Here is a 133,330-nt window from a genome sequence, read left to right on the forward strand (position 1 = left end):
CTCCGGTGAGCAGTGGGGTCGTGGTCGGCTCCTCAGTGATTGTGGGTGTGTTGGGTGGAGGGTGGAGGGTGGAGGCAGGGCGGTGAGGGGAACCCAGCGTGCGCCTGTTACGCGCTTGTGTCCCGGCGACGGAAGGTCCCGGCGTGAGCGAGAGACAACCGGAGCGAGAAGGAGGTTGGGGAAAGGAGACAGCTGGGACGAGTTCGGTGTGCGGTTTCATGCCTGCGAGCCCACTTCGGGGGATTCACTGAGACGTGTGGCTGCAAATCCGACGGAGCCGCCAAGGTGAAACATCTCCATCGCCTCGCTGTAGATGTTGACGTCTGTCCACATGCGTGCAGGCCTTCAGGCTGCCATGTGCATGCTTCGATGCGCCTGTGGGGGCCCATTGTTCCAGTCTGCTCGCACATGTTCCACTCGTTGCACCCAGTCCCCAGACTGTTACTTACTGAAATGCTTGTGGGCCGCTCCATGTGGCTCTCCTTCGTCCTCCACGTTGATTGCCACGACGTCAGCTCCACACTACAGCGCTGCCTTTTATGTGTCGCTGTCACCATCTATCTGGGTCGGACGCCGTGCTGCTGTTGCCTCTTATACGAGCTGCAGATAGGTGCGAACCAGCACCTGGGTGAATGTCTCATTAGTGAGCTGGGAGCTCATGTGTTCATATATGTAAACGAGGCGAACCAGGAGAATCTGTGTCAATAAAAACTCACTGTAATTACTGGTGTAAAACCACGGCAGGTTGTCTCTCCACTCTCTGGAGTTTCCCATGTTTTTTTTCTTCGAATTCCAACTTGTCACATTGACTGTGAGAGAGGAGAGCTGTCATCCTAGAATAATTTGGAGAAGAAAAAAAAAAAACGGGTCTGTCCTTGCCTTACTTTTGATGACTCAAAAGTCTGCTGGAAGAGTATCACCTGTCCTATGAGATCCTGCAGGCCAGTGTGTGTGTCAGACTGATTCGTGGTGCAGAAACCGGAGATGGGCCTCTACCCCGTGGGGCCGGTCTGTATTTCACAGGAATGCAAAATCAAGTGTGACTCAAACCATCAGTGAAGGTGCTGAAGGTTGTTTTGGCCAAAGGGGACGGGGGCGTAGCAAATATGTGACCCACCAGGAAGAAAACGTCCCTGGTGAGAGATAAATTAACTTTAGGATTGGATATTTCACTTTAGAGATTGATGTTTATCAGTTTCATTAATTTATGTATAAAAAATGTTGTCCTGTGTACAATAATCACGTTGATTGCATTGATATTGTGTTATATTTATTATTTATTGTGATCCAAAGATCTGTTAAAACCAAATAACAGGCATGATCCGAAACAATTGTAAGACATTGGGTAAATTAATGTTCTAGGTTGTTTTCCTGCAGAGAGGGAAATAAGAAAATCTCACATCTGTATGCTTAATATGTAGCCCAGGCTCCTTAGGCAAAGCAGGTGGTGCAGCTAGCCCAGCTGTATAGGTAAACATTCATCTAACAACACTAAATAACACATGATATGACAATTGTACATATAAGAAGGTGTTAAGATGATTTATTGCATTTCTGCAGAGGATTATGTGCCAGCCTTTTTTTTCTCTGTGGTGTTGGTGCGCTTTTAAAACACCACCACCACCACACCCTCACTGCCGTACAGCTAATAATCACATTGGCTGGTGTGGGAGCGTCATTCCTGTGGGAATGTATTCAGAGTCTATGACCTCTTCTGTTGTCACCCCTCAACCAACACACACACACACACACACACACACACACTCCAACACAAATCGTCCTCTCTTTCCTGTAGCTCTCATCTGGTCTCACTTTGGGATTGGAGGTGTTTTTAAAGGACACAACAGAGCCGCAGGTCCAAATGATAGCAGTAAGGCTTTGGATTCGGTCTTGTCCAAGCGATCACTCATGTGGAGGAAATTACAGGAGGTGTGATCCGTCTCTTCACTGTTTGCAGTTAATGCGGTTTTCTCTGCACAAATCTTGGACACTGGGCAGAAGCTGAGGGGTCGAGAAAAACGATTACTGCAGAGTGAAATCTTCTTCTCTAGCACAAAATAAAATAATCAGAGATTTGTCTCTGCCAAACGTTGATTTTGAAGGCATATTAATCATGCATATATTTGATGTATAAAAGCGGTTGATAAATGCTAACTTAAGCAGGATGTTGACTTCTTTAAGGAGCAAAGAAAAAAGTCAAATCAGTGTTTGTCTATGTGTTGCACAATGAGTGCTGAGGGGTATTAAGCTTGATCATACAACGAGGGGGATCCAGATGTGAGCATACAAACAAACACACACACTTTATTTGAATCCCGTAATTATTGCTTTTTGGTAAAGCTTTAAGGTTGGATGTGTTTTAAAGGCATAGATAGAGATTTAGGTTCAAACCTTTTGCATGGGCAGAGCCCTGCTGCCCGCCCCCCCCGATTTCAGTCTTTATGCGCAGCTAAACTGACCAGTGTGGCTTTGTATTCATGGTGCATATGTAACAGAATCAGTCCTCTGGTCCAACTCTCCAACAGACAGTCAACATGTTTGTCCCCCATAATGTATAAAGCATTGCTTCAAAGGCATGTTGGGATACAGCGCATGCGTACAAACACACCCACATGACTCACAAAAGCACTAATAGAGGCCAGCTCGGGCAGATTATCTTCCCCCATAGCTGCTTCTCCTTTCCCCACCGCGTGACGGGGTTTGGTAAAAGATGCAAATTTCACGTTCTGTCGATCTTTCGCAACATCTGCAGAGGAAAAACTTGAGTCAAGACACCTCCGACACTGTCTTATTATGGCGGCTAAGATTACAGGTTCCCGATTGGGTTATAATCACTGAGGAGAATAAAGAGCTCAGGCACCTCTGAACATTTTCTGCACAGAAGTTAACAATCAGCACGGCTAAAGCAGCAATTTTGACTACCAAGACCACCCATCTGGGGCCTCTGGGGAGTTCACAACATTTCACCAGGACACATATACGGTACTGTATATACGTTATAGTTGTCTCCTATGGGACACATTGGATTAACTAACCAAGATGAGAAGAGGATGAGCAGCCGTAAATAGCGGGGGGGAGGGGGAGGGGGGGGCAGAGGAAAGATGTTCTGCGGCATCGTACCCAGGGAAAGACTGAGGTAATTGCTTTATTTTCTCCTCAGAAGTGTTCTGTCTCTGTCGTCTGTCAGCGTGCAAAAAACTTCTTCAGAACTAGGAGGCCATTTTGGAGCCTGTCTCCTCCTTTTTAAATCATTTAGCCAAAATGAAGAAAAAAAACCGTTGTGATGTTTCCGTACTGCGAAGCTGTAGAAGAAGATGAAGAAGAAGGAGAAACGTCTCCTTGCTTCTGGCACACTTCATCCTGAGGCTCTATGGGATCCCTGTGAGACGTACAAGGTAAACACAGAGCAGAACAGAACCCCGGTTTGACATGGCCTGTGATCCAGGTGGGATCCATGTTGACATGTGGGCACACATTCAGTGAGACCCCCCCTCCCCCTCCCTCTCCCTGATCTGATTGGACAACACCAGTGCCACACACCTCAGGTGCTCCTTTGAAGCTGTCAGACCGACCCTGAGCTGCTGGTCCTGGGTCTTCCTCTCGGGGAGATCACGGTGCAGATAAGGAGGGATGTTTGCCAGCGCACATGTTCAAAATCCCCTCGGCGTTATTGAAGCTGGTGGCGTTCAGAAACAGGAATGCGATCGTGTGATAAAGGGGACAATGAGCGGCAGAAGCCATTGAAAATGTTCTTTGAAATTTCCCATTGTTTATTTCTTTACTTCGCGCCCTCATACTTTGGATATCACGGGCAGCTTCTGGGTTTTTTTGGAGTGCAGTTCCTCGACAGATTATAATTGTTGACATTTAGTTGGACCGAACAGAAAAAAAGTGGTTTTTCATTGTTGCTTCTTCAGTGTAATTGCATTTTTATTACACCTCATTCCAGATTTACAGAGTTTATAACAAAAACAGGCTGTCAAGATATGCATTTCATATACCCACATGGCATAAAATCTGTTTATATGCCCAGTAAACTACACAAATTTACATTGCGGTCACTGCTGGGCCTTTCAGAGAGGACGAGCAAATGTATTATATTACCGTTTGGTCTTCGTGAGCTCCATCTCTTTCAAGCACATGTCGGCCTGACGGAATTACAACAATGCCCAACGGGAGTTCCTTGAGTTTCCATAACTTTCTTTGTTTATCCTTTTAATAATAAGAGGGGGAAGCAGTTTTTTGGCCAACATATGTGGTCTTTTAACATGTGGAGGGCAGTCCCACCATGTATGGATGGAGACGTTACATTATAGCAGGATGTATAACTCACATCGCTCACTGATGAAAGGCGCTTTTCTTTATTTTTGTTACAGTGCCGCATTCAAGAGCTTAATTTCTTCCACAGTGGGATCACAGCTTCTGTAGCGAGGGACTCGGAGCAACTGGAGGACAGATGTTGTTAGGCCGCACCACCTTGATGAAAGTGGATATAAATGTCATGGCGTGTGGACGCAGAATGAGACACTTTTCTGTTGGGGCTGAGAACAGAAGCAGGTGCAGTGCCCGTAAACATCCACATCCAAGCGCCCTTATAGGCGACGTAATTAAAACAAGATGCCCCCGCGAATGAGTCACATACGGACACATGTTGAAGCTGTGCCCTCAGGCTTCTCCCCCCGAGGGACTGGGGGAGGCTTTGTAGTAGCAGCGGTTTAATGTAATTAAGGATTAGCTCTCGAGCAGGATGAGTCCTAGAGGTCAGAGGAAGGAAGCAAAGCGTGTGGTTGCCATTCGAGTCCGGCTCGCGATTCTACTGGAGGATTACCACTTCCTCCTTCCTGTTTGCTTCCCTCCCGGCTATACAGCTGTGCTCAGATTCCGGGCCAGAATAGGGTGTTATCGCATATAGACAATTACTAATTACAGTTCTGTGTCTTTGGCAATTTCCTTTTCCTCTTCATCTATCATCTGCTTTATCTTTGTGTGGGGATCTCTGTATGTTGTCTCTCTTTTTAAAGACACCACCCCCCCCCCGAGGGCGGGTCAGTCTGTGAGCCAGCTGTGTGTGGCGTTACAACTGAAAATTCCACGACAAGGACGTCTAGTCACTCATACCCTCCTTGAGCAGGTCTTACATCATCATCACTTTAGGCTTTAATCAAATTTGAAACAATACTTGGTTTCACTCTGAAGAGAATTCCGCCGTTTTGATCTTAAAGCCAACAGCACCACATCAAATGCACAAAGCAGTCTCTGCTGTACTACCACACAGCATTAGAATCTACACATTTCTGCACTTCCTTTCTTAATCCTCGAGCCTGACACTGCGGCTTTCATCTGCCCGTCTGATCTTCCGGGCCTTTGAAACAGGCAGATCCACACCTGCTCCGAACCAGACATTTAAACAGCACAAGGGCTGCTCAACGCAGTCCCACATCCTCGCTTTGTTTATAATTCTACCGCTCCACGAGCCAAGAAGTTTCTGATAATAAACTCTGTATTCGTGCAATAAAGTATAAGAATTGCAATATTTTTCTTTTTTTGCAGGCAGAATTTAGGAATGCTCTCCGCTTACATGAGTACTTTTAATTCAAAATATGAACATTTTAACATCATTACAAAGGCATCGTGGGTGTAATGTCATATTGTGCTCTATTGTCATACGGAACAGGCCTTTTTCTGCTTTGAATACATAGAGCTCCCACAGTGGGAAATACTTTCCTATGTCAACATAGTAATACTTAAGCAGAGTTGCGGGTTCCTTGAAGATGGGTTTTTTGGGCACGCAGCACCATCAGCTGATGGAAGCATGCAATTACAGTTTTAAAGAGGCCTATCAAGTACAGTGTGTGGTCAACCAATACACACACAGGTCCAAGGTGTTGCAGCAAACAATGGGACTTACCCAGTGAGACTTTTCTCTAAAACTCTAGTTCCTGTTAAACAGAGGTAGAACAAAGATACATTTTTCTGTGCAGCAACTTAACGTCGTACACTGAGGATCCCAGTTGCGTTTTCTGTTTTGCATGAAGTGGTCTGCTCTCGCCACCCAGTGAGGTCACAGTCCATCGGGGCCACGGAGCTCCGGAAGGCTTCGTCCCGCGGCTCTTCATCCACTGTCCTCATCCCCCGAGCAGCAGAAAACATCCACCTTCGTCACAGCTCACCTTTACGTGCATCGACCTTTTCTGCGGGAGAAAGGCCGTTAAACAGAAAGGGGGGTCAAAGGTGCACGAGCCCGCGGCATGTGCGAAACACGGACTCACTGTCGGGGACGAACGCGAGTGAGCAGCTGAATATTCAGAAGCGCGACCTCCCTTCTCGCGGCCCGTCGTACAAGAACTCGTGGCTTAATCCATTGCCACACTTCCCACAACAGACCTGGGATATATAAAGCACAGGAAGTTGGAATCAGTGATCAACACCAAAATCGATGAGATGTTTACCAGCAGTTGTTGAAGTAAATCCTGCTCGATGTGACAGAGGGAGTGTACCTTCAGCGGCCCCCAAGCTTCAGGCTGCTTGGAGACACTGTCCTTGTGGATCGTCTCAGAGAAAGCCGGCCAGGGGGAAGTGCTCAAACTTTGACGTGCTGGAGAAAAGCTCGTGCCCACATTCTGAGCACACATATATACCTGAGAGAGGAGCAGAGGGTATCAGGCAAATTGACTCTCATTACCACTGCAGTGGGACTTCATGCTTCTTTACTCACCAGGTTGGAAGTGATTTTTAAATTCTTCTCCACCAGAGAAAGAGCAAAATGACAATTCATCCATTTGTTTTTCTACCTTCAAAACAGACGTGACTTCTCTGCGGTTGGACGTGCGTGTTTACGAAGAGTCCCGCGGCTCTATCTGGAACAAACTACCAGGCCCAGATATCAAATGTCAGCGGAGATCGTTTCCTTGTGTAACGTCTCGACCTGTTCCCATTGCTTCCCCTTGATGGCAGCATTTAAGAGTGTCAGCATTCATGTAACGCTTAGTCAGCCCAACGTGCTTTGAAAATGATATACTGTAGATTAAAAAAATAACATATTGACACGAGTAAGAAGAACAGGTGAAAAGAACACACCAGCACTCGTTTTGGAGGCACATGGATAAACCTGAGATATGGTTCAGTCCAAAAAAAGTGTTTCCATCTGTCCTACTGGTCTCATTATTGACACACATTTCTGACTATAACCATGCAGAGAGAAAAAAATGAGAGCATTGTATGTTATTCATTTAAAATAATTTATTTTAGTTTGCATAGAGGCCTTTGAAGGTAAATAAACAGGCGGGTTCCATTTCTTATAGTAATAATATTATAATTTCTTCAGTAATAATATCTTATAAAATCAAAGTAACGCTATTCTCCCCATGAGATAATCTCAATCATTCACAATACATCGAAAACTGGTGATCAGAGAGGCTTTCCTGAGATGGTGATTATTGCTCAGTAATCCAGTGTGGCCATCATGCATCAGAGCCCTGAGCTCCCAGATGGGCTTTTTCCCAGAACACTTCATCCGCTGTCCACACCTTCAGCAGCACAGAGAAAGTCCAGCAGCACGTCCCTATAACAGCTCACCTTACTGTTCATCCACCTTATCTACGGAGAGACGAGAGAACGGGCCCGATTAGCTTGGTCGTACTTCGCAGGCGGAGCATCGGAGCCCAAATTGGTCTTGAATAGGCAGGCACTAAACAACTGCTAAACAACGGTTACAATAAAATAGTTATTTATTGTTCAGACCAGAGCGATGGACGTTGGTCAACCTGTGGAAGCTACGCTGCTGCAAAGACATTTCAGACTAAACTTGATCTGTTACGCGTCAGATGACAAATATGCCAAAAAGATATTACATTACATTACTCCAGAATTTCAGGCTTGAAAATAGTCACAGCAGTAAAATACAAAACAGATACAGGTACTGTGGTACCTTTAGGGATGAACTTCAGGGAGCTGCTGAATATTCAGAAGCGAGACACGCCTCTGGCTGGCCCATCATTCACAAACTCGTGGCCTAGTCCATTTCCACACTTCCCACATCGCACCTGGAACAACAGATCGGAGCATTTCAGTACGGTCAGCAGTCCGGAGTCACAACAATGACATGTCTCTCAGGTGTTTGCATGCATCTGGTCACTGTGAAAGGCCCGGGTTCGGGTCCTGTGGGTCGTTAAATCAATCAAAGAGATCTATTTACTTCCGATTGTACCTTATATGCCCCCGGTCTCTCCTCGTGCTTGGACACGCTGTCCTCACGGACGGTCTCTGTGAAGGCAGGCCAGGGGGACGAGTGCTCGTACTTGGAGCGGCTGGTGAACAGCTGGTGATCACACTTGGAGCAGACATAAACTCCTGGAGGTGTGGAGGATGAGAGGTAAGGATTCGAGTACAATGTGAGGAGAGAACTATTTAAAAGGTAATTCCGGAAATCCAGTTAGTAGAAAACAGGGATAATTTGTTGGTATCCCTTTAACTTTGATAGTTTTGTATCCTTTTGAATTTTAAAGGATATGTTATATTCATATTTAAGATTTAAATGTTTTAGTGGTATAGAATATGTATGGATCGTGTTCCATTGACGTTTCCATAGAGTGTGTTTTTAAGACGAAGGCAACTTTTCATTTGATCTGTTGGAAACAAAAACCGGTTTTGTAAGACAGCCAGCTGATTGTTGTGTAACCTGCGCGTGGGATACATAACTCGCTTTTTAAATTTCATTTTCGTTATTTACATGCCAACCAATGTATCTGGTATTATGTGACCACGGTAGCTCTGCCTACTCCTTCTGAGGCGTCCTACTCGTGGCTACAGTCAACACGGATAAAAGTCGACACTTAAGTGCGACCCAAAGTGATCTATCATTATAGTGAGTAGTTAGCTTACGGAGGCTAGCTATGCTAACTGCTCGTTGACAGCCTGAGTTAAGCATAATGTTTCATGACGAACAAGAAGTTAAAGTAGTAAAGGTACCTGGTTTAAAGTGGTCTTTATAGACCTCTCCGCCGAAAAAACTACAAAACGACATCCCTGTGCACGTTGGGACAGTGTTGGTTCCTCTTTGGCGCAGTGAGAAGTCGTCTGTACCCGCAGCAACAACGCGGCTGGCGACTACAAGACATCCGGTTTAAGAGTGCAGCCTTCAAAATAAAACCAGAGAGGCGCCGTGTGTCCCATGACCATGGCTGTGTAACTCACCCGTCATAATCCATTCCACAGATCATGTTAGAAACGGTTAACGATCGATTCATAATCCTTTTGAAGTAGTAATTTAAGTTGAAGATCCTCATCATTGAGTTTTGTTTTGGCTACATTGTTTCTCATATAATCTACAGTATAATCTAATAATTTTATGTTGTTGTGATAACTGTGATAACTTCAAGTTGGTTTGACTAGATAAAGTACGTCACATATTCACGCATGCACAACCATCTATTTAAGGTTTTGTTAGGATTTTACAGAAGAAAGAAACATACAAGAATGTCTTACATATATTCCGTTTTAGTTAAGTTTACACAAGACATTTAGTTCATGTTTTGTGATATCCATCTTTCAAAGTTTCAGTTTGTGTTTTTCCGATTGATGTGGGGTTGGTTGCTGTGACGTCCCCTTCATCTCTATTTAGAAAAGACGCTTTTGTTCTGAACGATTGTAGACCGGAAGTCCTATGTCGTGGGCTAGCGGTTCCTTGCGAGCTAGCACTAAGCTATGTTAGCCGAGTTTATCTCCTCGCCATCCAGCTACTGCCGTTATTAGTTTTCTGCTCTAGTTCTCACCGGGTTTATGGACACCACAATGTTCCAGTTGAGGTCGTTTGTTCACCAGCGGCTGTACGCCGCGACGGAGGAGATCCTCGGCGAGGTGGAGCTACGTACGAAGCAGAAGTTAGTCGGTCTAAAGAGGAGGTTGAAAGTCTGCGACACCAGCTGGACTTCCTCCGAAAGAAGCCAGGTGTGAGACTTCGGTTCAATGTAATGTTTAGCAGCGCAGACTGTACAAACTCTGCTGCAGTACTCGAAATAGTTCACAGCTATGTAGCGTGTATTGTAACTCTAAATTCGAGTTGTTGTTGTTGTTTATTTTTTTTAAATATGTTTGCAGAGGCTTCATTGACCTGCAGCAGAGTGAAACATGGAGCCGGATGCGATGTGCCACTGCTGCAGGAGAACCCGGGACCCTCAAACCCAGAAGAGTCCCGCTCCAGTCTGTGTGCTGCGGCACCGGGGGCCTCTGAAACCAGTGCAGATCCGGACCATGAGAGCTGGAACCACTGCTTGGTTCTGACAGACTTCTCGATGTCGGAAGTGAAAGAAGAGCAGGAGGAACTTTGGGATGAAAGCGGAACACAGGAAAGAGCTTTTCCCCCTCCCGAACTTGGGAAGGTTGAGCAAGATTACCCGGAGACACAAGTATCGTTTGTAATGCAGCCGGTTCCCTTGGATGGGTCTGCAGCTCAGATAGAGAACATTGACAGTGATGAGGATTCTGTGAATAGCAAAGAGGAACGTACCAACACAACGAAAAGGAAAGAAAGTAGCTTGCAAGGGCAAAGCCTCAGCGTTAATGAGATGGACCAAGAGGCATTATCCAGCGACCAAGGTTCTGCTAATGGTGAAAAGGGTCGCAGTTTTTGCCATTTTTGTGGCAAGGGATTCCAATACATCGGCTCGTTGATGAAGCACATAAAAACGCATAAAAACATTGGGTTGGATTGCACTGTCTGTGGGGTGACATGTTTGTCTTCAAATGAGCTGTTGACTCACGTCAAAGATTGTCACACCAAAACCTATTTCTGTGACCTTTGTGCCAAGACTTTCTCCAACGTCCGTTGCCTCCGACTCCATGAAAGAATCCACACGGGCAAAAAAGAGTTTGTTTGCCAGGAATGTGACAAGACGTTTTACCGACGAGAGCACCTCATCGTGCACGTGCGGACCCATTCCGGGGAGAGACCGTATCACTGTGATATTTGTGGGAAAGCGTTCAGTCAGAGCCAGAACCTGACTATCCATAAAAGAAGCCATTCGGGGGAGAAACCATATCAATGTGGCCTCTGTGGTAAACTTTTTAACACAAGCAGTCATCTCAAAACACACATGAGGTACCATTCAGGAGAAAAACCGTACCCGTGTGATATTTGTGGTAAACGTTTTAGCCAGAGCGGACAGATGACTAGACATCGGACCACTCATACGGGAGAGAGGCCGTATGGCTGCCGTGTTTGTGGCATGAGGTACAGGTTTGCACCTAATCTAAAGGTGCACCTGCAAACTCATGAAACGGCAGCACCAGAGTGAAACAGGCACACGGTCTCAGAGCTCAGTTACAAGTCGATACTCCCGGGTCAGTTCAAGTCATTGTTGGGATTTCCGACTCCTCCCAGTTGGTTGATGAGAAGAATCCGACACGAATCCAACACGAATTGTGACATATATTTCACATCATTCAATCATTTGTTGTCCAAAAAATGTATTCATCCTGTTAGTGAGCCGACTTCTGGCTTGATGGGGAACTCCACTGAAGTTCGTAGAGTCCACCAAATGTTTGAGATCAGGTTTTTCACACTATTACATCCAAACAGATGCACTGATCACATGACACAAATTTACGGGGAAATCAATTATACATTTCAAAAGCAGGTACACCAAAGTACATGCCAATTGTTTACGTTCGAAATATGATAAATGTGAGCAGCAAGTGTACAGTTTTTGACTTTTACTATGATTAATTTAACATTGACTGAAAAAAGTGTTAATATGACTTATTAGTATAAATATGTGGCTGCTTATTCCTCCAATAAAGGACTAGTGGCCACGTCACCCTGCTGCTCTAAAAGGTTTGTTCAAATCAGTTTCTCCAGCAGGTAGCAGGAGACAGTAGTATTTTGGTTTATTATAACACTACACTTCCCATTGTTGGTTTCTAAAGAACCTGTAGTACAAATATAACTGCACTCAACCTCTGTGTTTAGCATACCCTGTGGCTTGAAGAATACTACAATAACCTTTTTAAAAGTATCTGTAGTCCAAGTGTTATAACCTGCCCATCAAATTGTGTGTGTCTGGCAGTTAAATGTCAGGTCGCACGAGGTTGGTAAGCTCCTCTGCAGCTCTGCAACAAGAATCCATACAAATCCTCAATGTCAGGAGCCAGCTGTTGTCCTCTTTTACCTCTTCTATTACTCACTCTTTTTTTTAAAATCCCACATACAAAGGAAACGAAGAGCAGAGATAAATGCCCAAATCAAAAAACACCGATAAACCAAAGACATGTGAGATGCAAAAAAGATTCATCCAAGGAAAAAGGGATGGGATGGGGGGGGGGGGATCTCCCATACAGATCTGTGTATCCCTTATAAACCAATAATAAGCATCCTGCATTTAAAATAAATCGCTGAAGCAACAACTTTGAGCATGCATGGGCTTTTCCAGGACATTACATAAGTCTGCAGCGATCCGGACTGCGCCGTCAGGGGGGGGGGGGGGGGGGGGGCGGGGGACGAGTCTCCTGTCTCGTGTTTTGACGCTGAGCGCCCAAGCAGTGCAGAGTCGCCTCTCCGGTCTAATCTGGATTACGGGTCCGTGGGACTTCCAATAATCACATTATTCCTGCGTTGACTCCTCCTGAAGGGGAAGGGAAGAGGCGACGTGAACCGACGCGTTTATTCTACAAACTGAACCGTGAATTTAGATGCAACCTACTGCGGAGTCGGGACGATTTTTTTTTTTTTTTTTTTGCATAGAAGCTTAGATACAATCCAAGTAAAGTTAAGTGAGCATGTTAGTTGCCCGAGGCTCGTTGGTCTGTGCGCGTCCCCGCGCTCTGCAGCGTGTGCACTGAGCACTGCAGCCCGAAGCACTTGAAGCGCATTTCTGCACAGACCTCACAGGTAAGAGCTCTGGTTTTACTGCTTGCAGCACACGTCATTTTAATCAGTGCTGCTTTTAATTTTAAAGTATATGACCAAAAAATTGGCTGATATATCTCCATTAGCTGGGGAGCTTTTCTTTCTTTATTGTTTTAATGATTAGTTAGAGTACAGCTGTACTAACTCGTACTATGTATTATCTAGACAAATGGGCCAAATGTGTCAGTCATCAGGGTCATCCTGAGGAAAAAGCTTTAAGCCGTTGGCAAAGTGGTGGCAGGGACCATTCACTCCCAACATAAAGACAACACTAGGTTTTAATTGGATTCTATTGTCCTACTTAGACCAACACAGGAAAGTCAAGAAGAGGAATGACCCCATGCAGAAATCGGGGATCAGAGTTGGTTTTTCTGATGTTCATGTCATTTCTTCCTCTCCCTTTTTAACTCTAGTGTACCGTAGTTTCTTCTCATTGACAAACAATTGAACAAACTGATATCACTTCACCATTTGAGTATCACATCTGTGTGTCTTAAAACTCACAAACCTTTATTGAATTAGGCCTCTAATACCTGCATTTAATTAAAACAAATACTAAGAAGAAATGTCATACTTCATTGAATATTTATCAGTATTTCGTCCACACCGAGAGGCCTTCAATCCCTTGGAGAAATTTGGTTGATTGATAGTTTTTTACGAAAAATGGAAAAATTCTTTGATCTTGCTTTGAAGAGATTTTGCAGCTTGCATCCTGTTTTATGTTTTATCCAAAGTGAATTTTTTTTAGTTTGTATTCTTGGGTTGAACAAATATATACATTTATAGATGTCTCCTTTGGCCACATCTAACACATTTTTGAAATTCCATCAATGATTAATACATATTAAATGGCAAAATAAAATACAGTATTCAAATATAAATAGTGACCTTTCTTTTAGAAATTTATATTTCAGTGCATTTGAATTTAGATCAGATTAAGATGGTGCATTTAACTCTATTTACCTTTCAGTCATTAACATTAAACTACAGTTAAGAGATGTACCTTCACCATATGAAAAAAACACCGGCTCCACTTTCTTCACTTTATGGACAAATCCAAAATCGGAGTTACAGGCTTTGCTCGTCTGCTGTTTTTTTTTCTCTTCCAGACTAGAAAGCTGACAAATCCCTGCTGACTCCGTACTGCACAGAGCAGCAGAGGTTTTCCTCTCCCTGTCAGCTAAAAGCGATCCAAATTGACTCCGAAGGAGGAATGGATTGAGGTAATGCAGGGCTCTCTGGAGCATGTTAAGCGCTGGCAGAGCACCACTTTTGGTCAATTCACTTTCACAAAGAGCGCCTCGGGTTGCCGGTGAAAACGTAATATTGCTCCTTATAAACAGTGACCAACAGAATTAAATAAGCCCCACTCCCGTGTTATATTGACTTGTGTCCATATAGCAAATTAAATAAATTTAGTTCACTTCTTGCTGCTGTTAACTGTGGGTTAGGGTTGTACAGCCTTCCTGCCATCAGGTATGCTATTTGTTGTTTCATGCTGGGAAGGGCTTGTTATAGATCCATAAACCCCCATTTCCCAGAGGGAGCGTCTAATTGTTATCCATTCAAAGGCCTAACGGGCAGCAGTTAGGGTTTGGTTAAAACATCCCAGTTATGGTCATGACATGCTGGAGCTCAAACCTTACCAATAATAGCTGCACCTGAGCTCTTGCTCATTTGGTAGTGACAACGTCTGAACTCTGTGGGAGAGTCCGGTGTGCGAACAAAAGTATTTATCCATCTTGACTTGTGTTTTGTTTGTTGGCATCTGCTTCGGATGTGTTCAATTTTATCGAGCAGATGCTGTCGCAGATTAAGCTGTTTCTGCTCCTCAGAGAGGACAATTGTCTCAATTTGACGTAAAAAAGGATGAGGGATAGGGTATCTGCATCTAATTTGGGATTAGGTAAGACTGTGCTCTTTGAGTTAATGAATAAACAAAGTGATTTTCTTTCCTTACACACATACAGACACACACATAAATCCCTACAGAGAAGCAGTAAATAGGACAAAGCAGAAAGATTAGAGTGAAAGGTCGAGAGAACATTACAACAGGAGAAGTAGTGGATGCAAATGTTGTGCTGTCCTATGAAAAGTAATTTAGTTGCTCAAATAACCCAAATGTTTCCTTCTTTCTCACCACATATCCAGCATTCGATATGACGAAGTATAAGCTACCAGAGGAGCCTGTTACAAGTTTACATGCACTTACAGACTCCCAGCGCTAGCGTCACGGGCCATGTTTCCAGGGACTCTGTTTGGTGCACCACATCCTCCCGATAGCTCCTGATCCAGGGCCAGCATCTTCAGCCTGGGTGGTAACGATGAAGGTCCCACCGTGATATTCTGCAAAGACAAACAGAGGAGCCAGCCGGACTTCAGCCTGGGGATGGAATTGGACCTGAGCCTAAGTCACCACTCCCAGCCTTCCTTTCTGCATCAGTCCCCCTCGTCCCCGGGCTCGTTAGCGGCTCTGTCAGCATCATCGGCAGACCCGCTTGTCGGCACCAACCTCGTCAAATCTTCCTCCACGGACCTGAAGCCCCGGGAGGGCGGCTCCCTGCGGGGCAAACCTCTCCTCAGCCTGGTCAAGTCTCTGAGCACCGAGATTTCCCGCCGCGTCGAGCCGGAGGTCAACCTCTCCAAGTCCGACTCCAAGCTGCATCTGCATCCCTGGAAGCAGCTCAGCCACCCAAAAACCCCAGATGTCAGACCTGCGGCAGATGGGCTGAACGAGGGGGACGACCGGGCGTCGCCTCCCGCTGAGCCTTGCGGCAGCTCGCTGATCGCTGAGCTGGAGGACACGCGGAGAAAGTTCTCCGAGGCCATGCAGGATCCACTGAGCATGCTGAGTAAGATCATGGGGGACGAAAGCTCCGGCAGGACTTCTGCTGCCACAGACTCGCCGTCCTCCCAGGGTAGCTGTGGAAGAGACAGCCCCAGCGAGGATGCGGACCTCAGGTGCCGAAGAAGGGCTGAAGGTGAGCTCAGAGGTGCGTTTGACACACCGCCGAGGGGACTCCCTGGGGGCTCCTTGACAGGATCTCCCGTCTCGCTGGAACGCCATTTAGAAATCTGCACTAACGGAGATGCGAAACAGGCGCCGGAGGTCCAGAGTGCGACACACCCTAGAACCAACACCCAGCCTCGGGTCCTCGTGGCGGGTTCGTCGCTGCCTCTGCACTGGCTCGTCCCCGTGGGCCTCCTGGCGTATGGCTTCTTTGTGTTGCCCCTGCCCTCCTATGTGACGGGCCTGTCCGCGGGGGTCGCATGTGGATTCTTTTTGGGCCTGGTGGTGGTGTTCGCCTTTGCTCCGCGGCGCCCGTCGGCCAGAACCAACAACAGTTTGGGCAAAACCAGGCACCCCAACGTGGAGCCACCAGACGGAGAGCCCACAGACCCGGAAATCCTGGAGGTAACGAATGAGTTCAACACAAGCAAGCGAAAGCGGCATAGTGACATTTTATCTCTATCTATTTTTACACTATCATCCCCATTCTTTTAAGGTAGCTACATGTGTGAGTGTCGCACAGAGCGAGAAGCCTCTTTCTGTTTTCCTTTGCCGAATTTGGCTACATGGAAATGAGCTTTAACCTCTCATAGTGGAGAGATAAAAACACAGAGCGGTAGCAGCCATGTGCGCTTTGGCGATAGTGCTGTCAGTGGTGCTTAAAAAACTACTTTTAGGTGATTGTTTAATAAAAAAAAAAACTGTCCTCAGGCACCACAGACTCCTAACTCCAAGGAGCACACTAATTTGGAAAATAATTTTCTCAGGTCTTGACAGCTCCGCTGGGAGAGTAAGGCTGGCTGTCTGTATGAGTGCAGAGTCAGCAGGTTTCATATCAGGTAAATATTACCAGGACGGAGGAGTTTCTTGCAGCAGGCTCACTCGTCCATGGTGTTAAATGAGACAGATGTCTCATGTTTCCCCCCCTGCTGAGCCCCTATATTGTTGCCGATTACCCCACTCTGTATGAATTTATTACACCTAGGAAGAGCTTTTGATAGTCTTTTATATTGATTCTGACAGTAAAAGATGATTTGTGATATCATTCTCTTCCAGGGATGGATGAATGAGACACATGGCTACGACCCTGAGACCTTCCACCCCTCCGTCACACACTCGGTCTACGTCACCCTGGAGGGCGGCCAGCTGCGCCTGGCGTACCCGCGCGCCAACGTGCCCCGCTGGGCGGCGTTCGGCGACACGCCCCACGAGGCCGTGTTTTTGCGTTATCGCACTTACTCGCTGGCTAACTGTAAGGTCAGTACGTCCCTGTGTTCCTCGGAGAGGAGCCAAAGAGAAGCTGACCTCTCGCCTGAACTCTCATCTCTCTGCACCCACGTTGTCATCCAACACGGAGGTGAAAGACCAGACGGATTTCGACCCAAGTGATGATGCTCTGCATGAACCTGACCCGGCTGCTGTTCCAATAGAATATTGAGGCAGGGCCACTGTAGCTTCCAATGAGTTGATAGAATGAAGCTAACACACAATCCGATCAATGTGGGGAGCTCTTTGGCGATGACAAACTGTCCACACAATTCCTGTCTGCCAGCATTTATCGTAGAAAGAAACCGTTCATGTGAAGAAAAATTCGAACTTTTCTTTGATTATTTATTATTTATTTATTCATCTTTCCTCCCAGGTGTCTCTGTTGCCGCCCGGTTTGGCTCGCAAGAGGATCTGGAACAAGAAGTACCCCGTCTGCGTCACTCTGGCCGAGGGGGAGGTCGGGAAGGAGAGTTCGGTCGAAGGGAAGGAGGAGGAGGAGGAGGAGGAGGAGGAGGAGGAGGTAAGAGCAGAGAGACACGTGGTCCCGGACCACCATCTTCCTGTCACCTTGTACCTGTTTGGCCGCACGGGAAGAGAGAAGGAGGAGTGGTTCCAGCACTTCCTGTCTGCCTCCCGGGCTGAAGCCCGGAGCAGTGTGAGCGGGGAGGAGAACGTAGGTAAGACGGTACTTGAACTCATGGAGGTTGCACAGGCCCCGTGTTATATTTACCAGCTCCTTCCGCCTCCTCATCATTCGCCTGCGTTTTCTCCGTCACGCAGAAACACAGTGCGCTGACGACGCTACGAGAGAAGGCCCAGAGGAGCTGCTCGATTTCCCCGGGGGGCTAAAAACAAGGACGCTGTTGGAGTATGGCACCTACATGGCTCAAGTGATTGGCCCGCAGAGCTGCAGTCCCACCCTCAGCCCCTGCCACAGTGACAAAGGAAGCCCCACAGCCCGCACAAAGGTCAAATGACCAACACTTTTGGGTATTTTCAAGGTGTAATGTCAGGTATAGCAGGGTTCACAGGGTAGTTGTGAGGAGATGTGAACTCTCGGTGGGTTTCATTTACGGCCAGAGCTCTACTGACCCGTTGCTTTTCATTGTAATACTCTACATTGCTACCTATGATCAGTGCTGGCTCAGCCAAACTCATTCATGCTGACTAAACCACCTGTCAGTGTGCAGAAATATCAGGTCTCACCTGGCTAGAGGGATATTAATAGAAACTGAATACACAGCTGCTAATCCTGGTTTGCGTTGGTCGGGATTGGCCACACACACACACACACACACACACACACAGAGACAGTCTGTCAATCAGTCACTCTGGTTTCATACCCTTTACAAAAGATTGCACGTGAAAACATGAATGCTTTCCACTGCAGACTCGTGATGAAGAGCATGGATCTGGAGGTGAAGCGGGAGAGGAGCTCTGTGCGGGTTCAGTGCCAGAGGAACGTCCGGCGGGGGGGCAGCCCACCTGGGTGAACTCCATGGTGGGACGGATCTTCTGGGACTTTCTGCGGGAAAAGTACTGGACCAATCTGGTGGCACAAAAGATCCAGAAGAAACTCAGCAAGATCAAGGTGAGAGCGGATCAGCAATGGCAGCCTGGAACACACCAAGCCGACGCCGACGAACTAGTGGCGACGTGAGCAGACTGCAGAATCGGCTCACGTCGGCAGCGTCTGGGTCCAAAGTTGCCCCGTCACACCAAGCCGATTCTCAACACCCGACGGCCAAGTAGCACGTCCGTTCTGCGCTTGTCGGTTTTTCTCTTCCAGTGCACTGGTTCGCTGGCTGAGCAGCCAATCAGAATGATCAGAAGGCCCGACTGACCGACAAGCCCCGACGCCGATTCAACATGTCGAATCGGCCGTTACAAAGCCGACGAGGACCGACTTCGGACAGTGCGGGACACACTGAGGAGATTTAGTCTGCCGACGCACGAAAACTGCCTGACGGGCCAACCGTCGGCTTAGTGTGTTCCAGGCTTTAGTTGTCAGGCCTTGGTTGACAAATTGATTGGTTTAACTGTGCACATTCATCTTCATATTCACACCATCGTCAGCAGAATCATCAGTGTCATGAAGACTAATGACTGGGCAGAATAGGTCAGAGCTCTAAGAAGTGGGTCCCTGGATTATACAGCATCAACAGTAACGCTGGTTGGAGCACACGGTCGAAAAAGATAAACTGCGACAATATTCACATTGACGCTGCAGCTTTCTTTCCCCTTTGTGCGCGTGTGTGTGTTTTGACTGCTGTCTGCTGATAATGCACTCCCTCTGGTTGCAAAGGCGGGAGGTGGGGATGAGTAGTTGAGCAGTGATTGCACTGCAGCATCTCATTTCTCATTCCCTGCTCTCTCTCTCACACACACACACACACACACACACATACTGCAGGTTCCCCACTGCTCGCTTATTAGTTTGAAGTAATTAGCTTCCACTGTGGAGCCTCTCTACTTGTTCACATCAGGTTTGTCTGAGATGAGCACGTCGCGTTTATTAACTAAAGCTGTTTTTTGTCTCGTTGCAAGTTGCCGTACTTCATGAACGAGCTGACGCTGGCAGATCTGGACATGGGCACATGTCTACCTCAAGTCCTCAGCACCTCCACACCGAAACTCGACCGCAGAGGTGCAGTTGTGTGCACTCACACCCATACACAAATTTGCATAAGAGCTCATACATACACGCTCTTGTGATTGGTAGCCAGGTTGGAGGTGTGGCCTGACGAAAACCCCACAAACCTTTGCTGGAATCTCTTTAGCCTTGCCTTTCTCTTTTCTGTACCACTTTGTATGCAGAGGAGACGACTAATAAAGTTAAGCAAGTCTCTCCATGGATTTCTCCTCTGCAGTGAGTTCAGGCCATGATCACATTTGTAGAGGATATCAACAACCCTAATTTTCTTCCTTTGTAGATTAGTAATCCTGTTGGCCTCGTCCAATCGTAAGCAACAAACACGCTCGAGTAATCATCGACTTGTTCTCATGCCCTTCTGCAACAACCCTGTACCAGGCAGGATCCAGTCATGAGGCTTTTAAAGAGATCTGATCTTCCCTGCTACCTTTATCTCCAAGGCCTGTGGCTGGAGCTGGAGGTGGTGTACACAGGCTGCCTTCAGATGACCCTGCAGACTAACATGAACCTGTGTAAACTGGGTAAAGATGGAGAAGACGAGTCTCCCAGCGTCCTAGAGACGCAGCAAATGGGGTGAGGCCCGTCCGTTTCATGTTCCTCGATAGATGAAGCTCAAGGAGGAATCGGTCTCCTTAGTTTGGTTGTCTGCACTAAGAGGTCAATCTGCTTTTTTTTTTAGCTTTAAGCCCAGGCTGTATGCTCTGGCTGACAGTGATGAAGAATCATCCAGCCCAGGCTCGTCCGATGAAGAGGAAGCCCCCCCATTTGAGCACCATGTGTTTCTAGGGGAGAAGAGCACAGTAGTAGCAGCTGACGGGTAAATTATAACACATATCAAATATATCGTGGACTATATCAGACACCGGTGTAACCAATAATGTTATTATTTCCTATTTGATTGGTGATCCAACTAAAAGAGTGACATATGCACATAGAAGACGGACATGTGTGTGAAAAATGATTCTGATTGCTTTGACCTGGGAAAACATGTTGATGAATTGTAGGTTTCAGAAAAACTTTGTGTGACAACCACTTGCATGTGGAAAGGAATAGTCATTTACAAACCAAAAATGGTTGTAACTAAAGGGGATTTCCATTGTTACCTTATGTGGCTCCAATTTCAATGTCTCAATCCGAGTAATGTTTGAATTCACTGGCCTACACTGCATTTGTGCTCTTATCCAAATCCATCTAGGCACTCTGGTAGCAGCACAAGTAGGAAGATCTTGAGATTTGTGGACAAGATAGCAAAGTCCAAGTACTTCCAGAAAGCTACCGAAAACGAGTTCATCAGGAAGAAGATAGCTGAGGTGTCTAATGTGCCTCTGATACTCAGCGTCGAGGTCCTGGAGCTCTCTGGCACTCTGGCCGTCAACGTACCGCCTCCACCTACTGACAGGATATGGTTGAGTTTAAAAAGTAATTTCATGCCATGAGCTTAATGGTTTCTTCTTCTCACACAGTATTTTTCTCTCGCCCTATCCGCTCAGGTACAGTTTCCGGGAGCCTCCCAGGTTAGAGCTTCATGTGCGACCCGCGCTCGGGGAGAGGGAGGTCACCTTCACTCACGTCACTGAGTGGATCGAGAGAAAACTGCAGTGTGAGTTCCAGGTCAGTCCATCAGGGAATCTGTCGGAACATTTTTTTTAAAGGTGCTCCAACATGATTAAATACACATTTTTCATATGGAACTTATTATTAAATACGGCCTGGTTGTCCTTTGCCACCCGAACAGAAAGTGCTTGTGATGCCCAATATGGATGACCTGTATCTACCTCTGATGACATCCGGCCTGGAAAACCCACCCGTTTCCCATCAATCCTCTGTCCATTCCTCATCCCACCAGTCCTCCACCGAGTCCCAGGAGTACCTGTCAGAGTAGCGCCCCTTTGAGGCCACAGATGAGACTATGTCGATGTAAAATGAAAACCACTGTGCCGCTATTGTTGCATCTGGGTACATCTGGGTACCGGCTCTGTGTTTATCCTGAGCGTGTTGGTTGTAACCCGTGCAGGAGAAATGCATCTGAGCAGGGAAGCAACCTCGAAACTGTGAGACTTGTGCCCCTTACTGTAAAATGATTGAACTGGAAACCAATTAGAACCCTTTTTTTATTCAATGCCAACGCTGATGACAGATGTAAATACTGGATGCGCGTCGAAAACAAGGTGCATTTGATGACTACTGTTAAAGAACGGCTAACAAACTGTCAATCTCCAATCAACTGATCTTGTTGGATTGTGAGGAACATGGAGATGATACTGATGGTCGAACTTCTATGGTGCATGTTGTTTCTGAACAATGTAAATATATCATCAACGAATAAAAAAAATGTTGAATCTGTGGTAGTTGTTGAACTCATATACTCACTCCAGTCAAAGAAAAGACACATCAATTCGGTAACAACAATTTTAATTTACATGACACAATCACACACAGTGTACTGGTTGTGTACTGTGTACAAACTGTTTTTGTTTCTGGGTTTTATTGCTGTGTCAGAATTGAGAATTTCTTTCAGGCCTCCTCTGCCAGAGGCTCTGTCACTTTCTTAATGCCATCCTTCTTCAGCGGCCCCTGCAGGTGGACCAGATATCAGTTTAGAAGTGATAGAGAAGGAGTCAGCTGTGATAGTGTTACTCTGCAAAATGTCCTGTTCATCAGACTTCCATGTGCATCAAACGTTTCTCAAGCTCACCATGAATGCCCTCTTCTCCTGGGCAGTCTGGAAGCGGCCATGGCCAAACTTGGATGTGGTGTCGATGAATTTCAGCTCGATGGTCTCCTTGGACTTGCGAGACGTGTGCACGAGCATAGACTGTGGGGCGGGGTACTGGCTTTGTCCCATGTCTTTTGTGAGTCGATATCTCAACATTTTACGTTCCAGACATTCTCTGGTACAGTGCAATACTTGATAGTATTGACTGTATTTTACAGGTTGAACAGTCACCCGCACACCACCATCTGCTGATATTCCAGGGTACAACCACTCCACCTGTGTGACCTTTACCCTATGAACTAAATGTCTTAAAAAAAACATTAACCACATTTGTGATCGTTTCCTTGTTTGTTATATTTATTAAAAATAACATTTGATTTTAATAATCTGAACGAAGCGTATCTAGATAACATTCCGTTTTTACATTTGATGACCTCTGTTTCGCCATTATGTTTGTGTCCTCTGCGCATGCGCCACCTGGGAAGGAGAGCTGCCGAGGTCGAATTGTAGGGTTTCTTTCGTCCTGTTCGTAATACACAGCGAAATGCCGTCAGACCACGAGAAAGACGCATATCCGCAGCCTCCACGGCAGACTCCGGTTGTGGACAAACAGACTGCATTGCCAAACCCGGCCGTGATTCTGTCTAAACTCTTCTATTACTCCGTGGACGTGCCTGTCACTACATTTAGAGGTAACCGAAGCTAAGAGAGCTAACTGGGCTAAGAGGTTAACACAGATTTGGGGAAAGACATTGTCGTTATATCTGAATTCCCATTGCTGTTATCCTTGTTGTGTAAAAAAGAATATATCCCACCAAGTAAGCCAGATATAAGGCTGTGATCTGCGGCAGTATAATTGACAGCGTTAGCTAGCTATGTATTCATGCTAACCTGGATGTTATGCTAGCTAGCTAGCTTCCTTCAACTCCGAGGTAAAAACCACATGGCCTCGTCTGCCGTTAACGTTAGATTTAACTATGAATGTTTGTACAATTTTCATATACCATTTTGCGTCTTTATTTTTCTCATCCAGATGCTGTTGACAGTATCCGGTCTAAAAACAGGCCGGTCTTCTACCACCAGAAGTTCCGCCGTGTTCCTGACCTGACGGAGTGCGAGCACGGAGATTACCTCTGCTACTACGAGGCTGAGATGCAGTGGAGGAGAGACTAGTGAGTACGCTTCGAAATCGGATCGATTCATCCAGATGGACACCTACGTACACGAAATCCGACTCCACAAAAATGTTTTTCAATGCCTATAGTTAGCTAAAAATGATATAAGAACAAGATTCACGGATATATCCACACACAAGCAGTTTGTAAAATGCAAGTACAACGGGTTAAATATAAATGTAACGTCTAAATAGGTATTGAAATACCTATTATATTACTATTGTATCAATAAATATTTGTGCCTTTTGCGTGCATCAGATAGATTTGTGAATGGCATGTTTTGGTTTATTTACATTGAGTGTATTGAAGGAAACTAATCTGGAAAAGTTACTTCCATATTATTAGCAAAAGCTGTCCTGAATCATTGTGTGTGCACTCAACATTGAGGCTGATCTGACTCCAGGTGAGCTCTTGCCACACAACAGGAGGGAGGAAATGGATGCAGCATCTTGTGGGCACCTGTAATGTTAGGAATGCTGTTGCTCTTTTTTAAACTTTCCGTAGGAGACATCTTTGAGCTTACAACGTAGTGTCTTTATTACATGGACGCAATAAGGGAAATCATGCAGATGTAAGGTTGCTGTAGTGGTCAGTGGGCAATTATCAAAGTGTAAACAATGTCACCATGTGGTGTTTTCACCCCACAGCAAAGTGGACCAGGAGATTTTGAAGGTGGTCCAGGAGCGTATGAGGGCCTGCCAGCAGAGGGAAGGGCCGAGCTACCAGCAGAACTGTGCCCCTGAAATAAAGCAGTTCAACGAGGTGACCCACAGCTACGGGTCAAGATGTAAGTGTGCCATTTCAACCTTAATGTGCAATACTTCATACAATCCCACAAACCGGCAGCTATTTTAATTTGACAAATCAATCTTGAGATTGGCATTTGCACCACATTTTGAATTCCTAATGTCTTTACAGATGGAGACCTGGGAGCTTACGCCAGTGGGAGAAAATGTCTAATGAAGCAAAAAGAACGGATGATGGCTGCGCAGGCCCAGAGTGTTTAACAGTCCCCTACCATCTGTCCTGTGTAATAATTGTAAAATAAACTGATAATTAAATGTCTTCTAATCATTCACATTTGTACCTTTTATTAACTGGAGGTTGGTGCAGGACCTTTATTTTCAAGTGATGTTTTAGCCTCCTCCAGATACTGTTCATGAGTATCTTAGTCATTTGCCCTACAGATTAGAGCTACACACTGAAATGTTCTGAGTCTCTCGGATGAATGCACTTATTGTAATTAAATGGTGAGCTTAATTCAATGCACATGGTAAAGAGCACTTCTCGCCACTGTTCCATCACTAGTAAATCACAAACAAAACATGTTGCATTTTGTTTCAGAATGTTTATTCAACAATTCTCTGTACAAAAAGTTTAGGCGGTAGGGGTGCTGACAGACTGTCCCCTCTGCAATGGCAACCTGGCGTGGGTCTTTGCCAGATGGTCAGTGAACTCCTGGTATGGAGACTTTGTAAAGACAGTCTCCTTCCACAGGTCAGGGGTCAGATAGCTGTAAGTCTTGCAGATTGCATCGAAGGTGGCCTTAGCTGGTGAGAAAAAAAAAAAAGTAGTGAGGAGATGCTTCATGCGCTAAAGAGCTGCAGTATTTCTGGAGTGGGCAAGTTGGACAAACCAAGCAGAAACCCCACGACACTTACCAAAGTTGCCGAGGGTGGCAGTGCAGCCCCTGGCAGAGGTGTAGCAATCATCAATACCAGCCATGGTGAGCAGCTTCTTGGGCACAGGGGCGGACACAATACCAGTACCACGGGGGGCTGGGATGAGACGCACCAGGACAGAGCCACAGCGGCCAGTCACCTTGCAGGGCACGGTGTGGGGCTTGCCGATCTTGTTACCCCAATAACCTCTCCTGACGGGAACGATTGACAGCTTGGCCAGGATGATAGCGCCACGGATGGCTGTAGCCACCTCTTTGGAGCACTTCACCCCAAGCCCCACATGACCATTGTAGTCACCGATGGCAACAAAGGCCTGTAAACAAATGCCAACACAGTCACGCTTTGATCAGCAGCTGTAACAATAAAAAAGGATATTTAACACAGAATGAATGACACCCACCTTGAACCTGGTGCGCTGACCAGCCCTGGTCTGCTTCTGGACGGGCATGATCTTGAGCACCTCGTCCTTCAGACCAGAACCCAGGAAGAAATCGATGATCTCTGACTCCTGCAGAAAAAAAAAAAGTTTAAAATTGATTTTGGATCATGCCACTTCCAACATTTGGTGTAGAATCCACATCAAAGTGCCTCACTAGACAACTACATAATATGCACAACATTGAAAATTAAAAATGCATTAACTCAAATCATTTCTAAAAGGAATCCTGACGTTTCAGGTCGATTTTTTAACTAATCTTATTTAAGACAATTCATTTGAAATAGGTAATTCATACATGTAGTACAGCATGAACAAAGGCATTGCCTGACAAAGCAGGAGGGACACTAAAGATAGATGAAATTGATGACATTTGAGCAAAGTGCATACACAATGGCATTAGGCTTAAAATCAACGTGCACATCCTACTACTCTGAATGCATTGGGCATAGCGTTACCTCAGCTACCCTTTAGCGTCAACAACACATGTGTCGCCCATGATAATCCTCCCCATACACCATTTACCTTGATGGGCAGTGAGTACAGGTAGATCTCCTCCAGGGATTTGATCTTCAGGTCCTTCACCAGGCGGCCGAGCTTGGTGACTGGCACCCACTGGTAGAAGAGAGGAGAATCTCAGCAAACAGTTTGTGGTATTCCCAATCAGGTCGGATATTGTTTCACATTGCAGGTTGTTTAAAACACGAATGGGCGTTTCATCTTACTTCCTTGTCCTCGGACTTGCCGCCGCGGGCCCCACGACCCCTGCCGCGGCCTCTCCCGCGTCCACGGCCCCGGCCGCGACCACGATCCCCGAACCCTCCGCGAAAACCTCCTCTACCACCGGCGTCGTCCGCCATTTGCTACAGGACAAAAATAAAGCACAGGTCATAATGTTTCCTATAACGGCTGCAGTGAGTAGGCATCTGGCGTCGGTATCGCCGCCATGTTCGACGATGGCATCGTCCGTTTAATATTTAAGAATAGCTCAAACTCCGTCAAATTGTCCTCGTAAATACGAGCGGTGTATCAAAGCACCATATTCAAATGTTATTTGGTATATTTTTAGACTGCGTTTAGAAGAAGGATGTACGAGATACAGCACGATTTCGATGGGGACGGATTCATCTGGTTTCTACTTACGTGATCAATACAACAGGAAGAAGACCGTCTCAAAGTCCCGTCAGCTTTTATGTTAGATGTGATATCGCGATATTACCTCGTTAACAAAACACGTTCTCTGCTGCCCCCAGCGGCATCGTCTTTTATGGCGGACCCAGGTTATAATGATCTCAGTCGTATCTTGCTCCAGTTATTTCTTTCGTTAAAGTTACGGCACAGAATAGAAAAGACAATCTAACGAAATAAAATTGTTTTAAAATAAAAGCTGAACTTATCTCAAGAACTTTTTTTTGTTGGACAGATACATCACATGTCAACCAAGACAGGACGACGGTGTAAGAGTCAAATAGTTTATTTACAAAAAGATAAAACCACAGCACACAATAGTTAATTCACCCTTTGTTCATGCATTTACATATTCTAAAAACACACAACTTGTCCTGTGTAAACATTTGTAAAAGTCACACAGCAGCAGCCATTTAGCAGCAGTATGTGTCCCTCAGCCGTTACTGTTGTTGCTACCTGGAGTCCCACTGGAGCTGCCACTGCTCTCTCCAAGGTCCTCCTCTTCCACTTCATGCAGATCGTCCATCACTTCCAGGCTTTCACAGATGAGCCCTATCTGCCTCTTCATGTGCGCCATGGTGCTCTGCATCCTCCTCATCTTCCTCTGCAGGGCAGTAGCGATGGCCCTGTGGTTCCTCTGTCTGACCTCATACTCCTGCCTCAGTTGCTTGTAGCAGTTGTGTTGGGCCTGGGTGCTGTGGGAGAGAATCGTCCCGCAGCCCATGTGGCAGGGCTGACGCCAGTGCTCACAATGGCGTGCATGGGTGTCCAGGTCTCTGCGGAGGAGCTGCGCTCGGCAGCCCTGGTACGGGCATGGAATCAGCTCGTACAGACAGCTCATGCTGTGGCGGTACTGCTCAGAGAGAGAGAAGGTCTCTGCACAGCCACGGATCTCATTCTTACACTGTAAGAGACAAACTCATTGTGTACAAAAAATTGCTGCTAGTGACTTAGAGTATATTAATTGCCTATAATTGAGATCGTATTAGTGATGGAAGCATATTGCACTTCACTTCAGCTGGCGTAAATTGTTTTATTTTTGAAAAATCTTTCAAAGTCAAACAAACTCATTATTTATTTTGTGTGTTAGAAAGTAACTCTAGCTTTACAAAAATTGAGTAATGTAAAAAGGACTTAATTTCTGTGAACCACATCGAAGTAATTTTATAGACATTTTATATACTACTTGACTAAGTGAAAAAATAATGGATTAATTGGATGAAATGATGATAGTACCATCATTATAATAATTCAAAAGGCAAGAAAAACAATGGAATCTACACTACATCTCTTTACGTATCACCCTCCCCACAGCGTAATGTATAGGACCATGTTAAGAGTTTGGTGTTCCGTTTTCTCCAACTATAAAAAATTCATGTAAATTTACACTTTTTTCCCCCATTTTCTACCTTGATCTTCATGCGTCCAATAGATTTGCTCAGCTTGAACATGACAAAGATCAAGCTTGGGTTTATAGTTTTCCTGCAGCAGGGGCAGGTCTCCTGCCTACAGAGGAAAAACCATAGTTAGTCCTAATACTTTGCATAGATGGCAATATTATACAAAACACATTTACAGTGTTCTTATTTGGTGGTATTGATGGATATTATGTTTAGTACCTCTTTAGCCACTGTAAGATGCATTTCTTGCAGAATATGTGGTGGCAGGCAGCTCTTACTGGACACCTGAGGACCCCCTGGCATATGGTACAGACCAGATCGTAGTCTGGAGTGTCCACAAACAGCTCCACATCATAGCCCCCACTCTGTGTTGACACTTCTGGGTCTGCCTGGATGTGGTCAAAATAAATAATACTTCATTATGAGTTCATCATCATGTTTTGGTAAATTTCTTAGGGAGACATTGAAGCAAAGAGTTCTGAGACACAAAAAAATTGTGACCCCTGATGTACCAACCCGAGTATTTTTCCTACAGTCGTAAAACATGGCTTCACAACTACCTACAACCAATTCACAGTGTTTTCATGCCACATAAAGGCAAGTGAACACAATACAGAATGGTTCTGGAAAGTCATATGATAACAAACAGCAAGTGTATTCCCTCAACATGATAACTTTAATTATAAAATACTAAGAACACATGATGTTTGGCATCATATAATTAATTGTATTTTTCATTAAATATAATATCTAATAATCGAAAGTAACATGACACTTAAACAATACTATTCAAAAGGAAAGCCCTTGAGGACATATGGATATAAGTAAAGTATAGCGTTTAAAACCGACAAATTCATAAATGAACAAAAGCAGTGGTATTCTCACCATGACACTCTTTTCTCTTTACCGTGTTTCCATTCCCGGAGCTGGTTTACTCCATATCGGTCCTCTCACATGTCACAAGCGAAACACACACCCGCGTTATCAATACAACACATGCATGAACATTCCTGACAAAACGTGAAGGAGGGACTCTCTGCGTGTGAGTTTGTGGGGGACAAATGAAAACAGAAAAATTACGAAAACGAAGGGAGATAATGGCGCTTATTTGGAGCGCGTCCTTTCCCTGTTGTTCTAGCAGCGAAGCGCCACACGTCAAACAGCAACATGTGGACGTGAACAAACCCAGGTTGTTCTATTGTTGAGCGCTCTGGGACCAAACATAAAACTCAATCTTTATTTCAATGCTCTGATGGTCACATACCATTGACCCGTGTTAGTTATAAAGCCTTTTAGTCATTAAAAACATTCTATGCGTTTAGATGCTTTTATAAGTATAATTCATATTTGTTTACATATTGTCAATAGATGCTGTTGTGTGAAAACTGACTGGCCAATCACAGCTCAGTGCGCTGAGATGACGTCCATTGTGTGCGCCCCGGGTACCGACCACCAACATGCGGAATGTGTTGACTTCAGCCAACGTGTGAAGTGCGAAATTAGTATTTAACTTCACTGCAGTTGACACAAATATTTAAGTCTGGGCTTTCAACGTGAGCAAAATGGCTAACACCAACCTTCAATTCAAAACAAAGTAAGTTTTTAAATGTATGGCACGTGCATGCTACAGACCTTGCTAGCTGGCTAACACAAGCTAGGCTATGGTGTAATTTGAAGTTGAATTTACAGTTACCGTTAACAGTTTTATTTATATCCCCCCCCCCCTCCCCCCTTCACAGTTATGTCGTTGAAAGCAAGATTGAGCCGTTTTACAAAGGAGGAAAAGTGAAGGTGTGTTTCTGACATGTGTCCAGTGTTAAGTGTCTTGTGTTTCTAAAGTCAGTGTGTATTACATGTTGTACCAACCTACCGGCCTGAAACGATATCATAGGACTTCACAGATTTACTACAGCTCCGTCTGTTTTTTTTCCCCCCCAGATCAGCAAAGATGAAAAGTATATCTTTTGCACTTGTGAATCTCGTGTCAACGTTTTGGAAATCAGCACAGGGAAAATTGTCCACAGTGTTCAGCATGTGAGTACTGAGTGGGTTGTTACCTTTTAAAGGACCGAGAAATCTATTTTTTAATATTTACAACTACAGAAGCCCCAATCTCAAAGACTTCTGTCATAGAATAATAGCCTCGGAATGCAGCTTGTGTTGTAAAAATAAGTACATGTTCCTTTATTTTCTGTGGAGCCCAAAATTGTGAAAGGAAAGTATGTGTGTGGGCTGTACGTATGCAAATCAAATGAGTGCATTTTGATTTATTTATGATTAATTTTATATAGATAGCATGAAATAGTTCTTGTACCCGCATCTCAAATGTAAAGACGTGCTTTTTTTTGTATCAAATAGTTAATCGAATAACACTGACAATCTGTCTTGTCTTTCAATATTGTAATTGCAGGATGATCAAGAGGACATTACATCATTCGCACTCAGCTGTGATGATGAGGTAAAGAAAATCCTTCAAGGGCCTGGCATTACTTCAAACAACCTTTATTGTGTCTATTGATGTTTTTCACTGGCCGTTCTTCTCTCAGTCTGTAAGAAAGTAAACATGTATGTCTTTGTTCTGCGTCTGACCACAGATGCTGGTAACAGCTAGCAGAGCTCTGTTGCTGAAGCAATGGGATTGGAGGGAAGCTCAGTGTACTCGCTCTTGGAGGGCCATTCACACTGTTCCTGTGGCCAGCATGACCTTTGACTCCACCTCTACCCTCCTGGCCACAGGTCAGCAATTGTCATTTATTGTCATTAGTTGTCTCTTGTGTACTGTGTTTTTGCCTGATCTCTGCTATATAGATATTGGATAGTTTGCCATGTATTTCTTGTTGTTCTCTTGCAGGTGGCTGTGATGGTACTATAAAGCTTTGGGATGTGCTGAAGCAGTACTGCACCCACAACCTCAAAGGCTCATCTGGCGTTGTTCAGTAAGTTTACATTTCTTTGAAAAATGTGTATTAACAGAATTTGTTTAATGTTCAAAAACTTGTATACTTTGATACTTTTTTATTACTTTACAATATATTTTCTCATAAATGTCAGTATCAGTAACTAAATTATCAAATAGTCAGATTTTTAAAAATGTTTCTGTAGTAATGTATAGCAAACATACATATTTTAGATGGAGTACCATAACAAGTTTGAAGGTTTATTTACATGGATTCTGACTCAAATAACTCGATTCAGTAACATACCTCTGTACTTTTTAATGTATAATTTCTCGTCCCTTCTCCCTTGCTCACCCGTAGGTCAGTAACATACCTCTGTACTTTTGCAGCTTGGTCCAGTTCCATCCGGACATCAGCAAGCTGCAGCTCTTCTCCTCCTCTCTGGACTGCGGCATTCGGGTGTGGGACCTGCGCTCCAGTCAGTGTGTGTGTGTGCTGCAGAGCCACTACAGCGCCGTCACCTCCCTCAGTTTCAGTCCTGATGGTGGCACCATGGTCAGGTAGGGTACATTGATCCATCCATTCGGCTGACATTTACACTTTTGGGGATTCGATTTGGGAGTGTTTGCTTTCTTCTTCTTCATGTGATTGTGTGCCGATTTGTATTTGTAGTTCTGGCAGAGATAAGATCTGTACAGTGTGGGACCTGAAGACTCAAAAAGCCACGAGAACTGTTCCGGTCTACGAGGTAAGGCATAGATGCAAAAAGAAGAAAAATTTCATGTTGTAAAGACTCTGCAGCTTCGTTATGTGTGTTGTCTCGGTCTGCAGGCCGTGGAGGGTGTTGTGCTGCTGCCTGATGATGAGGACTTGTCTGAGATTGGAGTGAAGAGCAAAGACTTGCATTTCATTACAGCAGGCAGCAAAGGTTTACTTCTTGAGTTGTCCTGAACATAAAATCTGTGATGCCGTGCTGTCCATATTTTGTGTGACCTTACTACAACCAGGCCCTTTCATTTAATGTATCATTTCTCGTCCCTTCTCCCTTGCTCACCCGTAGGTGTGTTGCGAGTGTGGGAAGCCAGCACGGCGCGGTGTGTCTACGCCCAAACCCTCCACTCGACCCTCACCGAGGAAGAGGAAGAAAAAGACGATGACAACGACCCCCGCAGTCTGACGTACCTCCTTCTCCTGCCAGCCTCTTCCAGACTGGCCACAGTCACTGCAGAGCATAACATTGTGCTCTACCAGCTGCCTGGTCTCACCACACAGCAGCAGGTGTGTACTGAGAAGGAAGTTGATATAGTTATACCCTGTATTTATTTTCTGGACAACCTTGATCATTTTTATTTTTTATAATTCTAATTTTGACCTTATTAATGAAAAACCTCTCCCTCTACTGTTCATTCCACTCTTTTACAGTTTGTGGGATACAATGACGAAGTGCTGGACGTGAAGTTTTTGGGTAAAGGGGACAGCCACATCGTGGTGGCAACCAACAGCTGCCAGCTGAAGGTGTTTGAGCTGCTCACCAACAGCTGCCAGATCCTCTACGGACACACAGGTCAGTAACCAGGAGAGGGCAGCACGTGTCCACAAGTGCCAACAATGAACTGCAAAGCAGTATGTGTAGTCAATCAGGGCACAAGGATAAAAAAAATAATATTAAATGATTTGAAAATGATTCATCTGTTGTGATAATATTTACACACACCTTTTTGTGTTGGACACTTTAAGAATAATTAGTGGAGGTAAGCCATTCTTCAGTCTATTCTTTCAAGCTGTTTTATAGTTTCTAAAAAATCTGCAATAGCTGCTTGACATGGAGAAATATGGATGTCTGGGAAGGAAAAACCATGCTACTATTGCAGATATTTTTCCACTCTGGTAACCCAGTACAGGTCACAGTTCCAGGGTGTTGTCAAAGTGGCCTGATAAGCAGGTTAAAGCGACAATTATCTACTCTGACATTCACAGCTATTTTTATCTGTTCATTGTCCTCTAGATACTGTCCTCTCACTGGATGTGTTCAAAAAGGGTTTGGTCTTTGCAAGCTGTGCGAAGGTGAGGCCACATTTTAACACCTTCAACCCCTCGTTACTGAGGAAACATTGATTGCTCAAATTAAACTCTTTGTGTAGGATTATGGGAGATTTGTTATCAATTAGTTGTCCACCGAGTTTCGTGAGTAACTCTGCCTCAGTCGTTCAGTTTGTTGTATTATGCAACTTCACCACTAAATGCAGCTACGGTCCACTGAGCCAACACAAACACAAGTTCATTAACGTTTCAGCCTCCGCCTTAATGTTGACAAACTGTAGTTATCTAATTAGTTACCAATACATGTTTATTAAAGTAATGTTTTCAGTTTGTAATAACAGTACCCAAGATGAGGTTACTACAATAACTGATGAGTTTGTTTGAAGTAACGAGTGTCTGTTTTGTCTCTGTCTTTAGGACAGGTCAGTGCGGGTGTGGCAGATGGACAGTGACAGTGGTCAGGTGCACTGTGTGGCGCATGGCTCCAACCACACTAACGCTGTGGGCTCCATCACCTGCTCCAGGTGAGACTCCTAAAAGACACACAGGTTTCTCGTAACATGTAAATAAAAGGAATGAGTGCCTGTGTGAATGATTCTCCGTCTTTGTGTCCAGGATGAAGGCATCTTTCGTGGTGTCTGGCAGTCAGGACTGTACCCTGAAGGTTTGGGATCTACCAGCAGACTTGTCTACTACAAGCGGGGACCTACATCGCCTGACTCCCCGAGCCACGGAGAAGGCGCATGACAAGGTACGAGCACAAAACTCAGGGAGAGGAAAAGAGCAACACCTAAACATCCTGCAAATACTATTTCCAATGCATTGATCCTGCATTGGATACAAATAGAATACGTTACAGATGGAGGCACATCTGCCAACACATTCCCGTGGGATTTGTCAAAGAAACAAGTTGACTTCACTTACTTCGTCTTCTTAGAGGTGGAGGGAATCAATTTCCTTGACTATCCAAAGAAAGTTGATTGCAGCACCTTCCCATCATCTCTGCATTAGAAACCGTCAACAGTAAATTAAAGATTACTTTTTTCTTTGGAGCCATTCTTTCTGTTGCTTGCAGGTAGAATTGTGCACTTAGTTGAGTGCAGGTCTCAGTCAAATGTGTGTGCAATGGCAACTAGCATCGGACGGGTTTATTGGTTGGTTGAGACCTGTAATTGAAATGCACACATGGGCCTCATCCAGTGAGAGCTTTTCCGTGTTACAGTAAACACATAACCATCGTTTTGCTCACACACATTTGCACACACAAATAGAAGTGAGTCAGTCTTTAACTATTTCATTTAATGGTGCATTGCCTGGAACACATAGGGAAGTGCATAAATATAATGAGTGACTAAAGCTGGGAAGTTATTGGAAGGTTATGTTTAACATACCGAAACGCGCTAAGTAAGATACACCATCGGTCCAGCAGCAGCACTTGATGCATAACTTGTCTGTAGTTGTCACGGAAACGATTGAATTGGTGTCGTGGGAGTAATGTTAGGAATGTCATTTTACATCTTTACATGGCTGGAAGGGGGAAAAAACCCTCCTTTGAAAAGAAGAATGTTTTTCCAACACCTACTTTTTTCACCTTGTGCCTCAGTAAGACTCATTTTGGAATCAATTGACTTTAAATAGACCAAGTAGGTATATTGCCCAAACCGAGAAAGCATCACGGTGAAACGTCTTCCATTTCCAATGAAGTTACATCACTCTTGCATTTCCTACAATCTCATTAACTTGAAAGGGTTCATGTTTTGGTGGGTCCTGCAGGACGTAAACAGCGTGGCGGTGTCTCCCAACGACAAGCTGCTGGCATCGGGGTCCCAGGATCGCACGGCCAAGCTGTGGTCGCTGGCGGCCGAGGGGAGCGTGGGCATGCTGGGCGTGTTCAGGGGCCACCGCCGCGGCGTCTGGGCCGTCTGCTTCTCTCCCATCGACCAGGTGCTGGCCACGTCCTCCGCAGACGGCGCCACCAAACTGTGGAGCCTGCAGGACTTCAGCTGCCTCAAGGTGGGCCGAGAGGAGTGTGCACGTGTGACCAACCACCGTTGCTTTTATTTGACCTTTATTTAACCAGGTGAAATCCATTGAGAACCAATTCTCATTTACAAGGATGACCTGTCCAAGAGGCAGGCACAGTCCACACAAGTGACACAATACGGCAAAGACACATTACAGTATGACAAACACATGGCTAAAAACAACACAGTTAAATGTTCATGTGCAATCGTCATAATTCTCACTGGGAATTCAACAGGGGATTATCCTTTTTGTTTGTTGGTTGTGAATTGGTAATTTCCCTTTAGCTGACCATATTTGTGATGATTTTGTGAGTTTAAAGTAAAAATGAAGTGTATATATTTTTTTGTTTTCATTTTCAGACATTTGAGGGTCACGACGCGTCTGTTTTGAAGGTCATCTTTGTGAGCCGAGGCACTCAGCTGCTCACCAGGTAACGCTACGCATGCAGAGCTTTTCTGTATAAATGTTATACTTTTTTTTCTTTTTTGTTGAAAAACTACAGTGTCAATGCTTTGTGTGTCCTCATTTTTTATCGGAATATTGCGATCCATTTCCTGGACTATTTATACTTAATGGAAAAGAAGTGAGAACAGTTTCCTATTGTTCTTGTTTGAATGTGGGTTTTGTATGAAATGGTATCAAATCTCAAGTGTGGTGGTTTGTAAAGACACACTTGACACGTGTTGGGCAGTGGTGTCCCATTCCTACTCTATATTATTAACTTGTTATTAAATACTCTGTATAGTAGACTTTTGTTTAGAAGCAATAAAACAATTTGAAGTTATTGTTTGTTGCTGTAGACGATTCACCAGCATTCAAAACTCGCTCTGTGAGAGAATGGTTCATTCATGCGACACACTAATGATTATTTGGTGTAAACGTCGAAAACGTTCAAATAACCTCTTTGGCATGTAGTAAAGATTTGGGGCACAGCTTGTGTTTTAATCAGCATTATGGCGGATCCTCCTCACACAGTTTTAACTTGACTCCCCCAAACCGATTCTGTCCTCAGCGGCTCGGATGGTTTAGTGAAGCTCTGGACCATAAAGACCAACGAGTGTGTTAAGACGCTGGACGCCCACCAGGACAAAGTGTGGGGTCTCCACGGCAGCCGCAAAGACGACAAGATGGTGACTGGCTCAGCCGACTCCAACATCACTTTGTGGATGGTAAGTGTGATTTTACTGGTTGACACCTGTTGAACAGAAGGCAGAGAAAGAGGGAAGCTGTACAACTTGGGTGTGGCATTACAAAGGAACGAGTTTTGTCCTCCTTTATTACTGTCCTCTGAGTAGTACGTCACCGAAAAATAACCTAGAAAATCATTGCCTTCTGGGTTGTTTTCTCAGTATTTGAACAAAAGTTCACTCTTACTGTGACCTTTTTATCTTTTTCTGGGAGGGAAAGTTTGGAATGTCCCCTGCAGGCATCATTGCATTAGCTCAGAAATGTTGTTTTTTGTTCACTGGCAGGATGTGACTGAGGTGGAGCTGGCGGAGGAGCAGGCCAAGCAGGAGGATCAGATACTTAAGTAAGCCACATACCAACGTTGCATGTAGTGCATGCCAGGTTGATCAGATATGAGAAAACAAGGCTGATGCCCTGAAGGAGCGTTCAAACTGAAGACGTTTATTCAGAAAGTCACTCCACCTTGTTGCACAACCCCCGTTGCCTGTCAATGCCGGCCTTGTGTGTTTACTTACTCACGCATGCAAACAGGCTTTCAGACATTAGTTTTTACTTCAACCGCATCCTGGTTAAAAAACTAATCTGGAATTCTTCCTGGAGTTAAACGTGCTCAAACGCTTTGATTTTGTATTGAAATACATTTTAAATTGGTCAAGACAAGCATATTTTACTCTGTGTTTACTGTGCGGGTGCCTGTTTATGATAATTGTATGTTTTTTTTGTGTCTGAAGGCAGCAGGAGTTGTCCAACCTGCTCCATGAAAAGAAATACCTGAAGGCCCTAGGTCTCGCCATCTCACTGGACCAACCCCGCACTGTGCTCACCGTCATCAAAGGTGCTTTGTGATGCATCTCCTTCAGGGCAGTTAGGGTGACACTTAATAGCCGAAAGATGGAGAGATGCTTTAAACCTTTTAGGCTTCCAGGATGCTTCTATTCAGACATTTACTGGTGCTTTGCATGTGCAAGCTGTACACATAGGTTTACATATATTGTACATAAATGTTTTGTCTTTGTCCAGCGACATGATGCAGATAAATGCTGCAAAACCAGAAATGAGCTGTGTCGTTTTGTTAATCTGAAGCATCACAGTCATCATTTCCCTCTACACGTTGTTAGGTCCTGGACCTATCACCGATAGTATTTAATGTGTATTTGGTAGGTATTAGGACTGTTTTGAAGACTGAACTTTCAAAAGTCTATTTGCAATAAAGCTGACACTTTTAAACACACAATTTTAAACTAAAAAGTAGTCTAGATTATGTTATTGTAGCTAACATTTTTTGTTTAGTCTATTTGTATAGTCGATTTTACCAATAGTCTAGAATCTTCACTTTTAGATGCAAGTAATAACAAGAGATATTTAGCTAGAGGTGTAGGACATCAGTCGTGTTCAGGTAGCGGATCAGTTTACATGCCAGTAGATGGCATGTAGAACTTTGGTTCCTGTTTGTGAAGTGACAACACACCTCGTTATGCAAGAATATGAGTTGAGCCAATGTGGGTTTTCCAAAACTGTATTTATAATTCACCCACCGATGTTTATTTTGTGGTTATATATAATTAAAGTTAGAGATGTGCAGCTTTTAAAAAAAAGACCATGTCACAAGAACAAGATAAGAGGTTACCAAAGCTACTCATGAGGCTCCTAAATGCTTTGTGTTTTCAGTGAAACAACACAGTATGACATCAAACTGAAGAACACAAAATAGCTACACAATTTAATGTTCTTCATGGTCTGGATGTCTGCACTCTCTGACTTCTTCTCTACTGCTTCTAGCGATCCGTCAGGTGGAGGACAGCCACAAGCTGTTGGAGAGGACGGTACTGAAACTACGAGTTGACCAGAAAGGTAACGGCAACGTTTTTTTTTCCCACTGCTTGAATACACGAACAACAAGAAAGGAACGGTTCCTAAAGGGAATTAAAAAGTAAAGCTGGGGGTAAAACTGAAGTCTGTCTTCTTTGTATTTCTTCTGTCCTCAACCCAACTCAGAGTCTCTCCTGCGCTACTGTGCTGTGTGGAACACCAACGCCAGAAACTGTCAGGACGCCCAGGCCGTCCTGCAGGTGCTCCTCACACACCTGCCGCCCGAGGAGCTGCTGCAGTACCAGGGCGCCCGAACCCACCTTGAGGGGCTCATTCCATACACAGGTCAGCGGAGTGGCTGAGAAAAATTGATTGTAAAATACACAGAGCGCGGAAGTGAATATGAACACATTTCCTTTCCCGACTTCCTCAGACAAGAGCAAAATGAGACTAAATAATAGTCCCCGGGAAGAGGGACGCGCACGCAGCTGCTGTCCGATAATATAAATACACTCATGATGAAAAAAGGTTCAGAGTGGCTGCGTAGTGTTAATTTGCCAAAGCAACGAGTTCCAGAGAAACCTCAAACCGGTTTCCATGCTGCGTGTGAAGCAGTTTGTCATCTTTAATTCACATCGCGCAGTCTGCCAAAAGAGCCTGACTACGGTAGAAAAAACACCTGATGCAACGCAGGTTTTTTTTTACCCTTTGTTTTAGATGGGTGACTCCAAGGTGCACATTGACAAACAAGGTATTATTAAGAAATGAAGAATACAGTGGCGCATATCCTTGTAACACAAGTGTGAAATGAATTTAGAGCGCTTGGAATAACCTGGTAGCAATGTTACGTGCAGAGACAGACAGACAGACAGAGGAGGTGTTTGATGAATGTCCAAACCTAACCACAACATGCACTGAGTATAGTGCAGCTTCTACTAACAAAGATGTAAACATGAAAGAATCTCATTGACGCCGTCACGCTGGTTTCCCTAATAGCCGCCTCTCGGGTGCCGTTTCCCTCTAGCTCAGGAATGAAGGACCATTTATGCTTGTCCCTCTCCCACAGAGAGACACATGCAGAGGATCGGCAACCTGCTGCAGGCGTCCATGTTCCTGAACTACATGTGGCAGAAGATGAGAGTGGCCGGAGCACCGTCCAGGTGAGAGGTTGTGTGGCTTATGGTACCAGTGGGACACTAAAATGTGATCCAGGACAGATTAGTTCAGTTAAAGTCCACCTCAGACCCAGTAGACTTCAGCGGAAAGCGCAATCTGTGTTTGGTTCATCTCTAAGTAAGCCCTAGCTCGGAAACAAAATATTGAAACGATGCGGATCAAACGTGCATGTACTATGTATGTGCATGTACTATGTAGCAGCGCCAGTCGAGGAACACGCAAAGTCTGTGTCCTGCCCTGACAGGCGGATACGAAAGGGTAAACCCTGGCCGAGCAGCATTCCCCAGGTTAAACCAAACGTGCAGCTATATTTTTGCTTTTCCAGATTTGAAGGCTCCTTTTCAAAGGAAGTTTGGCCAAAGGTGAAACTGATAGTGAAATACTTCTTGTAAATTATACAAGATAAAGGAGGATTATTTTATTTGCTAATCCCTGTTCATATATCCCTCCCAGCATGAACCAAGATGATGACGACATGGATACCTCTCCGCTGGCACAGCCGTTCTTTTTGATTGACAAGGAGAGAGGAATGGATGGTGGTGATGAGGAGAAACAAGATGGCGATGACAGTGATGAAAATCAAAATGACGCAGTAAAGGAAAAAGAGGAGGAAGAGGACGACGATGAAGTCAGTGCCTCGAATAAAGCCTCCATCCACACCGGGTCGGTCGAAAGCGGAGCGAGCTCCAAAACAAACGGCAACCACCACCATGAAAGCGAGCAGAGCTCAGAAGAGGAGGACCTCGAAGAAGTAAACGTAATGAAATGTCTTCCAGTTCCTTCCGCTCGCCAACGCCAGACTTTCGCCACCTGACGGGGATCTAAGTGCTGTTAATGAATGACTTGCCTCTGAGGGGAGAAACGGTTTAGGGTCAGACAGAGAGGAGGGGGGGGGGTGTAGTAATGATTACCATGGAACAGGTGACAGGTCTCAGCAGTTTAAGGATCATCTTTATTGTGTCTTCAGGGTTTTTTTTCATTCAGAATCTGGGCAGAATTTAAAGAAGGTTACCAGCTGGGTCTGCCTTAAAACAGAGGGGACATTAGGCAAAAAGGACTGAGCTCAATAGATATTTGGCCTGAGATCCTCCACTGCAGATAAGAGCCCATTGTCTTGATCTACTGGTCCCACGCTAATCAGCTTGTTTTTTTATCTTTAAGTAAAACTCTTTTCAAACATATTACATTTGTTCTTTGTGATTTAAGTACATTTTTCCAACGTGTCTTAGTGCCCTGCAACTGAGGTTGACTTCCACACAACATATTTGAAGCTCGTCTGGAGCTCAGCGAATCACAAAACTAAGTTCGGGATGAACAGTTATATAGATAAATCTAATTTAGTTTCACTACAATTTTTCTGTACTAAAGGAATTCTTTTTGAAAGGACATTTTCAAATCCTAGTTTCTTACTAAAGCAATAAGGTACAAGAGGCTGTACTTTATCGTCAAATGTTTGGTAAACCTTCAACATTGAAGATAATTTACAGCCTCAAGTACCTTATTGCTTTCAACACTTATGTCACTGGTAAGTAAATGGCCTTTCAGCACAAGTTATCACTCTTAAACTTCTAACGTGTTACTTTAAGTGTGCAGTAATGCTGAATAATGCGCCCACTGTGATTCAACCAGTGTTATTGAGAAGTTGAAATAAAGTTGCATTTTTTAAAAGCTCAGTAACAAAGTAAAATAGAACTGACTAGTATTTTTAGTTAGCTTTTAATGAGGCGCTCACCAGGAAACCTTGGATCAAGAAAAAACCACCCATCTACTGTGACACCTTTATTTTTCCTGCCTTCAAGAAAACAGTCAACACGGAGTTTCCAGTATGGAAAATACTTTTCAAAAAAGGAATCTCTTGTCTAAAAAAATATCCAAGTTCAAAGGAGTTAGAAACATAGTTTAGAACTTACAGCAAGGTGATTCAAAGTTTCACGTAAAAAGCATCAAAAGATATGGCACAAGGACATTTCAAAATGAATGATCAATGCATAGACAGGGTTTCCCAAATCCTTTGGACATAAGTCTACTAATCCTTCATATTATACAAGAGGCTGAATTGTCTTTATTTGGCTGTTCAGATTATGGTCTGAAGCCGTAACTATGCCCGGATTTCTGGCTTTGTTTTATTTTTTTTGCATCTCATTGAAGCTGATCGCCTTTGGCGGCGTTCTTGATGGTGATGGTGGTGCACCGGGAGAGGATCTCCTTGGCATGCGGTCTTGGCGGCACCTTGGGTGCCGTTGGGCCCTTGTACAGGTTGGGATCGGAAATGCTGGCCATCATTTTACCCTGCGTGATGCTTTGCGGGTCCAGGCGACTACCCGCCACAGGGGTAGGCGTGATGCTCCTACGCAGCTGTTGCTCATTGTAGCTCTGGCTGAGGTTGAAGGACGTGGAGCTCGCCCAGGAAGCATTGAGGTCATCGCTGTAGTCGCTCGAAAAGCTTCCGTCACTATCTGTTCTGGGGCTCATGGTGCGGCGACCGGTCTCCTTTTCCATCTCCACCATGATCGTGGGCGGGGGGTCAACTTTGGCAGCGGCATTGGCAGCAGCGTTGGCAGCGGCAGAGGCAGCAGCAGCGGCGTTGGCGGCGGCAGCTGCAGCAGCATTGGCAGCGGCAGTGGCCGCGGCGGCGGCAGCGATGGCAGCGGCAGCGGGGCAAGCTTCAGTCAGAGGCTCTTCCGACAGCATACCCGGAGAGTCTGATCTCTGTGTGGGCGGTTGGATCGGTTTGGGAGTGGAAGACCTTATCGTTGGAAGTTGCAGCAGGTTTCCTTGCGAGAGGCTGAGCTGGTTGGACTGCAGTTCCAGGCTGGACATTGGCTGCGGGGAGGACGAGCGCCGTGACTGATGGTTGGCTGTCATGCGGATGTGGGGGTACTTGTATGGCTGCAGGTACATGGTGGGGATGTAACCCGCTTTAGTGTTGTACCTGTTAAACAGACGACAATGCGGGTTCAGGCCTGGAGGAGTTTAAAGCATTTGTAAACATCTTTTGTAAATATTAATATTTAATTTCAAAGAATAAATACCTGATGAGCCACCAGCCGTTGTCAGACTTCTGTAGGACCTCCACCACCGAACCAATGGCCACGGTTATCTCGTCGTTTTTGGTGGCCTTGTAGGTCTTTACTGCAGTGTACAGCAGTCCTGAGATGGAAAGTCATCACTTAAGCCAATAATACGCAACATCATAGCAGGTTGACTTCATTTTAAAACAGCACCCACTATGTCAGCTGTTGACGAGTAAAACCTAAAACAAACTACGCACACACCTCTCTCAGGGCCCCCATCTATGTCCTCTTCATCGTCATCATCCTCCTCAAGCTTTTCCAGGTAGGGGGCGGGGAACCAGGCCATACGCTTGTCTTCATTCTCTACAAGCCACCACCCTGAAGAAACATAACCAAGCATTTAACAATCCATCCGTGCAATCGGGTGGATGAAGGTCCAACCACGTACAGGACTCTTGAGCTCACTCACCCGCTTGGTCTTTGATGAGCACGTCCAATTGTTCGTTCAACGCCACTTTGAAAGGTTTGTTCTTGGTGTCTTTGGTCTCGTAGGCCGCCACACATCTGTACGTCTCTGTGACGAAGGGCGTGGACACGTTGCCACCGGGGACCGGTGCTCCATTGGCATGGATCTCGTTGTCCGATGGCAAGACGACAATGCTAATGAGGACAGGACACAGGTTAATTTAGAGGGACACACAGATCTAACAATTCAAGCTACATTTGTTGAGAAGACTTATCTACCATGTTATATTTTAAGGATCCCTGTGGTGATACTGCAGCATTCAACATTATGCTTTGTTCAATAAGGCTTAAGGCATTCCCACAGAAAACACACTTTTCAGCTACCTGTTCTTAACAAAGTCCGGTTGCAGGTCGTCGGCGTTGGGGTGCAAGAACTGGATGAGTTCTTTGCTCTGAGAGACCTGGGGGTCGCTGCTCAGAAGTGCATTGCAATATCTCTGCAGTGACTTGAGGCGCAGGAGTGACTTGGTTGACCCTTTTTTCTGCACGTTGCCGTTCCCCATCTTGTCTACAAGGAAATTGTCTAAAAGCACACGGGAAGCTTGAAGTCAGAATCCAAACCGTGTGTGAATGCACTTTGCAACCCGAATAAACTGCAGCTTTAAATCTCCATGACATACCTTGAAATTTGGGGATGATTCGGTCGGATTTTTTCATTTTGTTTGCTACAGGGAATAGTTTCTTCATTTGTTTCTGTCAGATAGAAATTGGTAACAGAACGGTTATTGACCACCACACGTGCACGGGCTCAACAAACAGGAGACTAACGGGGCACCTTTAACTTACGTGCATTTTTTTGAAGTCCACAAAAGTCCTGTAAACTACAATCTCATTCTCGTCTGACCAAAGCACGGAGGTCATATACATCTGAAAAAGGGAAAATGCAAAAGTGAAACAGACGGAGCAGCGCCGATTATTATTTGTTTTAAAAAAAGAAGACACCTAAACATGTATAAAAAGTGGAAACATCTCCACGTGCACTTACTTTGCACTTCTCCTTGTGCATGACTCCGATTAGACCGATGCTGATGGGATACCGCTGCGCCTCCATGATGAACCGACCGAGTGGATGCACAAGTGTGATCTGCAACAGGAGCCTCTCCGCCTCGCTGTGGTCCGGGCGCCCTGCTGCTGCTTTTTATTAGCGTAGGTGTTACGTCAGGAAGAGGGAGGGGCGGGCAAGGGCGTTAACCATGGTTTAGACCAGTGATTCTCAACTAGTGGGTCGCAACCCACCGCGTAGAATTAAAAAAAAAATCACAAAAAATGTGATTTTATTTTGAAGGGACTTTTTTAATGCAGCGGAGTATCATTATTTTTGCTGGCTCGTCTGTCCATGTTTTCAGCAGCGTGTGCCAGGTTGAGTCAAACCATTCTGATATGGGGGAGACTTTGGGTTTTTAGGATAATTAAACATCCTAAATATAAAATATAAAATTCAGCTTATGAACTTGATTTTGAATAAATTTGAGAAGTTGAGAATGTTCCTCGATTTGGGTCGCGCTTATTATTATTTAACATCTTTGTGTTATTGCATGTATATACGTGAATTTCTCTAAATGTCAGCATTATTAAAGCCAGATGAGGAACTGCGTGCCACTGTCATTGGTGAATGACAGTAGAACCGGTCTCCTCCGCTCTGCGTGACCCGCCGCACGTGCACCAGGAAAATGTCACGCAGCATTATCTTGTTTTTATCGGGATTTTAGTCTTGAAAACTACACAAGTTAAATGTAAATAGGCCAGCTCTTGAGTTCGACTCCACCCAGCGGCCTTTCAGTGTGGAGTCCTCCCGTTCTCACCGTGTCTGCGTGGGTTCTCTGGCCCCAAATGGCCTGATAGATACGTGGATGAGAGTGTGAATGGTTTGTTTGTCTCTTTGTCAGCCCCATGGATACCCGCAGTAAGGAGTATCTGGTATTCATTGCAGACCCCCACAAAAGAAGCTTTGGAGTCAGGAATCAGGAAACGTTTATTGCCATAATATGTCAGACATATGTAACCGGGGCGGCTGTGGGCCTGGTCACAATGAGACAACGCCACAAGGTGACTGTATCAGGGAGGCCTACAGCAGTGGAGGAGTAAAAGGGAAAAGGGCCACCAGAAAAGACACATACTGCAAAAGACACAAATTAGAACACAGCAAATATAAAACATGCCAAATAAACTGATAATGAGGAAGCTCACCACCTAGTGAGCCACCACCTATAAACCTATGACAAGCCCACCTGTACTGGCATTGAGAGGACCCCAGAATACGACTCACTCCAGTTGGTTTACGAAAGAAAAACAAAACAAAGAAACAACTAGACACTAACTTAACTGGAACAAACACAAATTAACTTATAAATCTAAATAAAACAAAAGTAACAATAAGTACATAAAATATATTTGCAAAGAGGCAAAAACATCAGAGGCTAGAGCTCAGCTCTATGGGGCGCCGTTTGTAAAATGTTGCACGTTCTAAAATCCTGCGCAGTTTTCGTACATTTAGCATTATCATATGAATAAATAAAGCAGGACAATATTCACATGTCACTTTTTCAAACATTTAGAGACAAAATCATGCAAATGCATGCAACAACTTTTCCAAGTACAATGTTTGGCAGTAACACAAAGTTGTTAAATAATAACTGTTAAATGTAAATGTTAAATGTTATATATAAATGTTAAATCTAAATGTTAAGTTTAAACATCAGACATGACGACTGACAATTACAATACTTATGGTAATTCATGCAGCAAGCAGAGATGGCAAGTCCGTATGAATTAGCTCTTGTTATAGAGCCGGGGTACCGCGCACCGCATCTGTGACGCGTCACGTTGACTTGCTGTTTTGTCATCAAGTAAGCGGGGGTTTCACTAAGTTTAGCCGCTAGCAAGACAAGATGGTTGCAGCTGGTTATAACGCGCTCGGACATTGGTGCAAGTATTAAGTGCTCTTCTCTTCTCTGAACGCTACGTGAAGCGAATAGCGTCACGGATGCGCCACTTACCGTCGGCGAGGTTGGAGATGAACCAGCGCGGATTGTGTTTTTAGCTTGAGGCATTGGATGTGTGGCGTGAGTCCGTGTGAAAACATGCAAAAGCGTGAGTATCACACGGGGAAACGGTGAGAGATGTCAGCCTGTAGCTGTGTTGGCTCGACAACAACTTTCCGATCAAACATCAAGGAAGTGCAACGCAAGACAAAGCAGACGTCCTCTTTTACCTGGACATTTCCTATTTTTGAGACAAAAAAATGCGTAGAATAATGAATACTTCATACTCGAAGTATTTCCAGATCTCACTTCTGGCATTTTTTCTTTCAACAAGCGGACGGTCTGCAGCAAATATTCAAATCCGTACCGCTTTCAACGTAAGGGTACCGCGGTACCTTTCTAGCACCGGTACACTGTGCAACAATACCTGTTGGCTAGGCGAACTGTAGGGGGTCCAGGGGGTCGGTGAGGGTATTCAGGTGGGACAGGACTAGCCGTTCAAAAGACTTCATGACTACAGAGGTCAGGACAACGGGCCTGTAGTCATTCAGTCCTGTGATCCTTAGGAACAGGGATGGAATTTAAACATCAGCAGGGAGAGGACTCCATGTCAGTGGTCAACTTGGGAGAAAACACCCACACATGAAGGGATTTTGGTCAATAAAATAAATTAGATATAGTTTTAAAAATACATTTGGATCCACAAATTTGCCTGGATGGAACAAAATAATAGTGGCTATTCTAACAGTTTGCTAGATGAATATGCTTAACTCCGATGGCTATATGTAACTACAGAGCCTTAAGGAATGAATGTCAGCAGAGAAAGACCACACAATAAAGATACTGGAATCATAGGGTAGAATTAGTATAAACTTTATTCTACAAATGGATGGCACAGAAGATACCACTGATGTTCTCACACCATTGTATCAAGTGTGATGCATGCTGGGTTGTTTGTGTGTGTGAAGGTGCAACAAAAAAAATAAGTTGTGGTAGTCATTGGTTTCCCAAACAAGTCAGAGTAAACATTTTTAAACACCTGCCTCCAGACATCTCTTCTTTGTCTCTCTGAGGTTCCCAGTTCCACCTTTAAACGATTCACATTTTGATGCTTGAATCTTCTACTCCTTCATATATTCTTCACGGGACAATGGGCTGAATTGTCTTTATTTGGCTGTTCAGATTAGGGTCGGACTCTAACTTCGCCTGGATTTCTGGCTTAGTTTTTTAAAAACATTTTTAGCATTGTGATTAAAGCTGACTATTTGTCCTTGGCCGCCCCAAAATTGACCTGTTTTTATCTTTGTTAAACTGAAGAAAGGTCTGACACATCCAGTTTTTGATTTGTTCAATGCATGTATCGATGGGATCATGTTCCCCTGGGGATTTTGTCAATTTGTGTGTCTTCTGTACAATTGTGGTAGCATTATTTCTTCGCTAGCAGGTTCCTCGCAGACCTACACTCACCGGCCACTTTATTAGGTACACCTGTCCAACTGCTCGTTAACACTTAATTTCTAAGCAGCCAATCACATGGCGGCAACTCAGTGCATTTAGGCATGTAGACATTGTCAAGACAATCTCCTGCAGTTCAAACCGAGCATCAGTATGGGGAAGAAAGGTGATTTGAGTGACTTTGAACGTGGCATGATTGTTGGTGCCAGAAGGGCTGGTCTGAGTATTTCAGAAACTGCTAATCTACTGGGATTTTCACGCACAACCATCTCTAGGGTTTACAGAGAATGGTCCGAAAAAGAAAAAACATCCAGTGAGCGGCAGTTCTGTGGGCGGAAATGCCTTGTTGATGCCAGAGGTCAGAGGAGAATGGCCAGACTGGTTCGAGCTGAAAGAAGGGCAACAGTGACTCAAATAACCACCCGTTACAACCAAGGTGGGCATAAGAGCATCTCTGAACGCACAGTACTTCGAACTTTGAGGCAGATGGGCTACAGCAGCAGAAGACCACACCGGGTGCCACTCCTTTCAGCTAAGAACAGGAAACTGAGGCTACAATTTGCACAAGCTCATCGAAATTGGACAATAGAAGATTGGAAAAACTTTGCCTGGTCTGATGAGTCTCGATTTCTGCTGCGACATTCGGATGGTAGGGTCAGAATTTGGCGTCTACAACATGAAAGCATGGATCCATCCTGCCTTGTATCAACGGTTCAGGCTGGTGGTGGTGGTGTCATGGTGTGGGGAATATTTTCTTGGCACTCTTTGGGCCCCTTGGTACCAATTGAGCATCGTTGCAACGCCACAGCCTACCTGAGTATTGTTGCTGACCATGTCCATCCCTTTATGACCACAATGTACCCAACTTCTGATGGCTACTTTCAGCAGGATAATGCGCCATGTCATAAAGCTGGAATCATCTCAGACTGGTTTCTTGAACATGACAATGAGTTCGCTGTACTCAAATGGCCTCCACAATCACCAGATCTCAATCCAATAGAGCATCTTTGGGATGTGGTGGAACGGGAGATTCGCATCATGGATGTGCAGCCGACAAATCTGCGGCAACTGTGTGATGCCATCATGTCAATATGGACCAAACTCCCTGAGGAATGCTTCCAGCACCTTGTTGAATCTATGCCACGAAGAATTGAGGCAGTTCTGAAGGCAAAAGGGGTACCAACCCGTTACTAGCATGGGGTACCTAATAAAGTGGCCGGTGAGTGTATAGTACCAGTAAAAAGTTTCACAAAGTACACTTTCCATTTAAAGTCATTGGGACACAGCATAGATTTTAGTGCTCGAGCGGCCTAAAGTTCAGCAACCTATTATCTCTGTCTTGGAGGGGGACTGGGGGCCTTAGGCCGCGTTCTTGATGGTGATGGTGGTGCACCGGGAGAGGATCTCCTTGGCATGCGGTCTTGGCGGCACCTTGGGTGTTGCTCATTGTAGCTCTGGCTGAGGTTGAAGGACGTAGAGCTCGCCCAGGAAGCATTGAGGTCATCGCTGTAGTCGCTGTTGCTCGAAAAACTTCCCTCACTGTCTGTTCTCGGGCTCATGGTGCGGCGACCGGTCTCCTTTTCCATCTCGACAATGGCCCTGGGTGGGGTGTCAACTTTGGCAGCGGCATTGGCAGCAGCGTTGGCAGCTCCAGTGGCAGCAGCGGCGGCAGCAGCGGCGGCAGCAGCGGCGGCGGCAGTGGCAGCGACATTGGCGGCGGCCGCGGCAGCGATGGCGGCGGCAGCGGGGCAAGCTTCAGGCAGCGGCTTTTCGGACAGCATATACGCAGAGTTCGATCTCCCCCGTCTGCCCGGTTGGATCGGTTTGGGAGTGGAAGACCTTATCGTTGGAAGTTGCAGCAGGTTTCCTTGCGAGAGGCTGAGCTGGTTGGACTGCAGTTCCAGGCTGGACATTGGCTGTGGGGAGGACGAGCGGCGTGACTGATGGTTGGCTGTCATGCGGATGTGGGGGTACTTGTACGGCTGCAGGTACATGGTGGGGATGTAACCCGCTTTAGTGTGTTACCTGTTAAACAGACGACAATGCGGGTTCAGGCCTGGAGGAGTTTAAAGCGTTTGAAATTAAATATTAATATTTACAAAAGATGTTTACAAAGAATAAATACCTGATGAGCCACCAGCCGTTGTCAGACTTCTGTAGTAACTCCACCACCGAACCAATGGCCACAGTTATCTCGTCGTCTTTGGTGGCCTTGTAGGTCTTTACTGCAGTGTACAGCAGTCCTGAGATAGAAAGTCATCACTTAAGCCACATGTGTCAAACTCATGGCCCGCCGGCCATATCCGGCCCGTGAATGAATTCTCTTTGGCTAGCATGATCAAATCTATTCACTATTAGAGTTGGCCCGGCGGTATATCGCACGCATCACCATAATACTACAAATCCCACAATGCACTCTCCGTGTGTCTTTGCGCATTCGCGGGCCGCGAAAGCGCGCCTCACAGTCTGTATTACATACCGCTTGTGTCAAGTTTCGTTGTGTACCTTATTATCGACCCTTTTACCGTAAAAAACCATACAAACAACTTTTTACTCATAAAATGAAAATACGAAGCGTAGCCGGTAAATCGGAAGTACGTAGATTTTAACAGTAAGAATCGACGCAACCGTCTGTAATGACAGCGGTTACCATGGTAACAAGAGGAGAAAAGTTCATTAAAGGATATAAATAAATAATCCTGGTCTGACGGGATGTGTTAGCAGCAGTAGTTGACTACACTCGCTGCTCTTGGCTCCAATATGTATTGTCCACGTATTGTTTTGCTTCAGGGAGCAGAGCAGAGACAGTTTAAGGAAATCTCAGAGTAAACGGTCCGCCACTGGAGTGCATACGTGCCGATGTTAGCGAACTGTCGGTCGGACCGCCAGCGCCCCCCGTCAGCGACGCCACCCCCCCATCAGCCGTTCGCGCCGATCGTCAGTGGCCCTAAAACCTAAAACAAACTACGCACACACCTCTCAGGGCCCCCATCTATGTCCTCTTCATCGTCATCATCCTCCTCAAGCTTTTCCAGGTAGGGGGCGGGGAACCAGGCCATACGCTTGTCTTCATTCTCTACAAACCACCACTCTGAAGAAACATAACCAAGCATTTAACAATCTATCCGTGCAATCGGGTGGATGAAGGTCCAACCACGTACAGGACTCTTGAGCTCACTCACCCGCTTGGTCTTTGATGAGCACGTCCAATTGTTCGTTCAACGCCACTTTGAAAGGTTTGTTCTTGGTGTCTTTGGTCTCGTAGGCGGCCACACATCTGTACGTCTCTGTGACGAAGGGCGTGGACACGTTGCCACCGGTGACCGGTGCTCCAATGGCAGGGATATCGTTGTCCGATGGCAAGACGACAATGCTAATGAGGACAGGACACAGGTTAATTTAGAGGGACACACAGATCTAACAATTCAAGCTACATTTGTTGAGAAGACTTATCTACCAGGTTATATTTTAAGGATCCCTGTGCTGATACTGCAGCATTCAACATTATCCAGGTCCAAGTGGTTGTAGAGAAACTCCCATTTTCTATCTTTGCAATGCCATTGCATGCATTTTAATGCTAAACAAATAGTACTACAGCGGTTTTTAAACCAGGGAAACTGAACATGGAAAAAAAGTGCATTCAAGTATAATCTTTGTAATTGCATGCATATATTATAAAATCAGCTGTAGTGGATTGTTTGGGTATTTTAAAATGTCACACACGTTTGCTTTGTTCAATAAGGCTTAAGGCATTCTCACAGAAAACACACTTTTCAGCTACCTGTACTTAAAGTGCGGTTGCAGGTCGTCGGCGTTGGGGTGCAAGAACTGGATGAGTTCTTTGCTCTGAGAGACCTGGGGGTCGCTGCTCAGAAGTGCATTGCAATATCTCTGCAGTGACTTGAGGCGCAGGAGTGACTTGGTTGACCCTTTTTTCTGCACGTCGCCGTTCCCCATCTTGTCTACAAGGAAATTGTCTAAAAGCACACGGGAAGCTTGAAGTCAGAATCCAAACCGTGTGTGAATGCACTTTGCAACCCGAATAAACTGCAGCTTTAAATCTCCATGACATACCTCGAAATTTGGGGATGATTCGGTCGGATTTTTTCAATTTGTTTGCTGCAGGGAATAGTTTCTTCATTTGTTTCTGTCAGATAGAAATTGGTAACAGAACGGTTATTGACCACCACACGTGCACAGGCTCAACAAACAGGAGACTAACGGGGCACCTTTTACTTACGTGCATTTTTTTGAAGTCCACAAAACTCCTGTAAACTACAATCTCATTCTCGTCTGACCAAAGCACGGAGGTCATATACATCTGAAAAAGGGAAAATGCAAAAGTGAAACAGACGGAGCAGCGCCGATTATTATTTGTTTAAAAAAAAAAGACACCTAAACATGTATAAAAAGTGGAAACATCTCCACGTGCACTTACTTTGCACTTCTCCTTGTGCATGACTCCGATTAGACCGATGCTGATGGGATACCGCTGCGCCTCCATGATGAACCGACCGAGTGGATGCACAAGTGTGATCTGCAACAGGAGCCTCTCCGCCTCGCTGTGGTCCGGGTGCCCTGCTGCTGCTTTTTATTTGCTGCAGCTGTGAATGTGTTGCGTCAGAGAGGGGTGGCGAGGGTGGCGGTCCAAACAATAGCAACAGCTAAAAAAAAATAAAAAAAACCTAGACGAAAGTCCATGTTATCTTGGTTATTGCAATCCTGATGTGGAGTCCTCCCATGGGGTCCATCCACGAGAACAAGAGATCTTTTTTCGAGGTTCCATCCTTATGTCTTATTTAGGCCGATCAAATCAGAAAATCTCAGGTTTTACTTTGCAGGTGCTTCATTTTTGAATATATCTATAGGCCGACGTTACGTGTGTTCACACTCGTCACACATTTCGTTTTGAGTGCGTCATACTTTAACATATCGAGGCCAAAGCAACAAAGTATGACTCAAATCATCGGGACAAAATAAAGTGTTGAATGAATAAACACACGCACGATAATAACCTCAGTGCTTCCTCCACCTGGCACACGCCTATCTTTCCAGTAACATACGGTAAAAGGATTTGAGAGGTATTTTCTAATACGGGTTCTAATGTTATTCCCACCTGTCTGCGGTGTTAATTGTTGTTTGTACTTAATAATTAATTAATAACGCCAGCATTATTAAAACTAAATGAGGAAGTTGGTGCTCTAATATTTCGCCCTGGTTTCGAATGACAGTAGAACCGGTCTCCTCCGCTGTGCGTGATCCGCCGCACGTGCACCAAGTAAAATGTCACGCAGCATTAACTCGTTTTTATCAGGATTTTAGTCTTGAAAACTACACAAGTTAAACATAAACAGGGCGGCACGGTGATGCGGTGACCAGCTCTTGGGTTCGATTCCACCCAGCGGCCTTTCATTGTGGAGTCCGCATGATCTCCCCGTGTCTGCGTGGGTTCACTGGCCCCAAATGGCCTGATAGATACGTGGATGAGAGTGTGAATGGTTTGTTTGTCTCTTTGTCAGCCCCATGGATACCCGCAGTAAGGAGTATCTGGTATTCATTGCAGCCCCACGCGAAAGCGGCTTTGAAGATGGATGGAATTTAAACATCAGCAGGGAGCGGACTCAGTGGCTTACTTAGGAGGAAATACCCATAGATGAAGTGATTTTGGACGATTACAAAGAAATTATGTTTTTTTAAAATTACATTTGGATCCATCAATTTGCCTGGATGGAAAAAAATGACGGTGGATATTGAGGCAGGTACAGCTTGCTAGATGAATATGCTTAACTAAGATGGTTATCCAAATGGACCGCACAGAGTCAGTGTTCAGGGGTGTGTGAGTGTTTGTGCGTGTGTTGAAAGTGCAACAAAACAATAAGTTGTGTCACCAGTCTGTGCTTTCCCAAATAAGTCAGAGATTTTAAAATATTTAGAAACACCTGTCTCCAGACATCTCTTCTTTTTGTCTCTTTGAGGTTCTCAGTTCCACCTTTAAACGATTCACGTTTTGATGCCGTGTTGCCGGGTCGCGCTCCAAAACAGCTGCACCGCGTGACGCAAGTGTTGAGTATGGAGAAGCTCAAACTCAATCCCAGAGAGGCCAGACATCAAAAATTTCCATAACAAGATGCCCGATACTTACGATACCAGAATTCAACCCAACACCCTCTTCTTCTCTCGGCTGCGACCCCTCGCTATGAGCGCGCGCTGGGCGGCCCCCCCCCCCCCCCCCCCCCCACACACACACACACACACACACACACATACATATATGTATCACACGCGCAGTAGAGTAAATCTGAAAATCAGCCTGATAATAACCATTTAAATAAACTATAAACCAACAAAGACTTCACCTTAAAAACAAAAAACAAATGATGTAATAATACATTTTATATTAGAAGTATTGTGGATGAAAGCTTCCCATTTAGTGATAATTTCCCTTGGTAATAAAAAAGGAGGAGAGCTAATATTTGTGGTAAATATCTTCAGATATTTGGATCACAGCCTCCATTTATTCAGGCAGTGGTTAAGGTCAGGTGGGGCTTTCCCTTTCCACTATCCTTCCTACCACTTGTTGATTTACTTCACTGCAACGTGTCAGAGATACGTGATTTCTCCAAGTGCTGCGGAAGGCCGAGAGGTTTGAATGGTTAGGAGCCTCGAGGGAGAAAAGGGACTTGAACCAGTTAGTTGTCCGCTAGTGACCTCTAGTGCTGGCTGCTATCACCTCTGCAGTCTGATCTCCTGCACATGTTTAACTTATGGCTACAGTGGTCGAATGCGCACACCACCTAACGGCATGGTAACCTTCGCTGCTCTTCACCCCTCTCTCTCCGAAATGCTTGTCAACTCCGTCACATGGAGGCAGTCTCGAGAATCTAATACATATAAACAATAAAACAACATACAAATATGTATGACATAACCCACTCTTTATTTATCCTCATGCGATGAGGCCAATTTACCATACAGCATCTTTTTTACATTTTTTAAAATATAGTGTAGTTCAGTCAACACTTAAAACAACACCCTCAAAAATCTGTTTCTCTCACATTGCACATTTTCATTCCGTTACACGATTGATTGTTACAAAAAAGAAAAGCAATTTTTTTTTCAGTTGATCCGATTGCAACACTTCCAATCCACATACGAACAAAAGAATATATACTATTCGCCTTTTCCCAACACACCCCCTCGTTGGAAGGAAGTCTACATCAACCGCATCTCAGGCAGGTTCTCTCAAACACAGAAATATACTCTCATGATTTTGTTCAAATAAAAACATTACTTACCTACTAATATGTTGTTGAAATTTAAAATTTTAAGGCATCAGGTTTTTGCTAAAATGTCGAGCTTTAGACTTTTCTCCGTTTGCCACAAAAAGTGCTTTTTCCATCTGTCACATTTTCCACGAGGACGAAAGAGTTTTGCTTATGTTCAACTGTTGTGTGTTCCTCCTTCAGCCACAATTTAACTGAAGATGGAAATAGTTTTAAAGAGGACAAATGTGACCAGACTAAAACTAAAAAAAGGTAAGATTTTATCCCTAGACTGTGTTTAAGATTATCAAATTACTGCGTTATTTTTGTTGTCACACCCAATCAGGATAACTGCATTAGTCCCCAACTATTAATATCCAACTTTACATATTTGAATCTAAATGAGCTGGAATGTATGGTCACATGTCTGAGCTTCAAAAGTTGGTAATTGCTACTGTATCTATTTCTATTATGCAGATTTACCCAAAGAAGTCTATAATAAAAATAAAGAAAGATAAATCTCCTGGAAATAAAAAAAGCTTTTTAGAAAGGCATTCGGCTTGCATAAAGACATCTTTAATATGAAGCCATCTGCAGACTCCTCGTTTTCAGCAGCAGCTTGGAAATGATTGGTTATTGATAATTAACCACCTGTCGGGGGTCATCATCGCTGTATTCCCAACGCAGCCGACCCTCACACGCTGGTGGTTTCAATACGTCCTCCCTTGGAACCCCCTCCCTGAACGCCAGACCACAACTTACGATCCTAATGACCTTGCATAAAAAGTAGATTACTGCTCATGGCTGTTAAAGAGGATGATTTAAATTAAGCCTTACCAAACAAATATCCTTCTCACAAACACACACCCTCTAGGCTCTTTTGCAACTCTAAGCTAAAAGGCAATTATGTTTCTCCACTGAAGGGAAAAAAAGGAACATGTTTCGAATCGCAACAACAGGAAGACGGATTCTTCCAGAGCGCAAAGAAATCGGGTGGTACAAAACAAACAGATCAAAATGCAATTAAAAGAAAAATTAAATCTGAGGTAAATATTAGCTCTACAGTGGCTGCAAGAACAGTGTATCGTCCACTGATCTTTACCGTCCTATAAACTGCTCCTTCTCGGTGCCTTGGTTCGGTCAGTCCACCACGAGAGAGGCTGACCACGGTTTATGTCCCTGCAGCAAAGGAGACGGGTCAGCTCTGATCTCGGACTGAAGGACTCGCCGTTGTTCCCATCCCATTGAACCGCAGAGCAGTGGGAACTGTTTCCTCGTTGACTCGGTGCTCGAGTGTGCATTCATCACCGAAACTCATAAATAGGCATACTGTGCTCTCGGACATGGTTTAAGTTTAAAGACTGGTACCTGCAGAGGCAAAGAGAAAGGAGGACGGAGAGTCATATCGGCAAAAGAAACACTACACTATACTATATAAGAAACACTATACACTAATAGACTAAAACACTAATACTAGTGTGACAAAAGAGGTTGTGTCTGTTTGCAATATTTGGTAGTTACCATTCTGAGCTCCGATGATAATAATACCCCTCTATAGTTGCTGTGGACTTCTGGAAACAGATGTAATAGAAGCCAGCGAAAGAAGCACCGCTGATGTCTTTGATAGTGTGGTCTGGTACTAGAAACTGCTCCTGAGAGTGCAGAAAAGAAGTGAGCGGAGGTTAGAGCCCAATGCTGAAACAAGCACACATAGAGACTATGGTATTATATGATATTATTTACTAACCTTCCACCTCATGAAGACGTAATCGCTGTTGTCCAGGACTTCATAGTCAAAGTCATCTGAGTTGAAGCTTTTGGCATATTTGGAAAAGGGCTGGAACTTGCCCTGGTAAGAGTTCATACAATACTGGTAAGAAAATAGAAGCTATGTGCTTCTAAATCAGAAAGCAAAGTCTAATTTGTAGCCATTAGAATGATCATTACTACATATATATTATTGTAAAATACAGAGATGGTCCATTGTTCCATAATATAGACTTCATTCTAACAGGTTCCAAGGAGCTATCTCACAGTACAGTGATAAGTGATGCTTCCACCTAGCTCCATCCAATTTATGTTTAATGAGAGGCAGACAAAATTAAAAAGAATATAACAATTTATGGGCTTTACCGGAAGATGCGAGGATACAAAGTGTCCATGAACTCGTTACATGAGGAGCTGTGGGATCAATTAGCTAGTAATCACCCTAAATAACCGGACATACCCAGTGCTTTCTGTCCACATCTTCATCTGCGTCCCACTTCCTGGTTAAAAAAGGCCTTTTTCGACTGATTATTTCACCAGCAAAGAATGTAGTGAGAGTTGGATACTCCTACCACACAGACGGGAAAGAGAAAATGCATACATGAATTGTGGTTCAACTCTGCGTTAAAAGTGTTTCCCAGGTGCTTAATACATAAGTTTGCTAAACAAAGAGGAGGATTTAAATTTTCTCTGATGCAAGAACCACAATATATTAGTAGTTTTTCAAATTGTGAAGATCGATATTAGTGCAACTAGCTGTGCTGCTAACCAAATATTAAAGATAAACGTCATCATTATGCATGTTGACCTAATACAGAGAGCACTTTGTTCTTGTTTTTGGTGTGAAATAAAAGGGTATGCCGTTGACACACTTACACTAAGAACCAGAAGGGTGAACCTAAGATAAGAGGTTAAATCTAGCCATTGTCTAACTTCTACATGCATGTAGAAGCCAGTTCTCACTGGTTTAGATGCAGAGACCAGTTTGTGCTCCGAATAAAGGTCAGTCTTACTAAATCTGGCGTGGGTTTCAAAGCTCACCTCAGTCAGGCCTTTGATCTTCAGGTATCCACACAAATACGAGTCCTCCACGGTCACATGCTGCAAACAGATAGAGGGAATAACATGACTGTGTGTATCTCAAGTGGCCTGCTATCACTGGTGCAGAAATATAGTGTTATTATTTTGTAATTATTTTTCTTATAATGCAGCAGGGATGCTGTGATCAGGGACGAACCGTGCAGGGTGGGTTTGCCATCGGGCGTTTCAGTTTCTGTCAGTGAAGCTGCTGACATCGCTGTCAAAAGTCAAATTCTAGTCGATAAATCCCACTCATTCAAGCCGCTAGTAGGACACGATGCTAACGTGTGTGCTTTGGTAAAACGCGTAACATTGCTGCTGGATATGTGACTGTACCGTTAAATAAATGAAAATGGGTCCAGGTTCTAAATGGCACAGTAGTACCAGAGTCCATTTGCCAAATTGGGTCAGCGTACCGAATGACAAGCGTAGAGAGCTAACGTTAAGTTAGCAACGACCGCTACAAATATGCTGACCAGTGTTACAACTAACTAATAGTAACCAACAAAAACAAAGAGGTCAACTCCATGTCAATAACAAATTACCTGCAAAACAACCTCAACGTCGTAGGAGTTGCCTTTGCTCTTCTGATAACCCCGAAACTGCGAGCCGCTGTACAGCAGCGATGAGGCCGCCCCGGGCTGGAAGGTGTTGATCGGGGCAGGGGGAACAAGAGAGGCCGAGGATGAGCAGGCCGAGCCCGCGCTGCTGAGGCTCTCTGCTCGCACGGGCATGATGAGCGCTAAAGTGTCACCGTCAGCCACCGTCATGAACTTTATGGCTGAGAACACCCGAGCTGGACGGAGAAGGGGTCTTGACAGAAGGTCTGCCAGCGTCAAGAAGTCCCCGAGGTCCCACGACTTCGCTCAATTTTGTGAGCTGTCAGTGGACCGAAAACCGCGGAGCGACGCTGCAACGTTTCATTTTCAGACTCCAGCTTCCTCGAACAGCATTGGCTGGAAACCCGGTGCTTGGCATGAGCTGTTCTGTCACTGGATAATATACCGAAATGCATTCTGGGAGATGTATTTTCTAACGCACCGCAACAAACGCGTTAATTTAAGACGCTATAAATCTCTGACTGTCACGTTATTCAGGGCAAGACAAGTTTATTTGTATAGCACATTTCAACAACAAGGAAATTCAAAGGGTCACACAGGAAACCATTGAAACATGGGGTAGAAGAAAAATAGATCTAAAAACAAGTATACTGATTAAAACATTGAAATAAAATAAACAAGCTTAATAGAATACGAGTTGCAGTGAAGTTAATGAATAATAAACACTTATTCCCCATGTTTAGTTCTGAAATGTACTGCACCAAACCATTCAGCGCTTTATAAACCAACAGCAGGATTTTAAAGTAAATTATTTGTTGGACCTCAGAACTGGAGTGATGTGATCCACTTTCACGTTTACTTGTCAAGTTGTGCGTGTTTCATTGTGTATAGCCAAATGCAAATCTTCCAGCTGCTCCCACAAATAGTCTGCATATCTGTGGATGTCTGAGATTCGAAGGCGGCTCCTTCGAAGTTCTTTTTCTTCAATCTGTAAAACCCCCAAAAAATCACGACAGTGAGATTCAGGAGAGAGTGTTCTCATCCATATCAAAACATAAACTGAGCGGTTTGTTGAATTTAATGTCAGAGCCCCTACCCCTTTAGTGAGGGTAGCTCTCCAGGCATCGGCTCTTGTGATCAGCTGAGTCTCCCGTTCATTGATCTTCAGCAGGTGGTTCTCATGGCTGGTGGCCAGTGCATCCATCAATGCGTCTCCATACACCTGCTCGGAGAAAACACATGTGAGAGGCCGAGAAGACCTTCACAACACTTTAATAAGAGTCAAAGTATTTTACTATACTGTATCCTATCCTAACCATTTGGTCATGATCGAGCATGTCCCCATGCCGGTTGTCCATGTCCACATTCTTCAGAGTTTCTACAATCACCTGCAGATTCTTATGAAAATCATCCTCCAGACCTCGACATTGCGCAAATGTCCAACTGTGTTATGGAAAGTCAAACCTAAATGGTCTATCATTTTGCACCCAAACTGCGTGTTTGTTACTATGTAAGATTCAAACACTGACATTTTAACATGACCATAATACTGACATGACAACATTATATGTTTATTATGTTACAATGTGATTTCGGAGAAAGTTGCTTTGGAGGAAGTGCAGTATCTCTCAATAGCTTTACCCAGAGAAGAGTGATGCATGTGTCATTAGAAATGATTCAATTCTCTGAAGATGATGCACAATGAGAAAGGATATATCCCGTGAGCAGTTTCATTGAAGTTACCAATCATGTCCGCGATGTTGCTGTCCAACTTTTTGATGATATCCTAAGACACAAAGCCTTAGGTTAGAAATAACCCTGTTATATTACTGAGGCCTACACTGAATGTAGTAAGTGTAAACCCCCTCAACACAAACACAGACACACACCAACCTCCTGCTGGCGGACCAGCTCAAACTCTAGTGCCATGAGGCTGGTACAGAGTTGCTTTTTTTCCTCTTTGCAGTGGTTGATCTTGACCTTCAGGAGGTCCGGCTCTGATAATTGCTGCAATTCTGCTTTCCTCTAGAAGTGGTGTGAACACAAGCCGTAACCGCATACTAGTGAGTAAATGCAGGTTCACTGAGTTATCTAAATAAAGAACAGCAAGTCTTTTGGTTCCGAATGGCTCACCGTTTTGTGTTGCTGCTCAAAACTTGCCACTATTTCCGACGCTTGCTGCTGGTAGTGTGTCACGGCCGCGTTCTGACCGCTGAAGAAGGAGTCCACCTCCATCTGTCTTCGCTTATATTCTGTCAAACCTGTTTCAAATAACTGCATACACAGCGCCACCATTTGGCGTTCAAATGTAAGCATGGGGTCAAGGAATTTAAACCGTTAGTGATTCACCTGCATGGATCAGAAAGTCAAGACAGCACAGGATATGTTTGAAGCAGATGAGCCACTTCAGGCCGACGGTGTAGTGTCTCTGCCACTGGATCGTCTTTCAGCATGCAATCGAACAGAGAGGAGCCATTCAGGAACTCCACAAAGGCGTCCTGTGGGGGAGAATAACTTGACACACACACACAGCATGTATACAAAATGATTGATTATCGCGAGCGTTGAAAATAATGTGGGGGCACACCAAATGGGAGCCTCACCCTACCAAGTGTAATTTGACTTCAGCTGCCCGGCTTTGCTCAACCTCATCGGCTCGTTGCATCTGCAGCTCCGCACGTTTGATCTCACCGAGGACATGGCAGTATTTTTTAGATGCTTCCGTTTTCTGCACACGGACACATACGATTTGGTCATACAGTATCAACTGTGCAGATTGTAAATAGCCATGCAAAATTTACAAAAATAAAAAAGGCCTAGAAGGAGAAGACTATTGATTGCAATATGGGATCAAGTCTAAAGACAGTAACGCTCAACAGCACACCACTCTTAATGCTTACCGTCTTCTCGTCCAGTAATCTGTAGTCTAGGCAAGTCAAGTCCGGAAGGTATGCGGCGATGTAATATTTGTAATCATCTTTCTTAGAGAAAGGATTTCCATGTAAGTTGACGGTGAACAGGTTCTTGAACCTTCTGAGATAGACCACCTTTTAAATGCATTTAAGTTGTATTAGATCATGTCAACATAATGTTATGTTATATTCTGGGAACGCTAAAACACAAATGCAGCATGACATGAAGGAATATGTTACGTTTTCCAAATGTCCAAGGAGGTTGTTTGCAATGAAGACATGAGTGAGTTTCTCAAGTGTGTCCATGTTTTCAATAACAGAGATTCTGTTGTTGGACAAATTCAGCAATTCAAGTTTCTGCAAGTACCACAGACCTTCAATTTTCTCAATTTTGTTGAATGACAGATCTGAAAGACATATTCGGAATGATATTATTAAGGGTAATTTCTTATATATTTCTTATCTAATATCAAGATGTTCTTTACATATTTGGCAATACATGCTCAATTACTACTGAAAGTTAAGCAGAATGTAAATATGAAGTTTTATTTTACTGAGCCGTGTCAGATTAACCAGACCGTCCAGGCCTTCAATCTTCTCTATGAGGTTGTTATTCAAATCCAGTCTGGACAAAGATGTGAAGTCCCATAAGTGGCTGATCATCCGGATGTCTGTGAGCAAACAAGGTTTTACAAATCCAAACACATAGACAATTTTTGATATTATCTTTTCTTTTTCTTTTCCTTCTCACCTCTGTATTCCAGCCGTAGTTTAGGGATTTCTTTGAAGTGGATTCCATCCGTCTTGAAAATACACTCAACCCGATCTTGAGCCGCTTGCTCCATTATTACCTTCCGTAGTATCTCCTCATCCATAAAAATCCCTTTATCCATCTGAATAAACAGATTGTGTATAGCAAATTTGAGGTTTAGTATGATGATGTTAAACAACAAAAAAACCACTTATGAATACTTACTGATTATTTTAATTAGATAATTATACCCGAATTCATTAATTAATTTTGCAGGCAAAACATTTAAAAGCCAACATTAACTAATTACTTACGATTATCACAGAATTGAGCCTGAGCTAAAATATTTCAGCCGCTACAAAACATGATGAAACCTTCCAAACTCACAACGTTGTTTGCAACACTGTAACATAGCAACCAGAAGTCTTCAAGCTGCATTCAAGTACGCCAAAAACATAACGGACAATTAGAGTTCAGTAAAAAAAAAAACTTTCTTAACTATATATGTAACACAACCTTAGGTAATAACGATGAATAGTTAATACTAAAATTTGGTGCACTGTTTTTCTTCTTTTGGATAAACATGTTTTATTTTATATCGAAGGTATACATATATATGATTGACAGACAGTTTTGTATATAAAATCATATATATGTTTTATATATTCATAGAATAAATAGTCGGACTCATTCTTGGCGGTATGCTCGTGCATTAAGACACAAACAAATACCCCGGTGTGCTGAAAAGTTTGTTGAACGTAGCTTGAGCTGTTAAATGTGAGCAACATTGATTTCAACCAAATGCGTTAAACGCTTCTTTTTATGGACCAATAGCATTCCTCTGTGGGCGGGACTTAGTAGCACCACCTCTGGGCCTCAGCCTTCGTCCATCCTGAGCGGATTGTTTGTTGTCAAAATGGAGTTCTTACTTGGAAATCCGTACAGCACTCCCGTGGGCCAATATATAGGTACGTTACCCTTGAAATTGTGTATTAGATATGTGATACCTTCTCCGGCGTACATCATTTGAACGCCTTCGGACACTTTACGATACGAAAATAGCTAACAAGCAAGCAACATCGCAGCAAACGTCATCTACTTGGAGTTAGCTTTAAGCTAATGTTAGCCCGCTAACCTACCTAACTTAAGCACAGATGACGCTGCGCGCGCGTGTGTGTGTGTGTGTGTGTGTGTGTTCGTGTGCGCGTGTGTGTGTGCGCGCGCGCCCCCGTTACAATGCATGCGAGACGACAGGGAATGTCGTGGGTTAAAATGACGGCTGGAAGTGACTGGCAGAATAGAGCAGAATAAACGCATGTGGTCTAATGCATCGCTTTGCGTTCATCCTTACGGAATGATGTCACGATGAAAGGAGTTTGGGTCTGATGATGTCGACTTGTACCCTGGGTGCAACAATTTTCGTGGTTGTTGTAGTTGTTTTCACATCAGTTGAATTGAAATATAGTGGGGATAATTGAGGAGGAAGTGTTCTCGATATTGCCGGAACGTCACCTACCACAGTAAAAATTCTAACGTTAACTGGATTTTACTTTACTATCTCGACTTGACTCCTGTTTTACACAGTTTTCGACTCTAATAACATGTACCTTTTTCATTTATAAACAACAACAGCAGCAGCAGTACAGAAGCATTTGTTGACTACAGGTTTGGCGCATCCGCTCACCTCAAGACCTTTAGAGAAGTGGAGAGAGGAAATGAAATCGCTCTATAAAGTTTGCACGTGACTATAATGATTGCACAAAGGACGGCGGAGGGTTAGAGGTGGTAAATGAATGTGACCTTTCTCCTGTCCGTTGGGCAGTGATTGGCATAGTGGAGGTGGGAGCTGATGGGGGGGCTGGGGAGACATTCGTGGCTGTGTTGGCAGCGGATGGCACTGCCTGCCACCGTTAAAGCCATGTGATCGAGTAGCTTCAGTGCTCAATTACCAGGACTGACACAACACCAGGAATGAATGAATACACGTCATCAGGAAGGCCCCGATTGTTCAGCATCATTCCAGCTCATTTTACATGGGAAGATTAGTTGTTGTTTTTTAGTTCTCACCTCGTGCTCACCCCGCGACTTGACCTTACAATCTATTAAGGAGATTATAAGGGATATCGCAGTGGTTGAAGCTGATTTAGAGACTCCCCAGACTTATAGCGCAATATTTATAGATGTGGCCCATATTTCAATTCTCTTTTTTATTTTCAGAAGGAGAGTTTAATAAAAACAAAATGAAGAAAAAGATTCCCCTCTCTCGGTGCTTGACAAGTTGATTAGTGATGGAAGATGGAGCATGAATAAGTCATGCCTGTCTGCTTCGTCGGATGTTGAGCGTCCCAGGAGGATGGCCCCCGAGGCCCCAGGGAGAGCCCCTTTGCCCGGGCGTGACAGCCTGCTCGGGGCCCTTGGGCTTCAGGGGGTGAAGTTCCCTCCTGTCCGAGCCAAACAATCGTCTAATGAGAATCTATTGAGTGTCAGTCACAGGAAACCCGGTCACAGCTCACTCCGGTAGAACCCCACCCCTCCCTCCGTGCCTCCCCTTTGCTGTTGCACGGTGAAAATGGACTCCTGATGACAAGCGAGTCTGATAGATATCAGCTCGCTGACATGATGGATGGATGGATTCTGGGGGGGGGGGGCGGCGGCAGGGGAAGCAGGAGACGGAGCGAGAAACGCGGTGATGACTGAGCTGCCGGTTCATCACTGAGGCTCCTCACAGCCCGGATCACGTTATATCCGGCTGCCGGCTTGAATATATGGGGTGGAGTGTAAAAAGCCTCCGTCCTTCTTTTTTCCCCAGCTGTTCTCCAGCAGTGCGCAGCCACAAGCAGCTCTCCAGCTGGCTGCTTGGTTCCTTTAGTTTAGCAACAGGTGGTGGATGACATTTTATTTCTTCATGCCACCCCTTCTGATAAATTAGTTTCCGATGGGGCTGTTCATACCTCAAAATGAAGGACACCTTCATTTATAATAGCTTAGTGGATTTTTTCTCTGCTTATCTCCCTAGTAACACCTGTGTGATGCTACCTGCCGAGATTAGCTACGCGTTGCACATTTGTTGAATAAATGTTATTTATAATGTATTGGCTGAATGAAGAAAGACATCAGAGAAAGAGACGTTGCTTGCTGAAGTCTGACCCCACACGATGACTTGCTTACACAGCAGTTTTTATTTTCCATTTTATGTGAACCACGGGTCGCCTTAGTGTGCATCGACTTTAGCACCGGCAACAACGAAGCCTTGGTGCTCACAAGCAAGACGCCTGGCGGGTCGAAAAAACGTCAACTCAAAGATACTTCAGTGCCATCCAAGATTTATTAATCACTCATTAGTCAGATCTAATGTTGTGTATGCTATTGTCTGCATATTTTTGTGAACAATATCAGATCTGTGTAAAAAGTATAATATATTTTTGTCGGAAGAAAACCGCAGGAGAGAAATCATAAATAACACAACCTGTTGTAAATAACACAAACACATTATGAGGAACTGTTTAATTATAATATGTTTTTTGTGTTTTTCCTCCAGAGAGGGCCACAGACGGAGGCCTACAGAATGAGGACTGGACCCTCAACATGGAGATCTGCGATATCATAAACGAGACGGATGAGGGGTGAGCTTCCTCCGACAGTTAATCATTGTTGGCTTCTCGTTTGCCTTAATCAATATTTTGCAGGGAAATACCTCTGGCCCCAGAACTGGTGGCTCCCGTCACTATTCAAAATAATTTTAACCCAAATCTTTATCTGCCTTCATTCCAGCAGACCATAAGTGCTCCTAATCCGGCTCGTAATTAAATGATATAATGTTGATCTAAAGTTTGGATGTCCCTTTCAATCAGCGTCACATAACCAGTTGTTGGTTAAAACAGGAACAATAAGCAGACCCGTTTGAAGCCAAAATAAATGTAATTGTCAAGGGATCCCAGCCAACGTCGTCGTTATGCAGAGAGCGTTTTTTTTCATGAGGAATAATGGAATCCGTTATTTTTCCACTTTCCCTCAACACATTCCCCTTTTCTTTGTTGTTCCCCAGCTTTTTACATTCTTCATGCCTACACACGCTCATTGTCATGGCATGCAACATGGGGCCCTCTCTGTCGCTGTCAGGGACACACAGATTAACAGAACACAGAGCTTCTTGTTTACAAGATGCTGCAGCGAGTTACACGCTGTCTGGTCAGCTCCAGAGTTCTTAGCCCGAAGTTCCGCAAGTAAAATTGTCTTTTCTTTTAAAGAACATGTCTTGACATGGGCTAGCGTTTGAGATATAATAAAACAGGTGCACCATTAAAGTGGGGAAAAAAAAGACTAAAACAGAGTCTGTAGAAGCTTATTTTGCCTAATCTGCGGCAAAGGGACCGGCAGTGTGAGGCGCAGAGCCGACCTGAGGTTTCACACGGACAGCTTTGATCTCGCCTTGAGAGAAAACCTTCCCCCAGTGAGAAGAGAGCGAAACAGATGGTGCGGCGGCACTTCTGTCTAAGTCAAACGGCTGACGCTGACACGCCGCCTGGCATCTGTTATCGCGGCGCCGAGAAATGATTCATTCCAACGGAGTCAAAGGCGCCTCATCCAGCTGTGTCTCCGCTGCTGGTTTTTCCTGCAGGCCAAAGGACGCCATGCGGGCACTGAAGAAGAGACTTGGGGGCAACAAGAACTACAGAGAAGTGATGCTGGCGCTCACGGTGAGAAGGGCTTCTTATTTATTTTAATTTTTTTCTTCAGCATCGAATTCACCACAACGAGTAACTGTTGCTTTTCAGCGTCTTGGCTGCTTGTAAAGATCTCCACCTGGCATGAAGCTTAACCCCTCCGTTAGGGGCGTGGGTCAATTTATTCCGCTATATGTCTCCTCCTCTATCGGCGCTGTGTATTTCTGTCTGATGTCGCTCTTCCTTCATGTTGTTCAGAGCAGTCGTGCCTTTTTCAGCCTTGTTTCATATCCAGCCTCGCTAGTTGAAAGGCCTTGTGCATGATCAAAGCACCCCCCCCCCCCCCTCCGACTGAGAAGACTTTTTCCTCAGCTGCCGCTTAAAAATCGTTTTTTTAATTAAAATGTTGTTTCTATCGTCAGGCTTCTTTCTCTGTTTTAAATATTCTCTCTCTGTGCAGGTTTTGGAGACCTGTGTGAAAAACTGCGGTCGCAGGTTTCACGTCCAGGTGGCCAACCGGGATTTCATCGATGGTGTGTTGGTCAGAATCATCTCCCCCAAAACCAATCCTCCAACCATCGTACAAGACAAAGTGCTGGCGCTCATACAGGTACCGGAGCCTTTTGTGTGCACCGAGGTTTCGGTTTCCACTCGAATTTGTTGCAAGAGTTCTTTGATCGTTTTTTTCTTTTCTTTTTTCTTCATAATTTCATCATTGAAGGGATGTTTTTTGCGTTTATTACGGACGTCACAATGTTCTTCTGTGTGTGGCAGGCGTGGGCTGATGCCTTCAGGAGTTGTCCCGATCTGACTGGTGTGGTCCACATTTATGAGGAACTAAAGAGGAAAGGCATTGAGTTCCCGATGGCCGACCTGGATGCATTATCTCCCATTCACACGCCGCAGAGGGTAAGAAGGGAGAAGCACACATACACCATCAACGCACATCTACATTTACTCTTTACTTTAACGATTTTAGTTTTTTTCTTTGTTTTTTGTTACTTCCAGGGTACAGCAGAGGTGGACCCAGCCATGATCAAGTATCTGGCTCCGGTCTCACCCGCTGCCGGGACTCCTAAACCGGCCCCGTCCCTCGCGGTGGACCCTACATCTACTACACAGGCCTCCCTCCTGCCAAGCCCCATCACGGCAACCCCCGAACAGGTGAGGGGCTCCAACAGCAAGCCATGACCCCAAATAAAAATGAACCTACTTCTGCACGTGTTGCTCGTCAAAGGTTCAGCTAATCAATTGTGAAATCTTCATTTGGGTACATCTGCAGCACCGCTGATATTGAATGTGTCCAGATGACCTCCGACCTTTTGTGCTTTCAGATCGCCCGGCTGCGCAGTGAGCTGGACGTCGTGAGAGGAAACACCAAAGTCATGTCGGAAATGCTAACAGAGATGGTCCCTGGGCAGGAAAATGCTTCTGACCTTGAACTGCTTCAGGTACATCATGAGGCCTAGTGGGTTTTAACCAATGTCTCCACTAATGATATTTTAACAATGTTAATTATTACGGAAATAAATCTGACTTGGGTCATGGGTTTTGAGTTGAACATGAGTACAAATTAGATTAAGATTTTGAGCAAGCAATTTTTATTTGTCTCTTAAATATGTAAATGAATATAGGCTCATGCAAGCTAATTAACTAAGTGAGAATATAATATTCAGAAAGTAGAAAGCTTTCCAACGCTGTGTGGCAGCTGGGAAGTGTTGGAGCTATTCTGAACCACCAGGGGGCGCAGCGCCTTTAGTTTTCAGTGTAAATGCGCAGCTCTCCCACAACACACATCAAGAGCCGAGTGGCTGTGGGAAAATTCCTGCATTTGGCCATCAACCAGTTGTAGAGAAACTCATGCAGAGTTTAAACTCCTCAGGGCAAATCCATACGGGTATTTGTGTCGGTTTTAGGGATCTTTTTCTTTCTTCCCTTTCTTTCTTTTCCCAGCTGCTCAAGTAAAAAAAACTTGCACTACATTTTTACACATCAGAGAAAATATGGCTAAAAATGCTTTTATTTTTTTCATATTGATGTTCAGTTAATTATGCCAATATTTAGAGAATGCAGTGAAATTATTTCATTCCCTACAGTCACCCTTTTCCGCCGTCTGTTCGTTCATCAATTCAACTTTTGATCATTGTGTTGGTGTGCCAATCCCTGAAGGAGCTGAACAGAACGTGCCGGGCGATGCAGCAGAGGGTGGTCGAGCTGATTTCACGCGTCTCTAACGAGGAAGTGACCGAGGAGCTGCTGCATGTCAACGACGACCTCAACAACATTTTCCTCCGATACGACAGGTGCGTTCCGTCAATCTGCGTCCCCAATCTGTTCTAATAAACTTTACGGGAGGGACCAAAACTTTTTTTTGTATTTGATTTAAGTTAACCTTGAGATCCATACAATAGAATCGTTAAATACAAATTATTATAAATAAATAAATAAAAACTCCAATTTTTTTTGGAGGTCAACACACTGTTTGCCTGTCAAACAGAACTTTTTACCAGCATAATGTGTGCAATCAAGACTTATTTTCTAACTGTGTCTCAATTCATGCTTTTATTTGATCCTCTGTCCCAAAACTTTTGTGCTGCTCACAGGTACGAGAGGTACAGGTCGGGGAGGGCCGCACAGAACAACGGGGTGAGTACCAGTGTGTGAGAAAACCAATATACACACACAAACAAACAAAGTTTTTTTTATAATTTTTACCACATTATTCATGATAGCATACACAATCCAAACACTTGTTGGATGATGAACTTAGCTAACATTTTTTAGCTTCATCAGACCTGGAAGAGCAATGCAGAGCTAGTCCAGACCTGCTATTTAGAGGGAACATTTGCCAGGCGGTCAGGGCATCTCTCCCTGCATCCCACGTAGCTGTCTGTGTTTGCATTCTGTTGATCTCTCTGTGTGCTCTGTTTGTTCTGTGTTGTGGCCAGCTGATGGAGGTAAGTACGGTGTCAGTAGCGCGGCCAGTCCTGGCCAGCGTGCTGGGATGACCCCAGTGGTGAATGTTAACACATCTGCCCCATCAGTTGCACTAGTGAGACTAGATACTAAATGTGCGTCTCTTTCCCTCTGTCCTTCTGTCGCGCATGTCTGACGTACTGCAGATGTTTACCCAGCCGTCCGTGCTGTTTGTGTTCTTCCCATCTACAAATACTGACCCTCAATGTTATCCGCTAGCGTTGGTAGAGCCAACATATCCTCTTTGTATGCGAGAGCAAACACAGTAATATACCTTTTAATTTCCTCACTCTCTTTCCCCCCCCCCCCCCCCGTTCCAGATGTTGAATGAGGCCACAGAGGACAACCTGATAGACCTGGGCCCAGGCTCCCCTGCCGTGGTCACGCCCCGGATCAGCTGTAGCTCTCCACCCAAATCGACATCCGGGGCCACCGCCTCCCCGGCCCATAACCCCAGCACGGCCTCGCTCTCCACTGCACTAGCTGGGATTGGTAAGAGCAATCCTTGAGCGCCTCTCCCCGGGCTCAGCGGTAACCCCCCCCCCCCTCACCCCTCTCCCCCACTGGCCGAAGCTCGGAATGTGTAGCTGTTCTGTTCGGAGTCTCCCTAGATAATCCTCCAATGCTCCTCTCCTCGCTCTTCCTCCTCTTCCGCTCTGCTCTCCCAGATGTAGCTTCAGACAGCGGGACCCTGTCGTCTCTCCCAGGCCGCAACCAGGATGACTTTGACATGTTTGCTCAGACGAGGAGCAGCTCCTTGGCCGAGCAGCGTAAAAAGTAGGTTGAGATGAGATTTAATTTTGCTTCTGGAACAGCCCAGATCGTCTCATGTTTTTTTCTTCTTTTTTTTTTTCAGGGTGTTATTTATTTAAATTGAATCACTATTCAATCATTTCCTTTATATCTAAACTAAAATCTACACATTTTTTCTAAGAAGTTGAACTTGTTGAACGTGAATTATTCCCTCGTGCATTTGGTCAAATGGCTTTTCAATATCTCCACCGTATGGATCTTGATCTGCTATTTTCTCTTCCAACAACGTGTAGCCTTCAGCTGTAAATTGAGTATTAAGGTGGGGCAATATAAAGTATACAGTAAAGGCAAAGCAAGCAAGTTTCCTATTTGACAATAAAGTGTGAAGGGTTTTATTTCATCTTCCTTGCGGCATCACCTTCATGATTTAGTGAGTTACTTTTTCTTCTCCGGCACTGTGGATTGTTTGGAGACAATATTGCAAATTGAATATAGATTAGGGTATCCGAGGGTGGCCTCAGAGCCCATTGTTGCATTTCATCTCCCTCCCTCCCTCACTCGGGCTGTCTCCACTTTGCTGCTTCATGAAGGCAAAATGACAAATTGTGAATATCACTTGTTTTCTAAAACAATCTGAACTAAGACTTGTTATTCTTTGTGCGCAGTGTAAAGTATGAGGACCCTCAGGCTCTGTGTAGCCTGGCCTCGGCTCTGGATGTGAGACAACAGAACACAGGAGGGGTGAGTACACCGATGCTCGTGGTCCGCCAAACAAGGAGTGTGGGTGTTGTGCTATTTACGTGGCCAATGAGCTTTGGCCCCTTGGTCTGACCCTGAGTTAGATGGTCTGTGATACTCCCTGATTCACAGTTACTTGAACTTTGATCAGTTTGTACACTAAATCAAAGTTTGATTACCGTGGCCGTACCTCATGCACACGTTGCAATATATTTGAATTGCTGCACTGTGTACACAGACGATTGCAGTGATATCATCTTTTCTTTTAGTTGTAATGTCAGGTCCCACGTCCAGTGGAATTTGAATTTTTTTTTCCCCCCACTTTATGTTCCTCATTTTCATCTTACGTTTCTCCCCCTTTCTTAAATGACAGTTCTCTCTTGCATATGTGACTGCTGCTCTGTCTCTCTCTCTCTGCACGGTGTGCTGTGGGGGGGCCTGCTCTCGTTCTTCTCTTGTGTAAGGTGTTGTTCTGTTGTTGATTCAGCTGAGTGTAAAAGGGGATGATAACCCAGCAGATCAGGAGCTGCCCATAGACAGCTGGCTTATTACCCAAGGAATGGTGAGGACTCCATCCTCAGTGTGTCCTCCTACCCCTCCTTCGTGTCCACCCTTCCCCTCACCTCCTTGCCCGCAACCTGCTGCGACATCATCCATAACCCTCATCAGCTGCTCTGACTTTTAGCCTTATCTCGTTCGCCCTGTCCCCGGAATTCCCGTATAGCAAGAAACCATCACCGAGTTTATCCATGTCAGTACAGATGTTGTACTCTGGTGCTGGGCAATATGAGGATACCTTAAAGGGATACTCTGGATCTTTAGGAGTTGGGTTGTTTGAGTTACGGAGCACTGGCACACAGGAGCAGGCGTTTAGGATATGTGCAACTGCTTCACCCCGTTGTCAGACGGACCATTCTGACGCGGACACAAGCCTCCATTGACAAAAACAGCCATTTTATTTGTCAGGATTGACTGAAGTCACACAATAACAGCACCTCGCGCAACCCCATACCAAATATCCAAAGGATCCCTTTAAGCAAAGTTCAACCAAGGCTGACTCTGCTGACCTGCTTTATGTCTTTAATAAATGTTTCATTAGGTCATGCAGGTGTTTGGTAAATCAATAAACAGGACTTTCTACACTAATGTTTGAAGCAAGTTTGATTAGTCCAGCATTAAGTATTTTATTAGTTGGATTAAACCAACATGCATTCCCTGGTATTATTGATACGACCAGTTTAGTTATTTAATTTTCCGGTAGACCAAACGTGTTGATGAAATGACTTGTATCATGGAATAGGTTAATATCCATATTGCCCACCTTCATTGCACTCCACGGACAAGGCCCCAAAACACTAACCCCATTGCTGATGCTTTCCACTTTAACGCCGGCCTTTTATAGATGGGTTAATGAGCTTGATGGGTCACCGGGGATCTTCCATTAGCTTGCGTCACCTCTTAACAGTCGCACTCTAAAACAGCAGGGAAGTACAAATGCGTATGCTAGACAGTAAGGTTAAATAACCAACGAGGAAGATTGTTGAAGGACTAATGACACATTATCAGCATAAGAGAATAAGGGATGGTGACTGGCTGTGCAGCGAAAATTTGTCAGTTGTCCTCTAACTGTCTTTGGATCATAAATAATACCCTAACCAAAAATAGATCAACTAACATATAGATCACTAGTTGTAACATTTCTAACACTAAACATTGTTGTTATTATGACTGAATATTTGAGTATAAATGAGAACTCTTTTATCAATGTGAGTCTCAATGCAAACGGACTTCTTTTTCACGTTCACACATCTGCATGCATTTTTTAGTTTGATCTTTTTCCTGTGAATGACTTTCACCGGCCCTGGCATTTTATTTTGAAAAGCTCCTTCACTGCGTTACCTGTGTTCAGACAGGAAACCCTGTAGGAGGCTCGATGTAATTTCCCAAGTTGCACTGTGGACTTTGACTTCACGGCAGTGGGAGGATGTTTAAGACGTGATGCCTGTTCTACTACAGTTTACACAGAGCGTGACAGCAACTTTATCAACTTTTTTCAATATAATACAAAAAATGCAACGCACGTTCCTAGCAGTCCTGATTCACTGTGTTGGTTCGGTTCCCTGCCCCAACCCAAACGCACTCCCTTCACCCTCACGCGGCGTCATCACACCGTCAGTGCGGTGTGTGCGCTCCATGTATGTGTGTGCCATGGGGTTGCCCTGCCATCTCGACGGTCTGCCCCCCCCCCCCTGTGCGTTCAGCTTTTTCCCAGCCAATCAATCTCTTAATCACGTTCAAGCAATTTGCTAATTAACTAACGATGTGGAATAATTAACACTGCTGCTTGACATTAGTCGGCAGCTGTTGCGCCGTGTCAGCACTACAGAACTAATGAGAACAATACACAACCTGGGAACTCCTGAACTCATTGAAGGTGTCTGAGTAGCAGATTGTTGCACGAGATAGAACAATAAGAACACAACGTCGGGAGGGGTTGAGTGTGTCTTTTGAGAAAAACCTATTCATCTTCTCATTTATTTATTTTTTTCTTTGAAATCATCTTCCTCTCCGAGCACTTGGTGACTCCTGTTTTTGATTTTGTTGTGTGTGTTTGTGTTACAACTTTTCTTTTTGTTGTCGGGGGCTCTGGTGTCTTTCTGTTGTGTGGCTCTGGTGCTGCCCCTCGGTTTGCTCCATAGATCCCCGTATCGCAGTCCTCTGTCATGGATGACATAGAGGAGTGGCTCTGTGCTGACGTGGTGAGACTTCTTTATCTTGATTTATATTCTCTTCTTTCTCTCATCCCCCCCCCCCCCCCCCCGCGTTTTGTTTTGCGCTTTTCATTAATCTTTTATAACCGGATTCATTTTACTCTAATTTCCTGTCACGCCACATCTTCTCATGTAAACTAACATATTTCCACCAATGACTTGCATATAGCAGCTGGAGGTTCAACTTACAAATGCTAACAAAGTAGCAATGGTGCTCAAGTAAAAATAGGGTGGGATGAGCTTCCCTAACGTGTGCATGTGGAGGCTGTGGAGTCTCCCTCCAGAAGGTTCCTTGTTGTGAGTTCTTCATCAGCGGCTTTGAATAGAATATGACGTTTTTGTAGTCTCCACAGGTGTGATGACACGTGTGATGCTTTTGTGTGTCAGACATCTGTGTTGCTGACTGTACACTAAGGTTTATTCGTTTTGAAACAAGGATAATGATTTGTCGATTTGTCTACATTGTCTCATGACTTTTTCCTCCCCTTCTCAACAGAAAGGGGATGCTGCCGAGGAAGGGGTGACCAGTGAAGGTATGGACTGATCACAGCTGCGTATGCTCCCCTCGCTCTAATGTGTGCACATGGGATGTTTTGTTGTGACCCCCCCCCCCCCCCCCCCCCATGTCATCCCTCTGTTTCAGAGTTTGACAAGTTCCTGGAGGAGCGAACGACGGCCCCGGACCCTCTGCCGTCTCCCCTCGCAGCTCCCCCCGCTCGTGCCCCTGCTGGCTCCCACAAGAAGGCTGAACGGACGGAGGACGCCCTCTTTGCCCTGTAGACTCTTCCTGGAGGAGAATCCAGGGGGAATCTGGAGGAAGCCGCCCTGATGATGAATGAGTCCTCCCCTGCAGTAGCTGCAGTCCCCGTCGCAGCAGGTGATCTTCACCTCTTCGTTATCCTCCTAGAGAGTTGCTTTAACGCGGAGAGGTCCAACACACAGCCGCGTTGCTATATATGGGTGTGTTAATCTGTCAGTGTGGGATTGACAACTTGCAACTCCCCCTAACCCCACCAAAGGAAGACGAGCAAACTTGTCTGATGTGGTTTAAGAAAAATGTGGCTGAGAGGTTAAATGAAGGACTTCACTGAAGGTGAAGGAATGCGTTGAGGGGGAATGGAAGCATACAGCATTCAGCTAATCGCTAATTTATGCGTTTCTTGTTTTAATGGTTTATTCTGTACTAGCACAGTGGTCTTGGTCAATCCAGGCTCCTTTTTTGTTTCCTCCACAAAATACTCCAGTTGGAGCTCTAGTCTTGCTTTTTAATACTGAGGTATGTGTGAAATGGCAACAAAGAAAATTATCCAATTTGCCTGAAGCTTTGGGGGACAAAGAGATTATGTTAAAAGGCTCATTTTGACAACTTATACAAATATATAAAGCTACTCTTGATAAGCCAGCATTCCTTTTGCCAAAAGGCATAAAAAATAAAATAAAAAATCTAAGAAGCACTTGTTCAAACTCTTTTGAAATGTATTTCAAATGGCTACGGGAAGGAATGTGTCCATGCAATATTTCCCATGAGTCTTTTCAGTCCTCTGAAAGGCTTCAGCAAATTAGCTGCTCTTGAACAATTGCAAACACTTTAAGCCATTCCAAAGAAAACTGAGGCTGCGATGACCAACCAGTATTGAATTTGACCTGTTAACAAACATGCGGAAGAAATGTTAAGGGATTAGGGTAATTTTCTTCCCCCTGTTACATTAATCTCATTAATACATTAATCTCATACTTTGAAGCAAAAATTAGTCAAAGTTTTTCTTTGTTTTTAGAAGATGGTTACTATTTTTCTAGGGGATGTGGAAATGGTCTATAGATTTAATTTATTTTGCACATAACTTTAGTCACTGTGTCATTGCAGGGCTTTTTCCCATATATGCGGATTGAAGGGCAGTTACACTTACCATTGAACTTTTAAGGGATTTAAAGAAATGGCACACAGATGTGAGACAGAATATGGCATTTAAATGATGAGCATCACTTACTGCTTGCATCATAATGAAGTATAGAATACAAGTATAGCTTACAGTAATACACTGTATTAAATGTTGTATTAATATAGGTAGAGATCCAGTTTAAGCTGCGATATATCATCAAAATACAGGAAATTTAGTGTCTGCATCTGGCTAAAATTATTCAGGCTCGTAGTAATATCAAGGCGGCAGAGAGGTTTGTGTATGATTTGATCCCCTCATTTATCTTTTTGTGATTGAGCATGAAACATGCAGCAAACAATCACAATAGTACTTCCTTTGATCTGTGCAATCAAAGACGGGCTTTTGTTATTGATGTTTTTCATTCTGGTAGAATTCATCTGCTCCTGTCAGAGCTGCTGCCAAACATTTCTGTGATTGGCTCATTTTAACAAAGTGTCTGCGACCTGCGTTTGTCTTTGAAGCAAAACTCAATTTTGTCCCTAACAACCCCCGCCCACACTTTTATTTTTGGTGGGGTGGAGTCTATTTTGTTATAACATTTTTTTGGCACTTGAAAGATTTTTAGTTCAATAAAAACCAAACTCCTCGTCAATCAAGGCACCCCCAAATCGTAAAGGCCTAATTTGTGAATCAACATTTCACGGTGTCAGTATAGGCCTTCCTCCTACAGGAGAAATATTCATAATTACAATGGTGACATTGAAAATGATTTTTGTCAGTGTAATCAATATTTTAAATATTAAAATGTATTTTAGTTACAAAATGAATGATTAATTATCTTTAATGTTTTTGATGCTGTATGGTTACATATGGTTTATGGATTTAATATGGTTGCCACGTAACTGAGATAATAGCGTTACATTTGCAATCAACCAGTGTACACTTTAATTAAATAAATAACACTTGCAGGCTGAACAAAAATAATTAATAAATATGTAACCGGGAGATCCTTTAAAAGGGAACTTGAGTATTTTTCTGTTTGTATGTTACGTATCTTTGGATCTGTAACAGAGTATTGTGTTACTTGCTTTTATGAAGCTTGGATTCTGATTGCAACATGCTATCTCAAAATGTTTATTGAATGTACTAAAGAAGCGGAACAGTGAGCAAATGTTCCTCTGACATGGAAGAGAGGCTTGTTTTCTGTCTGCTGGTGTCCCATGTCTGTTTTCCTGTGCCGTCCGCTGCCATTACTAATGGTCAGACTTTGGTTTGACCTAATGCACGTATATAACTGGCCAATAAAACACTACCAATGCGTGACCTCTACCTCACAACTGTTTGTGGTTATTTTACAACTGAGTGGTCCGGGGCAATCTCTTGCTTCATGTTGAGCATGCTGATGCAACCTATTCTCAATCTTGCGCTGTAATGGCAGTCTGTGTCACATGATGATGAGCCTAACATTCCCTTCATGGACATTTCCTCCACTTTGCTACGGGACAGTTAGACCGTAGTGTGTCAACAAATCTTGACAAGTAGATGACAAGTTGTATAGATACGTTTGCTTCTTTTGGTAAGTTTTCGAAACGCAAGTGAATGAGGTGTCTTTTTATACAAACAAACTCTATCACCAACAATAGTTTGCTTACTGGCTGTTGATATTAGTCCAATCCCATTGGATAACTTTGTAGTGCTACTCTAGGTCACTGACCTGATTCCCCACCATTCTTTTGTGGGGTTCCCCCTTAGTGTTTATCGGAGTGTGCGAATACTAATCTGTAAATAATGTACACCGTGCCAATGTTTCACATTAATATATGTTAAGTTTATTTTTTACTGGAAGACAAAATACTTTACAGAATAAACAAGATATCTAACTACTCGGTGGTCATATTTAGTTTTAATTATGCATTTCTTTGGCCCAAAATGACAATTGATCTCGTATTTTATTTTGTAAATTCTCCTGTAACCTTCCAGGTTATTTCCCTGCTACTGTTCAAAGATAGAAATACATGACGTAATCACGGTAACTAGATATGTGACGTCAGATCACCCCACTCCGCTCTTGAGCTTCCCATTGGTCGATTTCACTGGTTCTACAGGAGGAGCTGCTGCTTCGAGTCGAACAAACTTGACTTTTATTAGCTTACGCTCGCTGCGCTCTCATTGGCTGTTAGGATCGGACCCACAATACACACGTCCATGCTGTTTCCCTCAAAACACAGCTTTGTGAAATATATGTATGATACTAAAACGTATACACAGCGCTGAGATGAAGGGCACGGGTTAATTTATTTGTTATAGAAAAAATATTACATTTAAACACAAGTGGTAAATTAAACTAAATTAAATTATACAGTTTGTTGAGCACATCGATGCTTTTCAATGTGAGTTTTCTTAATTATTATAAAATATATAGCACATACTCCACATGATGTCCCCTCCTCAGTCAAATAATCAAAATAACCCTGACAAACTACGTGGGAATCAAGTACCGAGGCAGAGATTGGCTGGCATGCATGTCAATCACAATCGACTGGGTGTGTTCTTTATCCTGCAGCCGGTAGCACGTTTGTACTGAATGAGCTCCAGTGTTTGGCTCGGCGTTTCCCTGGACCATCATGGGGGTAGCAGTGAGTAGCTAATTGACACATCAATACAAAGTTGCAGCGCACTCTGCCCGTGTCTCAAGTTGCCTCGGGATCCTACGTCTTGGCAAATGTAAGGACGCGAGAAGGTCCCTATTTTTTCGTCTTTGAGCGACTCCACAGCCAGTCAAGTCTACATCGAAAAGCCGGGCACAAAAGTAAAGATGAACAGCCTGTCTTTTGACGATCCTTCGTTGGATAATCTGGATCCAACACTGTCGCTAAATGACCCCAGCGATATTGACACGGCCCTCTTAAGCGACATTGACGGTGAGAGAATATAACTGTGTTTTGTGAGCCAATGTTACTTCTGTGACACCTGCTGAACTGCTACGTTGAAACCAATAACACTGCTCGTGACCCACCGATAACGTTGCATGCCATGCGTGTGCATTTAATTCAACGTGCTTTTTTTTGGTTCTTCATTCCAACGTCCAAGTCGAACAGCTGAATTTATTAAGCACCAACAGTGACCAATTTAAAAGGCTTCAAGCTCACGTCACAGCGTTAATTAGCTTCGAAAAGCCTTAATCGGCTACGGGACGTTAGCTCCCGTTAACGGTTCAGCCTGTTCGTGTTCTCGGGCTTGCGGGCTGAGGGGGACAACGGACCACGCAGTCCACGCAGCCGTGTCTGGGCCACACTATTTAGAACTTGCCATCGTAATATTTTCCGTACTGGCCGCTGTGCAGCGGGTTAGCCAAGCTGGTCGGTTGGGCTAACATGTTGCTAAATGGACGTGAGAGCACCCCGCCCCCAACCTGCTCCAGAGACCGGGGTTACTCGCGTTCATCGCTCACAGTCGGGTTCACTGCCTCGGTTGACCCACTTAAATGTATACTATATATAACGTTTACTTTGCTAGGTAACATGTCTCTCCACGGGGTTGTTGCAAAATACGTCTCTAAGATTTGCATTGTTGTTAACGTTATCTTTGTTGCAGTTTGAATATTTAGCTTAAAACTGGCGAAGAACTTGAAATCGAACGTGTTATGGTCTCATTCTCAACACTCGTTTTGTGCAGCGTATTGGTCGTAGACCAAACATAATTATACATAGAACGTACAAGGCGTAGACATTTTTCTCCCCCCAAAAATACTTATCAGGCCTGGCTTATTTATTTGTTTCATCATAATAGTCCACTAATATGAGTGTGCAAAGCCCCACAGAGCAGTGCTCATCCCGCATTGACCGACAGTAACCCTCGCCCGTGCTGCTCGATGGTAACCTCGCGGGCTCACTCTCTCTCCTTCTTCCTGTCTTGGCGTCGCGAGTCTCTGAGAAGCGCTCTGATTGGCCAAGAGCGATCACCTCATACAAACCACTAAATCCAGGGCGCTGGGTTTCACCGCAGACACCACACACACACACACACACACACACACACACACACACACACACACACACACACACACACACACACACACACACACACACACTTATCCTTATCCTGTTGAGCGTCAGCCGGTACAATTGGAGACTTAAATATAGATTTAGTCAATTTGAGAGAAATGGAATTTAAAAGCATCTCTCATTAAACAAGCACTGTTTGAATGGGGAGGGGGTGGAAACATAAAATCTGAACCATTTTAGATATTCTATGTTCATATCATGCTAATGGGAACCTCTGTGTCAGTATTTGCATGTTAGTTTCAAAATTCCTTCAGTTTTCATGTCCCAGCAATGCAGTACAGTGTTCTGCTTGTTTTGCCCACAGCTTTTGTACTTTGTAGGCCAGCACGCGTTTGAATAGGTTTCATTCATTCATCCATTCAAATGTAGGTTCTATTTGAATCCTGTGTCTAATGCAGTATGGAAAGCAACACAATGTTTTTACGGTAAATCTTCCCTTTTATCAGTTTCAAGCTGCCCCACCGTTGGTGATTTGCGTTGAAGGAAAAAAAGTTTGAATATTCTTTTTTTTTTCTCTCTCATTTTAGATTTTTTTTTTCTTCTATTTGAGTTGCCCATTAGCTGGTTCATGGGAACATTGTTGCATTATTATCCCATACTGCAATGCACGTGTACCCTACTTCATCAAGAGCTCTCTGATAAATTAAACACTGCACATCTGGATTGATGAATGGTTAACCAGCAGTGCAGATGGAAATAAAGGAGATTCAGTCTACTACTCAAAAGTTGTTTTCAGTATATTGTTTTCTCTCTCTCTCTAATCAGACATGCTACAGCTCATCAGCCACCAGGACATAGAGTTTGGAGGACTTTTTGATAACCCTCCATACACGAGGCCTCCCCCTACCGAAGAGCCTCCTTCATTGTCCCAGTCCATCACCACACCTCTGGCTCCAGCCCCCATGGCCACACCTCCTCCACAATCATTGTCCTCGTCCATCCAGAGCAGTAGCCCGCACCTTGATGCACTCCTGGGCCCTCCCATCATTCGTAGTTCCTCCACCCCGGACAAGGCCTTCCAGCCTCCAACCTTCCAGCAGTCCCCCCTGGCCCAGGTTCCCAACGCCACACTGCGGACACAGCCAGCCTCAGCACAGCAGGCTCAGAGCCTCAGGCAGCCCCAGGTGGAGCAGCCTCAGCCCACTCTCAGCCTGCCTGTACCACCACAGGCAGCTTCCCCTCATGACTCACCAGCACCACACCCAACTTTCATCTCTACGCCCCAGACTCCGCCCCCGCCCCAAACCCAGGCGCAGACACAACAGCAGGTCCGGACCACCTACATCACCCAGAACAGCTACACAAGTAAGCACTCTTTGATAGCATATGGCTTTATTCTGTTGCTTTAAAGTTAGATAGTACAGAATATCTAGGTATAGGTGTGTCATTTCTACATATCCGCAGCAACTATGTTGACATTGCAACCTGATTGTGACTGGTTTTAGTTGGATTTATATGGCCATTGCATTAGAATTTTACTTTCATTTTTGTACAAGTACCAGATAGTAGAACAGTAGAAGGAAAGCAGCTTATTATGTTTTTTTTTTTTTGTATATGGCTGGCTTTTCAATACACTTGCACCTGATCATCACAGTAGAATACAACATTCTGTACTCTAACTTTGAATGTATTGATAATGGTGGCTGTCTTAATCTCCCTTGAGTCTGTTTTAATCATTGCACACTTTTATGGAGTGGCACAGTTTATTGGAATATTTAATCTGACGACCACAAGTGTTCACAAACTGCCACATCACAGTAGCAAAACGATTACTGGTCCTATTTGAAGTGGTTTATATTGGCTGATACCACAATACTGTATTTGTTGTTCTGTAATTTATTCTTGTATAATAATCAACTTCCAAATTGATGTCATTGGTAGTTTGCCTGCCCGAGGCCAATGCCACTGAACTCCTGGAGGTGTTGAAATATTTCAGCAGTATTTAATTATAGTGCAATTATTAAGATGAAGCAATTCACAAATTCTTTATTGTGCCGTTGTTAAATATCACCTGATGGACAGATTGTTTACGTGTCTGTATTTCATAAAATTCTACATCCTTGAATTTAGGCCTTTACACTTTTTATTTTTTTTGCCACAACTGTTTACCAGCTGTCAGTCCCAGCAGCGTGAGCAAACCCGCCACCATCTTGACATCGTCCCCTCCAAGAGTTCAGCCAGTGACCATCCAGGCTCAGGTCCAAGGGCTGACCACCACGTCTCCTCCCCTGGTCATGTCAGCAAGTCCCCCGGTTCAAAGCATTGCGACCCATGTGCAGCAAGTACCTGTGAGTGTGTCAACCTAAAAGTACTTGAACATCCAAACCACAGACAGTGTACGTCCTGTTTTGTGTGTTGCAGAAGCTGAACTGTGTATCTTAACGGTACTTGTGTGGGCCTTCTCAGGTGTTGCTGCAACCCCAGTTTATCAAGGCTGAGTCTTTGTTGCTGACCACCCTGAAGCATGACCCCTGCATTGTCACTACCATGGCCTCTGGCACATCCCTGGCCACCACCACCCCAGTGCAGAGCGCTTCGCTGCAGGTAGGCCAGACAATGAGCGGACCTAGTTTGACTGTGCATTCCTTAGATAACTGCTGTCCCTATTTCCTGCCTTCCTTGCATACCTCTTCAGGCCTTTATGGGAAATGGCACTATCCTAACCACGATGCCTGTCATGGTGGACGCCGACAAGCTGCCCATCAACCGCATCGCCATCAGCGCCAAGCCCCTCGGCCAGCCGTACAAGGGAGAGAAGCGCACCGCCCACAACGCCATCGAGAAGCGCTACCGCTCGTCTATTAACGACAAAATCCTCGAACTCAAAGACCTGGTGGCGGGTACTGAGGCCAAGGTAGGAAGAGGTTTAACTCAACTTCATAGCAACCTCTCCATGTCACAGAAAAATCTGGCAATATTGTTGCGAAGGTGAAGAAGCTAATCTTCTATATTTTATGTTAATACTTCCTCATAGCTCAACAAGTCTGCAGTGCTGAAGAAAGCCATCGACTACATCCGTTACCTGCAGCAGACCAACCAGAAACTCAAACAGGAGAACATGGCTTTTAAAATGGCAGCCCAGAAAGACAGTACGTGGCGAAGACCTGTCTCTGTGTTATTCCATATCAGCGTCTCTGCGATTTCTTTTCTTGAAAGCGGGTCATTCAGTTGACCTTTTGTGATGAGGTCTATTGATGGCTGCTGTTATCCTTAAGTGACAGAAGTGAAATTGTTGGTGTAAGCTGTCTTTTACTTTTGTGCCGTTTATTGACCTCCTGACTTCTCGCCGCCTTCCGTTTCCTCTTCATCAGAGTCTCTCAAGGATCTGGTTGCCAAGGATCCGGTTGCCATGGAGGTGGACGGACCAGCCGACGTCAAGAATGAGCTGCCGACGCCGCCGGCTTCCGACGTGGGCTCCCCCACCTCCTTCTCCCACTGTGGCAGTGACTCCGAGCCTGACAGCCCGATGGGGGAGGACACGAAGGTAAGGATTACAAATAGTGTCTAGTAACAGGTGAAATCCTCAGTCATCTACCCCTGTTCTTCATTGGGATAAAATATGCAGTTACTTTCTGTGTCTACACTCTTGCTACTTTTTGCTTACATGTGACATATATGCTTCCCTGGGGTCTCTTTTATTCAGCAGCCGAGTGCAGCCACGTTGGACGGATCAGCAGCAGGCGGCAGTGCCGGCGGCATGTTAGACCGCTCCCGCATGGCTTTGTGCACCTTCACCTTCCTCTTTCTCTCCCTCAACCCTCTGGCTGCCCTCCTCTGCTCATCCGGCGGCAGCTCAGCCGGAAGCGTTGCGGCCTCCGCCACCCATCACGCAGGGCGCAGCGTCCTGGGAGTGGATTTAGCAGGTAGGGTCACAACAATGAGGCGTTCTGAAATTACGTACAAATCTGATTCCATGTGATAAGGGAAATGTTTTCTTTAGCCGACTCGTGGGGCTGGATGGACTGGATGCTGCCCACAATACTGGTGTGGCTACTGAATGGCATTCTGGTGTCGGGGGTTCTGATCCGACTGTTGGTGTATGGGGAGCCCGTAACCAGGCCACACTCTGGATCTTCTGTCTTGTTTTGGAGGCACCGCAAGCAGGCTGATCTGGACCTAGCAAGAGTAGGTTTTAAAAAAAAAAAAAATTTACTCTATGCAAACGATTTGGCACGATGGTGGCGATATTTGATCATCTTAAAATGCGACATCACATTCCAAGATCTGTGCCCCTACATTTTTTATTTTATTATTTTTTCTGTTAATCACTGATATTTCTCCTTCCCCAGGGGGATTTTGCCCAGGCCAGTCAGAACCTGTGGACATGTCTGAAGGCCCTTGGCCGTCCCCTTCCCATCTCACAGCTGGACCTGGGTTGTGCTGCACTTTGGTCCCTGCTGAGATTCTGCCTCCAGCGCCTCTGGGTGGGCCGCTGGCTGGCAGCCAGGGCCGGAGGGCTGCGATCTGACCGCCCACTGAAGGAGGACGCCTCCAAGAGCAGCCGGGATGCCGCCCTTGTTTACCACCGCCTGCACCAGCTGCACATGACAGGTCGGTTGGTAAGGGGGGAAAAAAACCATAAAATAAATCAGTGTTGTGCGAGACCGGACACTGAAGGATGGCCTAGTATATAAATCTTATTCTCTTGTCTTGTATATCTGTGCATACAGGTAAGCTGAATGGTAGCCACCTGTCAGCAGTGCACATGGCCCTCAGTGCTGTGAACCTGGCAGAGTGTGCTGGTTCCTGTCTGCCTGTAGCCAGTCTGGCTGAGGTCTACGTCTCTGCAGCCCTGCGGGTCAAAGCCAGCATGCCAAGAATCCTTCATTTTACCTCTGTAAGTTGTTTTATATTGTTCCTGAGTGAAGTACTTGGTCTGTTTGGAGTTCAAATGCTTTTGAACCTAGAGATCACTGACTTCGAGCTTGATTCCTTCCACATTGGACTTGTTTACGACATGAGAGTAAAGAACTTAACTGAAGGTTTTATTTTGATAGCGTGTGTTCCTGAGCAGCGCCCGCCTGGCGTGCCTGTCTTCCAGTGGCAGTGTGCCTCCAGCTATGCAGTGGCTGTGTCACCCGCTAGGCCACCGCTTCTTTGTGGACGGGGACTGGGCGATTCGCAGCACTCCTAAAGAAAGCATCTACAGCCAGGCTGGCAATACTGGTCAGTGCAGACAAATGGAAAAAAGAAAAAACTGTTTGGTAGATGTGCATTGAGGCAGTTGTATGTGAAATTTCTGTTGGCCCTTTTGCAGTGGATCCTCTGGCCCAGGTGACTCAGGCTTTCAGGGAGCATCTCCTGGAGAAGGCTCTGTACTGTGTGGCTCAGCCTCACGAGGAGAAAAGCCCCAGCCAGGGGGAAGGGTGAGGGGACAAAACACTTGAAATATTTTCGAGAGATTCTTTCACAGAATAATGGACTATTACCAAAAGCTGATATGGGAAATGTCAGTGTATTTGTGTGGCGACTTAAATAACCTATCGGCCGGTGTCTCTCCTCAGGGAGTACGCCGATGCCCTGGAGTACCTTCAGCTGTTGATTAGTGCATCGGATGCAGCTGGTGGCACCTCCCAGTCCTTTGCTATTGGTTCCAACATGGCCACTGTGACTGGTAAGAAGCTGTCATTTGTCCATTTGTGTTCCCCTACTTTTCTACCAGTTTGCTTTTCAGGTCAGACTGTGTGATTTCCTTAATGCGTTTGCTAAATAAGAAACACTGATATAAAGTAAAATTTCATACTTCTGATATTGAGTGGCTAGAAATTCACCCCTTTCTTTTTTGTTCTCACTGATCACAGATCTGAGCGAAACGGGTTGAGGTGTAAGGGGAGGGGGGGGGGGGGTGTCCGCTAGATTGCTTCATCTATCTTCAGCGCTGTCAGATCGGTGATCACCTTGAGAGGCGGGAGAGATAGGGAGACTGGGCTGGGATTTTAATAGGAGACTTTTCTTGGCAGAGCCTCAAGTTGCTCACAGTATTGTGTATGTGTGTGTGTGTGTCTGTTGGCTGATTATTAAATAGAGTACCTTTCCTTTATGAAGGCGTCATCAAAATGGCTGCTTTCTTGCCGCGTGTCAGAAGTAATAGATTGATTCCAAGGTCATAAGTGTGCCTGTGCGCACTTAAGTATGTTAAATGTGGAAGTCTGTAGTAGCAATAAAGTGCAAAAGTAGGGGGATTCAAATATTTGCTTGTCTGTGGTTGTCTCGCCGTTTGACGGTTATAGTTTTAACTTCCAGGCTGTGACCCTCACTCCAAGTGGTGGTCCTCAGTTACCGTGGTAATCATCAACTGGCTCCAAGGAGACGATGCTGCGGCCGAGAGACTTTATCCGACCGTTGAGCACCTGCCCCGCAGCCTGCAGACTGCAGAGTAAGTGTAACAGATGCGGGAACATCTGTGGCCAGGCTAAGACTGTCTCGTCATCTTTTCAGCTGCAGAGAACTGACACAAATTTTCCCTTTTTGAACCTGTGTGTCCTATGTTTCCCTTCACCCTCTCTCTGCCCCTCTCTCTCTGTCAGGAGTCTTCTTCCCAAGACTTGTCTGAACACGTTCAGGGCCGTGCGGGCTCTGCTGTCCAAGCCGGAAAACTGCCAGCTGAGTCTGAGCTACAGTGACAAGGCCAGCGCCCTGCTTCGAGACAGCCTAAACCTAGGACCACACTGCCACAGCTCCAGTTTAGACAAGGTACACACACACACACACAAGGGCTCTCAGATCTTGGCAAACTAAAGTCTAGTTCTTTGGGGGCCGTAGCATCTGCATTAGAGCATTCATGTGTTCAAATTTCTTAGTGACAGATGTCCCCACACAAGTGCGTGTATCGAATTCTAAACACAGAAGATTGCCCTTCACGCGTACACTTGAGGACACACACACACACACACACACACACACGCACGTTCCTCAATTCTAAGCCACACACTTTAGCACAGCCTGTGAATCCCCCTGTGGCGGCGGCTCTCTGTGCTGCAGTGGTGTCCTACCCCATGGCATTCAGCAGATGGTGATTCTGGTGGATAGGTAGCGCACAGCGTGTGCACGTCTACGGCCAGAGCTGTGGTGCATTGTAGTTGCATTGCATGTGTGTCTCAGCGGTGTGCAATGCACCTGCAGTGTAACACGGAGCTGGGCCACTAACAGCTGAAAACAATCTCACATAGTGGGGGTGGAAAATGCCCTTAGACTTTGAGTAGAGCTTACTTGAGGTTCATGTTGAGCTAAATCTGTGTTTATTCATCTGCTACCCTTCTAATTACAGACTTTTTTATGAATAGTTAATGACATAAGGATTTAGTGTGTACATTAAAACAATGTAATCACCAGGTAAAATTTCACCTAGGAATATTTGAGAGTGGAGGTGGAAGTTTGACAGTGATTCATTGCGCTGTCCAGTATAACAAATGTGTTTTTGTCTCTTTCCAAATGTTTCCCCCAATGGTGTAGTAATGGGTGTCTTATGAAAGAAAACCTCCTCAATATGACATCTAAAACGGGTGCATTGTGCCTTTCCAGTCACCAAAATTAAAATATAGCGTTTATTTTTTTTGTCACATTTCAGTACAGGGTCATTTGTCAGTGATGTAACTTTGCTGCAGCTTTTGGCATCGATGGCAGTTATGGTATCCTCCTCTTGTGTATTTATCTCTCTAGGTTGTCCAGTTGCTGTTGTGTGATCTCCTGTTGGTGATGAGGACCAATGTGTGGCGCCTGCAGCAGCAGGTGGCCGGTCCGTCTGGGTCTGTGGGTACCGCCGGCCCGGTGGGGGTCCACCAGGCATCCCCACCAGAGCTCCAAGGCTTTCAGCAAGACCTCAGTTCGTTACGCAAGCTGGCTCATAGCTTCAGGCCTGCAATGCGAAGAGTATGTATAACCATTTTAATCCCTACTGTTTACCAAAGTACTTTAGACTAAAGAATTTTGGGGGCTTTCATTGTTTGGCTAACATCCGGTCAAATGTTTTTTTCAAATATTATTTCCTCTTCGTCTAACACACAAAAAGACTTCCAGAACAACGTCATTGACTGCCACTGGGAATTATTAAAACAAAATGAACACATCATCAGGCATTTATAACCATGACTCATCATCAAACAGGGACTTAAAAGCCTCACTTAAAGAAGAGCAACCCACAGGCGAATTGTTTTACCTGGAATAGTCTGAGAAAATAAAACGCATTAGGAGAAGCACATAACATATACATCCTCCTTATGTGCGCGTATTTGCACTATGACCTTATCTGTTGAAATCGGCTGGGGGGTGTTGCAACAAACACACACACACACACCCTTCCCCCGTGAGGCAAGAGTTTAGCTACATGGTTCAAAAAGCTTCAAAGGTAAAGCTGAATATCATGTGTGAGTCATCCTCCTTCTCATTACTCCTCCCTCCATCTTGTTCCAGTTGTTCCTTCATGAAGCTACAGCCAGGCTGATGGCGGGAGCGAGTCCCACCCGCACCCACCAGCTGCTGGATCGCTCGCTGCGACGCAGGGCAACGCCTGGAGCCAAGACAGGTGTGTTTGGATGCACTTGTGTCGCCTTCTATGTTTCATCCACTCTGTACAAGTAATTGTCTGCAGGTGGGATGGTTTTATAAACATTTTGCTCTTTTTTATCTCTAATTTCATTATTTTTTATTCAGAAAACCCTAATTTCCTGAGTTTTGATAAGATCTAAAAATCACTGTATTTGCTGCTTTAGGGATTAAACTTAATGGATATTTAGTTTCAGTCTGTTTTTTTTCCTTTGTTTTGTAGGGAGTATGAGGGGCTCTTACAGCGTAATCCTAATTGTTGTTTTTATGAGTTAGATTAGCCGGGTATCATGCTCTAATCCGAGAGCTGTAAATTACGTTTCCAATTTACTCATTAACTTCAGCTGTGGATTCTGTTTTTACTCTCTGCATTAGTGTTTTTCTTCCAACTTCTTAAACAAAAGTCAAGACACAAAATGTCTGTAATCAGTCGCTCTAATCAGCCTCTCATTTGTTTTGCCCAATTGTTCTCAACACTTAATCTTCAGTAATTAAATAAGAAGGCGCTGCAGGCTGATGACATCAAAAAGCTCCCCTCAAATAGCCCTAATGACAATATTTGTGTGCAGAGGAGTGCGAGACGCGGCCAGGCAAGCGGGAGCAGGCAGAGGCTGTGATGTTGGCGTGCCGCTACCTTCCCCCCTCCTTCCTGTCGGCTCCGGGCCAAAGGGTGGGCATGCTGGCGGATGCGGCCCGCACCCTGGAGAAGCTGGGAGACAAGAGGACCCTCCATGACTGCCAGCAGATGATCATCAAGCTGGGCAGCGGCACCACCGTCACCAACAGCTAGAGGGGAGGTCCTGAGAGGCCTGCATGGACGCTGTGTATATACAAGCCTCTCTGAAATACAAAAACACACTGACTGAAGAGAAGAGACTAGCATACACTCTGTGGCTTCCTGGCCCGCGGCTATTGAACACATTCATCCAGCTATCCAGATTCATATCACACTGAAATCATTCTCTTTTTGGACCGTCTGTCAGGAGGAAGCACTTGTTCAGTTCACATCTTTCTTGCTTTGGATTATTAGAAAAATAAAGGAAGCTTACTTGCCGCGCTGAATCCCCTCGTGAGACTATGTTGCAGTGCCACAGTCTGACCACAGAGAGGAGCCATCACGTCCTCCTAGTGGACCGTGTGTGTGTGTGTGTGTGTGTGTGTGTGTGTGTGTGTGTGTGTGTGTGTGTGTGTGTGTGTGTGTGTGTGTGTGTGTGTGTGTGTGTGTGTGTGTGTGTGTGTGTGTGTGTGTGTGTGTGTGTGTGTGTGTGTGTGTGTGTGTGTGTGTGTGTGTGTGTGTGTGTGTGTGTGTGTGTGTGTGTGTGTGTGTGTGTGTAGCATGACAGAGATACTTGCCCTGCACTTATTCAGTATATTCCCACACACAATATTTTTGACAGAGATACACCTTTCACGGCAGCAGTATGGTTGGCTGTCCTGATTGGCTTAAAAGTGAGGGCCCGAGCCGTTTGGAGCATCTGTGGGCCCGCTCAGTGGGAAGCCCCGCGCAGGCTCTTCAAATAGTGTTAAAGTTGAATCATGTTTTTACCGGTGGTGATCTGAGAGGTCACCCGCTGTACAAGCGCCGTGTCCCTTATCTGCACTAGGCCCGCGGGCTTGATTTCAATGAGATGTGTAATAATATGGCTTTACGAAGTTATTTTCATAGAGGTCAACTTGTTTTGCAGTGTACATATTTTAAAATGTATTTATAATCTGTGACATTTTTGATTGAGCACTATTTTTCATAAGAGTAATGGATGCTTTTTTTTCCTCCCCGTAAACCGGTTTTCTTTGGTGGCATTTGCACAGGCCCAAATCGTACAGTACTGCGTCACAATGATGGATGATGAAGTGCGTCACATTGTCTGACTCGATTGCCCTTTTTACACTGTTTTACATGTATGCAACTGATTTATGAAAAGTAATTGGCAGCCTTCCAATTCTGGCTTTACCAACTAGAACCATGACGTGACCGTTTGGCACTTTTGCAACAAGTTACATGATGCAAACTTAATTCGTTATTTTCCCAAAGAGGGCCTGTAGCAGATCTTCTGGTATTTCTTTAGCTCTATGACAAAATCTCAGTATTTGCTCTTTCAGTCATTATAATTTAATGCTTCTGCAGAACCATGTTCATAGATTTTCAGAGTGTGGGGAAGAAAAAAAACTTGGCATGGGTTTTTGTCCTGGAAATGGTTTGTTTTAGAGTGTCACTAATGTGAAAGACTGAAAGATGTTGGCTTGAGATGAATGAGGTGCAACCATCTCTAAAAGTTATTAATTTGTCCTGTAACTAACATCTTGTTATCAGTTCTTCTTTGGTTTCTTCATTTTTATGAATGTAAATATTAAAGCATTTTGTAAAGAAGACTATAGTGTTTCCTGTAATTGAAATACTGGGAAGATACATGGTTTAATACATGATGGTTGTGATGAAAGTAATTAACAGTCTCCCTCTGTTAAAGTAGGTCATGTGATTACATCCAAAATGGGATTAAACATTTTCAAAAGAATAAATTAATTATAATTCTGTAATTAATCTCGAACAGTGTTTTTGTAAGCAAAGGCCGAAGTTAATTGATATCGGTAATGGTAGCTCTTCAGTGCATTTCGTGTTCCTAATTTGAATACTTAACTTTGTATGAAAATCAGATTTGAGTCTTATAAATATGAGGATGGGGGGTGGGGTGGGGTGGGCATGTCGATGTGGCATAAAATTTCCTTTTCTTTCACTAATATTGGGCACATTCGACTTGCCAAGCACAAAGATGTCCCAATTGTATCTCCATGTGTGTTGGTGCACGTTCAGTAAAGACAAAAAGAGCAGGCGTTGGTCAGAGCAGCATTGAAAGGTGCTGGTATATTTAACATTGGCGTTACAAAAAACATTTCAAACAAAGTGATGCTGTGTCATCGATTCCAAACAAATGGACATGAAAATCAATAAAACGGCATGCTCCAACTTATGAACAGTGACATTCCCAAAAAAGGTTATTTTTTTTCATCAATGGATTCTTTAATAACATTTTATAAGCAATAACATATTCCATTTTATAGAAAATAAACATCTCTAGGAAATACTATACACAATTATATTAGTACATCACATCTTACATTTAAACAGCATCAAATACTTATATACACCATTAAATAATGAGCTTCATAAAAGGGAACGTTTGGTGTGGTGGTTTTGCACTTTATTTTATGCTCTTAATACTTAAATATGTCTCCTTTTTGATATGACCAGTACTTAAACTGACACCCTGAACAGGGCATTGTTACATAGCATGGACAAGTGAGAGGCTACATTTGATATACACGAACAGATCAGTGTGTTGTGCAATCTGTTTTGACTGTAAATCGTTTTGAGTTGCTGTGGTAGGTGAAATAATCACACATCATGGCAATGTTCAACAGTAATACTTCTGAACTGTACATAGATGAGAGGTGAGATGAAATGACCCCCAGTTGGACCCTTGGACCCTGATCTGCGACCTGTCGAGTGGTGATGGTGGCGTCTTCTGTACATATTCAATGTGCACACAGTTGAAATGTTACACTCTTAAGCAGAGTTATCTTTTTTTTTTAACTTTTTCTTTTTTTCTGAATTACAACAAAGCCTGACATATACCAAGGGTGACGCAATGATGCCGTATAGTCATAATGCACATCAAAATACATCTCCGAAGATAAGAGCATTATATTAAAATACTGTCCATTTTTTTCTTAACCCTTCAATATCAGAATATTTAGAACCTGTGAAGCGTGTCATCACGTACACAGTTTCCTTTTTTGTTTCCTTTTGTCTGTTGTTTTAAACACAAACGCACACATTGATAGTACACCCAGTGGTTGGCTGCTGCTTTTTTTTGTTGATCAAATGACATCTTGAATTAGAGATGAACTTAGGCACAAACACACTGATGATGTGGCTGTAGAATCGCATTGTGGTTATCGCACACACGCACACGGACACACACACACACACACACACACACACACACACGCACCTCTTGGCCAACAGACAAGGTGGCCAGAGGGATGCTCCCGTCCAATCAGTGTCCGCCAGGTGTCTGACTGTGATAGCAACCCATCCGAAGGCAGATCACACACACACATGCACGCACACACACACACACGCGCGCGCACGCTCACACGCGCACATTCCCTGCTCTGCATTTCAAACAGCCCACCTGTGCACTGGGCCCGAGGCACACCCGTCTCTAAAGCGCAGTCTCTCCTCCCGTTTAACAGCACCGCTGCCTTGTGCCTCCCAGTATGGGGGCGACTCATTTCCGGGCCGCGTTCAGGGAGCCGCTTCCCTCCGCGGAGCCGTCCTCCAGGGTGTGGAGCTCCACATCGTCCTCGTCGCGGCCTTAAATCCCCCTCCACCCCCCACCCCCCCTGCCGGCGCGCCTGTCCATCATCACTCATCGCCGTGTGTCTTCTGGGTGTGGGCGGCTGGTGTGGACAGCATCTTTTGTTTTGCCCCCTTGCTTGCTTGCTTGGCCGAGAGGTGGTGTTGAGTGGTGGAGGTGGTGAATATCTTACAGGTCCTGCAGAAGGAGGGAAGAGAGACTCACGTGAACGGAGGGAGAACAGCCCGAGAGCCGTGCCAGATGTGACGTGTCCCCTCTGTGACTGCCACGCAGCACCGCAGAGCACGAGCCTTTGTTATTTGGCTGCTGTTTGTTTTAATGGGAAAAGTTGCACTCCATGTGCCGTACACGCAAGTAAGCTGCAGGTGGGCGCTCACACGTGTGTGTGTGTGCGCGCGCGCGCGATGCACGCGTCGTCGTAAGAGGAGATGGATGCAGCTGGCCACTGGACCAGTTCCGCTGTGAAAGGCACAGCGGGAACGCCCACTAATTGAGCTGCTGTGCTGCTCTCTTTCCCCTCATCCTCCCCCTCCTCCTCCTCCTCTTCCTCCTCCTCCTCCTCCTCCGCAGCCCCCCCGTATCTCTCGTTCGTCCTTTGTGCCCCCCCCCTCTTTCTGTTTACCTCTCTGGAGTAACGCATTCCTTTTAAACCGCCCTCCATCCCTCCATCACCGAGTGCCGCCCTTCTACACTCTTTCCATCCCCGTCTCTTTCGCTCTCTGATCTAACTGTCCCCCCCGCCCCCCTCCCCCAATCGTCTTTTGTTCCCACTCAGCCGCAGCACTACACAGGTTTATTCCTCTACCTCCATGTGTCCTCTGTGCTTACAGGTAAACCGTTAATGAACCTGTGTGTCTGCGTGTCCCACCGCTAAAGGCAACACGTGTGTGCGTGTGTGTGCGTGTGTGTGTGTGTGTGAGAGAGGGAGAATGTCAGACGGGGCCCATGCTCGTGGGCTGCTGTGTGTATTCGTGCGTGTGCGCATGTGCCCGCTCTTCCCTTTGATTAGGCTGCTCAGCGTAAATTGCCGCTGCACAGACCCACACGCAGACCTTCAGATCCCTCCGCCGATGACAGCGCTGCCTCAGCCCGCTAACAGCAACCCCTCTCCCTGTCTCGCTCTCCCTTTTCTCTCTGTTTTCACATGCTCTATTTCTGCCGCCTAGACGTGGGAGTTGAGGTGAGGAGAGGAGATGAGAGGGAAAGACGGAGGAGAGGGATGGAGGGAGGATGACTGAAGGAGAGGAAGAAGGGAGCTCGCAGGAGATGAGGGGTGAATAGAGTGAAGGAGCTGGAACAGCAGGGGGGCGCGCAAGCAAAAGAGGGGGTAGGGGGAGGGATAACAGAGGAGGAGGGAGAAAGAAAGGGTGGAGAGAGCATGTGGGGAGGATAGCAGGCAGTGATGCTGGGTGGGGTGTTTTGATCAGCAGCCAGCTTTTCATCCCTGTCAGTCTGCACAGAGGAGAACAGGAAAAGAAAGAGGGAGGGAGAGATGCAGAGGAGAGGAGGGAGGGAGGGAGGGAGGAAGCCACTGCTGCCTCAATGCACCGCTGCTCCCTGCTGAATGTCAGCATCTCTCCCCCTCTACTCCCCCCCCCCCCTCAGCATTTGACCTTCCTCTTTGCGCTGCAGTGTAAGTAAGCCACCACCAGGTGGCGTCTGTCTCGTAGGAGAGTCGACCGTGTCGGTTTGTCCACATCGACACCAGCACGGTGACCCGTTCTAATGGCAGCGGTCTGCAGTCACAACAGCGGGCGATGACATACAACACCACAGGAAGGGCACATAGGGTGAGTGTCTCCCAGGTGCCTGATATGGGTAGAGCTCGCCAAGGTCATTGGGAACATATCGATCTGGTCACAAAATGTTGGTCCGTCTAAGACCAGTTCTTGCCCGTCTAGGCATGCGGACGGATAAGGTGCTCGATGCAGGTGTGTGCAGGTGAGCGCCCGTGTTTCTCCCTTTGATTCCATCTCTGTTCAACAGGAGCCGACAGTTATGTTTTCGGCTCCGCAATGTATCACCTATCCAGCAGTGGTGCTGCGGCTTGAGTCAGAAATGTGTGAACTCTTTTCTATTTTTTCTTTTGGCAATGGCAGTGGGTGGAAAATAATCCAAATGCACAGCTTGGAGGAGAGAAGCTATACGTGTTCTAATGGAATAACAAACCTAAAACTGCTAAATCATCTCCCCATTGGGTCTTCTATGCATAGCTGCTTGTTAAAACGGGATGCAGTAATATTTTGCTCAGGGGATCCTGAACCCTAAAAACCGATATGATATAAGGATTGATATGAAAGTATTCACAGGTTTAAGGCTTTTTTCTTTTCTTACCTCATGTTTAGGACATTTTATGGAGAAATCATCCTCGTGGAATGTGCAGCCTGGGCAGAGAGAAAGAGAAAGGAAAGAGAAGGAATAAACATAGACATAAAAACATGTCGCACATAGACAATAACGATGAATGAAACAACTCGAGAAGAATGCACATAACAACCAAGCACACCCCCCCTGGAAAACTCCAGATAAATGACATAGTTAGGGTTCATTGTGAAATGGGAAAGAAAACGTCAGAGCCAGGGAGAGAGGGTGAGAGAGAGAGAGGGGGAGAGAGAGAGAGAGAGAGAGCAACAGAAGAAAGAGCGATACTGAGTGCGTAAGTTGCGATGCAGGCAGACAGTCAGACGAGGCCCGTGCACTCAGCAGGATTAAAAAGGGGCCTCGCGCTGGCTAAAGGCAGACGTGGCCGGCCTTCCAATCCTCACACTGTACTTCCTTGGCATGAGGTAATGTGAGGGGAGGCCGTACAACAACACATGTGCTGCTGACACACACAACCGTCACTTTGACAACATTGACCAGGGACACACACATACACAGGCACTGAAGAGAGTAGCATTAGAGCCAGCATTCAGGCAGGGAGCAGGGGGCAGGAGGGCACACCTGTAAAACACACACACACACACGCACACACAGACACACACACACACAGACACACACATACACAATGGATGGACAAAGCCATAGGGGTTGTGGTCAATAATGCACATACGCACCCTCCAGCCACTATCTCTCCCCCTGCCCCCTCACTCTCTTGAACACCCTAGGATCCCACTTTCCCCTCATCATTCCCATTATTCAAGGTGCCCTACCTCTTTTCCCCCCCTCCCTCTTTTGAGCTCCCCGAGCACTCTCAGACATTTCTTCTCACACTCGATAATGTTACTTCCTAATGCATTTTCCTTTACTCATTTTAACCTGCACTTTACCCTCGCTTTTACCCCCTCTCATTTCATTGTCCTTGTCTTGCATTATTTTTTGCTTCCCCACAACCCTCCCGACCCACAATTAATTCCCCATTCCCAAATTTCCTCCTCAATTCTCCTCTGTCGCCCTGTCTTTTCAACCCATTTCATTGTTGCTCTCTTCGTCCTCTCGCTGCGGTCTCTTACCTATCTCTTTGGCGCAGACATAGTGATATTTATGAGAGCAGCCTCTCCAACAGCAGCTGAGGGACGCCCCCACATCCTGGCACTTGTAGCAGCTCTGGGGTTAGTCAGACAAACGGACATATGGACCAAGAATCAACAAAGAAACAAACAAAATTTTCCAAAAGAGGGACACAGGGATTGAGAGGGACAGGAGAGAAGGAAAAAAGGTCAAAATGTTAGGGTCAATTCTAAGAAGCTGCATATTATTCCATTTAATTTTAGCTTATCCGCATGCATACATTTCAGAATGAACTGTTTATTGCTATCGTACCGTTTGGGCTGAGTTGTTGGCAGCCTCCCGCAGTCCATATAGCCTCCCAGCTACCATAATTACCCCCTTGGTCCAGATGGCACAGTTTTCATGGGCCCAGTGCTCTTTAGCCTCTGCCTCCATTTGTAGCCTCTCGAACATACTGTCCCCACCCTCTTGGTCACTTGAGGCCGCTGCACTGATAGCCTGGAGCTGCTTCATTCTCCTGAACCTCTCTCGGAGAGTTACTCTTCGAGGACCACCCTTCTGACCCACCCTCTCTGTTCTCTCTGCCCGCCGGTAGTGCCAATGGTGCCTGCTATTACTTCCCTCTTGGGTGGTGGTCTCGGTATTGCCCTCCTTTTCTGTGCTGCCCTCGCCCTCGTTCTTTGAGGAGCTTGGTTCTTCACTTCTGCTTCTGTTTGCCTCATTTGTTTTCTGAGGATCTTCCCTGATGGATTCTGTGGGCCCGACGGTCAGCAATTTCCGCGGAACGCCATCCTCCGTGTAGTAAGGTCCGCACAAATCCCCTAAGTCTCTGAAATTTGCCGGCTTTCCACACAGGCAACATGTAAGGCACCTGTCAATGAGATCTCTTTTCACCAAGGGTCCTTGTAGCATGGCAGCAGCGTGTGGCACGACTTTTGCAACTGTGAAAGGATTCCTCATTCTGAGTATGCCCTTTTTTCTACGTCGCTGAAACACCACCGCATCCTCAGGCTTGTTCACTATGGCACACCAAGAAGAAAAGTCTCTGGAGTTGTTAATTCGAACATAAGGACAGAAAGACAGTTTAGAAGTCTGATGGACTGGTTTGCGCCTGATTCTTTTTAAAGAAATGATCTCCATCTGTTTTTCTGATGTTGTTACTGAAGGACCCTCGATACTTGATACTGCTTTTTCCTTTGTTTCTCTTTCTCTTCTCTCCACTTCTTCTTTTTCTCTCTCCTCTTTTACGGCCCGTTCACATCCCGCCGCTCTTACTACTGCTTCAATAACCTCCATGGCATCTTTCATCCCAGGTTTGGGCCCAGGCTTTTTGTGGACCTTCATCGGCTTTCCAGGAATCTGCTCTGCTGAGGCCTTGCCTCGTTTCCTCTGAGTTGGATTTGTGGATGGTTTTCTTCCTCTCCTAGGTTTCTGAACGAGTTCTGTGCTGGTTACCTGGGGGGCTTCAGTGATCTCATCTGCGCTGATTGGCAAAGGTATTGAGGACGCCGTGGGGGTTACCGTCTCTTCTACCTTCTGCTGTTGTTGTTCTACTGTTTCACTATTTTTCTCCTCAACTGCCTCTGTTTCTTCATGAGGGGCTTGGCCCTTCCGTTTCTTTCTCTTTTGTTTTAGATGCATCTCATGGTTGTTTTTTATGGCCCGCTGCTTTGCTAACCTTGGCGTTGTAACTATTAGGCTCCCTGCTTCCAAGGCTACTATTGAGGCATCTGTGCTCTCCACCATGGCCCATCTCTTCCTTTTAGTTCTCGTAGACTTAGCAGACTTAGGAGCTGACGATACACTTTTTGAGGCCTGTTGTGTCCACACTCCTAGAGATTTGACTTCAGCTGGGACCTCCAATGAGCTCCAAACCTGGTCAGCCGTGACTTCATGCTGTATCTCTGGTTTAATGTGTTCTTGTCTTATCTCCTCCTTATTCAAAATCAGTTTTTCCATGCCTTGTCTGCAATCCTCTGCCGTTAAGGCTTCCCGACTCACCTCATGCTTTTCTCTTTCTTGTGACATATTCTTCTTTCTTAATGCTTCTTCGGGTTGTTCCAGTACTTCCTGTCTAGAATCTATGCTTTTCACTTCTCCCTCTATCACTTCAATGTTATTTATGAGCATTGTTGGCTCACCTTCCTTTAAGACAAGTTGAGGCAAAGCCTTGACTGTCACATCATCACATAGATTGCTGTCCATCGGAGGAATTGGGAGGTGTTTCTTTGAGCTTGGGGATGTAATTTTCTGCACCATGGCCTCGTATTTCTGTCCTCTGCCTTTGCGTGGGGGGAGAACCTTTGTTTTAGTGGGGCATTGAGGAGCCACCACAGGCACATCACTAGTGATGTCCATCTCACTGATGTTTGGAGGAATGTCTTTGGGTGGGGGAATGACCACAGATACATTATTGGGTGGCCCTCTCTTTTTTCTGGGACCAAGAACACCTTTCCCTTTTTGTGTAGAAGAAGCCTTTTCTTCCAGAGTTAGTGAGGATTTGGGTTTGGGCTTTGGACCCCTCTTTTTCTTTGCTGGTGTTGTAGACATTTCTGGGCTAGGTTTACGTTTCAATGGAAACAAAGACTTTCCTTCAGATGTTTCAGTTAGGACTGGTGCGTTTGCTGGAATATCTACGTTTTTGACAGCATTAGGAGTAGAAGTTGAAGCTTCTTCCATAGTAAGATGTTCCTCTACTTTTGGAGAATCATCAGTAGCTTTGATTTCTGTTAGTGTCTGGGTAAGAATATCTTCTTCTGTGACTTTTTCTTTTGCCAGCTTTTCTTGTGAGGGTTTTCTGGATCTTAAAACCATGTTCTTACCATCCTTGCATGGAGCCTTTACCTCGTGGTTTGCCTGTTTTTCATCGTGGTTCACTGGTTTAACGTCAAGAGTTACTTGTGATATTGAAGCTTTTGGGCTTTTCCTAACCTTGCTTTGCAGTCCTGTCAAAGGTTGAATGGTTTCTTCTTCTTGTACTTGCTTTGTCTTAGAAACTGAGCCTTTAGGGCGACCCACTGAGGCCTTAATGGGGACAGTGTCATCAAGGGGCAAAACCTCTGCAGGCTTGGGTCCAGGCTTATGTCCTGGTTTTAGAGCTGGTTTTGGACTAGATTTTAGTCCGGATTTTGATCCAGATTTTGACCCAGTTTTTAAACCTGGCTTGGGTCCTGGTTTACGTTTCACAGGTGTCTCAATGTTCTGGAGAAGCTCTGACTCATTTGGCACAGGTTTTGGTCCTGGTTTAGGTCCTGGTTTTGTTCCGGGTTTTGACAAAGGCTTTGGTCCAGGCTTAAGACATTGTTTGAGCCCTGGTTTTGGACCTGGCTTTTGTCCTGTTTTTGGCCCTGACTTTGTTCCAGGTTTTGGCCCTGGTTTCAGCCCAGGTTTTGAACCTGGCTTTGGGCCTGGTTTTCGCTTCACATGAGGCTCAACTTTAGGTGGCGTGTCTGGTGCATTGAATGAGCGAGTGCACATCCTCGAACGAAAACCATCAGTTAGCATTTTGGGCGTCTGGCTCACAATAGATTCAAGATGAGCTTGGTTCATTGGATCTGAGAATAGCAGAGTTTTTATCGGAGGCATGCAGGGTTTCTGTCTAGGCGAGAGGGCTCCTTCCTCTTCCCCTCCACCCTCACTCTCCAAGTTTAGCTGTTGCCTGATTCCTACACTTGAATGGATAATCTTTCTTCTGCCCCTTGCATGCTTACGTCCAAATGCTCTCGGCTGAGCAGATGGGGCCACGGGTCCTGGCTTGGCCAATGGGGTCACTGCACTGGCGCAGCTGATGCCAGGCTCCATGTCTTCGTCGCCTTTTTTGGGGGAGGGAGGAGTATCTGCCCAGGAAGGGGCTGAGGGAAGTATTGACTTCCCTGGCAGCTGAGGAGAGTCTGGCTCCAGCACTTTCGCATCATTGTGATCAATACGATCCCTAGCCTGAGTTGCAGGTGTCTTGTCATTGAGAGCTGAGAAAACTGGCATAGCAGACTGAGGCTGAGGAGCAGTGTCCCCAATGGCTGACTCTCTTGCAGAAGCACCTGCTGCTGCTGCGGCTGCATTCGGATGGGCAGGCGCCCCTGCAGACTTGGTGTCTGTATGGAGCGCTGTACTATCTGCCCTGCTGGAAAGATCACCAAACAACATCTCTTGCCCATGTCTGTTAATGTGGTCCTCACTCGATGAATCTTCTTCACCGTCCTCCAGTTCCTCCCCAACATCTAATGAAAGAGTTGGGGAAAGAGCATGTTTTTGTTTCTGTATTTCTCCCTCTTCACCCGCCTCGTCCGGTGCACTCTCATCCTCCTCTTCATCCTCCACATCTTTGCTCTCCCTTTTGTCTGAGTTGCTCTCATCCAAGGCTTCAACTTGGGGGGTTAGAGAGGTGTTGTCAGAGCTGTCCTCTTTCTCTGTGGAATATTGATCTTGCTCAAGGTCACCCCTTGAAATGAAAGGCAATGTTTTCACTGAGCTCTCCGATGCAGTCGGAGACTCAGATTTAAACGCCTCGGATTTCATCTCAGGGCCAAAGTGTTCCTTGTGGCTGGAGTCGGAAAGAGCTGCTGGAGACTGTACGACTGAGTCTTGTGTATCAGGGTCATATTTGCTCTGAACTGTTTGATACCTTGTCTCCTTGTAGCAATAGATTTGTTCTGTCATTCCTTTGTATACTTTACTGTAGAGGGCTGGACATTTTTCCTCATCTGACCATTTCTCCAGATTATCTGTAGATTTAGCAGTGTCTGAATCTCTCTCGCTGTCAGGAGATTTATCTGTAGATACCTCCTCTTTGTCAGCAGATTTTTCTGTCCAGGCTGATTCTTCAAAGTTCTCTTTAACAGGCTCAATGATTTGTTGTATATCTAAAGGGGAATCCCTTTCTTGTTTCATTGGACTGGGGATTGTAATGCTGATAGGGGACCTCTCATCGCCAATGCCCTTCACTGGAGTGTTCATGCCGTCCCTTCCTTGGCCTGAGTGACTTCTATTAGGGTCAGGGGTAAGGTTGTGTAGACCCGAGTCTCCAGACCTGGTGGACATATCATCTGGTGATGTCATGGAGCATGATGAGGCTGTATCCAGGCTGAGTTGTGTGTTACTGGGGGCCTGTGCTGGACTTCTGCCCTGTCCACAGTAGTAGTACCCCCTCTCCAGTTGTTCATCACTACTGCTAGAATAGCCTCCTTCGTGGAGTTCCATGGGCATTGGCTGGTGCTGCGGGGTAGAGTAAGGGTCTTGCATGGGGCCTCCACCAACACTACCACCTCCATCTGGGTATGGAGGTCCTTTATACTCCTCAACCTTTTTGATAGATGCTCCGCTTCCAACACTGCTGTTGCTACCTCCACTGCTGCGCTTACCGCTTTTCTTGTTGGCCACCAGGGCCTCTGAAAGCAGCAACTGCTGTACATTATTAGAGATGTTCTCTACCTGAGAGGTGAGGGCATTCAGGCTCCACAAGCTGGGGTTTGACAATAACTTTTCAGAGAAACGTTCTTTCATGGTGGGGACCTGCGGTGTGGGGGTGTAGCTGTGTGGAGCGGCATGGGGCACATTGGGTGAGGGGTGTGAGCGAGGGGGCATCAACATATTATTTGTACTGGTTTGCTCCTGCATGCCAGCTGAAGAGGATGAAGAAGAGGAGGCTGGCCCAGGGGTCATGGGAGGTTGGCCATACTGGAATGACTCTGGATTTGTCATTAGTGGTGAAGGGGTGGAACTGTACGAGGGGGAGCGTCCTACAGATCGTGCTGGAGAGTGGCTTGAGGAGGGGCTACAAGTCTGATAATACTGTTCTGGTGATCTGACAGATAGCTCAGATAGACAGTAGCTTTGTTGGGGTTGGCTGTAGTGTTGGTATTTAGGGTGGGGCTCCTGGGGGTTGGTCATGGCTTGTAAAGGGGGCTGCTGCTCATAAACTCTGGAGGAAGGCTGCTGGTAGCCATAACTGTTGGGAGTTGACCTGTAACCCCCCTGCTTCAGATTGCTGTGGCTGCTCATTTGTCTGCTGTACTGGGGATTTGGGGGAATGCTGTAGCCTTTATAACAGTGTGGCATAGGGCTGCACTTTTCCATGTATGGTGAAGGAGAAGCTGAGTGCTGGGGGTAGTGAAGGTGACTCTGGGGGTAAATCAGAGGGGAGGGGGCAGGGTTAGGGGGATGGGCCTGATGGTGGGGGCTTGTGTAGGCCGGGGTGGAGGGCTGGTGGCACTGGGTCTGGGAGTGGCCCAGCATATTTTGGTCTATGTACTGGGAGGAGCCAGGTGTAGATGTTCCACCAGCCTCTATGCGCCCCACCAACTCCTGGTCATACTGTGCTAACTGGGCAGAGTCTTCCCATTTCTGCTGGAGTTGGCCCTCACTTATATACGGGGCTGAATAACTCCCAGGGCCCATTTGGTTAGCGTAGCTCCCAGGACCCTGTAAGTGCTGACTTGGGTTTGGTGGGGGCACTTTGCTTCCTCTGTAGGCTTTTTTTGCCTGCGAGGGTGGTGAGCCCCCATTTCCACTCCCATTCCCACCACTGTTTCCTGGGTAACCAGGGTAGGCTTGCTGGCTGTAACAGTCCTTGGGTCCTCCTCCAGTTCCTGCTCCTCCAGTTGGAGCCATGCTTGTGGGATTCACCAGTGAATGAGCCTCATAGCCTGTTCTGCTGTGCACTGGGCCAGGGCCAGGGCCTGGATGTGGACCGGGCCCCGGGTGCGGGTGCTGGGGGTGGGGATGATGCGGATGTTGTCGGTAGGTCTCCAGGCGGGATAATTCGTGGGTCTCCTGCTGGTAGCAGGGTTGGTTGCTGTGGTAACCACCGCTGCGCTCACGGAAGGACTGCATTACTCCCTCCGTCTGCAGCCAGGGCTGGGAGGGGGAGGTGAGGTGAGAGAGGAAAGGGGAAAGGGGGAGGGGGGTTAGGGGTTCTGAAGGCAGGGACAAAGATGGCGAGAGAAAAAGGAGAAAAATTGTAAGGGTTAGTGCTGACGTTAATCAATCTTCCATTTTCTTCTCTCATATTCAATGTGTAATTCCACTTTCACATCCACTTAAAGCCAAAGCAAATTTGAGAATAATTGAAAATTAGAAAAACACGGCCGCACACGCATTCAAACACATAGGAGTATGGACATTACGTAATTATTATTGACCGGCTTTTTCACCAGACTTTAAGAAATTGTGCTTACATATGTGTGAATGTGCATTCTTGTGTGTGTATGTGCAGAAATTGGCCCCTAAATTGTGCAGGTTCCGGAACCCGTTTCAGCCTCTCAAGATGGAGGGGCAGACGAGTGATGCGCTCTCTGATTTAATGATTGACATGTTTTAGATAAGAAGGATAATCAGGAAGAGTTGCGAGTAGAACTTAATTACAGATCTGTAATGAAAAGGAATCCCTAACGACCAGAGTGTGTGTTAATATGTAAGAGTACATGACTGAGACAAGGCCCATGTTCAAACACAGCAGGCCACAGCAAAAAGAAGACATCTGAGGAGCATCCGTGTGGGTTTGTAACACTCACTTTTAGAGCCATGTGGCTATTTCGCTCTCCAGCTGACTATGCATGATGCATTATTCATTGTTATTGTTTTTGATCAAATAGGATCCCCAGACTTGGCCCCTTTTTTCTAAAATGTATTACCTAAACAAACAATGTGAAGCGATATTATCTGGTCTGTCTTTGAAGCAGTGTTTCATAAATGGTTCAACTGAGCCCTCTTTTTCTTCTCGTCTCTGTCTTTTCCTGCACAGACGCAAACTCCAATATCCTCCGAGAGGATGTGGGAAGTGTGTTTATGTGCATACTTTCATTATGCAGTCGGGGTGTCATAGAGTGTGTTTGGTGTGTTTCTTCCTGTGTGTGAGTGCACGTTGCAGTGTTTGTAATGTTTTGCCCGTGTGTGTGTGTGTTTTAATGCATTCATACAAAAGAGAAAGCAAGAGAGGAAGTGGAGGAGTTCTCTGCTCTATAAAAGGAACAGAGTCACCTGGAGACAGAGCCCTCAGTTTGCGTGCGTATGTGTGTTTGTGTGTGTGTGTGTGTGTGTGTGTGTGTCAGCTGGTTCCTGCACAATATTCTGGCATTCGACCCACCCCAGGGACAACGCTGCATCCCACCAGACGCACGCTAGCATTATTCATCTCTGCAACACTGTGTGTGTGTGTGTGTGCGTGTGAGGAGGCGAAGCAGTGTGGGAATATAGCGTGCATTCATTCTTGCGTGTGCGTGAATGTGCGTCCGTGAGAGTGTGTAGTTCTGTTTGTGGTTATGTGTATGTAGGCCCACAGCTTTTGGCAAACACCCATTCAAAGGCACACACAACCACACCTATAGATTCCCCTGGAGATAATCTGTCCTCCCTGCTACCTTTCTGCCTCCCCTGCCTGCAGCCTGGTGCTTCACCCGTGTTGATGTGTGCATGTGACTGTGTGGGTGAGGACACTTGTTTACAAAATGACCTCAATAAGATGATTACAGAGGACGAGGGGTGGAATTCTGCCAGACAAAGATTTTTTTTAACACGGTAAACCCGATGGACTGAAGCACCCGTCACATTTGGCATCGGGTGTTGTGATGCCGCGCGTCTGTCCAATTGTGTGGGCTTCTGACGCATCGGCTCCTCCACAGCACCCTATTATGAAGTATAATTCATTGGATTTTCCCTGTTTGTGGGTCTCTCACTGAAAAACAAAGCAAACCAGCCGAAGAAACACTCTCCCCAATCAATTTACTTCCCTCCTCCTTCTGTCCTTTTTTATCACAAACACACACATGTGAGCAACATCACACGTCTCCTCGCCACCCCACCGCTGCCTGTATCTTCCACAGAGCGCCCTCTCATCGTGGAGCCCGACAAACCGCTGTATTTTTGTGGATGCAACACGGGCATGTCACACGGCTCGGGGCCTTAGTGGGGGTCAGAGAGGAGGGAGGACGATAGATACATGCTGAGATCGCTGAATCCTCCCAGGCCGATCCGTCTATCTGTCAGTCCGTCTGTCCGTTTATTAGGGAGCATTGATTTTGCTGCTGCTGGAGCACGGAGAAGGAGGGATGAAGAAGAAGCAAACGCGCATCACTCAACATCTGTCCTTGCCGTGCTGCCTGTGCAAACTAAGGCACACTCATTCGCAGAGAGTGAGAAACCCACGTTAGTTGTTGTTTTCTGTGTGTCGAGAGGGTACCTTTCTCTCATCTCTACTTCTGTTTTAACCTTCTCTGTCTTTCTTGTGCTGTCTCGGCTCTTCTCCAATGGCCTCTTGCCGGGACTGGAGAGGAGAGTGGCAATAGGAGGGGAAAAACAACAAGGAGGCGAGAGAGAAGAAGTCATCTGAAGCCGGAGGAGAGACTTGGGGGATTCTAGATGGAAGTGATAGAATGATAAGTTTGAAGAAGAGGATGATGGAGAAGGGGGTGCAGAGTCCAGAGGAGGAAAGGTGATTTACTGAGTGGGCTTTACAACCTGGGCTCCTGGGAAATATGAGCGGGAGCAGCAATCGCCACACACACACACACACACACCTCACGCGCACAGGGACACGAAATGCAAAATGGTAGATTGTACGCAAGCTTACAAGGCACTGGCGTCCATAATTATTCAAATGCTTCACCGCTACAGGCCAACATGATCTGCTAGACATGTGATCAAGTGCGTTGGGCTCTGCCAGCTTCAAATCTCATCAAGACAGCTGTGTTCGTAACCTGCTTCATTATTATTATTACCTTAAAGTAAGATCAGCGATCAAATGACCAGGAGGACCGTGAGAACTTGAGCATCAGAATGTGTCCTACATATAATATTGTGAGGGAGGGAGGGAGGGAGGGAGGAAGGAAGGAAAGTGTGAAGGAAGCGAGGAGCGTGAATCTGATTGTTCCGCTGGATGGTTCATAATGCGCAGAGCTGCGACGGGTACTACCCCCCCCCCCACCACCACCACAACCCCACGCCCCCCACCAACACCCTTTCATTCTTTTTTTATCCTCTCTCCCTCTCTTTCATCGCATCATCTTCAGAGGCAGCCTGAGATGGGATTTATCTTCTTCCTCTTTACACACGCACACACACACACACACACACACGCATACACACGCATACACACGCATACACACACACCCACACACACAGGCACAAGCCACATTTATGCACACACACAAACACAGACTCTCACGCATGGCTCTGTAGTATTTTTGCTTCAAATCCTTTTCCTGCTCTCTGTCTATCTGACACAAAAAAAACACACGCATGCAAATGCACCAACACGCACACACAGACACACACAGATAAATGGAGTCATACAGTGTAACGACGGAACGTCTCCCTGTGTACGTTTTTACCTCCGTTGTCGTCCCGGTTAATTATGCATGCCAGGCAGTTTGCGGGAGGGGGGGGTGGAGCGGCCTGAGAGGAAACACACACATGCACCATCACACATGTTCTGCCAACAGCCGCACTTCACCAACACCTCCGGAATCAACACGGCAAAGCCTGGCACACATGCCCCTCACCAACGCGCTTGATATTAACCCGAACACACTGCACACACTCACGACCCACACAGCTGCCTCGAACACTTTGGTTAACGCGGCACGCTCCGAAAACAACACAGCGAACCCGCCCTGCTGCTCCCAATCAGCACCCTGCTTTCCTCCGTCCTAATTGAAGCTTTAACCAGGCAGCACTCGAATGCCTCCGAATATCATTCCCCCCCCCCGCCCCACGTTCACATCCGCCCGCCCCCACCCCTCCCGGCGGACACCGTGCCCTTTTCCTTGACAACCGCAGGTTCATCGCACTGGGACGGACAGACGGACAGATGGACGGACACACGTCCTCCCTCCGTCTCTCTCCTCCTCCCCTCTGCAGTGTCTGGCCAGGCTGTGTGGGTGGGTTCCTACCCAAGGGAGAGGCTCAGGAGATGGAGGAAGCCAATATCTGCTCTGACATTTGTCAGCGTCCCGTTGTCATGACACACAGCTGGAGGTCACGGGGGGTCACCGGCAGCCACACACATAGATTATAGGAAGAGACACAGAGGGGGCGGAGACCGGTTGTTGACACTCCCAGAGAGACAGACAGACCGAGAGGAAGATGGGCACATGGCACTTTGAGGCAACTACACAAGCAATGAACTTAACTGAAGCCATTTGTGAGGGATTATTGTTGACATAAGTTTTAAATGAATGATTATTGATAAGCAGTCTGGTTTATTGAGTGTGCCGCTCATACATTAAGTCCGACAAATGTCACGATGACGATCGAACAGCATTAAAAACAACAATTGGTATCCATTGTCTCCAACTATTTTCCTTCCTCAATCTCCACATGACAGGCCTGCATCACAACAGAAATGTTGCAAAAGCATTTGAAATCATGTCAGCTTTTTTCTGTATTGTCCTCCAAAATCATCTGACTCCCCTTGATTATATCCACCTATAGTTTTTGTTCAACTCTGACTGAGCTCAAATGGCATCAGACACCAAAGGAAATCAGCCTTTGGCCGATTTTGGAGACCATTTTGGTTCTGTGAGTGAGACCAGTTTTATTAGATGCAGGGTCTGTGTGTGTGTGTGCGCGCGCGCGAGAGGTACAACTGTCTGATCTCTTGGGTTTAGGATGACTCATCGACATTCAGAGGCAAGGCACATCAACGGCAACCACACGCTCTATGCAGACATTACTCACAACGTGTGAACCTGGAAGAAGAGAAGATGGTAATCTTGACTGAACAAGGACAGACGGACACACGCACACACATTGGTGCAGCTTCGGCATGTAAGCACAAATAAAGGTCAGATGGAGAGAGAGAGAGCCAGATGTACCGTATGTGTCTGTGAGAGAGAGAGAGAGAGAGAGGAATGCTTCCCCCACTACAGTTATCTACTTTGTGGTTCAGATACAGAAATCCTATTTGGCCCCTGAGCGCAGAATGCGATGTTATCCCTCCATCCTGTAGAACGACATCCCCTCTTTTTACTCTCTTAAGTCTCTGGGGTGAATAAAAAGCATAAATTAAATTCATTCATTCACAGGGTGGACATGCATCCATATGCTGTCCCCCTTCTTTGACTGACAGGTTGGTGTTGTCCAATGACCTTTCCCAGTAGAACTACCGCACACAGGGATGTGTTGCGCCTGAAAGACAACAACAACAGAAGAAGAAAAAAAACTGCTGTCACCATGGCAACGGAAGAGCCACGCAGTCAAGTGGAAAACCGTGTGTATGCATGTGGCATGAAGAAATCACCCAAGTAGATCTGGTGAATATGTTGATAGAAGGGACATTTTAGGCAATAGTGACACATAACACACAAAGACACATGCATGCAAACACATACGCACAAACACAATTTGCCAGTTGTGTTTATCGACAAATTTTCAAAATAAATGTCAGATTATGAGGCTGATGAGGTAATTGATATGCATGGGACCATGCAGATGATCCCTCTATCATAATTAAATGAAATAATGTAAAGAAGCAGTCTCTTGATTGATTAGTTAAAAGCTGACATTTTAGGGACTTAATTTATTCTATGTCTATTCTTCCAAAGGTGACTGTGTGCATACCAGCAATTGGACAACCCTGCTGAAGGCCTTGGTATCGTCATGCAAAGTCTGTGTGGAGGATTTCCTCCCCCATCAATGTATCGTTAAGAACTACATATTGATCAGTTGGTCCAAAAAGTGTGAGACTACGTGGTCAAGTTCAGTGACACACAATCCAGACTCAAACCAAGAGCACCATGTCTGCATTATTACGCTCTTCTGAAAGAAGATCTGATTTAAGTCTGCTCCATCTACATAAATCACGTCAAACGCCTTGAAGGCGTTACACGGAATCACTTTCCCTCCCAGCAATGAGCATTTCCATCTTTTTCTCTTTTTTCCAGACTTCTATCCTTGACCCCCAAGTCATCGGCCCCTCTCTTGTTCCGCTTCTCCGAATAACTGTCCTCTCTCCATCTCTTTTTCCATCCATCTTGCCTGCCTGCGTCTCCCCGGGTCTTTCTGCGCGGTCACCTCCATCGGGCAGCTGCAGAGCGTTGCCCTTTGAAGGACTAAACCCGGCTTTGTTTACATGGTAACGGAGCGCCTGAGACGGGCGGGGATGATGAGGGAGAGAGGGTCGAGTGAGAGACAATGACAGACATGTGGGCAATCAAGAACACACACACACACACACACACACACGTGCGTAGGCGTTGCTCGTTTCCATCGAAGGTTGTCGCGGATGGCTGGCATGTGACAAAAATCAAGCAAAAAGAAAACTGATTGCTCATTACCTGCTGTTTGTCTCCTTACTCAAGTGCAAGGAAGTGCATGTGTAGGGAGACGACCAACGAACATGAATCGAGCGTTTGATAACATGTCGTGCTCATGCGTGCTTGATGAGAGCCTTCACGATCGAGCTCGGCTGCCCGCGATGCCCCCGCGGCGCGCCTGTGTGCGTGAGCGTACGTGTGCGGATTCCCGCTAACCTTCCAGAGCGCAGAGGGAGTGAGATGCACAGACGGAAGAAGGAGAAGAACAAAGCGAGAGAGAAGAAGAGATGCTGGTTTATGTTCTTATTGTATTGACAACCTCATCCATGCACACATTTCTTTCTGCTTTTTTCGCCTCCATCTTTCTCTTGTCCTAGCACACACACACACACACACACACACACACACACACACACGCGGGAGTTGAGGTCCTGTAAAGTGGGCCGCAGAGCTACTTGGTATTCCATTAGAATCCTTCAGAAAGGGAGACTGTGGAGCACAAGAAAGAAACAATGCAGGAGAAAGATGGGACGAGAGAGGAAGACCAAACCCCAGCGTTCAGAAGCTAGCGATCTGAATGCTTATCCTAAACTTCTTTCAAAAACAGATGCAGAGATGGTACTTCAGCAACAAAGGCGCCGAGTTTTGAGGTTGGAAAACCGACGGGAAACGGCTCATATCTCGGAGTGACCCATTTTGGTTTGGCCTAACAAGCGCGCACACACACACACACATCCGCCCCTTGCAGGTAATGGGGTAGAGCGCTCCACTGACGCAGGGGGAGCGGTGTTGGAGCAGGGTTGGTGTGACAGCCCTGCTGGGGTTCATGGTGTTCCACTCCCATGTATTCGATCCCTCCACTCATTTTCACCTACACACACTTGCTCACACGTGTGCACTTGCAAACACAGAAGCACACAAACACACACACTCACACACACACACACACACACACACACACACACACACACACACACACACACACACACACACACACACACACACACACACACACACACACACACACACACACACGCACACACAGATTTGCACCTGCTCCCTCTTTGTGCCACTTCGGTTCATCTAATTGATGATGCTGTGTCTTTCTCGAACACACGCGCACATGCACACACATGCACACACACGCACACACACGCACACACACACACACACACACACACACACACACACACACACACACACACCTTACCTCCTCCTCTCCGCTGGCTTTCTCTCTGTGTCCTTTAAGTCGTACCCTGTCCTCCATTGTCCTCTATCTTTCATACCCTTTCCTTGCTCTGCAGCCACATTGCAGCTGCTGGCAGTGCTGTGTGTGTGTGTGTGTGTGTCGGCCTGCATATGTTTGTCTGCGACCTTGTCTAAGGTGAGATAGGGCAGGCAGCTTGTTGGTCTGGCACATTGAACCCATGGCCCGAAGGAGGTATTTGTTGCAGTGTCGATGAGCAGCCTCAGATATTGTCCTCTGCAGCTTTTCTGTCTAAAAATCAGAATGAGTGTCATTCTGTGACGTCGCCACCGTAAGATGAGTCATAGCAAATGAAAAGCTTTGCTTAAAGGTGGTTAAAGGGGAAATGGCATCGCTTAAGCATTGACATATCATATAATTTGCATTTAGAAGAATCCTTTGGTGTGTGTGTGTTACCTCACCCTGCCAAACACATGCAGACACACATATACAGTATGTGCTTGAGTTTGAAAGCTTTATGCTTGTGCCAGTATTCACATTTTCTTGATCCAGGAGAGAGAAAGAAAGGGTCAGTGTCATTAAAGAGAAGGTGCAGAATTTCCCAAAATGCTTTGGGAGATATAAAAAGGAAGTATAATGTTCCAAGGGTGTCAGTTGAAAAACATGGTATACAACCATCTGTTAGCAACATTTTCTAACATTTTGGCTGATTTGCACAATTAATAGTTTGCCGCATTGACTATTTCACTATAAACCCGTTTCTGTTTGCGATGTCCTTTTCAAAATGGGATTATTCTCAGGCCATGTTTTGGTGTTGGGGCCACGATTTTTGAGCCGATTTCTAAATGTTTATTTCCAACAATCATCCTAAAAGATAAATCCAACCAAATCTAAAGAAAGGTGTATTGTATGGTCATATTTGACTGACATATCACACAGGGAGCAGGGAGATTTTTGCATTATATTGTGGGTATTATGTTGAGTTAGGCTTGAGTGACGTTGAGCTCTTGGTGAGCGTTCATATTCTTACAATAACTACACTATTTTTGCAGCTGCCTGCACCCGTACCTTTTATGTTATTTAGTAACTTAATCCCAGGTGCGTCTTCAATGTGAAATCCTAAAGTTGTAGGCAAAGTGTAAATACAAGCCCCACTTTCTGCTTTTAGGTTTGCATGCATACATATGAATGAGTTTATCTTTACCTTGGTGTGCACTTCATATAGCAATGGTTCTCTTTGGACTCCTTCACAATAAAAAAAAAGGAGCTCTATCTGTACTTTTGCCTCTCAGCATCTTCCCAGAAGGTGTCCTTGATGGTCGTCTCACTCCTCTACACTCCCCTCTCAACTGTTACCTGAGAGCCTGACTGGGGAATACTTTACTCCATCTCCAGACGCAGACGGGCCGACACCAAGAGGAGGCTAGCCACAGATACACTGATGTCAGATAGCTGAAATGAGCGGAGGACAGCAAGAAGATAGCCAGGCCAAGGCGGCATATGATCCGATAGGGCCGAAAAGATGGAGGAGAGGGAAAAGCAGATATGGGGAGATGAGGAGGTGAGAGAAAGTAGACCGGAAAGAGGGAAAGATGAGAGTGTTAGAAAAAAAAAACAGAGAGAGGGGAGCCTGGTGGCGAGATGTGAAACGCGAGGGGGGGAGGCCGACAACGGAGGCGACGAAAAGCGAGATCAAGGCAGCTGGGGGAGAAGAACCCAGCGAGTGAGAAGGGTTAGCGCAGAGAAAAGAAGAGGAGAGGATGTTAGATGGAGGGCACAGAGACGGGGGAGAAGGAAGAGTGGGAGGGTGAGATAGATTGAAGCTGTGAGATCAAGGCAGATGTGAGGGAGGAGGGCAGGGCGGGGAGGGGGGGGGGCGGGGGGGTGCGCACAGGAACAGCGGTGAGGCGAATGGAGAGACGCAGGGAGGAGAGGAGAAACGGAGATCGTTATCGCGGGGCCGTGCTGCCTATTGATTCGCTTTAGCGTCTCGAGCCGGGTGGAATAACGGCGGTGCTGGGATGCGGTCTCCCTCGTCATTAGCAAACACGGCTCTCGGGGGGGCGGGTGCATGCGCGCATCCTCCCCGGCCTACGACCATATGGCATGTTTGATGTCCACGCGTTTTAGATCAAGAGAGTGTAGAGCAAAAAAAAAGTCGAGAGACAGATGACAAAGTTGTGACACTTTACAGAAGAAAGAGACAGATTGGAGGAAGGGATGAAACAGATTGAGGGGGTTTGGGGGAAGAGGGGGGGGGGGGGGGGCAGCAGGCTGTTGGCTGAAAGAAAGTGATCATGCCAGGATTGTCTCAGGTGATGCATCTCTCACTTCAGGTGACAGATCCATCGGTCACTTCTCACAGGTAGATCAAGAGAGACAAAGCCAAGCTTTTTTCTTTTCTTTCCCCCCCCCCCCTTCACTCTCTTTTCCGCATGTGCCGCAGTGTGGTGGCAGCAGTGCAGGTGATGTGTGAGTGAGCGAGTCTCGCCTGGGACCACGGGAGTGTGAATATGGCTGTGGAGCTCTGCCAAAACTGAGCCGAGGAGAAGGGGGGGGGGGGGAGAAAGACGGAAGAGAAGGAGAGAATGAGGAGGAGGATGAGGAGGAGGAGGAGGAGGGGAGGAAGGGGAAAGGGGGGAGAAAAAGCTCCGCCCTTTGTTCTCCGTTGATGAAAGGAGGAATTGAATCCTCTACTCCCACTCCCGCTTTTTCTCCTGGTGATGAGCCTTGATGTGTTAGGGTGAGCGAGCGAGCAAGAGACACACCCGCACGCACGCACGAACGCACACACACACACACACACACACACACACACACCCTGCTGCCTTATTCCACTCAACTATTACCCAAATGACTCCTCGCTCACTAATTAAACTTTAATCTCCAATAGCGCGCAAATTACCTGCCACGCAACTGAGCGCTGAACTTCAGGGATGAAGGAGGGGGGGGGGGGGGGAGGAGGGAGGGATGGACAGATGAAGGAAGGGAGAGTTGCAGTGAAGGTCACACCACACCTGCAGGAGACAAGAATCTTTCTCTCCCTCTGTTTCTTCTCCATATCCTCCGTATTTACAGCTACAGCTGCGCCATTATGTCTGGTTAGACCAGGCAATGCAGCTGTGAATGGAGCAGACGGCTGAGGCCTCCCTCTCCGAGGCAGTCAATGTTCCCTCTTTCACCTGAATGTTATCACACAGACACACACACACACGCACACACACACACACGCATGCACGCATGCACTCACTCACGCATAAAGTTGATGCCAACCAAGTCGTCGCATCATCCACTGCATGGCCTCGTTCCAATCTCTCTCTCTCGCAGACACAGCCTCTGCTGGGACGCACACTTACGCACACGCACCGCCATTTTGTGCCACACAGCAGAGGGCATCAAGCAGTGTGTGTGTGTGTGTGTGTGTGTGTGTATGTCACTTGGTTAATCACAAAGAACTAACGATCATTACTTCATTTTCCTACCTGCATCCATTCCAAGTCTTACTCTCGGGTTGTGTGGATGCATTTGGGTTCTTTGGAGTGTGTGTGTGTGTGTGTGTGTGTGTACGTGCGTTTGTGTAAGTTTGGCATAAATGAGGCCCTGGCAGGCCAAAGTGAAGAAAACTAAATCGGCCCCAAAATGTCACATTTACCAGCTACTAGAGTTCAAGTCTTACTTATCAACAGCATAGAGGGACTGAGGTCGTTGAGGGCAATGAAATGCGGTCCAGTGGAATATATTAAAATTCTATACATAACAAATAGATGGCAAACATGGCACTTAACATGCTGTCTGGAGCTCTTTCTAATTTGCAGTTTGGATGATTTAATGCACAAAGGCCTTTTGTATTTTCCATTGTTTTGGAAATTTTCGCATTTGTCAGATGACGCGATGGGTTTCGGTACCTCTTCCCTTTGAAACACGATATTATAATCCATCACTCTGAAATGCTCAAAACCTTGCCGTAGAGAAAATGTTCTATTTTCAGTGCTTCCCAGAATTGCCTCTCAGGAAATGTTCCTGTTGCGTTCAGCACATGTAGGAGAGAACAATAACCACATTTTTTCCCGTTGAGTTTCCATCAATACCTTGTTTGCAACAAAAAAAGACAACAGAGATATAGTTGAATGTCAGAGAAAACGTTTGTAAAGTGGAGTTTCTCTCTGCTTTTCTTTGTCTGACACCAAAACCAAATGTTTTTCAAATACGCATAAGTGTCTTTCAAGTGCTTTCCACGATATATCGCTGTTGTAACAGAACGAAACGGCGCCCACCACGTGCTCTACGGCGTCAAACAGTTTGGAGCTCTAGAGCCGAATGTTGATCCACGCACAGGTGGTGAAGGTCATCCTACAAATAAGCCACCATTAAGGTCCCATTTTGAAGATGAACCGGTTCCACCGCTGCTCCAATATCCCAGGATGTCATTTACTGAGTCAATACTGCGGCGCCGATGCAGGACCATCGAGCCAAGCAAACGCTACGTGGTGGACACTTTGATCTTTTTACCACACAACAACGGTGGCTGTGCATTTCTTTGGCCTCGCTGGTTCAGACGGGAGTCAAAACCTCCCCACCACTGTCGCCAGGTGCACTTAGGTCACGAGCCAGAACAATAGACGGAGTACCACCGGTTACTGTAGAGACTGTCTTCACAGTGCGCATTACCCACAGCTGGGGGGCCGAGGTGCGCGGCGGGGGAACATCGGGGGACCATCAAGGACACGCCCGTCACGCCAGGTCGGCGGTGCGTGTTCTAGTTTGTGCACGGGGGGGTCCGTCCCGTCCCGCCGGTGTGTGTGCGCAATGTCTGCCGTGCGTGACTAGACGGAGTCAGGTGCTGCGGGGAGGGGCGATAGGCACAGCCACGTGCTCGTTAGGCCGCTAGGATGGCACAGTGAGCCAGGGGGGGGGGGGGGCACTGCGCTACGCCTGCGGCGCGTGACTTCGTCCCTCCCCATGGGCAGAAGGGGCACTGGGAATAAGGGAAGGCTGAGTGGGTGCGAAGTGATGCTGCTGGATGGAAAGAAGGGAGAGAAAAGAGAGTGATGAATGCGCGGAGAATGAGAACTAAGGTACAGAAAAGGGAACATGACAGAATTTAGGATGAACCGCCAGATTCCTATGTCGAGTGAATCGGCATGGACCTCTTTCATTACATGCATTTAGAGCCATCTTTAATGTGGCCTGTCAACACGGCAGCCTTTACCAGCCACAACAGTACTTTTGCGGTTATCTCGGGTCCATCTAAAGCAGTGGTTCTCAACTGGTCTGGCTCCGGGACCCACCATCACCCCTTAATGACAAGCCGCGACCCAAATCGAGGAACATTATCAACTTCTTACATTTATTCAAAATCAAGTTCATAAGCTGAATTTCATATTTTGTATTCAGGATGTTTAATTATCCTAAAAACCCAATGTCTCCCCCATATCAGAATGGTTTGACCCAAGCTGGAACAAAACACCAGCAAAAAAACGCCAATCCGCTGCATTAAAAAAGTCCCTTCAAAATAAAATCACAAGATGAATTTTTTCGTGATTTTTTTTTTATTCTAATTTTTATTTTCCTATGCAGAGGCCCGTGTCACTACACTGATCTAAAGCATGTGTTTACCTAGGTAGCATAAACCTTTAGCATTGAGCTAGTGTGTGTTCTTGGTGTGTTTGTGTGTGTGTGTGTTTGCCATAAGGCAGCATGGTCCGTGTGTGTAGTGACACCTCCGTGTGCTCCTGATCTGAACACAAACCCATCCAGCCACACTCGAATCGGCCAGAACACACATTACTGACGCACACTCTCTCTCTCGCTGTCGTTTGTGAATCTTTAGGAGATCGCATCAGGATCATGATGTGGGCTTGCTGCTTGTTATGCATCTGTAGACACACACACACACACACACACACACACACACACACACACACACACACACACACACACACACACACACACACACACACAGCCAGGTAAGTATGCCAAGCAATTCCTGGGCCCCTCAGCCAGACACACACATACAGGAAGTCAGACAGGGGAGGGCAGCTCTGATGGCTGTAACAGGGTATGTAATGCGGCGGTTTGACTTTGAGACATTGACAATATGTTTTACGCTAAATTTCCTTCCATCTCTCAGCACGACTGGGCTAGCTTACCTGCTGCACCCAGCACTCAGCAACCAAACTTTAATTAGTGCCAAACCATCCCTGTTTCCTTGGCAACACAGCACTGGCCTCTTCCTAATACTTACATCCATTTAGTGACCCATACACATAAAAGCAGAACTGCTCAGATGACCAGCGTTTTTAACATGAATAAAAGGTTTCAAAATTAATTTTGCGACATTGGTAAACTGGTCATAAAGCAAAACCGATTGGACAACTGGCTGCAGTTTTCAATGTGTACAACAGGGTTGGATTTAACAGAGAAAAAAAAAAGAAAAGCTTGGATGGTTTTACGCCACAATAAACTGAGAACTGCTCCTCTTGCCGCGAAGGCAACGATGAAGCTTTTGGAATTTCTCGCCATGGCAGATGGTGAAAGGAGAGAAGGGCCGATATGCCTTGCAAGATGTTTATCCTTTTCAGTAAAACAAAGAGAAAACAAATGCATATGGAGGGAGGGGTAGGCGGGATAAGTTGCCACATCTTTCTTGTGACTGGGGTTTGTGAAAAAATGGATGTGATAAAAAAACACTTGGCCACTAATCCGAGTATTTTATGTGGATTTGACAGCGAATCATAAATGTATGAATTATATATATTTCAATGATGTATATTTGAAGACTGAAAATGCTCCATTAAACACGTTCAGGTATCTTAAATATTTGATTCGCGCACCAAAAGGAGTAGAATCGTTAAGCGTCAGGACTCAGTACCACAGAATGTGACCGGTGGACCGGCTGCATCACTTCCTCTTCCACATCTTCAATCCTCCATTGCCACTGCCCTAACACCCCCCAGCCCGTTTTTTTTTCTCCCCATCCACTGCCAGTCCCCTACCTGTCTCATTTGCATAGGATGCCTTATTTGCATACAGATGAGCTAAAGAGAAAGGGAATTGTGTGCGGGAGAAAAAAAGAGGAGCAGAGGCGAGATATGCAGGCGGCTGATGAAAAGAAATGAAAAAGAGCCCTTTCAGGAAGAAAACTGCCACTGAATCCTCCCTCTCTCTTTCTCTCACTCTACACCCCCCCCCCCCTCTCAATCCTGTTGTTGCCCTTTAGGTCACACCTTTCAGATCCCCCGCAAAGGCCCTATTGACGTGAAATATCAGAGAGAGATAGAGAGAGATGAACAAGAAGGCAAAAGACAACATATAAATGAGCAAATTTACGAAATTTATGATGGGCCAAACGGGAGAACGAAACATGTGGGGGAAAAAAACGGTGCAAAAACGAAGATAAATAAAAACAAAGGAGCTCGTGCACATCGCACATCTGTACCCTGCAGCCGCCTGGCTCGGTGTTCCCGCGGTGTTGTTGTTGCCGTGGTGGCGATGGATGGTTGCCTCAGCAGAGCCAAAGCGATTGGCTGTGAAGTAACCCCCCCCCCCCCTCCCCCTCCTCTAGGAAGGACGGCACACGGCCGTCGCCTCACCCATGCACACAAACTCAGACGCGCGCACACACATTAAATATATACATATACTCAAGGTACGACAACACACGTCCGCCTGTCTCCCGGACCTCCACGCTGGTGGAGGAAGTGCACAGCGATGACCTCACACACACACACAGACACACACACACACATCAAACAAGCATAAGTAGGCTTTTGATATGATTCACACGTACCGCCCAGGAGATATATAGACCAAATGGGCTAACGCACACACACAGACACAAACACCTCCCTCCCCCCCTCCCCCCCGCCTCATCCCGTCCCCCTGCCCCTTGTCTCCACATCAGGCCAACGCAGATGCATCCCGTACAATCTGTTCCTGATTGCACAAATACTCCAGCCCCCTAAACACACACACACACACACGTAAACAGGCATATTCATCCTGCTCGCGCTCGCTAATTGCATATGTCTAATAACCTGGTGCAGATAGAAAACAGAGCAGTGCTCTCTCTAATGTCTCTGTGGACAGAGTCCAGACGTGAGGCAACTGCAGAAGACAGGGATATGAATTGCAGCAAGATATTGCCGGAGATGTGTGTGTGAGTGTATGCGTGTGTGCGTTTGTGTGTGTTTGTGCGCGTGTTTGTCCTCTAGCCTTGTCTGATCTTTTCATCCAGGCCTGAAAATGATTTGAGGATTAATAACTTTCCTACCTACATGTGCACCCACACACATGCACGTATACACATTCACGTACACAAACACAGACACGTTCAACACTATGTATGTGTGTGTGTGTTTGCGTGTGCACACCCACGTACGCGATCACTCATGCGTGAGCCATCTCCTGTGTATCATCAGGACCGGGTGGAGAGGACAGGGGGGCGTAAGGAGGGAGAAAGTGATGAAAGGTGGCAGGGGGTAAGGAGAGGAGATGAAAGCGTGTGGGGGTGAGGGGGGGGGGGGTGCTGGGGGTGTGAGGGTAAAAGGGCAAAGGAGAGATAAGAGAGGGAGCAGGAACAGGGAGAAACAAAGGGTGAGAGGATTAGAATTGGGATAAGGAAAAGAAGGAAGGACAGATGTGCTGACTGCTGATTGAATGGAAAATAAGAATAAGATATAAATATATAAATAGAGAGAGAGAGGGGAAGAGAAGGGGAGAGAGAGGGGGAGAGAGAGAGAACCTGTCACCTTTAGTCAGTGGCTATTAGCGGCAGCAGCAGCTCTGAGACACCATCCCTCATTCTGCTCGGGCAGCACTGGCACAATTAGACACACACATGTACACACCTTCACGCACACGCTCACCCATCCATCTTTTTCCTTCATATATATGTGTGTGTGCGTGTGTGAGTGTGTGGCTTGGACTAATTGAGTGTGCTTGCGTCAGGCTGTGTCTGAGCTCAATGTTTTTCTCTCTGCGCACACAGTGTGTGTGTGTGTGTGTGTGTGTGTGTGTGTAATGGAGAGACTTAGCGGAAAAGTGAATGTCCTTGTGTTTGATCTGCTTGTGCTCGCACATCTATGTGTGTGTGAGTGTGTGTGTGTGTGTGTGTGTGTGCTTCTGCCACCCAGGGCCCCGTGCCCAGGCCTGAGAGGGAGTGATAGAGTCCATGCCAACTTGAGCTGCATGCCACAGTCTCCGAGCCTGCGCCCGTGTCCTGGCCCTGCCAGCGCCACCCGCCTCCTCCCGGTCATACCCCTCTCTGCTCTCTCTGTATCAGTCTGTTTGCCTCCCCCCTCCTCGTCCTCCTCCTCTCCTCTCATCCCCCTTTTCAGTTTTTATCTGCTCACACTCTTCTACCATCTCTCTTTTTCTCTGTTTTGGCGAATTTGCTCCATCCTCAGCTTGGTCTCCCCGGTGTGCATTTTTTTCATCTTCTTTCCTCTCATGTAATGCCTGTGACCACTCGGCCCAGCCCTCTTATCTTTTTAATAGTTGAAGCTCCACCTGCCCCCCTCCTCTAATATCTCACATCCCTGACCATGGACCATGTCTCCTGTGGTCCATTCATCTTATTGGAAATCATTTCCTGACGGTCTTTTTGTACTTTTACCTACTCACCATTTTGGCCTTCACCTCAGAGCACACCTTTCTCTCTCTGTTGTTCATTTTGTGTTCTCCTTTCATTTCCTCCCTCCTCCTCCTCCTCCTCCTCCATCCATCCATTATTTATTTCCACAGCCGCCACTAGTGGCAGCTGTTTCCCGCCCCCCCCCCCCCCCCCCCCCCATTCATAACCCCTCGCCGCTCCGTCTCCCTCCTTTCGTACCACTCTTCATCTCTGGGACGTCTATGTTCAGGGCTCTCCATCCTTCTCATCAGAGTCCTCATTATCTATTCTCCCTCCTTTACTTCCCTTCCCTCTGTCCTCTCCTCCCCTGTCTCTTCCATCACCTGCTTCACAGCGGTACTTCCCCTAATTTCCATACAGCCCAGATGCCTGCAGGCCTTACTTGCTTGTATCTTCCCCTACTAAGAGGACCCCCCCCCACACACACACGCACACACTCACGCACGCACTCACGCACACGCACACAAACACAGGGGTTTGAAAGCAAAAACGGCTTCCAAACGCAGGCACATGCATTTCTGGAAACATACGGGTCAAGCAGGACAAGCACATGAAGAATTCATGCTGTTGCTGTCTCAAAACGTCCCTCCGATGCAAACACGCATTCATCCAGCGTTCATCCAGCGATCATCCAGCGTTTGCCCGCTTTCATCTATTCACTCTTTCCCGTTTAGGCACTGTGTGTATTTCAGCACCATGCACGCAGAGAACCGGTAATTGAGAGAATGAGACCTACAGCCTCGCTGCCTCCACCTGCACAGCCAGCGAGGCCGAGCGGAGGGCTTCTGCAGCTGGAGTCCAGGGGCTGATGCGAATTAGAGCTTGTCGGATGGGTGGGCTTTTGGGGCTGCTGACCGCGGCCTTTTCTGGGCCAGGTAGCCGGAAGAGAGGTCATTTAAGGTGGCACTCCTTGTTAGCGTGTGCGTGTTTGTGTGCGTCTAACATCTCCGATGCTGCCTTTCCGTGGGTTTGATAATTTCAGTTGGTTTGCGCGGCTCACCTTCGTTTTCTTCTTTGAAGTAAACAGCAGAATGATGGAAAGGAACCGTCGCTTATTAGCCCACCACTGTGTGTGTGATTCATGGACACTGGGGGAGACAAAGACCTGAAGTGCAAGCGAGAGAGACAGAAGGGAGAAAGGCGGAGATGGATTGAGCAGTGAACTGGGGCGGCCACCAGGACCGGGCAGCTCGCGGGATGCTTGTCTGCCGTCCTGAGGGGGAGGGCCCAGCTTGTTATTTTAAGAAGAGCAACTCTGGCGCTCACCTCGTGTGGGGGAAGAAATGGGGACACGCGTACACGGAGGCGCACGCCTACTTATGTCGTCTCAGTGCAAATGGAGGCTGACGGCCTCACAGGTCTATCCGTCTGAGGTGATGGGCGAGCTCCGCGGCGCCTTGTGTGTGTTCCCCTCATCACATCGGGCCCGGGAGACGACGACACCGCTGGTGCATGGACTCCATGGGAACCGGCAGTCGCGCGACCGCGTGACTGCCACTTTCTGTGTGCATAACGTGCAATAATTTACTCTAATATGTATGACCTCATCTTGTTCCTTTCGCGCTAGCAGCCTCCGTGCGTCTGCGCGTGGTGACGTGTGAGCGGCAGCAGCGCCGGAGCAGCCCTGTGACTTTGTGTCTCGGGCGTTTGACGTACCGCGGCGCCTGCTGTGCCTCGCTTCATGGGACTGGGGCCCGCTAACATGGCAGCGTGGCCCCGGCTGGGACTCGTCGCTTCGCATCTTTTCACATCCGTCATCTCGTCACGTCACACTTCCTCCCTCATATTCTAATGTTTTCTTCTTTAATCCTTTCATTCACTTTCTCCCACTGCATTGCTCTCTGCCTTGCTTTTGTCCCACTTTTTGTCTTTCTGTTCTTACAGAAATGTCTATTCCTTCAACCTTTTGTGTGTTTCAATCTCTTATTCATCTTTTTTTCTCTTTTTCTCTCCCTCCCGGACTCTTCTGAAGGTGCTCAGCTCACACGCGTCCAATTAGGTTGCATCAGTCCACTCCTGTTGGCTCAGTAATGCATAGCAGCTAAGCTCTATGTAATAGGCATTCTATTACAGAGGTGTGTGTTTGTGTGTGCGTACTGCTTTGTTTACAAAGAAAATCGTTGAAGCTTCAGTTTATGAGTCCTGGTGTTAGTCACACAGACACACACACACGCGCACACACACACACACACACATCTGCTCAGCGAGAGGGCCCATCGCGCACGCTCCCTCGGCCAACAGATAAACAAGTGTGCTCGCATCTCCCGGGAAGTAACCATGGCAACCGTCTCTCCCTCGCTCTCTCTCTCCGCCTCTTTCGCTTTCTCTCTCCCCCTTGCGCTGACTGAGATGCCTGGTTGGTTGGCTGTCCTGGAGGCAAGACAATAGCAGGCTTCAAGGCCAATGTCACTTTTCTCTCCCTCCCTCCCTCCTTGCCAAACAAGGAAAGGATAAAAAACAGCTTCCTGTATTGATGAAAGTGATGTCACAGGTGGGGGGGCAGCCATGGAGAGCGGCGCGGGGTAAACACGAAAAAAAGAAGGCTGGATTTAGTCCGATTTCTTGCGTGCCTGCTCCAGCACTCCCCCCCCCCCCGTCTCCGTCCCCCGTCCCCGTCCCCCTCTCTCCCCATCCCTCCCCATCCCTCCCTCTCTTACTCTTTTGTACAATGTGGACAATTGCCTTCTTCCCTTTGTAGGGAGCAGGAGGAAAAGGGGATTTCATGCAGGCTAACTCAGCCCCTAATCCTCTGTTTCATGCCGTTCTCTTTGTGTTTCTCTCTCTATTAATATATTCGCATGTACGTATATATGTGTATACATTTAGACATCCAGCATTTCCGATATTACTTAATTCAGTCTCATCAGAAAAATCAGCGTAAAGCATTCAGAGTATTCTCAATATTCGTTTTGGAATGGCCCGTCTGCTTTGCATCATTGGATTGGGTTGATTATTTAAACACTCTGTATGTATGTCTTGCTGTTCACCTGGTCCATTATCTATTCTTTTATTTCTTGTCTTCACCTACTGCGGAGAGAAATATCTGTCTCTTTAGCTGCTTTATGCTCACCAGCTGTTAAGTAACAATTGTCCCTCTACTGTTTGGTGCACAGCAGGAGAGTGTGCAGTTAGAGCGTTGTTATTCGGCTGGAAATAACTCTTCTAAAAACGCTGTAAAACCCAAACCGTAAAGTAGCAACCTGTAAAATCAAAAACATGAGCTAAAGAAATTGCTTTAAAATGCTCTAGATTCCAGAGAGCACCGTCAGATGACATTTCTTTGGATCCCTTTCTGACGTCGCACAAGTTAAATATTGATGGCAGCATTAAACACAGTAGCCTACTTGAGCAAATGTAGTGAGTTACGTGGTGGAGTGGCGTTTTCTTCGAGGACATGTGAGTGGGCCCTTCTCAGCGAGGCTTGCTCGGTGTCTCCCCCTGTCTCACCTGTTCTGAATAACAGCAAAAGCTTTAGACAATCATTCGGACCTGAATGCGTGCAAGAAGGCGACAGAGAGAGAGAGAGAGAGAGCTGTCAGCCACTCTGGCTAACCATCTAATAGGTTGCCGTACTCAACTGACATTTGAAGGCTACGGGAGCATTAGTCCTGAAATGAAAAAGAGAGGCGAGAGACGGGGGGAGAGCGACAGGGGGAGAGAGATTGGATATTCAGCGAGCGTGCTGTGGAGTCGGCAGCCCTTATCAATGCATCTGTCCATCCATTCGCACCACGCGGCCTCATCTCCTCTATGATCTCCTCTCCCTCCCCGTCCACCGCCTCCTCGCACCATCCCTCACCTACACTCCCTCTCTCTCTCTCTCTCTTTCTCTCTCTTCCTATCCAGCCCAGTGAGAAGAGAGGGGAAGGACGGCGATGATAGGAGGAAGAAGACACAGAGTCGGGGGGGCGAGCCAGGGAGGGCTGAGGGAGCGCATGTAGGACAGGGGAGGAGGGCAGAGAGGAGACAGATGAAAGGGAGTAGGAATCAAGGACAGAGGGAGAGAGAATCTCCAGAAGTTTAATTCATGGCCTTTCCTGCTGCAGACAGATGTGTGCCATCGGAGAAAGACAGACAAAGAGAGTAGAAATACTGACAGCAAGATGGACAAGAAGACAGGCAAGCAGAGCGACAGGAGAGTCAGGTCGCCTGACACCTTTTTCTCTACTGAGTCACTTTTTACCAAATGGAGCGATAAGAAAGACTTCTTACAGCCCCTTAACTCTCCATTTATCTTTTGTCATTTGTGAATCCTTTTTTTTTAGCTTGCTGCCGTTCACAGTCCTTATTCAATCCATTGTGAGCCATCAAAGGTAATTTATTTTAAATTGCTGCACTCGTCGTGAACCGGAGTGAAAGTGCATCGCTGCGTTGGTTGGGCACGCGGTTACAAGCGCTGAATGACTCCTGCAGCTGGATGAGAGTCAGCCGCAGTCACCAGGCGACACTCGAGGAGGACCCAACGAGACGTCGTGGCAACAACACGTTAACTTATCAGCGACAATACAGTGATTCGGCTTTATTCGGTTAGGATGAATTAGTGGGTGATTGATAAACTGCACTTTTGGTATAATTGTTGTAAATGGTAGTAAAGCTATGCTATGATTGCAGTAGAAACAGTGCGATCAATAATCTGACAGCTAATAGATTGTAGTTTCTGTGGCTCCCTCAGCAGTTCTAATTACAATAGTGGATGTTTTTTTTTTTTTGCATTGCACCACAAATGGTGTTTTCAAACTTAAAAGTGAATGTGCTATGGTAGCTTGAAGTAAACTTGATTCCACTGACGCCCAAATCCCCCTATACTGAATTATATACCTCTTTTGATCAAGGTTTCAGGATAAGAAAGCAGCACCACAATGACTGCGGCGGAATATGAGCAAAAGTCCCCAAACCCCTGATCCAAACCCTTGTGTTTGTGTCATCCATTAACTGCCTCTTATCCCAGGGATGAGTTGTCATGGAGTGCATCTGAACTTTTTGCTCTCATATCCCCTTACATCCACCTGCCCTGCTGATGATTGGTCTCACACACGTGAGGCACACTCACCAGAGGCTTTTGATAATCAACTATGTAATAAAGTGGAGAGAGACAAAGAGAGAGAGAGAGAGAGAGAGCAGGGTTATGTTGTCGTTTGCTCGTAGTTAGGCGCGTAGTTTGTGCCTGTGTGTGCGCGCGCACGTGCGCTCCGTGCGTGTGCTCGTGTGCGGCGAGGCGATAAGCACCTGAGCCCTCAGGCAGCCTTCAGATTTCCCCTCACGTCCTCGGTGAAATCAGCCCAATCACTGCACTGTCATCTGCCTGCCACCAGAGAGAGGCCTGCGCCGCATACTGAAAGGCTCATTTGCCTAGCAGGGGGGCGCACGCGCTCGCCGCCCCACACGCGCCCCCGCACGCGCACATGCGTGCACCGGGCTCCTATATGCCCAGAAGGCTTTCCACTTTCTCCCCAAATTGAGCTCAGACAAAACCACTGTTTGAGGCGTTTGTTTCTCGCCAGGGGAGAGAAAACGTTTCCTTCTTGGTCCGTACCCAAATGGAAGTGTCATTGTTCATGAGAGAGACGGGGCCCGGCTTCAACCCCCGAGCACGTCATCCGACGCCCAGCCTTCTTTGAGCTGCATTAATAATTGATCTGTTAAGGGCGACAGAGGGAAGTGTCCCGTTGATTTGAAACAATCAGAATATTTGAATTAAAAGAGGATTTTTTCCCCCCCAGCACTGTCGTTCAAACGTCGGTCAAAGGAAACCCACCTAAGCAGTCATATATTTAAAAAACGCAAGATGTGTATTTCACACACACACACACACACACACACACACACACACACACACACACACACACACACACACACACACACACACACACACACGCACGCACACGCACACAGATTGTTGTAACATCCTTGTGACCTAAAAATGTCCCCAAAGCAACATACAGAGACAGACAGTGGCACAGAGGGAGAGAAGTGCATTGACGACACACAACAGCGTTAGCTCATAAATACAGTGTGTGTGTGTGTGTGTGTGTGTGTGCGTGCATGTTTGCTCCCGCTGACAGGTGTGCATGAGCGAGAAAGGAGAAAACATGGTCAGTGTTAAAATTCTGAATGTTTATGTTCCCTGTGTTTCTGTGCATGTGTGGTGGTAGAAGCTGTCCTGTCAGTGCGATTAGAGGGCTGCACATGGTGTGAGGGGGGTGGGGTTGTTTGTGTGTTTGGGGGTGGGGGGGGGAGGGGGGTAGAGAGAGAGAGAGAGAGAGAGAGAGAGGGGTGACAGAGGGAGGGAGTCTTCAAAGAGCACGAGGCAAGGCAATGGACACAGGATTTCTCTCTCACAAACACGCACACACAATCACAGATGCTCACACAGACACGCGCACCTACATACACACACGCACACGAACACACACACACACACACACACACACACACATACACCCAAGGGTATAGTGAGGTCATTTCGGCCCCGGCCAATTCTCATCTCACCGTCAAGTTTTCGGTTTCACAGCAGCACAGCACTCATCCAAAACACACACACACACACACACATGCACATTTCACCTTGTCTCTCCTTCCTAAAGCCACAGGAGGCGTTTTCGTGTGTGACGACGTCCTGTGCGTTTGTGCTCTTTCTGTTTGATGAGAGGTTACCATGACAACAACAGCACCGGCAACCCCTGTGGGCTCATTTACATATTCAAGTGCAACAGTGTAGCTGAATTAAAGCCGGAAATTGAATGGCTCAATCAATAGAGTGGTTGGAGGGGTGGAGGGGGATATGGGGGGCAGTTGGGGGTGGGGGTGATGGATGGATGGAAGGAAGGAAGGATGGGCAGAAGGAGCAGGAGAAGGGATAAAAGGAGGAGAGGGGGTTAGCTGACAGGAAGGAGGGGATACAAATTATGCAATGGGCCATCATTTTGTGTATACGTCTCTGTGGAAGTGCCCCCCCTTTTTGAGATGACCCATTTTTATTGTCGTCCAGAGGTTTAAAGGGAACTAAATGGGTTGTGCGAGACGTGTGAGAGTGTGTGTGTGTGTGTGTGTGTGTGCCAGTGAGGCTTTCAGGATTCATGAACATACGACCCTTTCATCACCAAACGACACACACACACACACACACACACACACACACACACACACACACACACACACACACTGCAGAAGCATACATAAATAACAGACAAGCAAAAACCTCAAAGCCATTTAAAAGATTAGCGTTTCACGTTCGGTCATCACGGTCAGCTCTGTCAACACTGCGCTTATTGTCCTCTTGCTCTAGCTCTACTCCGCCATCCCCATGCGGAGAGACCGTTTGGAATTTCAAGTGTAATACCTTAAGTAGTTCCAGGTGTTTTAGACCACAGTTGTGTTAATGTTATGAAGTACTTATATTTTTTTGGATGAAGAAATCTGCTCTTCTTCATTTTCTACAGAATCTACTCCAGCAAAAAACTCAATACTTTGATTTTTAAATGAGAACATTTTACCAACACAACCCCCCCCCCCTCCCCCTAACTCTAGCCTGGCCTTAACTAATCATAGTCCGGTGGTTCTCTGGATCCCCCTGAGGGGTAACTGGATAAATCTGATGGGTTGCCAGGCAATTAAAGATGCCGCCACTCACTGACATGATGGGCTGCCTACTAAACTAAACATAAAATGGTCATTCACAGAACTATTTGAGGTCCACTAAGATTTGATTTAATTTTTAACGTTGGTGATATAAAACAATAAAACGCAACACGATTCCGATGCGCTGCATCACATGGGGACACAGGCGAACCTGCTCCTCCTCCTCTGCTCTGTGTCCGAAGGCTCGTCACCACGGTGGAACATCAATCACGGCTATTCGTGCGACGAGAGTGAGTTAGAGGGTGGCGTGCAGAGGAGTCAATGGCGCTACATTATGCAGCGCAATAACTTCCCGTAACGGCGGGGCGGGCGCGAGAGGCCGGCAGCACAACAAGGTGTTTACACAAACAGAAGCGGCAGGATGCTGACGGCGTCAACTTGGTTGGCCGGGTGCTTGGGTGTTGTTCGCGTAGAAATGGCACAATGTGCTACGCGAAAAGTAAGAATATGTGGTCGCTGGTGGTTCTATTTGACGGATCGATCGCTTTTTTTTTATGCGTGTTCGTAGATGTCGACGCGCGAGGATGTTTACAGATGCGTCTGATTTTGGTGCAGTGGCGTGACGGAATGCCGGACTGAGGACGAGGCCATTAGCGGCGGGTTGCTGTGACAATGGAGTCCCAGTGGTCACATGGACTGAGGGGTACGGGGGGGAGGAAGGAGGAGGAGGAGGAGGAGAAGGAGGAGGAGGAGAGGGGAGGTCTAAGAGTGTGATGGGGGAGGGGGTGAAGTCTGCTGGAGGAATCAGTGATGGGGAAAATGGATGGAGAGGGGTGGGAGGAGGCACTAATGGCCCGAAGACACAGCTGGCTGCAGACACCCAAGGACAGAGAGGCCGAATGAGTGAGAGAGAGAGAGAGAGAGAACGAGAGGGAGAGATGGAGGCAGAGACGGTGGGGGAGTGTAGCGGGGGATAAAAATAGAGGGGGGGGGGACGAAAAAGAAAAAAGAGAGAGGCGTCTCGTCATCGCAGCAGACGAGTGAGGGAGGGAAGGTTATTTTCTTGTCATGCCTTATGCGTCCGTTTCCCCGCCATGGTGAACGTATATACACACACACGCACACACACACGGATGCACACGCAAACAAACACGTGGGAGCCGCTGCCATGCATGTCAATGAATTATCCATGCAACAATGGCGGCTCTTCACGTTAATGAACATAAACGAGGGGACAAAGATAGAGGGCTGAGGCTTGAACGGCGTGCAAATTCCCTACAGTTGATTGCCTTGAGTTCCAAACATTCATGACAATAATTACCATTTGATTAGAGGATTATTAATTATCCTTCAATGTTTTCCTTGACGACGCATGGATGAAGGTCATCCGATGACATCATTTCCAGCCCCACCAACAAGTACACACCAATCGGTAAGAGCATCGCAGTATTTCCTACAGCGCCCACAACCCCCCGGATCCGCTCAGCATTAGCACCTCAGCTGTTAACCTTGAAGATGACATTATGCACGCTGAATTTATTAACCAGGAAAAGGATGCACTGCGCGCCGATGCCTGAGCATGTGGCTGCTCGCGAAAGACAGAAATATGCATTCATGCGTCATCCGTGAGATAGGGGGGCGGAGAGGGTAAAGAACAGATCCAATAATGAGTGTAAAAGTGGCGAGGGAAGCATGCTGAAAAGGGAAGCGGTTGGTGTTAGACTTGCAGATGTGATGTGAGCCGGAGATGAAAAAGGAAGGAAAGGGAGAAAAAGAAAAGGGGAGAGAGGATGCGGAGCGGGCTGCAGGATGTTGACGCTTAGAACGATGGAAAGGCTGAGACAGATTGCAAGATGAGGCGTCTGCGTGTAAAAACCAGCGAGAGGAAGGGATCGGAAAAAAAGGCAAACGGAGAAAGGTTAAAGGGAGGCGAGGTGGGGGAGAGAGAGAGAGATGGGGAGCGGAAGATGGGGGCACTGGGAGAGAAGATAAAGAGAGGGAGATAGGGGTAACTCAAAAGAGGAGAAGAGGCGGCGTCATGTGACGAGGTGCTGGTAAGGGGGAGGGGGGGGGGGGGGGGGGGGCGGGTAGGCTGGGAGTGTGTGAGAGGGGAGACAAAGCGATGAGCAAAGGGGTGAGAGGGTTTTCTGCCCCAGAAGAAGGGGACAGACCTTGCAAAGCAGCAGCAGAATAAAAAAGAAGAAAAAAAAAGAATCACGTTTTAAAAGGGGTAAAAAAGTCGTTCTTTTTATATCATTTGCTTCATGTCCCAAATTCGGAGACCAAAACGATGTTTTAGTGTTTTTCTATGGCTAATTAGCTTACCGCCACTGCTAAAGTTATAGTTGCATGTTTTAAGTCGTTAAATATGATTACAGTGGCTCATTGCATCATCGTTGCAAGGATGATGCTTGATTTCTAGGAACAAGCGTAACATTTTCCTAAAAACAGCTGGCCATGTGTTTTTTTCTCAAATGGAAGGAGAGAGCTAATATGTAGGGAACTGTTTTCATGCATTTTGACTCAAAATGAAGCTACAGTGCTCTTATTAGTCAAAAGGACACAGCTCTCTGGCACAGAAGAATACTGTACTTGTTAGTCGGATCAATTCACTCTTGGTTTTGGCCTTTTCCCGGAGTTTGTTTACATCATGAAAAACCTGTCCTCTGGTTTGTTTGCATCTTCTGTATGTGTTTTTATTGTGTGCGTTTGTGCCTGTGTGTCGGTGGGTGTCAAACCACATGATTAAATGTGGCCACAGAGATAGCCCAGGGTTTGTTGACGGCTCTAATGTTTAAATCTGTGCTGTGGCTTCTCCCAGCAAAGCTCGTGACTCACTCTCTGACACAACCCAACACGCAAAATGCAACATTGGGCCAAGGCTAACCTATTCTAATTGAATGCTGGGGGGAAACTGCTTGGGTAGCTGTGAATTGTTGCCAGCCTAAGCTAATTCCATCACCCAGATGACTAGCCTCGTTGTTTTTCAGGAAGATCGATGTGTGCGATTGTTTGATGGCGCTCCACTCAAACGTGGACACGGATTGTGTTATTAGCCTCCTGAGCTAATGAATTTTAATGAATCCCCTGCTGCCCGACTCTTGTCAAGCCAGGGTGAGTTTGCAGGGTCCTCCCTCACCTGCGTCTTATCACAGATGACTCTGGTCCGGCCAAACCCCTGTCCTTTCTTCACTCCATCCGTCTTCTGTCTCATCCATCTCTTTCTCGGTGGTCCTCTACCCTTGGTCTTTTTAATATGCATTGCTATGTGGCCTATGGCAGCAGGTGAGGACTGATGCTTATGCATGAGTCCCCACGTCCCTGTGTGTGTGTGTGTGTGTGCGTTTGTGTGCATGCGCGTGCTGGCGAAAAGAGTGCGATGCATGTAAATGCAGGCTCGTGTGAGTGCCTTCTTGCACCCTAAGATGCGACACAACTGTCGACTGAATTGGAACTTGATCTTGACTGTGCTTGCATGCACACGTGCGTGCGGCCGCTAACGCAAACTCACACCTACGTGCACACGCATTGGACACACACTTGTACGCGTTATTCTGTCGGTACAGATGGCTTCTCCACGGCCCAGCTGTGCATTGCGTATATCTGCCTGTGTGTTTGTGCGTTTTTGTGGGCGTGTAAATGTGCGTGCATGTGTGTGATTGATCCCTACAAGGCACTTCAGCAGCCTTCACTCTCTTTCCTCCGATTCCTTCTCTTTTTCTTTCCTGTCTTTGTATAAAGCCTCAACACACAACGTCTTATCTCCACAGAAAAGGTGATAGGTGTGTTATTAAAGCAATTTTTAAAGCACAAAAAGCCTGGAAGCGCCATTGTCCGCATTCATTATGTTTTGTTCACCATTCTGGAAATACATCCCAACTAGAAAGATAATTGCTGACATCAAATTATAATTAAATTTTGGCCCAGGCTTATCCCCTATCTAAGCCACGGGTCACTTTCTGCTTTGTGTGTGAGTATCTGAGTATGTGTGTGCTTTCATCCTGGCTACCATGACTACGGCTAGGTCGGTCAATAGACATCTGAGTGAGAGGTCATTAGCATCACCTTCATGTCTTCTCTGCATGAGAACATTTGCAATTAGCCAGATCCCGAATATGCGCCTCACCGCCCCCTTGTCTGGGGGACCAAGCGGCTCGCCTTGGGATGTGGCGACCATGTGACGCCGGCGTGCAGCGCGTCTCTGGCCTCTGAGTCATTCTGTATGTTTTTTGATTCAGTGTTTCGTCCTTGTGTTTGGTTGACTTCAAGCTCACCGCGTGAGTTGTGTACCATTGGGCCCGCTTTTTTAGTTTTGTGCCAAACTTTGACTGTGATGCATATGCATAATGTGTGCGTTACCAAGGTGATGGCCCAGCTCTGACAATAACACTCAACAAAAATAAAAATCTCCTCTGCCCCCGCGTTGCACCCACCTCCACGATGCCGCAACCTCTTTCTCCGAGAAACATGAGAGAAGAGAGGACGAAAGCAAACAGAGAGAGAGAGGGAGAGAGAGAGAGAGAGAGAGAGAGAGATAAGAGAGTGAAAGGAAACAGAGAGAGAACAGGGGATGAAAAGAGGAGGGATACTGAGCAGTGAACAAAAATAGCAAAGGAGGGAAGAGAAACAGTAGGAACGCAAGCTGCAGGAGCGCCGCGCACACACTCCATGCTGCTTTTGACTTTGTTTGAAACCCCCCCCGCTCCCATCACTACCACATCGACGGCCGATTGTCTGCGACCGTGCGCGTGCCAGAGTGCCCTCCTCACCGCGGTTTGGCATCGGGCCTGTGCCCGCTTCCACGGCGACGTTCATTCACCTCGCCTCGGCGGCGGGGTGCCGGTTGCTATGGAAGCTAATTCACAGGCAGAGCACCCACATTGCGTCCATAGCACTGAGGCAGTGAAGCAAGGCGCACACACACACACACACGCCGGCCCGAGCACATACACGTAAGCAGACACGCGTGTGCAACCTAGCAACAGCCCTACTTGGGGTAAGAGGGAGAGGGGGGAGTGGGGGGGGGGGGGGGGGGGGGGCAGACATAAAGTCTTCTGGGATTTGTCGTTGGCTCGTTTCACGTTTGAGAAAAGATCATCATGTCTGTGCGGGGAGGGGAAGGAATGTTGGTGCACCGGGGGCCATGCAGCCCTTTGACCTTTGACCTTATACCTGCCTGGTGAATGGATGCAATGCACTCCTGACTTCGAACTCCTCAGTTCCACCTGGCCATCGGCTCACCACCATTTCGTATCCAATTCTGTAAAAGGAACCAAGTGTTCCGTGAAAAGGGTACATTTTGGCCTTGTATGTTCTGTCTTTGTGGTGGAGGGATGAACGTAATGTTGTGTGAATGCATGCGTCAGTCTAAATCCTGTCGTTAAATGATCAGAAATGAAATGAGAGACGCATTCAGCGTTGCCTTAAGGGCTTTCCCCGGAGCGTCACTGCTATTCTAACCTACAAGCTCTGACACAACACACATAGATGGCACCCGCCCACTCACACACACACACACACACACACACACACACACTCACACATGCCCCCTGATTCACTCAACATTGGAAAACACG

The 133,330-nt window shown here is 46.1% G+C and overlaps 12 protein-coding genes, 1 long non-coding RNA gene and 2 pseudogenes across 18 annotated transcripts; 6 read left to right on the forward strand and 9 right to left on the reverse strand.

The window, feature by feature from the left end:
• Positions 1-5,574: 5,574 nt before the first annotated feature.
• Positions 5,575-7,100, reverse strand: LOC119219818 (methionine-R-sulfoxide reductase B1-A-like; annotated as a pseudogene).
• Positions 7,101-7,220: 120 nt separating this feature from the next.
• Positions 7,221-9,123, reverse strand: LOC119221033 (methionine-R-sulfoxide reductase B1-A-like). Its single transcript, XM_037477430.2, has 4 exons — positions 8,968-9,123; positions 8,207-8,349; positions 7,928-8,042; positions 7,221-7,596 (listed from the first exon to the last, which is right to left on the reverse strand). The coding sequence occupies exons 1-4, from the start codon at positions 9,020-9,022 to the stop codon at positions 7,577-7,579; spliced, it is 333 nt and encodes a 110-aa protein (XP_037333327.1). The 5' UTR covers positions 9,023-9,123; the 3' UTR covers positions 7,221-7,576.
• A 528-nt stretch (positions 9,124-9,651) lies between these two features.
• On the forward strand, positions 9,652-11,813 carry LOC119221028 (zinc finger protein OZF-like; annotated as a pseudogene).
• Positions 11,814-12,483: 670 nt separating this feature from the next.
• On the forward strand, positions 12,484-22,177 carry LOC119221024 (testis-expressed protein 2-like). 2 transcript variants are annotated; one of them, XM_037477418.2, is made up of 13 exons: positions 12,484-12,883; positions 14,011-14,124; positions 15,053-16,316; positions 16,968-17,168; positions 17,554-17,857; positions 17,961-18,148; positions 18,571-18,771; positions 19,728-19,827; positions 20,274-20,406; positions 20,513-20,650; positions 21,029-21,238; positions 21,324-21,444; positions 21,569-22,177. In XM_037477418.2, the coding sequence occupies exons 3-13, from the start codon at positions 15,291-15,293 to the stop codon at positions 21,713-21,715; spliced, it is 2,769 nt and encodes a 922-aa protein (XP_037333315.2). In that variant the 5' UTR covers positions 12,484-12,883; positions 14,011-14,124; positions 15,053-15,290; the 3' UTR covers positions 21,716-22,177. The 2 variants fall into 2 exon arrangements, with proteins under 2 accessions (XP_037333315.2, XP_037333316.2); XM_037477419.2 differs by having other exon boundaries at positions 21,041-21,238.
• Positions 22,178-22,228: 51 nt separating this feature from the next.
• Positions 22,229-22,869, reverse strand: LOC119221029 (uncharacterized). Its single transcript, XR_009957135.1, has 2 exons — positions 22,529-22,869; positions 22,229-22,407 (listed from the first exon to the last, which is right to left on the reverse strand). It is a non-coding gene; the product is annotated as an uncharacterized LOC119221029 (long non-coding RNA).
• Positions 22,870-23,002: 133 nt separating this feature from the next.
• Positions 23,003-24,800, forward strand: ndufb10 (NADH:ubiquinone oxidoreductase subunit B10). Its single transcript, XM_037477429.2, has 4 exons — positions 23,003-23,241; positions 23,583-23,721; positions 24,372-24,511; positions 24,643-24,800. The coding sequence occupies exons 1-4, from the start codon at positions 23,094-23,096 to the stop codon at positions 24,729-24,731; spliced, it is 516 nt and encodes a 171-aa protein (XP_037333326.2). The 5' UTR covers positions 23,003-23,093; the 3' UTR covers positions 24,732-24,800.
• A 252-nt stretch (positions 24,801-25,052) lies between these two features.
• Positions 25,053-27,004, reverse strand: rps2 (ribosomal protein S2). The gene is made up of 6 exons (XM_037477426.2): positions 26,986-27,004; positions 26,568-26,705; positions 26,368-26,457; positions 25,807-25,914; positions 25,386-25,719; positions 25,053-25,274 (listed from the first exon to the last, which is right to left on the reverse strand). The coding sequence occupies exons 2-6, from the start codon at positions 26,700-26,702 to the stop codon at positions 25,102-25,104; spliced, it is 840 nt and encodes a 279-aa protein (XP_037333323.2). The 5' UTR covers positions 26,703-26,705; positions 26,986-27,004; the 3' UTR covers positions 25,053-25,101.
• A 340-nt stretch (positions 27,005-27,344) lies between these two features.
• Positions 27,345-29,573, reverse strand: rnf151 (ring finger protein 151). The gene is made up of 4 exons (XM_037477428.2): positions 29,316-29,573; positions 28,650-28,819; positions 28,440-28,536; positions 27,345-27,934 (listed from the first exon to the last, which is right to left on the reverse strand). The coding sequence occupies exons 1-4, from the start codon at positions 29,316-29,318 to the stop codon at positions 27,464-27,466; spliced, it is 741 nt and encodes a 246-aa protein (XP_037333325.1). The 5' UTR covers positions 29,319-29,573; the 3' UTR covers positions 27,345-27,463.
• A 264-nt stretch (positions 29,574-29,837) lies between these two features.
• tbl3 (transducin beta like 3) lies at positions 29,838-40,571 on the forward strand. Its single transcript, XM_037477420.2, has 23 exons — positions 29,838-30,024; positions 30,170-30,221; positions 30,369-30,464; positions 30,841-30,888; positions 31,025-31,166; positions 31,282-31,366; positions 31,717-31,887; positions 32,000-32,075; positions 32,159-32,255; positions 32,388-32,605; positions 32,750-32,891; positions 33,333-33,391; positions 33,785-33,891; positions 33,983-34,118; positions 35,141-35,380; positions 35,752-35,822; positions 36,405-36,561; positions 36,865-36,923; positions 37,312-37,415; positions 38,360-38,431; positions 38,576-38,734; positions 39,456-39,549; positions 40,019-40,571. Exons 1-23 carry the CDS (start codon positions 29,993-29,995, stop codon positions 40,377-40,379), a joined length of 2,778 nt encoding a protein of 925 aa, XP_037333317.2. The 5' UTR covers positions 29,838-29,992; the 3' UTR covers positions 40,380-40,571.
• Positions 40,572-41,358: 787 nt separating this feature from the next.
• Positions 41,359-44,234, reverse strand: noxo1a (NADPH oxidase organizer 1a). The gene is made up of 8 exons (XM_037477421.2): positions 44,090-44,234; positions 43,891-43,971; positions 43,725-43,797; positions 43,429-43,627; positions 43,049-43,239; positions 42,841-42,957; positions 42,598-42,715; positions 41,359-42,497 (listed from the first exon to the last, which is right to left on the reverse strand). Exons 1-8 carry the CDS (start codon positions 44,153-44,155, stop codon positions 41,705-41,707), a joined length of 1,638 nt encoding a protein of 545 aa, XP_037333318.2. The 5' UTR covers positions 44,156-44,234; the 3' UTR covers positions 41,359-41,704.
• A 4,634-nt stretch (positions 44,235-48,868) lies between these two features.
• gid4 (GID complex subunit 4 homolog) lies at positions 48,869-58,602 on the reverse strand. The gene is given in 10 exon segments (XM_037477191.2): positions 48,869-49,565; positions 49,666-49,783; positions 50,515-50,631; positions 50,723-50,857; positions 56,109-56,170; positions 56,324-56,454; positions 56,550-56,651; positions 57,030-57,137; positions 57,611-57,670; positions 58,195-58,602. Coding segments are annotated over 10 exon segments (1,755 nt in total). The 5' UTR covers positions 58,420-58,602.
• A 129-nt stretch (positions 58,603-58,731) lies between these two features.
• On the reverse strand, positions 58,732-62,331 carry drc3 (dynein regulatory complex subunit 3). Its single transcript, XM_037475739.2, has 13 exons — positions 62,187-62,331; positions 61,873-62,014; positions 61,676-61,792; positions 61,362-61,528; positions 61,110-61,256; positions 60,818-60,937; positions 60,595-60,707; positions 60,343-60,517; positions 60,103-60,234; positions 59,925-59,995; positions 59,526-59,646; positions 59,306-59,431; positions 58,732-59,197 (listed from the first exon to the last, which is right to left on the reverse strand). The coding sequence occupies exons 2-13, from the start codon at positions 62,012-62,014 to the stop codon at positions 59,072-59,074; spliced, it is 1,557 nt and encodes a 518-aa protein (XP_037331636.2). The 5' UTR covers positions 62,187-62,331; the 3' UTR covers positions 58,732-59,071.
• Positions 62,332-62,706: 375 nt separating this feature from the next.
• Positions 62,707-76,983, forward strand: LOC119220084 (TOM1-like protein 2). Of its 4 annotated transcripts, XM_037475732.2 has the most exons (16): positions 62,707-62,840; positions 65,411-65,495; positions 66,491-66,569; positions 66,997-67,146; positions 67,311-67,445; positions 67,545-67,700; positions 67,871-67,987; positions 68,706-68,839; positions 69,140-69,182; positions 69,833-70,004; positions 70,181-70,289; positions 70,931-71,006; positions 71,491-71,565; positions 73,703-73,762; positions 74,271-74,307; positions 74,418-76,983. In XM_037475732.2, exons 1-16 carry the CDS (start codon positions 62,789-62,791, stop codon positions 74,552-74,554), a joined length of 1,617 nt encoding a protein of 538 aa, XP_037331629.1. In that variant the 5' UTR covers positions 62,707-62,788; the 3' UTR covers positions 74,555-76,983. The 4 variants fall into 4 exon arrangements, with proteins under 4 accessions (XP_037331629.1, XP_062422050.1, XP_037331633.1 ...); XM_062566066.1 differs by lacking the exon at positions 73,703-73,762; XM_037475736.2 differs by lacking the exon at positions 71,491-71,565.
• A 1,226-nt stretch (positions 76,984-78,209) lies between these two features.
• On the forward strand, positions 78,210-90,630 carry srebf1 (sterol regulatory element binding transcription factor 1). 2 transcript variants are annotated; one of them, XM_037475729.2, is made up of 19 exons: positions 78,210-78,575; positions 80,484-81,023; positions 81,831-82,006; positions 82,125-82,262; positions 82,354-82,572; positions 82,693-82,807; positions 83,030-83,202; positions 83,362-83,581; positions 83,659-83,843; positions 84,008-84,269; positions 84,389-84,555; positions 84,716-84,884; positions 84,976-85,084; positions 85,223-85,332; positions 85,962-86,094; positions 86,246-86,411; positions 87,378-87,587; positions 88,128-88,239; positions 88,829-90,630. In XM_037475729.2, the coding sequence occupies exons 1-19, from the start codon at positions 78,470-78,472 to the stop codon at positions 89,047-89,049; spliced, it is 3,531 nt and encodes a 1,176-aa protein (XP_037331626.2). In that variant the 5' UTR covers positions 78,210-78,469; the 3' UTR covers positions 89,050-90,630. The 2 variants fall into 2 exon arrangements, with proteins under 2 accessions (XP_037331626.2, XP_037331627.2); XM_037475730.2 differs by having other exon boundaries at positions 83,365-83,581.
• Positions 90,631-91,088: 458 nt separating this feature from the next.
• LOC119220082 (retinoic acid-induced protein 1) lies at positions 91,089-102,994 on the reverse strand. The gene is made up of 4 exons (XM_037475728.2): positions 96,401-102,994; positions 96,091-96,184; positions 94,973-95,022; positions 91,089-92,815 (listed from the first exon to the last, which is right to left on the reverse strand). Exons 1-4 carry the CDS (start codon positions 102,914-102,916, stop codon positions 92,807-92,809), a joined length of 6,669 nt encoding a protein of 2,222 aa, XP_037331625.2. The 5' UTR covers positions 102,917-102,994; the 3' UTR covers positions 91,089-92,806.
• Positions 102,995-133,330: the final 30,336 nt, after the last annotated feature.

Source organism: Pungitius pungitius, chromosome 12 (genome assembly GCF_949316345.1).
Source record: "Pungitius pungitius chromosome 12, fPunPun2.1, whole genome shotgun sequence".
In the NCBI taxonomy this organism is placed as follows: domain Eukaryota; kingdom Metazoa; phylum Chordata; class Actinopteri; order Perciformes; family Gasterosteidae; genus Pungitius; species Pungitius pungitius.

Coding starts and splice junctions, on each gene's coding strand:
- LOC119221024 (XM_037477418.2), top strand. CDS start 15,291: ATGGAATTGGACCTGAGCCTAAGTCACCACTCCCAGCCTTCCTTTCTG. Junction 18,772..19,727: donor AGAAACTCAGCAAGATCAAG/GTGAGAGCGGAT, acceptor TCTCGTTGCAAG/TTGCCGTACTTCATGAACGA. Junction 19,828..20,273: donor ACCGAAACTCGACCGCAGAG/GTGCAGTTGTGT, acceptor TTTATCTCCAAG/GCCTGTGGCTGGAGCTGGAG.
- ndufb10 (XM_037477429.2), top strand. CDS start 23,094: ATGCCGTCAGACCACGAGAAAGACGCATATCCGCAGCCTCCACGGCAG. Junction 23,242..23,582: donor GCCTGTCACTACATTTAGAG/GTAACCGAAGCT, acceptor TTTCTCATCCAG/ATGCTGTTGACAGTATCCGG. Junction 24,512..24,642: donor CCACAGCTACGGGTCAAGAT/GTAAGTGTGCCA, acceptor ATGTCTTTACAG/ATGGAGACCTGGGAGCTTAC.
- rps2 (XM_037477426.2), bottom strand. CDS start 26,702: ATGGCGGACGACGCCGGTGGTAGAGGAGGTTTTCGCGGAGGGTTCGGG. Junction 26,458..26,567: donor GCAAGTCCGAGGACAAGGAA/GTAAGATGAAAC, acceptor CTCTTCTACCAG/TGGGTGCCAGTCACCAAGCT. Junction 25,720..25,806: donor GTCAGCGCACCAGGTTCAAG/GTGGGTGTCATT, acceptor ATTTGTTTACAG/GCCTTTGTTGCCATCGGTGA.
- rnf151 (XM_037477428.2), bottom strand. Junction 28,537..28,649: donor ATCTTACAGTGGCTAAAGAG/GTACTAAACATA, acceptor TTTCCTCTGTAG/GCAGGAGACCTGCCCCTGCT. Junction 27,935..28,439: donor TTGGACGCATGAAGATCAAG/GTAGAAAATGGG, acceptor TGTCTCTTACAG/TGTAAGAATGAGATCCGTGG.
- tbl3 (XM_037477420.2), top strand. CDS start 29,993: ATGGCTAACACCAACCTTCAATTCAAAACAAA. Junction 31,367..31,716: donor GGCTCATCTGGCGTTGTTCA/GTAAGTTTACAT, acceptor GTACTTTTGCAG/CTTGGTCCAGTTCCATCCGG. Junction 33,392..33,784: donor TCTTTGCAAGCTGTGCGAAG/GTGAGGCCACAT, acceptor CTCTGTCTTTAG/GACAGGTCAGTGCGGGTGTG.
- noxo1a (XM_037477421.2), bottom strand. CDS start 44,155: ATGGAGGCGCAGCGGTATCCCATCAGCATCGGTCTAATCGGAGTCATG. Junction 42,958..43,048: donor GCTCATCAAAGACCAAGCGG/GTGAGTGAGCTC, acceptor ATGTTTCTTCAG/GGTGGTGGCTTGTAGAGAAT. Junction 42,498..42,597: donor AACGGCTGGTGGCTCATCAG/GTATTTATTCTT, acceptor TCTGTTTAACAG/GTACAACACTAAAGCGGGTT.
- drc3 (XM_037475739.2), bottom strand. CDS start 62,014: ATGGATAAAGGGATTTTTATGGATGAGGAGATACTACGGAAGGTAATA. Junction 60,938..61,109: donor GATTACTGGACGAGAAGACG/GTAAGCATTAAG, acceptor GTCCGTGTGCAG/AAAACGGAAGCATCTAAAAA. Junction 59,996..60,102: donor AGCTGGTCCGCCAGCAGGAG/GTTGGTGTGTGT, acceptor TTTGTGTCTTAG/GATATCATCAAAAAGTTGGA.
- LOC119220084 (XM_037475732.2), top strand. CDS start 62,789: ATGGAGTTCTTACTTGGAAATCCGTACAGCACTCCCGTGGGCCAATAT. Junction 62,841..65,410: donor TCCCGTGGGCCAATATATAG/GTACGTTACCCT, acceptor TTTTTCCTCCAG/AGAGGGCCACAGACGGAGGC. Junction 70,290..70,930: donor TTGGCCGAGCAGCGTAAAAA/GTAGGTTGAGAT, acceptor CTTTGTGCGCAG/TGTAAAGTATGAGGACCCTC.
- srebf1 (XM_037475729.2), top strand. CDS start 78,470: ATGAACAGCCTGTCTTTTGACGATCCTTCGTTGGATAATCTGGATCCA. Junction 83,582..83,658: donor CCTGGGAGTGGATTTAGCAG/GTAGGGTCACAA, acceptor TGTTTTCTTTAG/CCGACTCGTGGGGCTGGATG. Junction 84,270..84,388: donor GCACCAGCTGCACATGACAG/GTCGGTTGGTAA, acceptor CTGTGCATACAG/GTAAGCTGAATGGTAGCCAC.
- LOC119220082 (XM_037475728.2), bottom strand. CDS start 102,916: ATGCAGTCCTTCCGTGAGCGCAGCGGTGGTTACCACAGCAACCAACCC. Junction 96,185..96,400: donor CCAACAACTCAGCCCAAACG/GTACGATAGCAA, acceptor GACTAACCCCAG/AGCTGCTACAAGTGCCAGGA. Junction 95,023..96,090: donor TGTCTGCGCCAAAGAGATAG/GTAAGAGACCGC, acceptor CTCTCTGCCCAG/GCTGCACATTCCACGAGGAT.